This window comes from Miniopterus schreibersii, assembly GCF_964146895.1.
Source record: "Miniopterus schreibersii genome assembly, chromosome: 11".
In the NCBI taxonomy this organism is placed as follows: Eukaryota; Metazoa; Chordata; class Mammalia; order Chiroptera; family Miniopteridae; genus Miniopterus; species Miniopterus schreibersii.
In genome coordinates, this window is record NC_138111.1 from 5,658,096 (window position 1) to 5,779,991 (window position 121,896).

At 54.0% G+C, this 121,896-nt stretch overlaps 6 protein-coding genes across 15 annotated transcripts; 3 read left to right on the plus strand and 3 right to left on the minus strand.

Moving 5' to 3' along the window:
- Positions 1–906: 906 nt before the first annotated feature.
- On the plus strand, positions 907–28,656 carry SH2D3C (SH2 domain containing 3C; the record flags this gene model as incomplete). Of its 4 annotated transcripts, none has more annotated exons than XM_081152155.1 (12): positions 907–1,044; positions 3,010–3,484; positions 12,098–12,137; positions 18,915–19,043; positions 20,153–20,607; positions 21,915–22,039; positions 23,198–23,733; positions 24,942–25,057; positions 25,460–25,631; positions 26,440–26,551; positions 26,916–27,122; positions 28,049–28,656. In XM_081152155.1, the coding sequence occupies 12 exons, from the start codon at positions 1,008–1,010 to the stop codon at positions 28,222–28,224; spliced, it is 2,580 nt and encodes an 859-aa protein (XP_081008281.1). In that variant the 3' UTR covers positions 28,225–28,656. The 4 variants fall into 4 exon arrangements, with proteins under 4 accessions (XP_081008281.1, XP_081008282.1, XP_081008283.1 ...); XM_081152156.1 differs by having other exon boundaries at positions 23,225–23,733; XM_081152157.1 differs by lacking the exons at positions 907–1,044; positions 3,010–3,484 and adding an exon at positions 5,186–5,313.
- A 1,319-nt stretch (positions 28,657–29,975) lies between these two features.
- TOR2A (torsin family 2 member A) lies at positions 29,976–33,976 on the plus strand. Of its 3 annotated transcripts, XM_081150973.1 has the most exons (5): positions 29,976–30,215; positions 30,773–31,038; positions 31,992–32,167; positions 32,845–32,972; positions 33,217–33,976. In XM_081150973.1, the coding sequence occupies exons 1-5, from the start codon at positions 30,062–30,064 to the stop codon at positions 33,459–33,461; spliced, it is 969 nt and encodes a 322-aa protein (XP_081007099.1). In that variant the 5' UTR covers positions 29,976–30,061; the 3' UTR covers positions 33,462–33,976. The 3 variants fall into 3 exon arrangements, with proteins under 3 accessions (XP_081007099.1, XP_081007100.1, XP_081007101.1); XM_081150974.1 differs by lacking the exon at positions 30,773–31,038; XM_081150975.1 differs by lacking the exon at positions 32,845–32,972 and having other exon boundaries at positions 30,021–30,215; positions 33,217–33,489.
- On the minus strand, positions 33,925–47,656 carry TTC16 (tetratricopeptide repeat domain 16; the record flags this gene model as incomplete). Its single annotated transcript, XM_081151749.1, has 14 exons — positions 33,925–34,700; positions 35,720–35,804; positions 37,206–37,371; positions 37,527–37,669; positions 38,198–38,363; positions 39,913–40,054; positions 40,402–40,646; positions 41,214–41,428; positions 43,801–43,930; positions 44,288–44,388; positions 45,964–46,107; positions 46,273–46,363; positions 46,664–46,836; positions 47,558–47,656. 14 exons carry the CDS (start codon positions 47,654–47,656, stop codon positions 34,072–34,074), a joined length of 2,529 nt encoding a protein of 842 aa, XP_081007875.1. The 3' UTR covers positions 33,925–34,071.
- Positions 47,657–47,695: 39 nt separating this feature from the next.
- PTRH1 (peptidyl-tRNA hydrolase 1 homolog) lies at positions 47,696–49,815 on the plus strand. Of its 2 annotated transcripts, XM_081151455.1 has the most exons (5): positions 47,696–48,178; positions 48,480–48,699; positions 48,937–49,036; positions 49,183–49,228; positions 49,335–49,815. In XM_081151455.1, the coding sequence occupies exons 1-5, from the start codon at positions 48,083–48,085 to the stop codon at positions 49,515–49,517; spliced, it is 645 nt and encodes a 214-aa protein (XP_081007581.1). In that variant the 5' UTR covers positions 47,696–48,082; the 3' UTR covers positions 49,518–49,815. The 2 variants fall into 2 exon arrangements, with proteins under 2 accessions (XP_081007581.1, XP_081007580.1); XM_081151454.1 differs by lacking the exon at positions 49,183–49,228 and having other exon boundaries at positions 48,053–48,178; positions 49,335–49,813.
- Positions 49,594–56,109, minus strand: CFAP157 (cilia and flagella associated protein 157). The gene is made up of 9 exons (XM_081151449.1): positions 55,865–56,109; positions 53,309–53,580; positions 52,492–52,645; positions 51,803–52,070; positions 51,294–51,424; positions 50,923–51,073; positions 50,406–50,569; positions 50,078–50,264; positions 49,594–49,783 (listed from the first exon to the last, which is right to left on the minus strand). The coding sequence occupies exons 1-9, from the start codon at positions 56,023–56,025 to the stop codon at positions 49,712–49,714; spliced, it is 1,560 nt and encodes a 519-aa protein (XP_081007575.1). The 5' UTR covers positions 56,026–56,109; the 3' UTR covers positions 49,594–49,711.
- Positions 56,110–56,467: 358 nt separating this feature from the next.
- On the minus strand, positions 56,468–105,513 carry STXBP1 (syntaxin binding protein 1). 4 transcript variants are annotated; one of them, XM_081151448.1, is made up of 20 exons: positions 105,278–105,513; positions 86,376–86,425; positions 84,743–84,824; positions 82,726–82,802; positions 81,801–81,879; positions 80,573–80,676; positions 78,857–79,005; positions 78,156–78,240; positions 77,356–77,486; positions 76,220–76,327; positions 75,233–75,293; positions 73,863–73,928; positions 72,670–72,750; positions 70,707–70,845; positions 69,969–70,078; positions 68,634–68,735; positions 66,961–67,046; positions 65,597–65,751; positions 63,950–64,075; positions 56,791–58,690 (listed from the first exon to the last, which is right to left on the minus strand). In XM_081151448.1, the coding sequence occupies exons 1-19, from the start codon at positions 105,312–105,314 to the stop codon at positions 63,966–63,968; spliced, it is 1,812 nt and encodes a 603-aa protein (XP_081007574.1). In that variant the 5' UTR covers positions 105,315–105,513; the 3' UTR covers positions 56,791–58,690; positions 63,950–63,965. The 4 variants fall into 4 exon arrangements, with proteins under 4 accessions (XP_081007571.1, XP_081007574.1, XP_081007573.1 ...); XM_081151445.1 differs by lacking the exon at positions 63,950–64,075 and having other exon boundaries at positions 56,468–58,690; positions 105,278–105,510; XM_081151447.1 differs by lacking the exons at positions 56,791–58,690; positions 63,950–64,075; positions 65,597–65,751; positions 66,961–67,046 and adding an exon at positions 67,722–67,853 and having other exon boundaries at positions 105,278–105,488.
- Between the last annotated feature and the right edge of the window lie 16,383 nt (positions 105,514–121,896).

The following is a 121,896-nucleotide window of genomic DNA, read 5'->3' on the forward strand; positions in this document are numbered from 1 at the left end:
TGGGGCTTGAAGCCCATGGTCTTGTGCCCCCACCCCCAACTTCAGCAGCTGTGACAGCCTCTCAGGTGGCTGGGACAACCTGTATAGGGGAGGTTTCATTTCCTCATGTCTGTCCTGCCCCGTGAATGCGCATGTGCGCGCGCACACACGCACACTGGCGCACGTATGTCATAGGGTGGAAAAGCACCAGGCTGTGGGCTAAGGGACCTAGTCTGTGCCACCAACCCGCTGTGTCACCTGGGGCAATCCCTCTGCCCGTCCGTGCCTCACTTTCCCCATCTCTGTACAGTCGGTGTGGTGGACCAAAATATTGCCTTGTCCCTGGTAGCTTGAAAAGGAGTGACCATGCCTTGGTGGGCACCAGTTGAGTGCCAGGCTTCTCACCAAGCACTGGAGACTGTGAGATGGGCATTGTAAATATCGCTGTCACAGAGAGGAACCGGGCTCGGGGAGGTGAGTGCCTTAGCCCAGGATCACCCAGTGACAAGCGGCCTTGGGGCTGGGTAGTCCCAGAGCCCACAGGCCTGACCACAGCTGTCTTCTAGGCACTGCTGCCAGTCCATCCCAGGCAGGCTTAGGATAAACTGTCCTTGGCGCAGGCCTGGCTCCCTGCACCCTCCCGGTCCCATGGCCAGGCCCCCTGACAGCCATTGGCAGGCCCCCAGCGGCCCCCAGCCCAATGGGCTACGTTCCCAGAGCCTGTGGTTTGGTCCCCAGACCTTGCAGTCCCTCGGGCTTGTGGTCTGCTCCCCGCACTCCCCCTTGCTGCTGGGGACAAGAAAGAAACCCACAGGGGCTTGGACTGGGGGAGGCCCCAACCCCCCCCCCTGCAGAGAGGACAGGGAGGTGGGGCTGTGGGAGTTTCACTGGTTTAAAAATACACAGAGGAAGCGGCGAGAGGGTGTGAGAAAGGGGAAGGGGAGGTAAGGGAGGCACCTCAGCGTCCATGTCCAGAGCCTCCAGCAGCCACTTGCCTGCAGGCCAGCGGCTTTGCCCCACTCGCCAAGATGACAGACGGGCCCAAGAAAGTCAGCAAGAAGTTCAGTGAGTGCACTGTCCTTCATCCCTCTGTCTGTCTACCCCAGCCTCTCTCTACATCTGCTTCTTTCTGACTCTGTCTTGTTTCCGTTTCTCTTTCTGTCCATGTCTGTTTCTCTCCGAAGGTCTGTGCCTCTGGGCTTCCCTGTCACCATCTCTCCATCACTCTGGCCCAGCGTCTCCCTCTCTCCCCGCGGCTTTAGCTCTCCATCTCTGTGCTTCTGCCGTTTCTCTCTCCCCAGCCCAACTCAGTCTCTCCGTTCATCTGTGTGTCCCGACTCTGGCTCTGACCTCATGGAGCCAGGGAAGACCACACACTCCACCTCTGGGCCTGGTTCTCACGGGGTCTCAGCTTGGGAATTACTGGGATAGGGCAGGTGTGTGTGTGGCATGGGATGCTGTCCTGTGTCCCCACTAGCAGTGACGCTGGGACCTAGAGCAACTCAATGAAGGGCCACACCCACCTCAGGTCAGTTTCCCCAGGTCAGTTCCTCCTGGTCCCAGCAAACTCTTGCTTCCCCTGGGCCTGGTTTCTTTGAGCTGACAGCACAGTGTGTGTGTGTTTGTGTGTGTGTGTGTGTGTGCAGGGCAAGGATTATGACTGCATTCCACAATGAAAAGACTGAGGCCCAAAGAATTGCCTGAGATCATGTGGGCCATAGGCCAAGGCTCAGTCTCATGTCCCTGGACTCTGGGCCTCAGTTTCCCTCCCTGCCCCACTACTGTTTCCTCCAGGCCCCTGGTGCCCAGGAGACAAACCAAGTGGTGCTGAGAAAGGAAGCCTCCCTCTGGCTGTTGGCACAATCTCTGCCCCATTTCAGCTTTCTGAGAGCAGAGCTTTGGTGTTTCTTGACGTTGGTCCAGAGACAGAGGCTAAGACCAAGTGAGGGGCAGTCAGGGCTGGGAGGAAAGGCCCAGAGCATGGACCCAGCACTCCAGAGCCCCAGCCTTCGCCCAGGCTCAGCCTTGCTGTGTGACTCTGGGTGGGTCCCCTCTCTGGGTCTCAGTTTCCTCTCTCATCCAAGGGGGGCATCTTACCTATATTGCAACGTGGTCTTGAGGACCTGAGGAGGCAGAGGATGCTGAGGAAGTGGAAAATGCCAGAGGTTTTCCTTTTTGCACATCTGGAGGTGTAGGGAAGTCAGATGGTGGTGGCAGGGTGGCTGTGAGGAGGCGCAGTCCCATAGCTGGGGACAGGAAGGAAGGAATTCACATACACCCCTGCAGAAAGGAGGAGATGGTATCACCCGAGCACTGCCGCCTGAGTTTGAAGCGAGGGCTGAGCTGACAGGAAGGAGAGAACCGCAGGGACTGAGACTCTCAGGCTCTTGACGATTCCTTTCACCGCCCCCCCAGGTGTCTAAACCCCCCTCCCTGCCCCGACACACACATACACACTCACGCGCACACACATGCCGCTTCACCGGCAGGCTGTGTGACCTCGGGGGTTCATTTTACATCTCTGAGCCTCAACCTCCTCATCTGGAAAATGGATGGGGGATTAAACTGTGTCATGGAGTTGTGCTGAGAATTCAGGGAGGTAATGCGTGCAGCAAGTTTGACAATGCAGAGGCCTTATCAGATCATCATCATCATCATCACCACCTTCACTACTTCTTGAAGATATTCTGTGTGCCAGGCACCATGCTAAGCATGTTATTTACATGCTTTTCTTCAATCCTCCCACTAGCCATAATCTCTATTTTACTGATGTGGAGAATGGGGCTCCGAGGGGTCAAGTGACTTGACTAAAGTTGCACAGCCAGGATGCAGAAGAGCAGGGATTCAAGCCCAGGCTCTGTGGCTCCAAAGCTGCAAAGTTAAATCGGAATAATTAGAGGAAGTATTAGTGAGGCCTACCTGCCTTGAACCTTCAATGAGTCAAACAGCATGTATCTGTTGTTGTTGTTATTATTATTATTGCTGCTGACATGGTCATTAACTCCTTTCCCTTCTCTTCCCCGCTGCCAGAGTTCTTCAAGTTCAAGGGCTTTGGGAGTCTCTCCAACCTCCCTCGGTCCTTCACTCTGAGACGGTCCTCGGCTCCCATAACTATCCGGCCTCATCTAAAGCCTGAAATCTTTGAGGCAACGCAGGATGACATGGTGACAGTCCCCAAGAGTCCCCCGGCTTATGCCCGTTCCAGCGACATGTACAGCCACATGGGCACCATGCCTCGCCCCAGCATCAAGAAGTCTCGGGACCAAAAGGCTGCCCAGGAAGCCCAAGAGGTGGGCCCTGAGCCCCACTTGGTGTCCCAAGGTCTGCCTGACCCCCCAGGTGTGGAGGCAGCCAAGGAGGTGGTGGTGGGGACCGAGGCCCCCCTGGAAGACACAGAGGTGAAACCCAGCCCTTCAGCAGTGGAGATGGACCCCACGAGAAAGCCTGAGGACCCTAAGATAGACATAGAAGAGGAGAGAGTCCCCAGGAATGTGTCCCCAGAACGGTAGGTGCCCACCAGGGGAAGGTGAGGGTGGGACCTGCAGGGATGGAGTTTTCAATCTCCTGCCAACAGAGCCTCGAGAGGCCCCCCCAACACACACACCTGGGTAAACAAACACTCATACCTTAACCAAGCGCTTAATATAAACCAGGCACTATGCTTAGCACCTCACTTGCAATTACTTTCCAAGAAAAAAAAAAAAACTGGGGAGGAGATACTGTTATGTCCATGTGAGGAAACAGACTCAGAGAGAGAGTCATCTGCCCCACTCAGGTTGCACATCTAGCAGATGACAAAGTTAGGATTTGAACTAAGACCCACCTGACTCCAAAGCCCTGGGCAAACTTCAGCATGGGCTTGGCTGCTGGTTGGGCTCCAAGCCCAATCACTGGGTCTCTGCCTGGGGCCCCCACACCTGAATCACTACCCTTAGTTCTGCTAGACAACACTGCTTCACCTGGTTTAGAAAACTAGTTGTCACTTAACTTGGTTACAGGGTGAGTTGAGTTCATGCAAAAATACAAATAGTGATATGGTCAGAGCGCGCATTTAGTAAGCGCCCATTTTACTGGGTGTCAAAACAAATGTTAATCACTGAAAACTGTGAAAGAATCTATGATTAGTCCCCTTTTACAGAAGGGGACACTGAGACTCAGCCAAGGTTGCAGAGCTGGGATTCGAACAGGAAACTACTTGCTTCCAGTGGGTACACACTCATCCACCCATTGTACCCACCGCCTTCTAAACCCTGCAGCCGTGTGCTTCATGCCCTCGGGAGACTCCTCAACCCCAACCAAAGGAGCCTTTTCAACCCTAAGGACCTTTGTGTAAATCACCCTGATCAGACGTGCCTATTGAAATATAGGGGAGAAAAAACAGCTGAGCAAAAGTAACCCCAGGGCTGGTTCTGGGACCTTTCCTGAGTGGCTTTGCCCTGAGACACAGAAGTGCAGCTTCTGCGAGCTAAGATAACTGAGCCTAGACCCACCCCCTTCAGTGGGGAGCAGGACTTTGTAAGGTGCGGAGCGAATCCAGTTCAGACTCCGCCTCTAACTGCCTGCGCGCTGTTGGGCAAGGCTGTTCCCCTCTCTGAACCTCAGTTTCCTCATACGATAAATGGGCACAACGGTAGCACCGACCTTGTAGCATGGTGGTGAGAATTCAAGAACAACATACTTGCAAAATCTCAGCACAGTGCCTGGCACACCACAAACACTCAGTAAATGGGAATGCTTAGGTTCATGGTTAATAAAGCGAATGCTTTCCACCATCCCTGGCCGCCCGGCCATCCGGGACGCCAGCCAGTCCCTCCTGAATTCGGCCCCTTTCGGACGCGGAGGAGCCGGGATTGCACCTCGGGGAGGGGCGTTCCGAGGCAACCCAAAGTCGGTGACCTAGGCCGGGAGTGCGAGGGGGCGGGACGGGCGGGGGGGCGGGGCGGGGTCTTTCCCCGCGGCGCCGCGGGCTCTAGGGGAGGCTGGGGCCGGAGCGGGGCGGGGCGAGGCCGGGGGCGTGTGCCAGGGGGCGTGGCCTTCCCGGCCCGGGACCCTGACTGATGGGGGGACGGAGTGAGACGGGGGCGGGGCGGAGGGGCGTGGCCGGGGCGTGTCCTTCCCAGCCCGCGGCGCAGCGCCCGGCCGGGCGCGGGGGCGTGTCCAGGGCGTGGTCTACAGCTCAGGCTCCGCCCCCGGACTCCTGCTCTGTGCACCGCAGCACCGTGGCCTGAGAAAGGAGCGAGCCCTTGGGCTGAGGAGGTCCTGAGGCTGCGGGCGGTGACCGCGGGGAACCATGACCGCAGTGGGCCGAAGGTGCCCCGCACTGGGACCCAGAGGGTGAGTGAGGGAGCTGGGCCCGGGGAGGGCCGACGGGGACCGTAGCGTCTGAGGGGGGAAATCCGTGCCCCTGGGGCAACTGAGAAACCGGTGGTGGTTTAGCATCAGGGACTTTTGGTGTAACTCCGTCCCCTTCTGTCCCGACACAAGTTGGGCATTTATTCTTCACAACGGTCCCAGGAGAGAGCCACTACTATCATTCCCATTTTATAGATGAGGAAAGAGAGGTTTATTATGCCCAATTTGACACAGTAGCAGAGATCAGAACTAGGGTTTAACTCCACCTCCCTGTCCAGTGCCCTTAAAGGTTGGGCAACCCATTCCTCTCCAGCAGGGTCGGGGCCTCGAAGGAAGATGCCCAGTCTAGGACCCAGCCTTCCTCCCCTGAGGGCAGGAGCCCTGGTGGTCCTGGCAGTGCCTCTGGCATCAAGCATGGCCTAAAGCTGTCAGAAGAACAGAGACTCTCCCCCATCGTCTAAGCATCTGGAGTGTCCAGGAGTCCTGGGGGGGGGGGAGCAGGTCAGATTGAGCCCCCTCCTGGTGTCCTGAGACCCAGCGTCCCCTGCTGCCTTTCAGCCAAGTATGAGACCAGGAATTGTTGAACGCTCCCAGGAGCCCCTGCGCCCGGCCCTGTACTCTGGAGTCAGGAGAGCTGCTTTGCCTGTGTGATCTCAGGCTTGCCCTGCCCTACTCTGGGCCTCAATCTCCCCAGCAGCCCAGATGGGCCTGGGATAGCTTCTGAGGATCCATCCAGCTTGGGGAGGAAGGCATTAGAGAATCACCACTGAGCAAGATTGGGGGCCTCCTTCCCACAGGGGGTTCCCAGGGAGTGTTTGTAGTGGTTGCTCAGGGAGCAGCCTAAGCTTGTTGTCCCTCCCCTGCCCCCTGGGAGGCAGGGTGCACCTGGAGCAGAAGGAAGGAAGGGGAAGAGGTGAGGCTGCAGGAGTTTCCTGGTGCCCAGTTCCCTGTTGAGATCATGGGGATGCGGAGGAAGGAGGGAGGAGGGGCCAACAACACAGGGAATGAAAGGCCTTTGGCTCCCAGAAAGGAGAGTGTCAGCCTAGCCTGCCCCCACCCCCCAGCACCCTCTGCAGGGAAATAACCCATCCAGAGACCCCTGACACCCTTTGCCTCTCAGTCCATGTTAAGGAGGAGGAAGCAGAGGCCCAGAGAGGGAAGGGAGGCTCCCAACAACCCCCCACCCATACCCAGGCAGGAATCATCAGGCCAGGGCACCACCAGAGGTGATTGAGATCTGGCTCATTACCCGCCAGGCCCTGCCTGGAACTCCTGATGGGCACTGTCTAGCACATGGGCCCCGTGTGTGTGTGTGTGTGTGTGTGTGAGCCTCTACTTGCTGCATTTTGTCAGTGAGGATACTGAGGTTCAGAGAGGGGAGGGGACTTTCCTGGGGCTGCAGAGGATTAAGTGTCAGAGCCTAGATTTGACCCCAGATCTGACCCATTCCCAAGCCCAAGCTGTTGACCACAAGGCCACATTTCACCTCCTACCATTATTTCAAATGACTTTTCATAACCCCCTGGAGAGAGGTATTAGTAGCCAGTTTTACAGATGAGGATACTGAGGTTTTATAAAGTTAACAATGTACATGAGAACACACAGCTAAATGAGTTGGAATTTCAGTCATTTTAATATTTGCTGAGATGTAACTATGCCCTAGACACCATCCTAGGTCCTGAGGAGACAGCAGTGAGCACCACACACAAAACCCTCTCCTCCCTGTCCCCGGAGCCCCCATCCTAGGGTGGGGAAGACGGAGGATTAACAAGATAAGGAGTTATGCAGTCAGAAAAGGGACGCGCTACAAAGAAAGTTTTAAATCAAGTAAGGGAATTGGTCTTGGGGGGAGTGGCTAGTGGTGGCAACTTGGGAAGGCTGGGGGGAGTCTCTGAGGAAGTGAGGTTTGAACAAAGAAGATGAGGCAATGGTCCCTCTTGCTATCAGGGGAAGAGTGCACCAGGCCCAGGGAACAGCATGTCCAAAGGTCCCCAGGTGGGAACGTCCTCGGCATATTTGAGAACAAGGTGGGGAGGCTGGAGGGGAGGAGTGGTAGGAGGCAGGCCAGGGAGGAAATGGGTTCAGATCACGTAAGGCCGGCAGGCCCGGCAAGGACCTGGCTGTGACGCCGAGCGGCCATTGCTGGCCTTGGGTGGAGGAGGGCCCCACTTTGACTTGGGTTTTACGAGGCCGGATCCTTTGAGGAGAATTTGAATGCAGTTTTACTCATTTTAAAGTGTCTCACCCAAGTGTCCTTTTCTCCCACCCAGAGACCCAGACCCTTCCCTCCCCTCTCCTAGGGTGTTCAGAAGGAAACTGAGGCTTCGAGAAGGTGGTATCCCACAGGGGAGCTGAGGGCACCCCGTGTTGCCCGCGCCCCTGCCCTGATGCCAGACATTGAGAACAGGACACAACCTCCCCCCCCCTTTTCTTTCTGGAATGTTGATTCTGGTCCAAGAATTCCCAGTGCTCCCCAGAGTCCCACGACCCTCTCGGCCCGCAGAGTGACGTCAGCTGCTGGGCATCTGGTAGTGATTACCCACTGGGGGAGGGGCCGTGGTGGGCCCAGCCTGCTCAGCCTCCTCGGGCTCAGGGCGGCTGGTCCTTGTCTTCCGAAGGGGCCCAGCTGCTCCTGGCTCTCATTTCCTGTAGAGACTTTCTCACAGTCCTGGAGACCCCCGGATGCCTCAGGCTGTGGGAACTGCTGGTTCAGGGAAGATGGACTGCCCCTGCCCCCAGCTGGGGCCACATCCCCCCAAACCCTCAGGGGACCCTGCTTGCAGAATGCGGGACCTATGTGGGGTGAGCGCTGGGAGAGAACAGGGGTTGGATGTATCAGCAGCTCAGAGACCCACTGACTGAGCATCCTTGAACTCCCTTCCCCTCTCTGAGCCTCAGTTTCCCGTCTATAAGTTGGGGACAATAACAGCATCTGCTTCACAGTGTTGTTGTGAGGACTGGATGAGATGTGACAGACAGAAGGCCACAGGCAGAGGGCAGAGCTGCCCATGGGGGACAGAATGGGGTGGGGGACAGAATGGCAGTCTCCCCCCACTGCCCTTCTCCAGCATCCCGGGAGAGCCATCCCCTTGTCTCTGGGCCAGGATGGACGTCCTGAAGGTGAAACTCAGCTTTAAACCTGCTTTGGGGAAATAAAAGATAATGAGCTTTAATTACTGCTCATTAATCCAATTAACTAAGCTAATATAGGCAATAAATGGTATCAGTGATCAGAACAAATCAGTTAATACAGGCAATTAAAAGGGGGTTGTTATTTAAATAATTAATGCAGCTGATTAATGGGACTGATTTAGCTCACTTGTCACTATTATTTATTAATTGATTTCACCACTAATATTAGAGGGGAATGTGCCTTTTAAGTCCATAAAATAAGAAATAAGTTAATTAATTAATGGAGCTGAGCATTTAGAAATGAAGCTTAGATTCCTGGTTCACTCATTACAACAGGAGGGAGAATGTTCTAGAAATCTCCAAGCAAACTGAGATCTGAAGTCTAAGTAGCAGTTACTCTGGCCCTAAGGAAAAGAGGGAACAGCATATACAAAGGCCCTGAGGCTGGAGAGAGCAGCACTTGTTGGAGGGTGAGTGAGCAGCCAAAGTGCAAGGAAGAGGGGAGGGATAACTGGAGAGGCCAGTCACAGCGCTGAACCACTGTGAGGACTAGACTTTATCCTTAGAGTTTCAGGGGCCACTGTGACATTCATTCATTCGAAAAAATCTTTATGGGGTGCCTGGCACTGCTATAGGCAGATCTCAGTCCCTATCCTTGTGGAGCTGAGGGTAGTGAGAAGAGACACTCAGCGCTTGAGATGGGGTACGAGGTAAGTCACATGAAGTGCTACGGGGAAGAACTGAACAGGGCAGGGAGGTGGGGAGCCCTGAGAAGGTCACACTTGCAGGTGGGTCGCCAGGGAAGGCCTCACTGAGAAGGGAGCATTTTAGTAAAGACCTGAAGGTGGGAAGGGGGAGCTCTATGGATATCTAGAGGGAAAGTATCCCAGAAGAGGGAACAGAAAGTGCAAAGGCCCTGAGGTGGGGATGAAAGCCAGCAAGAAGCCCAGCTTGGCTGGAGCAGTGTGGTCAGACTCAGGGTGGGAGAGGTGGTGAGGCTGTGGATGCTGTCATGAGAACTTTGGCTCTTACTCTGAGTGAAACTGGAGACCACGCCTACGGGTTGGAGCAGAGAAAGGCCATGATCTGACTTTATTTCAATGAGACTGTTTGGGCTGCTGAGATAACAAGCCACAGCGGCACAGATGGAGGCCGGTGACAAGGTAGTGGCCATAGTCTGGACAAGTGATGGCGGTGGGTGTAAGCAGACAGGTCATCTTATGTCTTGGAAATCCTGGAGTGTTGTAGAGGGGTGGGGGCAGGCGATGGGGGTTGAGTGCAGCCCAGGCCCTCAGCTTCCCAGACCTCTGCCCTGAGCACCCCCAATGGCCCCTGCCACCCTGTCCCACCTGATCCCTTGTGCAGCCACCCTTCCCCAAGGCTCGGCCCCCGCCCAAGCCTGAGGGGAAGTGGACGGGAAGCTGGAGGAAATGCTGGGGTGATCCCAGTGTCCTGAGCAATCTGTTCCCAGCAGTGGAAGGATTTCCGGGCTTGAATGGCCGGAAACACTGGAATGGGATGCCTCACCCGGGAAGAGAGGGGAGGCGAGCAGGACGGGGGTCCCCCATCAATGGACAGAGAGAACCCCAGAGGCTGTGGAAGCCTGCTGTGGCTGGGCTGCAGCCTGAGGGACTAGAGTTAGAAGAAGGACTTTACAGGAGGAAAGGGTAGCAACAGAGACTCTAGAATGTCACCACAAGGGGGGTGCCGGACTGCTGCTCAGCGAGCAGCAATTCTGCCCTGGGAATACATACCTTAACCACAACTTTGTTTTTAAGCTCAGCTTTTTTGTTTTGTTTTGTTTTGTTTTAAATTTATTTTGTTAAATGCACTACATTTAAATTTGAATATTGTATGTGAAGAAGCAGCCCCCAGTGTTCAACCTTTGTCCCTATTTTTCAGCTGGGAATAGATGCTGAGGCCCGTGTTAGCCAGAGAACCAGGGCCCTCCTGACAGAATTCACAGTGGTAGTGATTAACATTAGTATTCATGCATTCCTTTAAGCAATAAATATTCCTTGAGCTCCTACTAGGTGCCAGGCACTGTGCTGGGGGCCAGGTCTCCACAATGAAAAAAAAAAGTTCAGGTCTCAGGTAACCGACAGTCAACGGATAAGTGGCAAGTGATTATTTCCTGTAGGGATTGATGCTGTTAGAAAAATAAAGCAGCGCAGAAGGAACAGCAAATGCAAAGGCCCTGTGGCAACAATAAGCTTTACAAGGAGGCCAACGTGGCTGGGGCAGGATGAGGGTCAGAATGAGTGAGAGATGCATGGAAGCGCTAGGCAAGGTGGGCGGGGGGGGCAGAACCAGGCCACACAGGGCCCTGAAGGTTGGGGAGCATATTACCCGGTTTATGCCTATTTTGGGGGCATAATAATGGCACTCTACTCTCACAAGGGAAAGTGTTCTGGTTTTGATGATAACTGAGGTGGCCAGCCATCTGCAGACCATGGAGAAGGGTTTAGATTTTGTTCTTTGGGAGATGGGAGGGTGGGGGGTGGTGTGCCCACCTGATCTGCTTAGGCTTTCACCTTAGTACTGTCTGGTGGTGGGGTGGACGCTGACCAAGGAGAGTGAGAGCAAGCCAGGGGGAAGGCTGCTGTGTGCTCTGGGAGGGCGCCGAGGGTGGCCCAGGTGGCACAGAGTTGACAATGGAGAGAAGTGGTCAGGGTCTATTTTGAAGGGAGACCTGCGGGATTCCCTGATGGACTGGGTGTGGAGTGTGAGTGAGAGAGGAGCACAGACGGCCGTAGGTTCTTGGCTAAACAAAGCAACAAGAATGAAACTGATATTAACTGAAATGGGAAGTGGGTGTGGGGAGCAGGGGCGTGGTGCAGGGGGGCCCAACAGTTCTGCTTTGGGTGTGACACGTTCCAGGTGACGTCAGACATCCAAGAGGAGATGCTAAGGAGGCAGTGGGTGTATGAGTCTGGTGCTGAAGGGGCAGGTCCGGGTCGTGTCAGAGGAGGGATGTCATAGAAGGTCAAGGACTGGGGGAAGGACTCACGGTGCCCTCATGGGGAAGGATGATATTTGTTTGGCACCCAAGAGAAAGCAACCCTGGCCTCTGGCCCCTTCAGGCCCCATCCTGGCCACCCTGAAGGCAGAGGGGATCAATCCCACAGCATCTGTCACCAGCAGGGACACCACAGTGTGCTAGGCAGCTGCTGAGTGGGTCTCTCTGCACTAGGGATGAGTGCAGAGCGGGAGGAGAAGAGGCTGAGCCCCAGCCTGGGGCCTCCAACTACTCGAGTCAGAGGGGTGGAGGGAGAGCACCGGGGAGCCCAGAGTCCTGCAGCGGGGTGAAGACAATGACCCAGGAAGCAGACCTTCGTGTTAATCAGCTTCTTGAGTCCTCACAACAACCTGTTGAGGCAGAGGCTGTCATTGTCCCCTATTAACAGATAGGAAACCCAGGCTCAGAGAAGTGCAGGGAGCTGCCCAGGGTCCCACAGCTGGAGATGGGCCAGCAGACGTCAGCGGTGCTCTCAACTACAGTGTCCCTCCTGCTTTCAGGAGGAGCCCTCTGGAGAGCTGATGGCCAGGTGCTGGCACCAGGCAGGCGAGCAGAGGCTGGCATCTGGGGAGCCAGGCAGAGCTGGGGACATTCACCTCTCTTCTTTCCTTCCAGGGCTGCTGGAGAGCCCGAGGCTGGTGGGGACTACGTGAAGGTAAGAGGGGCTGGGCAGGGGACACTGGTGGGCTCAGAGCATGTTCCGTGAAGGGCAAATCATTTTCTGAGCCTTGTTAGGAGCCAGATCTCACTGTCTGTTCCCAGGAGGAAAGGGCTAAGGGTCGGGGTAGCTCTGGGGGTCTGGTTTCACTCCCAGCATCTTCATCCCATGACTGCCATCATCCTCTCCTGGCCCCATGGGCAGGACACCCCGATGCTTGTTATCAGCAGACCCCACCCCCTGCCAGCTGGACAGCGCCCCAGGGGTGTCTCTATGCAAAGACCTCCATACTCTCTAATCCCACCCAGTCTCTGAGCCGGCTCGGGTGCTGGGAGGTGGGAGCAGGAAACCATGACTCAATTCTTTATCACAGACATTTATCACAAGCTTAATTTGTCCTGGGTACTGGGAATGACAAAAATGCCGTTTTGAAATGATGATACAACAGTAATTCGACATAAGATTTTGAGAGCCTGTCTGTGCAGAGCTCTGTGCTGGCTGCTGGCGCCGGAAGGGAGCCGGTTTTGAGCTCTTTGCGTGAATGAGGTCTTTGGCTTCTTCCCTCATCACTGGGCAGTGAAGGCCTTCCTGTGCCCACTTACAGATGGGAAACTTGAGGCCCAGAGAAGTGCAGTTACTTGCTCACAGCCACACAGCTACTATGGAGGGGGTGGGGGGGATTGCCATCTAAGTTTACCTGATGCCAAGACCAAGACCATGGACAAAGCGCTTAGCCTTACACCTCCAGGAGCACCCACCCTCTGCCCAGGCCTCTGCCAAGTGCAGAACCTACAGCAGAGGGCAAAGAGTGCCAGGCCTTGTGTTCAAAGGGCTCCTGTCCATGTGGGGACCAGAGCAGAACCACACAATGGTTCAGGATTGTATTTTTTAATCCAGCAGATCCTAATTTTAGTCCCAGATCTGCCACTTATTGCGACACGACTGGGTGTGTGTCTATGAGTTCTCTGAGTCTCAGTGTTTACTTGTGTGAAATGGGATAACACTTCCAACCCAGAGTTGCTATGGGCTCAGTGAGCCCAGAGGGAGCTGGACCTGGAACAGAGCAGGATGGCCTGGCTCCTGACCCCAGGAACATTTATTCCATCACCTGAGATGTTGCCTGTAAAGTTCTGTGTAAGTGACTAGTAACGAGGCATATGGGGAGTGCTCAGATTGCTGTTCCCCCACCATCACCGGAAGGCTCATGTAAGAAGCAATGGAGCTCCAGAAGTAGGGGATGACTTTCAGATCAGGAGCTGAGAGGGGGAGATCAAGGAAGGCCTTCTGGAGGAGGAGACATTGAATCCAAGCCATTGCAGTAGACCAGGAGCATTCACTAACATCCCCTCCCCAAATGAAAAGCTGGAAAAGAGAGAAAGATAAACAGATATGGGTGGCAAAGTGGTCCAGGCAAAGGCAAGAGTGTGGACAAGGTCAGAGAGCAAGCTGGGGAAGCCCAGGAAGCGCAGCTCGGGGCTGCAGCAAGTTGAGCAGGAGCTGTTCCTAACCTGCGCCCTGGCCGCTCATCCATAGGGCAACAGAAGCCACAGGGAGAACCAGCGCAGAGCCAGCTCGTAGAGGATGGGGGCATATTTCAGCACCCCACAAGTCCTGGCCTGGCAAACTAATGAGGTCCCACCCCTGTCACTGATGGTAGTGAGATCCCCGTGAGGATTATTAGCTCTGTTTTTCCTTTAGTTTATGGTGCTAAAAACGTAATTAAAAATGTTATAAAAGAAATGATACCTGCTCACTGAAATGTATTAAACCGTCTCCTGGGAGGATGAAGCCAAAGGAATGTCCGTTTCAGCTTCAAACCTCAGCCAAGGGTGGAATCAATAGTTTCCAGAAGCTCATTCCTGCCCTGAGGCTCCCCGCTCCCAGGCCTCCAGGATTCTCAGACCATGAAGTGAATACTTTCATTCTACAGCAAGAATTCTAAAGTCCCAAGACCATAAAATTCCAAGCTCCAAGCTTAGAGCATCAGACTTATTTACAGGAAACAATCAAATGCAACCGAGGTCCCGGAGAGGTGGGCCTGAGGTCACCTGCCTGAGGTCACACAGCCTGTCAAAGGGATGTGAGCCCCTGGCCTGCCTGACAGTCAGCAGTGACTCCCTTTGCATCGAAATGCCTACGATTCTAGCACAAAAAGGTCCAGATTGGGACACTAAGCTTGAAAATAATAGCATGTATTTACTGAGTACTTTAGGCCTGGCAACTTACATGCATCAGCTCAGGCGAATGCTCACGAGGTTCTGCGAGGTCAGCACAGGTATGCTTTGCAGATGAACACATCTGGGCTCCAAGAGAAGGGGCTGGTGGGATGGAAGTGGGGACACCGCTGGCTGAACCCAGGTTGGTGCCCTAACCATTGGGACTACTGGCTCTCTGCACCCCCAGGGGCTGTCAGTCGAACATCCTGCGATTCTCAGCAGAGTCCTTGATTCCAAATCAGAGATGAGAAATCCTGGGCTCAGGGAGATTTTCTGAGGCCACAAAGGATTTGGTTAAAGGCATACAGGAATTTTTCCAGCTTTAGATAGGATTTAATTCAAAGTCTCAGCCTGCTCTGGGTCAGTGAGGGGTGCAGCGAGTGGGGAGGCAGGATTCTCCTCGCCGGCCGAGGGGTCCCCACCCCACCCCACCGTCCCCGCGATGGCCCCTTGGCAGGTCCTCCGTTTCGCATCCCGTATTGCAGGCTGCCTGGGCGCGCGGGCTGGAGCGCGTGGGGGCGGGGGGCGAGGGGCGAGGGGCGGGCGGAGGGAGGAACAATGGCCCCCTCCCCTCCCCTGGGCCACCGGAGGGTGGGGTCTCCCCGCCCCGCCTCCCTGCTCCTCCCCCGACCAGGCGATGAGGTAATCGCGCCGCCGAGAGGCACGCTCCGCCGGTGCCCAGCCCGGTCGGTCCCGCGCCCCTGCCCCGCCGGCCGCCGCCCCCCGCGCGGCCCGGGCCCCGGGGTCGGCCCACCATGACCGAGCGCTGCAGCCTGTGGAGCGCCCTGTCGGCCGCTGCCTGCTGCTTCTACCGCGGCTCCTTCGTGCAGGTGCAGGTGAGGGGGCGGCTCGGCCCCTGCCGGGCGCTCGGGGCTGGGACCCGCGGCCGCTCCGTCCTGGCCCCGGAGCCGCAGCGCCGAGGCGCCGCGCAGGGTCTGGCCGGCCAGGGGTCGCGGGCTGCGGGAGGGGCGGGGTCGCCCCAGCCTCACCTCTGGGAGCCCGGGGCACCTCGAGGTGAGGGTCCAGCTGCCACTCCCGGGGCTCAGGACTAAGGGCTGCCATTCTGGTCCTGCCTCCTCCGCAGGAAGGAGCTGGGCTGGGCACTGGGCGTCAGGAGACGGGGTCCCCGGCGTCCTGCCGGTCCTCCAGAGAGCACTCTGGTCCCTGACGCTGACCTGGGCAGCTTGGCTCCCCATTGTACCGGGGCGCTGGGCTGGGGTCAGAAGGCGCTGTGAGGGCGGGAAGGTGGGAGGATGCTGCGGGTGCGCGGAGCCGGGGCGAGAGCGCCTGCCACCCGCCTGCCCTCTGGGTGGGCTGGGGCGTGCTTGGGGCATGGGTCTCGCAGCCCAGCTGGCCGGGCAGTGCGGGACGCCGCCGCGGCGGTGAAAGGGTTAAACGGAAGGGGGTGGAGGGGTGGAGGGGAGGACCCGGACCCCGCCTCTCTGCGGAGCATCATCTGGGGATGGCTTTGCTTGGGGTTAGGAAACTAGAAGAACGAGAGGGTCTTGTTGGGCGCCGGCCGGCGGGAAGGGGGTTAAGACCCTGACCCGGGGTCTCCGTGCTTTCGCCTCGCGCGTCCCTGGGGGCCGCCGGGCGCATCACCTCCGCGCTCCGCTGCGCTCACACTCGCTCCGAGCCTCCTGCGTGACGGCCGCGGCGAGCGCAGCGTCCCCGCCCCGGCCAATCAGGCGCGCGCAGGCCGGGCGGTGAGATCATCTCTAGCCAATAGCAGTGCGGGGAGCTCCGAGATGCTGCATTTGCGCCCCAGCGCTCCCCCTCCGGGGAGCTGGGGACCCCCGGGGCGAGGGTGAGGTGGAATAGGGGCCCTAAGGTGCCCTACCTTCCGGGGTGTCGAATACCAAGCTGGTCCCCCAGATCTCCCAGATTATGGCTGGAAAAGTGGAGCCCAGCCTTCCAGCCCCCATTTACTGATGAGGCTACCCGGGCCCAGAGAGGGAAAGTGATTGACTCAAGGTCACACAGTGGCAGGCAGAGTCCTGGGGCCAGGTTCTTTACCGCCCAGCCCCCTCCCCTTCTTTGCCCCATGTTCCTCTTGCTCCAGCTGTCTTACTGGGGCAAGTTCTCATTTGCACGCTCTTTGTCAAGGAGAAGGACCCCAAAAGGCCCGTGTTCTCTTCCCTCCTCAGGGCGTGGTGTGGCATAAGGAGAGAGGCCAGGGGCCCTGAAGAACAGACACCCCCTTGGAAAAGTGCAGGTTTCGAGAAAGCTCAACCTCCTGGGCAGCCCTGGGCCTCTCTGCCCTTCCCAGTTACCACTGTCTACCCTGGGCAGAGCATGTGCGAGTCTTCATTCCCCAGCCCCGGCCCCAGCCCCGAGCACCTGTACAAATCACCCACCTCACCATCTGTCCCCAGAGCCTTACAGACTCCTCAGAGCCCAAGCTTCCATGAGTCCATTGCCAACTGCTCTTGCCCCAGCCTTGCCCACCTCAGAGAGGACCTCATTGTCCTCCCGGGATCTCTGCCTGGAGTCTCCTCTGACCTCTCTGCCCTCTTCCTCCACACCTGATCAATGGCTCCCTAAATTCCCTTCCCCTAATTCCCATCCCCATGCCCCACCCCGCCCTGCCATTGCCTGGAAAACACTAGACGACTCTCCACACAGCAATTCGAACCTGCTCCAACACTTTAAAAACCTTCTGTGGTTCTGCTGTGGCCTCTGGGTAAACCCCAGCTCCCCAAGGCAGCCTCACGGCCCTACTACATCTCTGCCTGTGCCACCCTGACCCCTTTGATGTTTCTTACCATCTGCCACTCCCAGCCCCAGGGCCTTGGCTCTGCGTGAAGGGTCTTGACTTTGCCACTTTTTTCCTAGAAGCTCTTCCCTGCCCATCTGCCCGCCTGACTGTTCCCACCCTGATGTTTTGCCAGTCCCTCTTCAGGCCTCAAAAGAAATGTCACCTCTTCAGGGCCACCACTCTCTGACTAGATGAGGAGGGGCACTTTCACCTGCTCCCAGCATTCTCTCTGCATCTCTGAATGTTCAGGAAACCTGGAGTTGCTTGTCAGGGTCTACATGGCTCTCCCAGGGCAGGGGCCACCTGTCCTGATGACTTTGGGGCCTCAGCCCCTGGCATAAGGACATGCCCCAGAATGGGGGCTTAATCAGTGTTGGAACAATGGATTCAGAGATTCTAAACATCTCTGAAGCTGAGAATCTGGGTGTCTTGAGAACAGTGTAGATTAAGGTAAACTGAGGCAGTATGGGAGCAGAAGGATAAAAAGTGGAGCTGCAGACTTCAGTCCTGAGGTCTGTGGAAGGTATGAGGAGGCAGAGTGGACTGAAGGAGCCTTAAACCCTGGTGAGTGGGGGGTCCTGGGGAGATACTGTCACCTGGGCTGAAGCCAGGCCCTTTAGTGCCACTTTCATCTGACCTGCCATCTGGCCAGTTCTGGGCTGGTTCTGTCTGTCCTGGAGCAGTCATCACTGGGGCCTGGAGTTCGGAGAGGAAGCAATGTCACATGTCCTCACAGTGACAAGGACGTCTGTAGGCTAGCCACAGTACTCTGGAGTATTGTCTCTTTTCATCTTTGCAACTCGATGAGGCAGGTTCTATCATCACACCTATTTTACAGAGGAAAAAAAGGAGGCCCAGAGAACTCACGTGGCGCAGCCAGGATTGGGCTGGGCTCTGTGGTGGGGGTGCACCTGACAGCAGGGGTTCCCCTCCCATTTCCCGTAGGCCTCCAACCCCAGGCCACAGCAACCAGGAAACCAGGAATCTCCCCCACTTGGGGCAGGTGGAAGGGGGCAATCCTGGGCATTAGCTCCAGCCAGTGATCTTGGGCTTCCCTGCTGGGCTGCGGTTTCCCCATCTGGCAAGGATTGCTTAAGGTGGCAAGGAGGAAAGGGCCTTGGGAACCCTAGGACAACGCAGATGTTTGTGTCGGGCCTCTGCTTCCCCATTCGCAGCTGCCTCTTTTCCATTCTACTGTGATTCCCCGTCCCAGAGTGTTTCCCTGCGCATCCAGCCCTGCTTTTGTCAGTGCCTTTGCCAGGGTGCCTGCTGCCTTACCTCCCAGATGTACCCTCCCAAAGCTCCTCTCTCCCGCACTTCAAGATCAGTTGGTGTCCTTGGTGCACAATGAGTGTTTTACTCTCATCATCTTTTCCAGAAAGCCTCCCTGGACCGCTCCACCTCGCCTAGACTTCACCTTCTCCATTCCAAAAGCTTAGCGGCTCTTTGCCGCTGTCCAGCACTGTGGTGCTGACCACAGTCTACTCAAAGCCTCCTGTGGCTTTTCCTCTCCTTTTAGACTAGGAGCTTCCTTGAGGACAGAGCCTAGGTTATTTATTGCCTCGCCTACTTACCTATGGCACACAGCGCAGGGCATGCAACACAGCAGGCACAGTTTGGTGGAACTGAGATTTCTTTACTTCTCCCAGGTTAGGGACTCCTGGGTGAGGACCTTGTTGGCACTTGTGCCTAAGTGTTCCCAGAGTCCCAAGCTAGAAAGAGTTCACCCGGTGTAGGATTGAGAGGGAAGGAGAAATGGGGCTTTTGATTGGTTGCCAATTCTTACTGTCTCCCACCCAGTTTTCCAAGGAGAAGTACATCCTGGACTCATCGCCTGAGAAGCTGCACAAGGAGTTGGAGGAAGAACTGAAACTCAGCAGTACAGATCTCCGCAGCCACGCCTGGTACCATGGCCGCATCCCCCGTGAGGTGAGCGGGCCCTGAGCTGGGGCCTCAGCTCTAGACCCTTCCACCCACCACTCGGCCAGCCCCAGCCCAGAGAGGCTCTGACCTCTTGGTTGGAGGGTTCAATCACAGTGGACTACTGGGATGGGATGTAGCTATGCCATCTGCTGACTGTACAACCTTGAACAAGTCACTTGACCTCTCTGAGCCCAAGTTTCTTCATTTATAACATGGAGGGTAATAATTGTACCTACCTCAGAGGGCTGTTGTGAGAATTAAATGAAATCATGCAGGTAAAGTGCTTAACATGATGTCTGACATTCAGTGAGCACAATGAACATTGTCCTTTGCTGTTGTTATTATTACTTGTTTTTTAATGTTTTGTTATAGGGTCTGTACATCAGCCTCCTGTGTGTTTGGTTAGTGAGTATCAGTCCTTAGGCTACTCAGTTTTGGCAAAGTTGAGCTTCCAGGCCAAGGTTCAGACTTGGGCTGATAGTCACCTGTTTCCTCTTTCATTCATACTGTAAATCTTTGTCAAGTATCAACTCTGTCATCCGTGTCCTGGACTCCAAGGATGCAGAGAGGAAATAGGAGGGCAGGTGACCCAGGGTAGGGGCTGACAGGCAGGCAGACAGCCAAAGCCCAGGGGGAGACGTGCAAGAATGAAGTGCTAGGAATGTGGGTGAGCCTTGAGGAGGGGCACTGAGGAGAGGGGCCATTGTGAGATGGATAGGAGTTCACCAGGTGGGCAGGGTGGTAGGATGCTCCAGGCAGAGAAAGCAGATTGAGGGCACCCAGAGACGGGCCAGAGTGCTGGCTGTCTGGAGGAGCAAGGATTGAGAATTCATTCTGCCCAATGTGAGCCCTGAGAAGGAGTAGGACTGAGGCCTAAGTTTCAAACCATGGTGACCCCAGTTCCCCAGCCCCTGTGTTCCTGTGACTTCCATTCCAGGGTCTTATGGTCTGCCATTCCTGAGCCTCTGGGCCCCCCTCTGCATCTGGGCCATGGTGTCCCCCCTCCCAAGCTTCAGATATCTCTGTTCCCATGTCCCCACGACCCCAGGTCGGGCCCTCCCCTGCCCCTGCTCTACCAGGCCTGACCCTCCCCTGCCTGACCATCCACCCCGCAGGTGTCGGAGACCCTGGTGCAGCGCAACGGGGACTTCCTCATCCGGGACTCGCTCACCAGCCTGGGCGACTATGTGCTCACGTGCCGCTGGCGCAACCAGGCCTTGCACTTCAAGATCAACAAGGTGGTGGTGAAGGCGGGCGAGAGCTACACCCACATCCAGTACCTGTTCGAGCAGGAGAGCTTCGACCACGTGCCCGCCCTGGTGCGGTACCACGTGGGCAGCCGCAAGGCGGTGTCGGAGCAGAGCGGCGCCGTCATCTACTGCCCCGTGAACCGCACCTTCCCGCTGCGCTACCTGGAGGCCTGCTACGGCCTGGGCCCCGGCAGCGGCAAGGCCGCCAGCCCCGCCAGCCCCTCGGGCCCCAAGGGCAGCCACATGAAGCGCCGCAGCGTGACCATGACCGACGGGCTCACCGCCGACAAGGTCACACGCAGCGATGGCTGCCCCACCAGGTAAGCAAGGGCCCTAATTCTGCCTCAGTCTCCCCATTCGTCAAGTGCGAGTGTCAGTAATGACGGTGCTGGTGAGAAAGGGGAGGCCCAGGCACACTGAACTGGGGAGAAAGGACTGCCCTGGAGCCTTAGTGGGCAGGAAGCAGGAGGAGGGTCAGGCTGTACTGTGAGGCCGCACGAGGTTTGCGAGCAGTCGGACCCAGGTCACAGCCCCAGCTCTGCTATGGTTCGCTTGGCCCTGATACTGCTCCTCGCACCTCCCTGTTCCTGCCTATAAAGGGCCCTCGCTCAGATAGCCCCCTCTGGCCCAGGGAGAGCCTGGGCCCTGTCCTGTCCTAGGCAGGGGGCCTGGTCCCTGCTGCAGGTGTGCCCCTCCCCACCCCACCCAGCCAGGCTAAGGCAGGCATCAGAGTGGAGGCTTCACTGGGTGCAAACCACCACACAGGGAATGGAGGTTCTCAGCGACATCTTGATGACACACAGTTGCCTCTTGGCTGGGTGAGACCAGGCCCTGATCCTAGGAGAAACCACAGCAGCAAATCATTCCCAAGGCCCCCTCTGCACCTGGCCGGGTGCTGAGTGCTATCCATGCCCAATATCGTCACCTTAACTCCCAGGTCCCCTGGGTGGTGCTCCTGTCCATACCCCCACTTTACAGATGAGGAAATAAGTCTAGAAAGGGGAAGCCGCTCACTAGAGAGTGGTAAGACTGAGATTCATACACAGATCTGCAAATCCAAAGTCAATGCCCCTAATTTCTATGGCTTCCCTGGCTGTTTGCAAAGAGACTGGCTGTTCTGTGCCACTAACACTTGGATAGGTCTCATCTCCCTGGGCCTGGGCTGGGTGCTGTCAGCCAAGGAATTGATGGTTGAATACCCTGCGGACAGCAGCCACTTGGCTTGTGGTTTGGAACCAGTGATGGTAATGGTGCCAAGATCCACAGGCCATGTGTGCCCAGGCATCCGAAGCGTAGTGTGGGAGCAGTGAGAGGGGCCAGATTGGTAGGCCTGACTCCCTTGGGTTTCTCACCCTTCCCGCTGGTCCCCTCCCCAGACAGTTCTCCAAGTTGGGGGCAAGGTTCCCAGAAAGAAAGCATTTGTGAAGGTTGTGGACCGCATAAGCCCTTCTTTCTCTGGGCTTCAGTTTTTATACCTGTTCATTGGGAGGTTGGGCTTGATAATCTCCAAGCCTTTTCTGCCTCTGAAGTTCAGCAGTTCTAGGATGGAAGCAGAGGTGGGCGTCCTAAGGCTGGCTGAGGACCCGCACCTCTGGGCTCTCTACTCACGAAGGTGTCTGCTCCACAGCACATCACTGCCCCACCCCCGGGAATCCATCCGCAACTGTGCCCTCAGCATGGACCAGATTCCAGACCTGCACTCGCCTATGTCCCCCATCTCCGAGAACCCCAGCTCCCCTGCCTACAGTACCGGTACGACCAACAGAGGGGATAGGGACAAGTGGGGGGATCTGGTGGCAATGGTTATACGTGTGTGCACATGCTTTTGATGAATTCTGTTACTGTGTGTGACTGTGTGTGTTTCTATCTCTTTCCTGAGAGCAAAGCCCTGCAAGAATTTACGCTAAAAACCTGCTAGCAGAACTATTGGTGTTGACATACAAACATATCCACAGCTTGCTCATTGCAGTGACTTATTGAGTCCCTATTAGGTATGAGGCACTGTGCATAAAGTAACTTCCAGTGCTTTCCAGTAGTTTCCAAAAGGCCGTATTGCATGCTGTCCATGTGATGGGCAGAGTGTGCAAACAGCGGAGCTGCCCGGGAGGAACCTTCTCTGGGAATGTGGCTGTTTATATAGGTCATCACAAATCCATCACTGAACATGGGCCACCAGCTTTGTCATAACTACACCCCTTCAAAACAACACCCTTGAGTGGAAAAGTTAAAATCCCTTGCCAGAAATGATCAATTGGACAATTTCTAAGCAACATTGTGTACTCAAGTCCCAGGAGCCAGGTTTTAAATCCCAGCTTCCCCATTTGCTGGCTGGGTGACCTTGGACAGATCAGTTCGCTTCTCTGAGTCTCAGTTTTCTCATCTATAGAATGAGGGTCCTAAAAGTACTTCACAGGATATTGAGAAGGTTAAATGGACTAATGTGCTAAGAAGGATCTCACAGGCAGTAAGAACTCAGTTAACATCACCTCTAATTTTGGGTGATGGTTTTACTGTTGTTGACCAGTGTATCTCCAGCATATCGCCAGCTCCTGGCACATGTGAACTCGCTAAATCATTATTACTAATTCACTGAGAAATAATTCCATGTGGCACAATGAGCTCCAGCAAGTGCTTAGCTTCCCTAAGTGGCTGAAAGCTCCTCCACGTAGTTCCGTGGTTTCCCGAGGCTGCAGCAGCTTAGGTGGGAATGTTCAGGCTCCTGGGGGGCCAGTGATTTCAGAGTCTGGCTGAGGGCTGTTCAGTTTGCTGGAGTCTGCTGGGCCTGGCCTGGGTGTGGTGAAGCAAGAACATCACTTCTAAGGTGGATGGAGCCTATCCTTTGGGAAGGGGCGGGGAACCTCATTGGGTGGGAGCCATGGTAACCAGTCCTTTCCCTCTACCTCCCTGCAGTGACCCGTGTTCATGCCGTCCCTGCAGCACCCTCAGCCACAGTGCTGCCCGCCTCCCCTGTCACCCGTCGCTCCAGTGAACCCCAGCTGTGTCCTGGAAGTGCCCCAAAGCCCCCTAGCGAGCTAGACAAGGGCCCTAATGCCAGCCCCTCCCACACCCTCTGCAAAGCCTCCCCATCACCATCGCTCAGCAGCTACAGCGACCCGGACTCTGGCCATTACTGCCAGCTCCAGCCTCCTGTCCGTGGCGGCCGTGAGTGGGCAGCAGCTGAGGCCTCCAGCCGGCAGGCCAGGAGCTACGGAGAGAGGCTAAAGGAACCACAAGAAAATGGAGCCCCCGAGGGGGACTGGGGCAAGGCCTTCACAGTCCCCCTCATAGAAGCCACCTCTTCCTTCAACCTGGCCACGTTCCAATCCCTCCTGATCCCCAAGGACAACCGGCCCCTGGAGGTGGGCCTCCTGCGCAAGGTCAAGGAGCTGCTGGCAGAGGTGGACGCCCGGACGTTGGCTCAGCATGTCACCAAGGTTGACTGCCTGGTAGGTGCTGGGTGCACACTGGGACAGGGGCAGTACCCCTGTGCTCTGGCTTTAAGACAGGGATCAAGGTGGTGAGGAGCTGGCCCTTAAATTCCCCAAATATAGCCTGTGGGCCTGGATTCCGGCTACACAGTTGTCCTTTACTTGCTGTGTGACTCTGGGATGATCACTTGGCCTCTCTAGGCCTCCATTTTCTCCTTTTAAAAGGGCAAAAATTTGCCCTGGCCCATGTGGCTCAGTTGGTTGGGCGTCGTTTCGTGCACCGTGGGTTTGCTGGTTTGATTCCAGTTGGGGCACATGCCAGGGTTTCAGGCTCGCTCCCTGGTGGGGAGGGCGGGTGAAGGAGGCAGCTGATTGATGGTTTGGTCTCGCATTGATGTTTCTCTCTCTCCCTGGCTCTCCCTTCAAAAAAAATCAATAGAAGTGCTAAAATATAGATAAAGAAATAAATTTATAGAGGCTTAAAAAAAAAAAAGCAAAAAGCAAAATATTCTTGCTTCCTCCAGATGTCAGTTTGGCACTGGAACTGGGCAGTCCTGAAACCCAATGGTGTCTGACTTCCTGGGGCACTTTTTGAGTCTGGTGAAAGTCAGGGACTGGTCCAGGGAATATAAAAGACCCAAATGCCCGCCCCCACCCCCCCTGGTGGACAAAATAAGCAAAACGCATTACCTGGGCACATAAATTGTCAAAACCGAGGTGTTTGCTTTGAATGAATCTTTGCCCAACTAAGGATCCCAACTCTCTCTGCACCTCAGTTTCTCCCTCTGAAGTTTGGAGGGCACTGACTACTTGGCTGCATTGGTCTCCAAGCTCAGGAAGCAAGAACAGAATGTGCAGAGATGTTGTTCTGTGAAGAGCACTAAGATGTGAAGGGAGCAGCCCTGGGTTCTAGGTCCAGTGACATTGGACAAGCCCTTTCTCTCCTTGGGATTCAGGTTTTCCTTCTGGAATAAGGTAGTCCTGGTCCTTAACCATAACTGAATGTTTAACATGTCAGACACCTCTGGGCATTTTCCCACTTATCCCTCATTTTGCAGGGTGGGAAAGTGAGGCTCATTTGCTCCATGGCAGAGAGTTAGCAGTAGAGCTGGAATTCAAATGTGGCCTCCCAGCCGGGCTGCCCTCCTAGATAAAGCTTTCTGACTCCCAGATGGCTTGGGCCAGCCAAGACAGGAAATTAATCAGCCCTCTGGGCGTCCTTGCAGGTTGCTAGGATACTGGGCGTTACCAAGGAGATGCAGACCCTAATGGGAGTCCGCTGGGGCATGGAGCTGCTCACCCTCCCCCATGGCCGGCAGCTACGACTAGACCTGCTGGAAAGGTGAGGCACACCCCGCGCCCCGAGACTCTGTCTTTCTGCTTTGGCCAGTTGGCCAATCACAGTCTCTCAGCCCGGCTCCCCGCGTTCTGGCCACGCCCCCTATCCGTGGACCAATTCCAACTTGTCATTATCCAGCTCCAAGCAATTCTGGTTTCCCGAGGACTGAGGCCCTTAGGGACTCACCTATGCATGCTCTTGACCAATCACAGTCCACAAATCTTGACCACCAGCCCATCGGCACTGTGACCCTGCCCATGCCCCCCAATCGCATTGACTCTGCCGCCTCCAAGTTAGAGCTCGGTGCCCTCCAGCCCCTGGGTGCCCAACCCCAGGTAGTGGCTGGACCGCTGCCAGCCACCCTGGGTCCTTGGCCGCACCCCTGTGACCCGGCCTCCCGGGCAGGTTCCACACCATGTCCATCATGCTCGCCGTGGACATCCTGGGCTGCACTGGCTCTGCCGAGGAGCGGGCTGCGCTTCTGCACAAGACCATCCAGCTGGCCGCAGAGCTTCGGGGGACCATGGGCAACATGTTCAGCTTCGCTGCAGTCATGAGTGCCCTGGACATGGCCCAGGTACTGAGGGGCCCTCCGGGCGGGTCCGGTAGGCTGCCTCGGAGAGCCCTGGGATGCCTTCCTTTGCGATGGCTGTGTATTGATTCGGGAGGAGCTTTGTGACTTTCTCGGTTGCATTTTGAAAGGGCACCTGGAAGAGCTGAGTTCTCTGAGTGCTGACCTGTTCCGAGACCGTCTTTTTCCCTTTCTGGGCCTCAGTTTTCCCACCTGAAAAATGAACAAGGTGCATTATAGGAGTATAAAGAATAAATGTAAAATGGCTACCATTTAATGAGCACTTAACTGGATGCTAGGTGCTCATGCTACACTAAGTACTTTACAAGCACCGATTCCTCAAAACAATCTCATGAGGTAAATGCCTTTACTGTCCCCATTTTACTTATGGAGAAATTGAGGCAGAGCAGTACTTGCCTAAGGCCACACAGTCAGAGGCTGATAAAGTTGGCATTCGAACCAGGTCTGTCTAATTTCAGAGCCTGGACCTCATGCACACTACACTTCCTCTCCTATGCCTAGTAAATAGTAACAACTGGGTCCTAAAGGCAGTGGTTCATCTCCCAGCTCTGCCACTTATTTTTGGAATGACCCTGGGCAAGCCATTCCCCTCTCTGAGCCTTAGTTCCCTCATCTGCAAAATGGGTTGTTGCAAGGGCTTCATGAGGACTTGTGAAAAGACGTCAGTTAGCACCATCCCTGATACGAGAATGGTGACCATAATAATTATTACCCCACATCTGGGTGTCCACTGTGGCCTGTGGCCCTTGCAGGCCCCTTTCCTGGCTGCCCTCTCACAGTCTGGTCTCTCCAGATTGCCCGGCTGGAGCAGACGTGGATGACCCTGCGGCAGCGACACACGGAGGGTGCCATCCTCTACGAGAAGAAGCTCAAGCCGTTTCTCAAGAGCCTCAATGAGGGCAAAGGTACCTCCCCCGTGTTGCTGTGTGACCTTGCCCAGGTTTCCACCCTCTCTGGGCCAGTGGAGACTTTCCTGTTGTGATTGACAGTGAGAGCTTGGCTGAGCTCCGTGCGGGCTAGTCTCGCATTCACTGCACCCAGCAACTGTGAGCCACGGCCAGGCTCTGCTGCTGGAGCCAGGCCAAGGGTGCAGTAGATTTAGTTGAGGGAGCCTGAAAGGAAAGGTCTGTCCAGCAGTCAGGAGCCCTGGGGCCTTTCTGGGACCTCAGGCAGGCCCCACTCCTTCCTCTCCCACGTCTGAGTTTGGAGACCCCAGTGGGTAACGGGGCCCACCGGGTCTCTAAGTGCCTGCCGCCTCCCTCCCTGCAGAGGGCCCGCCGCTGAGCAACACCACGTTCCCGCACGTCCTGCCACTCATCACTCTGCTGGAGTGTGACGGGGCCCCGGCCGAGGGCCCCGAGCCCTGGGGCAGCACGGAGCACGGCGTGGAGGTGGTGCTGGCCCACCTGGAGGCTGCCCGAACGGTGGCGCACCACGGAGGCCTGTACCACACCAACGCCGAGGTCAAGCTGCAGGGTGAGTCGCTGCCCCCAGGCCTGGGCCTCCCTCTCCCCTTCTGGTCAAACACTCCTCCCACTTTCTCCCCGCCTCCTCCTGCCCGTGTCTGTCTGTCTGTCTGTCTCTCTCTCTCTCCTTCTCTCTCCTCTTCTTCCTCACTCATCAGCTCAACAAGCAATTGGGAGTGGCGGGCACCCGGTAGACACCGCTGATTCAAAGAGCATCATAGCTGTGTGTCTTAGCTTCTCTGGGCCTCAGTTTCCTCATCTGTGAAGTGGGCATCCCAACAGGCCTACTTTATAAGGTTGTTTGCAAAGCTTTCGGCTGGGGCCCTGGGGCGGAGACTGACCTGCCCAGCCTTCCAGGAGCTTGTAGTCTAGTCGAAAGGTAGAACCCTCTCTTGAAAGGAGCAGAGAGAAAAGTGGCTTCAGACAATCCATCTTTTACTGCTTACGGCATTATCTAAATAATAAAAGTTTGCTGTAGACAAATTGGAAATTAAAGCTGAGGAAGAACAAGGTAAAAAAAAAAGTCTCCCCCAGTGACTCTGAAGTGAATGCCTTGAGCATCTGGTGCCCGTCTTCCTGACCTTTTTCTTCAGAAAGAAAACATTGTTTTTGCATTGATGTACAAAATGTATACATGCTTCTTAGGAAAAAATGTTGGAACTTACAGAAAAATACAAAAAGAAAAGAAAACACTCAAGCCCCCCAATTAGCATTAATATTCTTCTAGTCATTTTTAAATGATATGTTGCAAATAGTAGGGCAAAGACTAGGCACGAAACTGTGTGGCCATGTCCAGTAATAAACCTTGTTGAATCTCTGGCAGAACTGGGGGAGTGTCCCTTGGAGTGGGGCCCTGAGGGATGTGGTGGCTCCAGCGGGAGCCCCAGCCTCCCTAGCTGGATGGTGGCCCCCTAACCCCTGTGCCCTGCCCTGCAGGGTTCCATGCCCGGCCTGAGCTCCTGGAGGTGTTCAGCACTGAGTTCCAGATGCGCCTCCTCTGGGGCAGCCAGGGCGCCAGCAGCAGCCAGGCCCGGCGCTACGAGAAGTTTGACAAGGTCCTCACCGCCCTGTCCCACAAACTGGAGCCTGCCGTCCGCTCCAGCGAGCTGTGACCCCCAGGGACCCTTCCCCTCTGCAGCTGCGGGCAGCATCCGGGACAGAGGGGCACAGACGTTTCCCCAGAGCACCCCAGGGACACTGTGATCAGCCCAAGAATGTTCTGGACTCAACGCCAAGATCTCCCTTGCGCCTCCAGGGTTCCGTGTGGGCTCTGGGCTCCGTCCCACCTGCTACACGTTCACCAAGTCCCCCTTCGGGAAGAACCAGAAGCTCTGTCCCTCCCTCCAGCTTCTGCCTCTCCCTTTCCTGCCGAGGTGCCCTGTGTCTGAGCCATGGGGGCTCCTCGCGCCTCCTCACCCTTCCCGGGCATCTGCTCCCCGCCAACACCAAGGCCTCCATCTGGTTGTAAATAGTCTTTCTGTTCTGTAAATAGATGTACAGAAGCAACGCTCTTTCTTTCATATAATAAACTTTTATGACTCTTTTTTCTGTCTCTCAGGAGGCCCTGGGGTGGAAGGAAGCATCTTTTCTCAGGTGAAAGGGGAAAAAATTCATTTAACAAGTATTTATTTAGCACCTGGGACATTCTAGATTGTTACTGCCAATACTAAACCCCAGGCCCTGTCCTGGCGGAGCTTAGAGCCAGTAGGGGAGATAAACGGCCAATTCCAACCAGTGGGAGAAGTACTGACCTGCCCCACTCCTACTCCATGCCCTGGCCCTGGGAAGCCACAGCAAAGGTTCCCACAAACACACAACCAAGGACCCCAGATGTTTGGGGGTGGAAGGGCTTTCTGAAATCTAGGATTCTACCTCTTCTCTGGGAAACCAAGAACTGTGACCTGGGTCACAGCAGCAGAATGAGGAAGGCTGGGACCAGGGTGTCCTGACTGGAGTCCTCTCTCCTCAAACAGTGGGAAGTACTCATTTCTTTTCAGGCTTTGAAACGGGGCCCCAGAAGTCACGTGTGTGTGTGAGTGTGTGTGAGTGTGTGTGTGTAGGGTGGGGCAGAGAATCTTTGAAAAGGGACATGAACACAGCTGTCTTGATTCCAGGCCAGGCTGGAAGCCTGGGGAGCCCATTCACTGAATTTGAAGCATCTGGGTCCTTTCCCTTCCGAATCCTTTGACTGAGAGAGGCTGGCTAACACAGTGCATTAGATTTTTGGTGGCAGCCAGACTTGGGTTCAGTTTTATTGTTTACTAGCTAAATAACCTCGGATATGAGGCTTAACCTCTTGGGTCCCAATTTCTACCTTAATAAAATGGGGACAATAACAGAATCAATCTCTTAGGATAGCTGTTGAAGCATTTAGCGCGTGGTAGCTGCTGGGTAAGGAACCACTGTTTTATACATAATGGATTGTCAATGGTGATTTATTGATTACTTTGAGCCTAAACACTTTATGTGCCTGTAACTCGTTGAAATATCACCATGTTTCTGTGTGACAGGTACTCTTACCATATAAGATATATCCAGCACCTAAGACTAATGGCACACAGTAGGTGCTCCTAGAAAGCTACTAGTGAGCGCTCTTAAAAAGCATGAAAAAGGCGCTTTGCAAGGTGTTACGTGCCGCGCAAAGTTGAGCTACAATTGTTACACCACCCTTGTGGTCATAATTCTTTATTAGTCTTTAGGAGCTGCTACGATGGTCCCGTAGTGACCGTGCTTTGGGAAACGGGGTCCAGGATTGCATAGCTCGCGGGCTCCCCCTGGAGGCCACCTTGCGGCCTCGCTGCTGGACGACCGGGCGGGTCTTTGATAGCGAGATGGAAGCCGGGAGTTGTAGGCCAAGGGAGGTGGCTGCCGCAGGGCGATGCATGCCGGGAGCTGTAGTTCTCGGCAGAGGCGGTTGGACGCCCCAGACCCAGCTCTGGCCTCAGCCGGATGGCGGCTGAGACGCGTGGCTGCCGGCCCTGGGGCTCGCTCCTCCTCGGGCTGCTCGGGCTGGTCTCGGTCGCGGCCGCCGCCTGGGACCTGACTTCGCTGCGCTGCAACTTCGGCAACTTCTGCGAATGTGATTTCCAGCCCGACTTCCCGGGTGAGGAGCGGAGGGGCGGGCGGGCCGAGAGCCCACGGAGTCGGGCGTTGCGCCGGGACCGGACCTGGAGGGTCGAACCGAGGGGCGGAACCCCCGACTCCTGGGCGGCCAGGCCCGGAAGTGGGCCGGGCGTGGAGGGACCCGGAGAGCTTGGGGCGCGGGAATTGGAGCGAGGGTTTGGGGATGCTGGCTTGGGGTCCGGGCAGAGCCCTGCCAGGGTGGAGAGAGGCCTTTGACAGCGGGCCCTGGGGCAGGGTCCGGCCTCCACAGCGGAGTGACCGTCAGGGAGGAGCCTGCCTTGGGAACGGCCGGAGGGTTCCGGGCGGACTGCTGACCGCTCGCACTTAGGGCTGAGCGCAATTCAGGGGCAGGCCTGGTGGGGGCGCTGCCGAGCTGCATGAGGCCTGAGGGTCGCTCCTGGAGCGTCGAGACCCCTCGTGAAAACATCCCAGGCCACAGGGATCCCTAGGCCAGGCTCCAGACATCACTTCCCCTTTGAACCTCTTCCGTGGTGGGAGCTGTCCTCGGCTCTGACGCGCTCCTTCTTGTGGCCCTAGGTCTGGAGTGTGACCTGGCCCAGCACCTGGCAGGCCAGCACTTGGCCAAGGCGCTGGTGGTGAAGGCGCTGAAGGCCTTCGTGCAGGACCCGGCCCCCACTAAACCGCTGGCCCTCTCCCTGCACGGCTGGACAGGCACGGGCAAGTCCTATGTCAGTTCCCTGCTGGCCCACTACCTCTTCCGGGGTGGCCTCCGCAGCCCCCATGTGCACCACTTTTCCCCGGTCATCCACTTCCCCCATCCCAGCCACATGGAGCGCTATAAGGTAGGCTGGCTGCATCCTGGCCCTTCATTCCCTGCATCATGGGGTGCCATACTCTAGGGAGGAAGGGAGTCCTAAGCCCAGAGAGGGGGATTCACTTGCTGTAGGCCACACAGTCAGTTGGAGTCAGCCCTCAGGACCCCTCCTGAACAGAGCTTGGTATGATGCCATTCTACCTGGCAGAGAATTCTCACTTTAATTCTTGGGGCTGGGGCATTAATGATACCTACCTGCTAGGGTCGCGAAGAACATAAGGTTATAGAATTACAGATATTAATTATTGAGTAATTACCTCCGCCAGACATTCTGCATTATCTCCTCTCTGTAAAGCACTTAACCCCAATTTGAGGCTCAGAGTAAGTACTTAGTAAATACAAGCTCTTACTACTACTATTATCATTGTTGTTATTGATTGCAAAGTACTTTCCAGGCTGGTCTGTTTCGACTGTCAAAACTACTGAGAGCCCTGGCTGGTGTGGCTAATTGGTTGAGCATCATCGGGTGCACCAAAAGGTCGCCGGTTTGATTCCTAGTCAGGGCACATGCCCTGGTTGCAGGCTCGATCCCCACTAGGGGGCTTGCAGGAGGCAACCGATCGATATTTCTCTCTCTCTTTCCCTCTCACTTCCTCTCTCTAAAATCAATTTTTAAAAAAACCATAAAACAAAACTGCTGAGAAAGTTCATGGGGCGGGAGGGAGCCTTCCCCTTTTATAGAAAGCCGTAGGTGTCAGGGAGAGAGCCCTGAAGGCAGGGCCGGGGCCTGGGTTTGAGTTTCTGTTCTGCTTACTTGCTGTTTGAGCTTGGACAAGTCTCTGCCCCTTTCAGGGCCACAGTTTTGCCATTAGTCCCACTAAAGAACTGGTACTCTCTGTGAGACCATATCTTCCAGGGTTAATTCTTGCTTTGGAGCTGGGAGGGTATCTCCAGAACCCCTCAAACTCTTTTCTCTTGCAGAAGGATCTTAAGAACTGGGTCCAGGGGAATCTCACTGTTTGTAGCCGCTCCCTCTTCCTCTTTGATGAAATGGACAAGCTGACCCCAGGCCTGATGGAGGTCCTGCAACCTTTCCTGGGCCCCTCCTGGGTTGTGTATGGGACCAACTATCGAAAAGCCATCTTCATCTTCATCAGGTGGGCGCAGCTGTGCAGCGGGCATAGTGTTGGGGACACTTAGAGGTCTCAGCTATCCAGTCTTAGTCTGTGATCCCACAGCGGAATACCATACCCCGGGCCCAATGAAGCTTTTCCAAAGCCCCTCACCATCTCCATGGTGACACTGTCATTCAAGGTGATTGACTTTCCCGTCGGCAATCTCAAAGCCCAGTCTGGGCTTTTTGGTCTTCATCATTTCTTCCTGGAAGCCCAGCTGCTATCTCAAGAGTTTTCCCTCCTTTGTGGCCAGGAGGACACAGGCCTGAGAGAAACAGAACTAGGGTTCTAGTGCCACCTCTAAGAGTCCTCAGTTTCCTCAGGCAAATTACTTCACCTCTCTGAGCTCCCATCTCTTCTCTGGACAGCAGGGCCAAATGAATGTCCCACTGTCCTAGAGGCTGGGTGAGGGGAAGTCAGTTAAGGAACTCAAAAGTGTTTTGTAAACTGTAAAGTGCATGGCACCTATAGGAGAATTTCCAGGGGTCATGGTTGTGGACACAGGCTCTGGGAAAGTGGTTCTTCTGGAGAGTTTTCGGTGGGTTTGGTTCCTGCTGGCACTGAGCTGGGCCCCCAGGTTGTGTTAGGTGGCACATGGGAAGCAGGCCAAATCCGGCCCCCTACTGTCTGAGTGTTGGCTTGGGTCCCCATGGTTGTAGCAACACTGGTGGTGAGCAGATCAACCAGGTGGTGCTGGAGGCATGGCGCAGCCGCCGGGACCGCGAGGAGATCCGCCTACAGGAGCTTGAGCCAGTCATCTCCCAGGCTGTGCTGGACAACCCACACCGTGAGTTTGGCTTAGGATCCCCACCCTGGGGTGGCTTCTGCAGCCTGGGGCTTCATACCCAGATCCATCGGGTCGGGATCTGATGCTCTGCCCAGCGACCCAGTACTTCCCAGCCCAGGCCCTGGTGCTCCTGGCTGTTACACAGTCTCCCTTCACCCTTCGCCCGGAAGGGGGCTGAAAGCAGTGTGCCTACACTGGCCTTTGGGGGTGAAGCCCAGCCTCTCCCCATTGGCCCTTCCTGCAGATGGCTTCTGGCGCTCAGGCATCATGGAAGAACATCTCCTGGACGCCCTGGTGCCCTTCCTACCTCTCCAGCGGCACCATGTGAGGCACTGCGTGCTCAACGAGCTGGCCCAGCTGGGCCTGGAGCCAAGGGACGAGGTTATCCAGGCCATGCTGGACAGCACCACCTTCTTCCCTGAGGACGAGCAGCTCTTTGCCTCCAATGGCTGCAAGACTGTGGCTTCCCGAATTGCCTTCTTCCTCTGACTCTCCAGGGGGCATCCCTGCCCCCTCTACCTGACCAGGCCATGCAGGAAGGCCCTGGGGCCTCTGCCAGAGGGGCCCTGGTGCTGAGCCTTCTGCAGAGTGGGACCCAGAGCACACATTGATGACAGGTGTTGGCTAGGCTGTGAGACAGGGCTGCGTGGGCGCTGGCCTCTAACCTGCTCTGAGGACATCTTGGCCTTTGCTTCCTTCCCCAGGGGAACTGCTGGTCACCCCAGAACTTCAATGAGCCTTGACCTCGCCCTCCAGCCTGAGCCTTCTTAAAATGTGAATTGTAACTCAGGGACTATGGCTCCGGGCTGCTCCCTCGCCCCTCAGTCTTTTAACCTCAGCCCCTTGCCCTACCACCAGATCCCACCCCCTGTGACCAGTATTATAAGCCAGGCTGAGACTTCTCAGGCTGCACAAGCAGAGGGACTCAAGCGGCCACTTGGGCTTGGTTTTTAAAGTTTTTAATTTTGTAAAAGAGAACAAATACAATAAACTTAGCCATGGGACCAGAGTAGTGTTGGCTGAGGTTTTTAATTGCTGAGTGCTGATGTGGTAGAATCTCTTCCATCTCCAACCAGAAGTGAGGGGCTCAGTGGCCCCTTCAGAGAGCGGTGTAACTGCCAGGGCTGGGGTTCTGGCCATCCTGGATTTGGCTGGGGTTCTGGTTCATGTCCTGGGTGACACTGGTGTTACTGGATTCTGGGCCTGTGCTCTGGTTCCAGCTCTGGGGAGCATTGATCTTGCTGGGCCTCTGGCCCTGGCCCTGGATGTCCTCAGTGTTGCTAGGGCTCCAAATTGGGTCATAGGCAGTCTTGGTCTTGCTGGAACTTCGAATCAGTCCCCAGCTCTGGCCTTGGGTGCTCTCAATCTTGCTGGGTCTCCGGCTCCAGCTATGAGCAACTTTGGTCTTTCTGCGCCTCTGCCGTGGGCCCTGGGTAGCCTTGGTCTTGCTGGGCTTTTGATGTAGGGCTTGGGTGGCCTCAGTCTTGCTTGTCAGAGCTTGGAGGCTCTGAATGGCCTCCATCTTGCTGGACTTTTGGCTCTGGTCCCAGGAAACCTTAGTTTTTCTGGGGCTGAGTATCAGGCTTAGGTCTTCCCTGTTGTTTTCCAAGTCTAAGGATTGAGTTTTCAGCAGTGAGGAATCAGAGAATGTTGCAGTGGTGTCTGAGGTGCTCCTGTATTCCTGAGAGGTATTGGACGTCTCCGTCTCTGAGGCAGACAGGGTCCTGACTGGAAAGGGTGTGCCAAGAGCATCCATCAGGGTACCTTCCCTGGGCAGCTCTAGGGAAAGGAGGCTTCTAGGCCTTCCCCTTGCCTGTATCCCAGAGGCCTTGCATGGCCAAGGCCAGGCCTGCCAGAACGCACCCGCCCAGCCCTCCTCAGCAACCTGAGCCCTGAAGGTGGGCCACGGCTATAAGATAAGGGGGAGATACTGAGGGTCCTACTTGCCTAGCCCTGGTGTCCACTGTGCTGGCTGCCCTTTACCCTCTGCATTCCAGCCACAACCAACAGCCTGTAGTTTGCCCTGCTCCACCCTCCCACACTTGACTAACCCCTACTCCTCCTTCAGGTCCTGGAAGCCCTCTCTGACCCCCTAGAAGGAGCTAAATGCACCCACAACTCTCTGGTGTACGTCTATACTGTTCTGGGTATCTGTTCACCTGCGCGCCTCTTGCCTTCACGACCAAGACCTCCCAGGGACAGGGCTGGGCCATTCATGCCTGTGACCAGTCTGTGGCAGAGCCCAGCCCTGGGACTCGATGGTTGGTTGAACTGCACTGAGTGGAAGTGAAGGCCTGGCCACCACTATTTCTGTCCTTACCCTGGGCTGTTCACATCTGCCCTCGGGATTCTGTTAGGAGCAGCATTCCTGGGTGTTTGACTTTTGTCCCTTCCAAGCTGGTACCCAGCAGAATTGGGGGTGAAGCCCCTTAGACATGCGCAGGGTTTGTGGGCACAGTTATTTGGGGGGGGGCAGAGAGAAAGGGCCTGAGGGGGAGTGAGCTGGAGCAGGCAGCAGCTGGGAAGTGCCGGGAGTGAGAGCCAGTCCCAGCCTGTGAGGGCATCACCTCCCTGTGGGCTCAGCACACCCCTCGCAAAGCTGGGATTTACTCCTACTTTCCAGTCACCCGGTTATATAAGCAGCAGAGCCCACATTCACACCCGTGCCAGGGAGTCTCTGACCCTTGACCTCTGCGCACTCTGCTGCTTTGGCTCACTGGGGCCTGGCAGGAACACTGGGAACTTACAGGCCAAAGTGGAGCCTGAAGAGGTCTGTTGGAGGTAGCTGTCAGACAGGGACCTCACCTTGCTAGGAGTGGGCTCTGGCTTCTCCTAGGACAAGAGACAGGCTGGGTAGGACTGCAGGAAGCCCCAGATCCTGTAGCTCTGGAAGGCCAGCAGGTTTTGGGACCTTCAGTGACTGTTCCCTTGAGCTTAGAGCTTCTCAGGGGTCCCAGGTTAGGGCTGGGTGGGGACATGGAGAGGCTAAGACTGGACAGGAGGGGAGTGGCCAGCGTAGACAGACAAGCTGCTGTGAGCAAAGCAGTGCTCAAGTGGCTGCATAGGCCTCAGTTTCCCCATCTGCAAAATGTAAATTAGTTCAAGTGTGGGACAGGCTTGTGTAAACTGTCAAGTGCTGTGCCCTGGGGAATGGCCAGTGAGGAACTGAGGAGCTTCTGCATGCTTTACATGTTGTATCCCGCTTCATGCTCCCCACACACCTGGGAGGAGACCACCGCTAATACCATTTCATGGGCCAGGAAACACAGGTTCCGAGCGCCTAAGCAGCCCGCCCAGGGCATCAGCTAAGGAGAGATGCTGCGGCCAGAAGGGGGCAGGGGGACGGGGCAGAGGGGAGCACCAACTGAACTGATTCACAGGCCCGGCTGACAGGGAGCCCGCGGTGACTCCAGGGGCATCGAGACCCAAGTTTTGTATTTTTGTATTCTAATGTGAGCTAGAAGAATGGCGACCTAGCCTTTCTGCAAGGGATTCTGGTAGCCCAACGTTTCCTGGGAACACTAATTTACATGTCCGACAGCAGGAGGTGGGTAATAAATTATGGGGAAGGGTGCAATTCACTTGGCAGCAAGAGTGAGTCAGCCTGGGTGCATCTCACAGGTGCCGTTCAGTGAAGGGAGCAGAGCGCAGAGGGCACACAAATCTGTCCCCTGAGCAACAGGCACGCTCGCTTATGGGTGTTAGCCACGTTAGGGATCCATAGGGCAGCCTGACGGGGTGGGCGGGGCTGAGGGGGGGCTGAGAAGGGGGTGCAGGGGCTTATGGGGAGCTGGGAGTGTTCTTTCTTGATCTGGGTAATAATGTCATGGGTGTACTCAGTTTGTGAAAATTCATCAAACAGTTCCTTTATGATTTGTGTACTTTTCTATGTTAGACTCAGTAAACATTTTTAGAAATAAATTTAAGAATTAAGAAAGCTGGCACGAGTGGCCAGTGCACACAGCAGCATTCATGAAGGGGAGTATGGGCAAGGTTTGAGGAGGCCTCTCTGTGAGGGATCCATATTCTCTCATGTGCACTGTCTCAGGGGTGCCCCTTACTGGTACCACCCCATCTCATAGCAAGAGGTCCCCAGCCTAAGTCACACAGCTGAGTGGTGGCAGAGCCCAGCATGGGAGCCAGCCTTAGCCTGCCTGCATCCCTCAGCCCTGGCTTGGGGTGCACTCCACCCGGACCTCAAGGGCCCCAGGCCCTGGTGTATGGCCCACTCACCTCCTCCTTGGCACCCACAGCCTCCTGTGGGTGTTTTGGCTCTGCCTGCAGGGTCTGGGGAGTAGAGTCCAGGTTCTCAGGGGTCACACACAAAGGCTGTTCCTGCTTCCACGAGAGCTGCAGGGCCTGGGCCTTCTGGCGCTCTAGTTCCCGCTTCCTGAGCTGCCTGCCAAGCCATGGCCCCAGAGCACTGTAACCCTCTGTGACCCACCCCACCATCCCCAGGACTGGACAGTGGCCTGAGGAGGCAGCCAGGGCCAGAGGAGCCTTGAGCTCAACCGTTCCTGGTCCTGGCCTGCGGCCCCTGCTCGAGGAGCTTACCCCACGATGCCTTGAGAGATGCTGTCCTCCAGCCTGCTCTCCATCACCCGGCTCAGCTGCAGGCCGGCCAGCTGGGCCACCTGGCTGCTAAGCACCTCCTCCACTGTCATGCCCGGGAAGAGGGTGGCCATCAGCGGGAGCAGCTGCCGGGAAAGGGGCCACCGGAGCCGGGTGTGGGCCAGGGCAGGGGCAGGTGGTGTGGTGCTGCCCTGCCCTTGCGGAGTCCCTTCGCAGGGCTCAAAGGAAGAGTTTTTAAAGGGCTGGAGCCTTGTGCCCCTGAACTATGAGGAGACCATGAGAAAGGAACTATTCAGAGAGAAAACACTAAGGGGGTGAGTCTAGCGATGGGTTCTGGAGCCAGACAGATTAGGGTAAAACCTCTAAGCTGTGTGGCCTGGGGCAAGGGAACTGGCCTCTCTGAGCCTTACCCTCTTGGTCTGTAAGTTGGGGGGTGGTAACATTACCTGTCTCGGCGGGTGCTAAAGAGGGTTAGACGGAGTGATGCGAGCTGAAGTGGCTAGAACAGTGCCTGGCACCAGTACATGCTCTGGCATTAGCAGCTCTTATTAGTTGCTAGGAAACCAAATTTCTTTCAGGGCCAGGGAGTATCTTTAGGTGGCCAGGGGTATTGACCCTGTTGTCAGTCCTCCTGGCCCCCAGCAGGAACCCACCTTCGGTTGCTTAGGGTCAAGGAGCAGGGCAGTTGCAACATCCTGGCGGGCCCCAAAAATGTTCTGTGTGAGCTGCCGGCTTTTGGCACGGTGCAGGTAGTACTGAGCTGTCTGGGGGTTGTGCTGGATGGCGATTGAGAAGTGGTTCTCTGCCTTCTGGAACTGCCTGCAAGATAGCGGGCCACAGGCTCAGTGAGCTAGACTACCTAGGGGGAAATAGCAGCTCCTGGGCCCCACTGAAGAATTTGGGGAAAACCACGCTGGTCTCTGCTCCCCGCCACCATGTCCCTCTGCTCTCCTTCTACCAGCTCTGCTCTTGATAGACCCAACACTCAAATACTAGTATAAAACCCCAACATAAGTGGACATTTTTAAATCTTGGATTAGGGAAGGTCTTTCTGAGAATGTCATACACCCAGGAACTAAAAAAAAAAAATTAATTTGGGATTAAATCCTAAGTGATTGAGTAGCAGAAACACCACAAAAGAGTTGCTTATAGCATTCTTTCGCTACCTCAAGGTTGCAGGTTCAATCCCTGGTCAGGGCACATACAAGAATCAACCAATGATGCATAAATAAGTGGAACAACAAAAATTTATGTCTCTCTCTCTTCCTCTCTCTTTCTAAAATCAATAAATTACACACACACCACAAAAGAAAGCAACACATAGGAAAGATATATTTTGCTACATAAGGCAGGTGATAAGCTAATTTTCCTAACTATGAAGAACTCTTTTTTAATGTTTTTTTTAAATTGAATTTATTGGTACAAAGAACTCTTATAACCAAAAAATGAGCAATTTAATAACAAAATGGGCAAAGATTTGGGCAGGCCATAATGGCCAATAAACACATAAAAGATGCTGCAATTTAAACATGCAAAGTCAAGTGTGGAAGAGCATTTTTAAATTTTTTTTTTGCCTACTAGATTAGCAGAGTTGAAAAATAGTCTTAATACCTCCCACTAGGGAGGTTTGGGGAAACCGAGACTCTTTTCTTGGGAGGAAAGTTTATATTGGTTTACTGTTTGTGGAGAACATTTGGATATTATTTAAAATGTTAAATTTTCACACTCTTTAATCGAACAATTTATAGGGTTACTGGTATGAGTGCCTGAAGGCATATATCTGGTGCTCATTATTGAATTATTTACAGTAAAAAACTGAAAGCAGCCCAAATATTCATCAGCAGTAGGTAAATAAATAAAAGACGATTCTCTATGGTCCCTCCATAGAAGGGAATGCCAGGCAAGCAGTAAAAAGAGAATGAGACACTCCCACACGTAATGTCATGCGAAGCAAAAAAGCACAACGTAGCATCTCACTTTTGCAAAATGATAATAATTGTAAATACATGCATTGGAAACAATCTAGAGGAATCTTTACCAACCTTACGGGGGTAGGGAGGCATTGGGAGGTAGATATTAGAAGGAACTTTCATGTTCTGAGTTACAAATTATTGAACACAAGTTTTCTATAAAAACACACAATCACCTTAATATTCAGAAAGAATAAGGATTTTTAGCAAAAACTTGGAAAATAAAATCTATATTTAGGAGACTTAACTGGAGAGAAGCATCTTGACCCAAGGATCCCAGCAGGCGGCTTCAAGCCAGGCCTGGCCCGCCCCCGGCCCCGCCCCCGCCGCCGCGGCCCCGCCCCCGCCGCCGCGGCCCCGCCCCCGCCGCCGCGGCCCCGCCCCCAGCGCCCGCGCACCTGCTCCGGTGCTCGCAGAATCCCATCTTCTCCTGCAGCAGGGCCATGCGCAGGTTGGCGCCCTCGTCCCGCGGGCTCAGCGCCAGCGCCTCCAGGTAGTCCGCCTCAGCAAAGCTCAGGTAGCCCAGCTGGAAGAAGCAGTCTGGGGCGGCCCGGCGGCGGGGGCTGAGTGAGCGCCCAGCCCCGGGGTCCCGGAGCCTCGCTCCGCCTTCTCCACCCCGAGGGCGGGGCCTGGAGCTGGAGCCGGCGCCCCGGGGGCGGTCGCGGAGCCCGCGGAGGCTTTTCAGGCCTCAGCGCGCCTTTTCCCGGCCGCCTCCTTTCCGAGCAGCCCTTCAGACAGACTGCAGTGTTTCTCGACGGCGACGTTACCCCACGTGTGTCCGTGGGACACGGAGCTCTTAGAGGTTTCCTCTTTCCCTCCCTCCTCCCTCCCCCCCCGGGCCTCGCGTGCCCCCCCCCCCCCCCCCCCCCCCCCCGGGCCGCGCTCACCGCCGCGGTTGATGAACAGGCCCTTCTCCTGCTGCTCGTCCTTGAGGACCTTGTTGAGCAGCAGCACGCTCTCCTGGTAGGCGCCCTGCGTGTAGCAGTGCACAGCGAAGTCGTTGTAGGCCAGCAGGAGCTGGCGCTGCGCCTGCCGCACCATGTCCTCCTGGTGCGTGGTCATCATGTCCAGCGCCTTCAAGAGGTCCTCCACGGCGGCGTCAAATTCCTGGAGCCGGCGGTACATGGTGCCCCTATTGGGAAGGGACGTGGGGGCCAAAGCACTGCCATTGACCGGGGTGGCTGGGCAAGTCCTGCCCGCCCTGGGCTTTCTGGGCCTTTTGACCCACGGAGGTGGTGGTGGGGGCTTCCCCAGCCCTCAATAAGTTTGGCCTATGGGGCCTGGATTGCCACTCAGATAACCTGCTAGCCGCTAGTAACTTTATTTTTCTCAAAAATAGCTCCCCTGCTCTTTCCGGGCGCCAGGAGCATGCCGGCCTCTACACCAAGGCCTTTCTGAACACCGACAGCTACCTCCCACTATTCCTCTGGGAAGGCCCAGGCTCAAGGAAGTTAAATGGCCCTGAATCATGTGGTGAGTCCTCGTCGGGGTCAGAATCACCCAGGCCTGGTCTGTGGAACCGGGCTGATCCTTCTGGCATGCACTGAGGCTGCTGCCTGCAGAGCCACCTCCCATGATGCCTTGATTCCGGTGGGAGTAGGGAAAGATTAGTAGAGGTTAGATGGGAAACTGAGGCCTACACAGAGCTCTCCTGAGACCACACAGCTGGACTCAAGACTGGCACCTCCCCAGCCAGTACCTGAAGAGGAAGAGGCTGGGGTCCAAAGGGTTGTTGTCGATGGCACAGTTGACACACTGCAGTGCACGCTGCAGCTTGCCCTGCACAGCTAGGATCCTGGCATCTCGATATGACTTCTGGGCCTGGTCTACCATCATCCTGAGCAGCGCCCTGGCCTGTGGGTGCTGGGGATCCAAGAGCAAGGCACTGTGCAGGTCTTGATAGCAGAGGTAGGGCTGTAGGGGCCAGGAGTGGCATCAGGCGCACAGGCCAAGCTGAGCCCTACCCTGTCCAGTGAGGGGAGGCAGACCTCCTGGTTCATAGGGGCCTTTCCCTGGGCAGGCTGGCACCATGCCACCCATCCTTGGTGCCCCCACTGTGCTGTTGCGCCTGTTCTGCTTCTTGAAGGAGGCAGGGAACATTATGGGAAAATCCCATCCAGGCCCCATCCCTGCTGGCCCCTTTCCAGATGTGACCTCAAGTGAGCCAGGTCAGCCTTGGTGGTTTCTGCCCGAGAAGGGCATTGGGAGCACTGCCTTCCTGGAGGACTTCTGTGAGGCTCACTACAGGTCGGGGAGGGTGTGGCCTCCTGACCATGACTTGTGTTCTTCCTATTCTTTCCTCCCTGACTCCGCCCTTGACCTTTAAGCCCACGATAACTCTGACCAAGAACAGATTCAGGCCTGGACATGAGCAGCAGACATCCCCAGGCAAACACCTTCTACTGGATGAGCAGGTCTGTCAGTCAGTCAACAAAGTTTTAACAAGCACCCCATGTCCTATAGGGTAGTGGTTGAAGGGTGAGCAGAGCAAACAGTGTGGACACCAGGAAGTTGAGAGGGGAAAGATGGGAAAGGCCAGGGCAGGACTTTGAAGTAGACAGACTTGGGTTCAAGGGCATCGCTATTGAGAACTGGCTGTGGGACCTTGAGCTAGTTACCCAGCCCCTCTGGACCTGTATCTTCATCTCTAAAAAGAAGACAAGGTGTTCTATCTATGAAACAGTTATTGCGAGTCTTTAAGATAAGCATGAGTAGGCCCTGGCCAGATAGCTCAGTTGGTTAGAGCATAATCCTGATATGCCAAGGTTGCAGGTTCGATTCCTAGTCAGGGCACAGACATGAAACAACCAACAAATGCATAAATAAGTGGAACAACAAATCAATGTTTCTGTCTATCTGCCTCCCTCCCTCCCTTCCTCTTTCCAAAGGAAAAAAAAATGCCATGGCCAGTTTGGCTCAGTGATTAGAGCGTTGGCCTATGGACAGAAGGGTCCCAGGTTTGATTTTGGCCAAATGCACATACCTCAGTAGCAGGCTTGATCCCCAGTGGGCCCCATGGGGAGTGCAACCAATTGATGTGCCTCTCTCACATCAATGTCTCTTTCTGTCTCCCTTCTACTCTCTCTGAAAAGCAATGGGAAAAATATCCTCAGGTAAGGATTAAAAAATAATACAAAATAAAATTTAAAAAAGATAAACATGAGTAAAGTGTTTAGCATGCAAATTGCAAGGGCTGAAGTGGTGGGAGTGGCTAAAATCCCAACAGTCAACAATAATTATCAATAATTACTAGTCTACCTTTAAGGAGACTCTCCCACTGACTCACTGTTGGACACAGAACCCAGCCCCCAGCATAGGGAGGCTCACGTTTCCAACCACTCCCAGGATACCTGACCTGGCGAGCTGAGGTGAACCCCTGCCTGATCCCACCCAGCCCCTGTTCCTTCCTCTCCTGAGTGTCCCAACTCCCAGGCACCAGGCCAAGCCGGAATACCGGCCATTGTTCTGGATCCTTCCTTCCCTCATGCACATCCCCAGTCAGTCCAAGGACGGTGGAGCCCCCTTCTTGCCCCTCCCCTGGGCTCCCTCTTCTGCTGGATGGCACCTAGCCTCCTCTCCAGGCTCCTGGACTCCAGACTTGCCCCCTGGAGCCCATACTCCCTTTGGCAGCCAGAAGGATCTTCTCTGCCCCAAGGAACACCCTTTTGAGGCTCCTACTGTCCCCATGAAGAAGTGAGGGTCCTCCTGAGTTCACAAGACCCTGCCCAATGCTCTCACATATCTAAAGTCCCCTTCTCCCTTGTGACCCCAAGCCCCCCTTACCCCTAAGCTATTCCTTGTACTGTGCGCCCCCATGCCCAGCCCGGGCAGTGTGCCAGCTGGGGGTGCTTAGTAAATGTTTACTGAGGCAAATAAGGAGAGAAAGGAAGGAGGGAGGAAGGACCACTTTACCGTGGCTCTTGGGTGGCGTTGCACATGCTCATGAAATCATCCCCTACCTAAGTGTCTGCTTAGGGGCGCCTCCCCGGGCGGTGACTTCTGTGATGGCAATGGTGGCATAGGCCTCTTACCTTGTGGTTTCCGGGGTCAGCGCAGGCCTGGCGCAGAGCCAGGGCTAAGTGACAATGGAGCAATAGCTGACTGGGCAGCTGGATGGTCAGTGCCAGTTGGGATCTCTGCCCCTTCGAGGACAGTGCCCCCACTGCGCTGTGGGGATGTGGCTTCTGGGCTGGCTGATGGCCTAGCAGCCTCCTATCCTCTGGAGGTGTGCTGGGGGAACCTAGGCTGGGCGAAGGGATACCCCTGCCCCGCCCTCCCCACTCTACCTTCTGCAGGAAGTTATGGAGCCTGGCCCTGAGGATGTAGACATCAGCATTGGTCGTGCCGTGCTTCACCTCCTTGGTGACAAGTGAGAGGCAGTCCTGATATTGATTGAGTGCCAGGAGACAGGCCATGCTGAGGACAAAGGGCAAAGGTGTTGTCTGCTAGAGCAGGGATTTTCAACCTTTTCCAGCTTATGGCACACAAACTAATTATTAAAATGCTGCAGCACACCGAAAAATATATGTTCTGCCAATCTGACAAAAAATAGGTATGATTTTGATTCATTGACACCGGACAGCTATTGTGTTGGCCGTTGCCATTGTTTTGTTTGACAGTCTAAGGGAAAAGAGGTCAGTGCCCTAACTAAATAGTCAGGTGTTGCATGTTTTAAGAATTCTTGCAACACACCAGCTGAAAATCGCTGTGCTAGAGGGACAGGAAGGGGCTGCTGGAGAACCAGTGGGGCAAGGACACAAATGGGAAACTCGCCATCGGTAACGGAAGCAGGCTTTCTCGGGCTGGAGCTCAAAGGCTTGCAAGAAGACATTCAGGGCTTCCAGAAAGGCACATTCCTCAAACAGGCACTGGCCCTGGGGACATAAGGGCCAGTCACTTCTGCTTGCATCCCTGGCCCAGCAGCACTCATGAGCGGGGTAGGCAACATTGGGGTGGAAGGGGAGAGAGACAGGAGACAGGGCCAGAGCTTTCTAGATCTCGAGAGACTTTAAAAGTCAGAGATGGAGAGAGATACAGAGCTAGGGAGAGACAGCACAACACAGTGAGAAATATACAGTAGGCGAGAAACAGACCTCAATGCAGACACACAGGAACAAAGAGAGAAAATCTGGGAGGCAGGCAAGAGCAGCAGAACCAACAGTAACAGCTCCAGCCTGGACCAGGGCTCTGGGCGCCGAGCCCTGTCTTAAGAACCTGAACTTATGCCCTGGCCAGTTTGGCTCGGTGGTTAGAGTGCTGGCCTGAGGACTGAAAGGTCCTGGGTTCGATTCTGGCCAAGGGCACATACCTCAGTTGCAAGCTCAATCCCTGGCCCCGATTGGGGGAGTGCAGGAGGCAACCAATTGATGTGTCACATCAGTATTTCTCTCTCCCTCACTCCCTTCCACACTCTCTGAAAAGCAATGGAAAAAATGTCCTCTGGTGAGGATTAAAAAAAACAAAAAAACCTGAACTTGCTACCTCACTGGTACTAACTAGCATCCCCCTTTTAGATGAAGGAACTGAGGCTCAGAGAGGTGAAGTAACTTCCCCAAGGTCACACAGGAAGTGTCAGTACTGGACTTAGGACCGCAACAGACAGATTAAACATGTGGTTTGGGTACCCCAAATGTTTCAAGAATTGAATAATTATTGACATTAAAAACAAAGATATCAAAGCTATCAAAATGGGAAAAAATCAGGACTTTGTTGGTATTTATGGTTTAATATTGTTGGGGTTTTTTTGAATTGCAAATGGGGCCGCTATTACCTTCTTAATACTTAGAGCCTGTCGATTCTAGGTCTGTACTGTCTAATATAATAGCCATCAGCTTCATGTGGCTATATAAATTTAATATAAATTAAATACAATTTAGCCCTGGCAGGTGTGGCTCAGTTGGTTGAACGTCATCCTGTGCAACAAAAAGTCACTGGTTCTATTCCTGGTCAGGGCACATGCCCAGGTTGTGGGTTCGATCCCTGGTCGGGGTGCATATGGGAGGCAACCGATTGATGTTTCTCTCTCACATCTGTGTTTCTCTCCCTCTCTCATCCTCTCTAAAATAAATAAAAAACATATTTTTAAAAAAAGAAATACAATTTAAAAATTAGTTCCTCAGTCACACTTGCCACATTTCAAGGACTGAACAGTTCCATGTGGCTAATGGCTACCAGATTGGACAGTGCCTAGTAGGTCACTGTCATTACTGCAGAAAGTTCTGTTGGACACTCTTACAAAACTTTACCCAACCCTGATGGTAAGCCTACTTGGGAGGTAGGAGAGGTCATGAGAGGGGCAGCAAGTGGGGACACAGACACAGGGACAAGGAAGTCCCCAGGGAGTCAGAACTAGTCCCAGGAGCAAGGAAAGCCCCCATAGCTGGAGGGAGATCCAGTGGGCCTGGGTGGGAGGTGGGCCCCTCACGTGGGCCCAGGGCAGCCCCGGGCACCTGCAGGTAAAGCACCAAGGTGAGCCGGTTCAGGAACCTAGTGTTCTCTGGCTGGAAGGAGTAGGCCCGTCGCAGGTTCTGGGCGGCGGAGGAGAAGTCGCAGAGCTGGATGTACGCTTCGGCTCTTAAGGCATAGAAGTCTACCTGAGGGAGAGGGGACACGCTGCTGTCCCCTCCCAAAAGTCCACCTTGAGGATTGATGCTGTTACCAGCAGGGACTTGGTGGCCCTGAGAGAAGGGACCTGACAGGCACGACAGTGAGGGGGAAGTGTGTGCCAGAGACTGCGTGTGCCCAAACCCTCCCCTCACCAGGTGGGGGTCCAGGTGGAGGGCACGGGAGAAGAACAGCACGGCCATCTCCCAGTCTTCTCGCTCCAGGCACCTGTAGCCTCGGTGGTGGCTGTGGGGAGAGGGGGCACAGGCAGAGGGGCTGGCCCTGACTTTGACCAGCCCAGGGAATATAGCTGGGGCTGTGTGAGTGGGTGGGAGGCACTTGGGTGGAGAGACAGGAAGGGTAGACCGAGGTTCTTGGAGCTCATCCAGGCCAGCAGCAGCCTTTTATCCACTGAGGCAGAAGAGCCCTATTACACAGTTGAGTTCACCGAAGCCCAGGCAGGGAAAGTAACTGGCTCAAAGCTGCACAGCAGGTCAGTGACTGCAGAATAGAAACCAGGGACCTTGGGACAAGGTAGTCACTCACTACTCCCTGACTTTGAGGGGAACGGTTAACCCAGCGATTGTTGGTCTCGTTTCCTCAAAGCTCTGGAATGCCTGGCTGGTCCCAAAGATGCGCCGTATGGTCTCCTTTGGGAGTGGAGTTCCCCGTGGCTTTGGGATGTGCTGTGAGGGAGCTTGGGGAAGCTGCCGGGTACCCTAGAACCAATGGACAGCAAACTGGAGCAGGCCCCAGATGACCCCACTCCACTTACACACCCTCCTCCGGTATTTCACAGGATGGAGGAGGGGTGGAAATGAGGCCTGGTAGGCGGCGAAATCTGGGGTCCGGTGGCACTCCCAGCCCCTTAGGGATGCTCTAACCTCCCTCTCAGTCCTCCTCTCTCCTCCCCTATGGCCAAGGTGAGGGGTCAAGATTCTCACGCTCACACTGCCCTCGCTCTCCTCCTCATTCACCTCAGCATTCACCTCAAGCTACTGACACCCAGCACTCTAATGTCCCCAGCTCAGGGCCTGCAGCTCCTAACATATATCCCGGGTGCTCCTCATGCCCAACAGGCCAAACTGAGCACCTCGCCGATTCCTGCTCTAGCTTTCCCGCTTTGGTAAGTCCACCTCTCCAGCCAGAGACCTGTGTCCCATCAGTCCTCAAGCGCTGTCTGTGCCGCGCCTAAAGCCCTCTTGGTTCCCCCCTTCTCTCACCCCCTCATCTGGGCCAGTGCCGCTCCGCCAGGGCGCCAGCATCAGCCGTCCCTCTGACCTCCCTGCCGGCCACGGTCCCCAGTCGGCCCTCTGCACAGCGACCTGGCCCTTTCCTGAGCTGCACAACTGATCCTGCCTCTCCTGTGCGTAAAACCTTCCCTGCGAACTCGCCTCTTCTCCCCCGACCCTCTGCCTTGGCCGTAGCCTTTCCCCGCACCTCTCTGGGGTCTGCCATGAGGCCTGTTCCAGAAAGACCTGCGGAACTGCCCGAGCCGGCTCCCCCGCCGCCCTCGCCGCCGACGTTGCTAGGCACCATCTCCAGGACGCCCACAAGCCCCGCCCCTGGCCCGCCCCCGGGTTCCAAGGGCTGTTTGAGCCGGGGAAGAGGGTAGCAGATTTTTATTAGCTGGGGAGGCTGAAGCTACAGCGTGGAAAGGACTTGCCGGGTTTTCCCAGCGAAGCAGGACCACAGCTGGGGCCAGAACAAGCCTCCCTCCTCCCCATCCGGAGACCGAGCAAGAGCTCGCGAGTCCCACAACGAAGCCCGTCGGGCCGCGGTGACGCTGCGTCCAGGAACGCGCGGGGGCGCCCAGACGCGCCCACCGCCCCGCCCCTTCCGCCCCTCAGAAGCATGGCGGCCCGCGGCCCGCTCCGGATTGGACGCTGACGGCAGGTGACGACCACGATTGGCCGAGGAGTGGCTGACGTCACGGGCGGGGTCGGGGTCCTGAGTGGGAGCAGCATGCCGCGGCCCAGCCTCAGTCGCGCGGGGCGGTGGCTGAGCCCGGCCATGAGCCTGTGCGTTTTGGAACCCCGACCCCCGGGGAAGCGGTGGCTGGTGAGTGGAGTGAGGGGAGCGACGTGGGGGCTCCCGGGGCCTAACTCCAGGTTTGCCACTGTCTCCCGGGCCAAGCCCCCCGAATTCCTTGTTTAATCTGGAAGTGGGTCCGATATGCGACGGGCTCCCAACTTCCCGGCGCCAGCTTCCACAAAGCCTTCCGGAGCCGCCAGGGTTTCTGGGCCGCCTCGTCGCGCCCCTTCTCTCCGTTACTCTCCTGCTTTGGGTTCGGGGCGGGGGCGCGTTGTGAGAGAGAGCGGCGAGAAGTGTCGGGCCTCAGTTTCCCTGGTGCCGCCCGCAGGTGGCCGGCCTGGGGAACCCCGGATTGCCCGGCACGCGGCACAGCGTGGGCTTGGCGGTGCTGGGGCAGCTGGCGCAGCGGCTGGGTGTGGCGGAGAGCTGGGCCCGCGACCGGCGCTGCGTCGCCGACCTCGCCCTGGCCTCGCTCGGGGATGCCCAGCTGATCCTGCTTCGGCCGCGGCGGCTCATGAATGCCAACGGGCGCAGCGTGGCCCGGGCCGGTGAGTTGTGGGCACCAGGGGTGGGCAGGCCGGAGGGCATATGGGCCAGAGGGGATTCTGGGCTGTGGCAGACGGGTTCATCTCCATTTGCCCTATGGCCTCGGCTATTGTGGGAGCCTCCATTTCTTTATATGTGAAGTGGGGCTCATTGCGGCTCCTCTTTATGGGAGCTGTGAGTCGGGAAAACGCCCTTGGGCAGGTCAGCGGTAACCTGAGCCACCGTTTCCCTGCGCCTAGCGGAGCTGTTGGGGCTGACTGCTGAGGAGGTCTACCTGGTGCATGACGAGCTGGACAAGCCCCTGGGAAAACTGGCTCTGAAGCTGGGGGGCAGCGCCAGGTGAGGCCCTGAGCCAGTCTACATGGGATAGGGATGTTGGCCTCCCAACTGGAGTGGGGTAGGGGCGCCGACCCCCGCCTGGGCTGGGAGGGGGGAAGGGTGCTGAACCAGGGAAGCACTGACTGCCCCTCCTGTATCCCTTGAAGGGGCCACAATGGAGTTCGTTCCTGCATTATCTGCCTCAACTCCAATGTGAGTCCGCCCCTCCGTTCTGCTCTGGGTCGGGTGGTTTGGCATGGCCCAGTGAGTTGTGGGCACTCCTCATCAAAGCTGCCTGGGCCTCTCTGCTCCTCAACAGGCAATGCCACGGCTGCGGGTGGGCATTGGGCGCCCGGCGCACCCTGATGCAGTGCAGGCGCACGTTCTGGGCTGCTTCTCCCCTTCGGAGCAGGAGCTGCTGCCTCCATTGCTGGAGCGCGCCACAGACCTGCTCCTGGATCACATCCGTGAACGAATCCAGCGGTCCTTGTCAGGCACCTGACACCAGTGGACACGGCTACCTGCCCGCCTGCCATGCCCACACACCCAGCCACATCCACAGACGTGCCACTCCAACCTGTGGTATCCACTTTTTATATAACTTTTCTGGGCTGCTCCAGGCTTCCAATGGATTAAAGGGGGACTGTGGCCGGAGAGGTCCATTTTTGGAATAGGGGTTGGTCTACTCTCTGTGTCTTACTTGGAAAGTAGGGAAACTTCAGGAAGACTAAACTTCTTGACCTTTTTTGGAAAACCAGGGCTGTCGATCTGTAAGATTAAAAATGCCTACTTGAAAGCTGAGGCCTCCTCAGGGTTCCTACCCTTCTCCTACCTGGGGAGTAGGGGCCCCAGCAAGCCCCCCTCCCAGGGGCTGTGTGGGCATTCCTTAGCCCACTGAGGACTTGCCACATCTTTCTTCAGCCCATTTCACAGATGGGGAAATGGAGGCTTAGAGAGGTCCAGCCACATCCCCAAGCCCACACAGCTGCAGTGTGGCTAAGCCATGATCAGCACCCCGGGCTGGCTGTCTTCTTACTGTCATTGGGTCCCAGGCACTCTCACCTCAGAGCTGCTGTGTGCATGGAATGTTCTCATACGGCTGGCATGTGAGAGCAGCCTGAGGTCCTCAGGGTTGGGTGGGATGTTGGCCGGTCGAGGCACCAGGCCCAGGCCTCCCAGCTGGTAGGGCATGATGCTGGACAGCTGTTGCAGCAGAGACCCAGTCTTGGACGGCTGGGTGCTGAACTGGCTGCGGGGAGGGGCCTGGTGTCATCACCTCCATTTCATAAGTGAGGAGGCTGTGGGGAGCCCAAATTCTGGCCTAGGGTCACTGAGGACAGCCTTTAGACAAGTCCCATAGCTGCTTCTGAGGTCACAAAAGGTCACTCACCTCTCCTTGGAGACACGGGGCTGGATCTCCCAGCGGGGAGGCGCAACCGTCTGGGGACGTAGGACCAAGGCCGAGCTGAGCATGGCCAGCAGCTGCTGCAGCATCTCCTTGCGCTGCAGCTGGAACACTACGTAAACGCTGTCGTCCTCTTCCTCCAGGGGCATCTGTCGGCGGGGTGGGGCGGCCCGCGGGGGTCAGGCCCATGGTGGTCCCACACCCCCCTTGGGGAACCAACCCAGTGCCTGTTTTTGAAAAGTATTCCCTGGCTGTGGTGGGAAGGGAAGACTGAGGCCCAAAGCCTTCCAGGGCTTCAGAGGACTCCATCCAGTTCCTTTAAGACCTTGAAGGGACCTTTGAATTTCAGAATCAGAAGAGGACAGGCTTGCCAGGAGTCTCTCGGGAGAGTGGGGGCGTCTGGCCGTGTCTTGGCCTCCTCCACGTGGCCCAGTTGTCTCCGAGCAGTTTCTGTCCTTGGCCCACTCCCCTCACCCCTCACTTTCATCCACTTTTTGTTCACCTGCAGAATGTCCTCTAGGAAGGTGGTGGCCTGGGCCAGGGTTGTCACCAGGCTTGCCCGAACCTTCTGCTCTTCGGTCAGCTCCTGCTGTAGCCGCTGCGACTCTGCCTGCTGATGCTCCAGCCTCAGGTTCAGCTGGTCTCTCTGGCTCCTGGCCCCGGGACCAGAGTCAGCCACCTCCCAGTTCCAGGGCCGTGGGCCCTGCCATTGCTTTTAGCCCACAGGGACCCTCATCCAGCCCCAGGCCTCAGCCTGTTTAACAGGAAGCCTCGAGGCCCCTCTAGAGAGGGGAAGTCCTTGGCCTGTGACATGTGGCCATAAGGAGATGGGCCCCTGCCTGCTCCCACTGCTCACCCCTCTGTGGGCCACACCTCAGCGCGTCCTTGTCTTTCTGCAGCTGCAGGATGTTCTGCTCCAGTTGGCTCAGCAGGAGGCGCAGCTGTTCAGCCTCTGCGCTGCTCTGCTGCTGCTGGTGGCACTTCTCAGTCAGCATGAGGATGAGCTGCGGGTGCGAGCAGGTGGCCATGCCCTGGACCCACCGTGGGCCCTCAGCCAGCCCCACTCCCCCAGTCTAGACTCTGCCAGGGCTCACCCCATTGTCCAGAGAGGTCACATCTCTGGCTGGCAGCTAGGCAGAGGCCCCAGCTCTCTGGGAGTGGGTTCTACTTCAAGTTATGGGGGCTTTAAACCAAGAAAAACGAGCTGGGGCCAGCACCCTGGAGCCCCCACAAGGAGGGCCCGTCCCCTCACAGCTGCCTCCCTCCTGACTTGGCTCCAGGCCAGGTCCACTCCTGCCAGGCTGTTTGCCCTCAGGGCAGGGCCCCTAGGGTTCCCTTCTGCGTCAGGTGCTGAACGCCCTGTGAGGGCCTGGCAGGCACACCTTCCGGTGGCCTCTGCTGTGCTTGGCCATGGCCTTCTTGTCGTTCTTGAGCAGCTCCAGCTGCTTGCCCAGGCTGTCCTGGGTGCCTCTGAGCTGGTCATTCTCGCGTAGCAGCTGTATGCCGTGCTGGGACACCTTGGACAGCTGTAGGGTCACAGTGTTGTTCTCCAGGATGGCCCGCTTCGTTGTGTCCCACATCTGGCTCGTGGCCACCTTGCGGAAGTCAGTGGCCACCGTGTTGACACGCTGAATGATCTCCTTCTTCACTCTAGCCAGGGTGGGTGGGCACAGGTCTCAGCAACCCCTTCCCATGGGGGGGTCCCCAGCGCACCTAGGGCCACCTCTGCTCGTCCCTCCAGGAGGGGCAGGCCATGGGCAGGAGGCTCACTGGAGACCCTTAGTACCTTTGGAACTATGAACTAAGTCAGTGTGTTACCTAGGACATAAGCATGGCGAGTTACAAAATGTGGCGAAAGGAAGTTCAGGGATTTTCCAATGGCAGTGTGAGGACTGGAGCTGTGGCGCTTGGTCATTTTCTCGCACCCTCCATAGACCAGCCGGGATTTGGGGTGCAGGGTGGGGAGTCTGAGCTAGTGCAGTGCCCCCAGTTAGAAGCCGAGGCAAACAGGTCTGAGGACTGGGCTGTGCCTTGCCCCGCTGATGAAGGCCCCAGCACCCGGCTTGCCTACCTGTCCTTGTCCAGCACCGACTTCTTCTCCAGGTTGTACACGTAGTCCTTGTATTCTTTCTCCTGCTTCCGCAGCTGGTCCTCCAGCGATGTGAACTTCTCCATGAGCTCCTCTTTCTGCAGCCGGAACTCCTCCAGGGCTGCCAGCTTCCCCCCTGCCCCGCCGCAGGGCACAGGCCCAGTGAGGGGCTGATGGGGAGGGCAGGTCCCTGGCGCAACAAGGGCCTGGAGCGATGCCCCTCCCTCCCCACTTCCTCTTGCCTGCCCTGTGGTTCCTGATCCAGCAGGGCCAGACCCCTGCGCCTGTACTCAGTCCTGCTCACCTTTAGTGCTTTAGTCTGGAAAGCTCTCTCTTCCCCTCCACTAATCAAGACTCGTTCAGGTTCTACCTCCTCTGAGAAGCCTTCCTTGACACTCCTCCACTCCCCTCTCATAAAAGCAATGGTGACAACAGCTACTCCATATGAACACCTTCTCTGGGCCAGGCACTCAAGCTGTCATTAAGCCTCAAAACAACCCTCACCATCTGGGTGACCTTGGCCAAGACACTTCACCTTAAGGTGCTCCCTTACCTACAAATGGGGGAGAATATTTCCTGCCTCATAGGGTTGCTGGGACAATTCTGGAAGATAATGTGTGGGAAGCAGCACGTAGCTATTGTTCGAGGTAGACGTACTATCTCCATTTCCCAGATGGGAAAAAGGGGTCAGAGAGAAGTGCTTGCCCAAGGCCAGAGAGTGGTAGAGCTAGGACTTGAGCCCAAAGAGCCAGAGTCTTGGATTCCCTGCCCTATGGCATGTGCTCCTAGCCCCCCTCACCAATGATGATGTTCTCCGTGGTGAGCTGGTCCTTGGTCTCCTGGAACTCATGGCGCACCTGGGCCAGCTGTGCCTCAAAGGCGTCCTTCTCCATCTCCTTGGCCAGCTGCAGGCTCTGGAGCTGCTCGTTGAGGTCGGTGATCTCATCCACCCGCTGGTTGAGCGTGCGCTTGAGAAAGGCCACGATCTCCTTTTTGTTGTTGGCCAGCTGCTCAAACTCCTGGTGGAACAGCTTCTCCTGTACGGCCAGCTCATCCCACTTGTGCTGGTACCTGAGGCAAGGGCGGGACAGAGTTCCAGGGGTCTGGACAAGCCAGGCCTCTGCAACTGCGCATGCTCCTCAAGACCCTCCCATGGAGGGGCATCTGAGGTTCCTCATGGTCATAATCCAGTCTCATCTCTCTTACCTGCACTCAGAACCGCAGCCAGTGTCTGCTCAGAGCTTTACATTCACATCGTTAGAATGTAAGTTCCATGAGGGCAGAACCTTTGTCTCTTGTGTTCACAGCTGTGTCCCCAACACCTAGGACAATGTCTGGTACGTAGTAGGTACTCAGTGTGTATTTGTTGAATTCTCACAACAGCCTATAAGGAAGTGGGTACTATGATGATAACACCCATTTTACAGATGAGGAAACGGAGGCTCAGAGGGATGAAACTCCTAGTAAGTGGCAAAACCAGAACTTGAACTCAAGTCAACCTGACCCCAAAGTTGAGGCTGAACCACAGATTGCCACAGTCAGTTCTGTGCCCGCCCTAGCACTTCTGCACCTTGCACTCCCCAGCCTTTGCACCTGCTATCTTCCTTACCTTCATCCATTGAGTGTTGCTTCCTCAGTGGAAACTTCTTGGCCCTGAACCATACTTGTGACCCTCTCTTTGGTGCCCTTCAGTTGTGGGCCCTTGTCCTACTGGGCAGTCAAGACCTGGTGTATCTGTCTTCTCCTCTTGGCAGACCCCTGACCTCCTTCACCACTATATTGTCAGGGCCTGGAAGAGGGGCTTAGCCAATAGTAAGCACCCAATAACTGTCTCCCAAATGCATTTTCCCCAAATACATTCAATCCAGTATCTCAGCTTGAAGCTTATGAATTTTTAAATGTATCATAAAATTTAACAAAAGGAAGACAATCCAATTAAAAAATGGGTAAAGGACCTAAATAGACACCTCCAAAGTGGACATACAGATTGCCAAGAGAAATGAAAAAATGCTCAAAGTCACTAATCATCAGAGAGATGCAAATTAAAACTACAACGAGGTATCACCTCACACCTGTCAGAGTGGCCGCCATCTATAACTCAACAAACGACGTGCTGGCCGGGATGTGGAGAAAAGGGAACCCTAGTACCCTGCTGGTGGGCATGCAGACTGGTGCAGCCACTGTGGAAAACTGTGGAGTTACTTCAGAAAATAAAAAATGGAACTGCTATTTGACCCAGTGATCCCACTTCTAGGATATAGCCTAAGAATCCTGAAACACCGATCAGAAAGAACTTATGCACCCCAATGTTCATAGCAACGCTTTTTACAGCAGAAAAGATCTGGAAACAGCCCAGGTGCCCATCAGTAGATGATGGATAAAAAGCCGTGGGACATTCACACTGTGGATACTATGCAGCTGTGAAGAGGAGGGTCTCTTACCCTTTGGGACAGCATGGAGGGGCCTGGAGAGTATGCTGAGTGAAATAAGCCAGGCAGAGAAAGACAAGTATCACATGGTCTCACTCATATGTGGAATCTCATGAACAAAATAAACTGACAGACAAAATAGATCGAGAGACAGAAGAATGGAACAGCTTGACGAATCTCAGAAGGCAGGGGTGGGTGGGAGAGAGTAACCAAAGAACTTATGTGCATATATCATAATCCAGGGACACAAACAGTAGTGTGGTGAAATCTACGGTGGGGTGGAGGGGTCAAAGGGGACATCTGTAATACTTTCAACAATAAAGAAAAAATATATATAATTGATTTATTGGTTTCCAATGGAATAATTGGTAGAAGTTATTTGGAAAGATGTTTTACATCAGAAGTTACCCAACCAACATCTTTTGAATGGCTACTGCATGCAGAGCCCTGCAGGGGGCAGAGCTGAATGACCTGCTTTGTGGAGCAAGAAAGCAGCCTGGCGTTGGGAAGTCGGGGCCAGAGCTCCCATTCTGGCACTTCTTCCTCCTGGAGGTGACTTCCCCTCCCTGAGACTCGGTCCCTCCACCTATACAATGGGGATGACGTCAGAGCCTCTCGTGGCACTGTTCCAAGGACACTGAGCACCAGCACAGGACCCGTCCGGCGCAACATTAGCTGTATCTGCAACATGTGGGACCGCTGCCTACTCATCACCAAAAGGGTTTGTCTTTTAAAGGTCACCCAGAGACTGAAGTAATGCATCATAATTGGGAGGAAACTTAGTTTAAAAATAAGAAAAATGGGCAAGTGAACCTGTCTTGGGAGAGTTAGAGACACCCCCTCCCCACCCATCCCCAGCTGAGCCCCAGTGGCCAGCTCTGGGCGGAGCTTCTGACCCAGCAGGACCGGCCTCGTGGGCCACCCACCGCGCCACCCTGTCCTCCAGGTCCCGGATCTGGACGTGGTAGAACTCCCGGATCTCCTCGGCTAAGGCCTTGTCCAAGGCCATGGTCGGGTCCTTCTTGCCACCTTTTTTCTTGCCGTCGGGCTCCTTGGCCCCCTTGTTTGCCTTCTTTTTGGGAGCCATGGCTGGTGGCCCCCACTACTCCAGGACTCCTTCAAAAGGCTGAGTGGTTGCTAAGGAAGTCGGTCTCATACATAGCAACCAACCGAGGGAGCGAGACAGGGCTTAAAGGGGACCTGCCCTCTTTCTGGCAAGGCCGGCACTGGTGAGTGGCCACCTCCAAGGTCCACGGAAGGTATCAGCTCTGGGACCCGTACTCCCTCCTGAGTTAGCACCACGGTGGCTCCGGGGCTCAGGGCCAGGTTTACAGATGCTGCTGCAGTCACACGGCAAGAGGAACCAGCTGGACTTCCCGGCCAGCCTTCCAGGGTGAGGGTGGGGAAGGGGATGCTGCAGGTTGAAGGATACCCCTTTCTGGAGTTTGTCTGGAGTCTCTCCAAAGCTTCCTATTCTGGGTCCACAGACATCATCTTCCCCAGTGACACCATCTCATTGCTGCTTTTTTAAAAAACATATCTTTATTGATTTCAGAGAGAGGAAGAGAGAGAGAAACATCAATGATGAGAGTCATCATTGATCAGCTGCCTCCTGCACGTCCCCGACTGGGGGTCGAGCCCGCAACCTGGGCATGTGCCCTGGCCGGGAACTGAAGACAAGCTTCGTGGATTGCCCTCAAATGTGTGACAGCTACAGACCTTAATGCAAGGAACAGAGACCTGGATCCAGAAGACTCCAAGCCATGGCGGGGGGTGGCTGGACTCTGCCACAGAACATTGCAGAAGCTTTCTCCCTGCACTTCCCACAGAAAGACCAGCCCAGAGTCACCTTGGACACGGCAAATGGGTGCTGATTTGTTTATTAGACTCGAGTGCTTCAGTACAGAACAGTACGGAGATGATACATGTTTGTGCTTCAATACTTTCAAACACTGAGATTCTGATCATTTTAAGGTAAACAAGTCTCAAGACAGACTAGATTTTTAAAATATCCTTTTGATAAATTATTTTTATATAAATAACAGAGAAAGGGAAACCAACATGTTCGACAAACAAGGTCCTGAAGCATGAGCATTGGCGGTCACGGGGAGGGGATAAAAAGCAGCAATGGTGAAAAACCAACCAATGCAAGTACCTACAGTTCTGTCCTAAGGAAATAAGATATCTTAGGGGAGAGGGGAGAGAGACCTGAAAACTAATCGGAGTGCCAAGGGGGGAGAGGTTCCCAAGCCTGGAGGAGAGAACAGCACGATGCAGCCACCGGCGGGCGAGGAGCGCGTTCAGCGAGCACACACCACGTTTGCAACGACATCACGAGACAGTAATATACACGCGGTCTGCGGGAGTAAAAGGGTGGTGGGGGCTGGACAGGGGACATTTTTGTGACTTCCACTGTCATTATGTTTCACAACAAAGCAGCAGAACGGTGTGCTCACTCCCGAGAACGGGAACTGCTGAGTCGGGAGGATGCCGAGGCATCCTGCCTGCACTTGCTTCTTTAATTTTTGCATTAGAGCTAAGTTTATACAGCTAGGTTTTTATACAGAGAATAAAATGATCATTTTCTCTCACAAGCACAACGTATGACCCCGCACTACAAAAAATAAACTATTAGGAAGTATCTTCTACTGAGGATAGTCTGAGTGGGAAAAGATCTGTATAAATCCAATGGGCTCTTCTTCCGGCCGATGGACGTCTTAGGGGACAGACCCTCTCTACAGGAAAGGGCCCCCTGACCAGCAGCCTGCAGAACCCACTGCTCTAGTCCATCCCTGACCCTGAGCTCCACCCAGGCTGACCCCGCTAAGAGAGGATCTCTGGTCAGAAGGATCAGGCCTGACCAAGTCTCCAAGAGACGGAGGTCCCCAGGGATGGCCTGCTCCTCACTTGTCTGGGCACCGTGACTTAGACCACAGAGCAGCTTCCCTCAGGGTCACGGTGCTGTGGACGTGCCAGGGAGGGTGCTGCGACAAGCTGAACGCCAGCTGGCACCAGCCTGACTTCATGTGGACATCCCAGCCACAGCACGGGGTACGTGCCACCGGCAAAGCAAAGAGGTCGGGCCCAGCTCCCAGCTCCCAGCTCCCACCTCCCGAGCCGCCCGGCCTTCGCTGCCAGCCTGTCTGGATGAGAGCGGGCGCCGCGGGCGGGAACTGGAGCCAAGGGGACACACAGCCTCAGCTCGAAATACTCCGGGAGCAGACACCTGAGTCCCAGCGAGAACAGAAACAACCCGAGACAGGTCTTGAAGAGCACCCAAGCATCTACCTTCCCACAGTCAAGCAGCCTGCACGCGCCGCGCCAGGTCATGTACAAGGTCACGGACTCCTAACTAACGGGGAGAGGGGTCCTTCATTCTGAACCGTCGCAGAGTTCTCCAGCAGCGGGCCACTTCCATGAACTTCCCCTCCGGGGTACACAGGGAAGGCAGTCTTTTTAAAAAACACAATGCATTATTTTCTTTTGTTTCAAACAAGAAGAGGGCATCGTTAGACACGAGACACTGCGGCCACAGCGCCAGCCGCGCGTGCAGAGCGGGGAGGGCGGGCGGGACGGAGGGTCCGCAAAGTAACCGAGAGGGTGAGCGGCGGGGCTGCAGAGCGCTGGGGGCCGGGGCCGGGGGCTCGCTCTTTGGAGGGGTGGCTTATTTTAAGTGCTTATTTCTTCATCTGTTTTATTCAGTTTCTTCAGCGTGTCCAGCAGTTTCTGTGGGGTGAGAATCTGCGTGGATCCTGGGGGAGGTAGAGAAGACAGTGAGCTTGCGGGCTCCGGCTCCGGCTCGGAACAGTTTCTCCTTCCCTGCTCCTGGAGACCCCCAGGCCTGAGCACCTCCCCCGCCCCCACCCTGGTCGTGGTCGGTGGAAGCAGGGACAGGGCTGGGGGCTGGGGGCTGGGGCCATGTCACCATACGCCTGGGAGACGTTTGGGGACCGTGGATAAACAAAACACATCCTCTGGCTCAGGCAGGGTCCCAGGGTGCACCGAGGAAGGAGCAGGCCTCTCCCTCAGGGCTCTGCGCCATCTGCCAGGGGACGGGGCAGCTGCATTTTGAACTCAAGGTGGAGCAGGGAGAGGGATTCCAAGCCACATGGCAGGGGAGAGGCTGGGCGGGGCAGGGGTGAGAAGGGCCAGTGTGTGGAAAGAATGGTGCCTGGTAGGGAGGCAGCTGATGGGCAGAACACCCTGGGGGAAGCCACTGACCTCTGGGAGCCAGGTGGTGGCACTGCCGTGGCGGGTGGGACCTCAGGTGTGAAAGGGAGAGGGCCGGGGTACCTGAGGCCTTACCTTGCAGAGACCGCGCATTGTAAGAGACTAGAAATGCTTGCAAAAATTTAAGCTAATGGAATTAAGTATACTTCTGCAAAAAAATAAAAATAAAAATAATAAAATAAATAAATGAAGTCCTTTTTCATAAGGAGAGAGAAATCTAGTTAAGTGCAGTAAAAAAAGATGCATGGACCGTGTGGTTTGGATATGGAGATACTCAAACAGAACGGCAGTGACGCGTGTGAGCATGAGGCCTGCACGCATGCAGCAGTGGCCTTCAAAGAAAGGTCCTGGTGGGAGAGAGCGGAACAAAAGAGACCCGTACTTGAAAATGTGCCTCCCTGGAGATGCAGGCAAGGGAATGGCCTTCATGGGACAGGGGAACAGAAACCTCAGGAGGCCAGGTTTCCACCTCGAGGGCAGGCAAAGAAGGCTCCGGCTGGCCTGCTGGGTGTGATTCCACATGCCAGGGCCCCTATGCCTTTGACCACTACTTGCTTAGCTGACCCGTGACTGCTGGGACTGCAGGCCTTGGGCCTTCCTGGTCAGTCCAAACCAGCAGAAAACTTGTAAAGCCTTCCCTAGTGTGAGGGGTCCTTCCAAGATCCCATTCCCTGCAGTTCCAGTCCCAGCGGCCTGTCACTGCTCTGAGTGCCAGTGCAGCAGGCCCCGAGCCCTAAAGCTGACCCATGATTCTGCACTCCCGAGGCTCCTTCTGCAAATGACACACGGGTTTCAGCAGTGCGTCCCTGGGCGTTATTCCCCCAAAGTACACTCATTCTTTGGCCTTACCAATCTTCCTACAAGTCCTAAAGGAAGTCGAAGGCTGTCTACAAATGGAGAAGCAGGACATAAATGCTACCAGATTCTTAACAGTGAACCATTGTGAGAGTGAGGGCCTCCCAATCTCAATCGACACGGTCTGTGTGTCTACACCCTGAAAGACAGCACTGGGTTCTGGGTGCAGGGTGTGCTCAGGGTCTTCCCAGGGTGAGACAGCAGTGCACATGCCAGAGACAACCGTCCCTAACGCCCCTCCCTGGCCATCCACTGGTCCCGGGAAACAAGGCCGACTCGAGCGAGAGGAGCAATCAAGAGTGGCCTCTGATCAGGTGCCCACCCCAAAGTGCTCCCCTACTCTTGCTGACTTGCAAGTTCAGGATTTGGGGGAGGCCAAAAAGAGGGTAAGGAGTCCATGCTCTAGAATTTTTTGATATTGTCTGATCACTGACCACCTGGTGTTCTCAGTCTTTGAAAGAAGAAAACCCAGGACCAAGAGCACTGGACAAACAGTGCAGCCTCCAGGACTCTGTGCCAGGCCTGTTCCTGGGTGCTGTCTCGCCTGGTCTCTAAAGGACCCAGAGCCGCTGGTGTTAATCTGAATCACCTGAGAGCCAATTCTTGACACCTAATCACCTATTGTTTTAATACCTTGGTCAGGCTTTCCACCACCATAAATACTGCTAATAGAGTGGGGTAAGTTTAAAGCACATTTTGCAAATGTTCTCTTTTTAAAAAAATTTTTAAAATTGATTTTAGAGCGACAGGGAGAGGGATAGAGAGATAGAAACATTGATTGGCTGCCTCCTGCACTCCCCCCACTGGGGATCGAGCCCGCAACCTGGGGCATGTACCCTGACTGGGAATTGAACTTGTGACCTCTTGGTTCATGGGTCAATGCTCGACCACTGAGCCCCACCAGCAGGGCACAAATGTTCTCATTTTTAACCCACAGGCAGCTGGCCACGTAGGCCCTCTAGAACAGTAAGCGGGTTCCACTGCTCTGAGGGTCCCTCTTACTCTACATTGACAAATGTGAACGGTGGTCTCCAAGAACAAAGTCATCCAAGTGACGATGCTGTGGGCCAGACACAGCGAGGTCTACTGGGACAAAGCCCTTCTTTCTTCAATGGCAGGTTTAGGAAACAGTGCTATGGCCCTCCCTGCATCTAGATGGGAGAGTGAAGCCCAGAAGCCATGCCACTGGTCTTAATTCTGGGCACCCTGTGACCTCCTGGCCCTGGGAGGGGAGGGACAAGTGAGTGCTTAAATGGCAGCTGGGCAATGGGTGGGCTCTGAATCCAGATTGAAACCTCAGTCCCACTAAAAAAGGAAACTTGTCTGACCTCAATCTGGATTAAAGCAAAACATTCAATATAAAAAACCAAAAACTTCCTCCCAAGTGTACGTGCCATCTAATGGGCCTCATCCAGCCTTCCAGTCCTCTCTCATTGGCTTCTGACAGCCTCTGGAAATCCCCAATGGTCAGGACTTTCAAAAACCACCCAGAGTGTAGAGGTGAAGATCTAATCAACAGATTTCATTTCTTAGATGATCTTAAGAGATGAGTGACCAGAGGGGATTAAGATGAGGCTTGGTGGTATCTGCCCTACAGTCACCATACCTGCTCCCTTGAACGCAGACTGGGGAGCTGGCCTCAGCTCCAGGAGAAAAAGCCTCGCACTGGGACCCACGCACGAGGCCTGTTGGGGACACTTGTTGACTGCTGAGCGGGAAAACTCACCAGCTCTTAAAAGCTACATTCCTGCAAATACCAAACTGGGGAGGAGACGGCCCCTGCTCTCTAGTGCTCTGCACAGTCCTAGTCTTTGGTCATCTGGAAATCATGACAGAAGAGGCAAATCAGCTTTTAATCTCCTTTCTGACCTCCCTGGTGTTAGGCTTGGGCCTCGCTTTTCCCTGACTCTCTAAAATCCAACAAAGCATTTCAGAGCCACAAACGTACAACCAGTCTGTGCTCCCTTTGCTCTGATGGCAGCTTAGACCCTCTCTGCTGGTCAAACCTAAGACAAGGGAAGCCAGTCAGGGAAGGAGAGGCTCCTTCTGAAACAGGGAACCCATAGTGAGTCCTCGCAGGAGCCCCGGGACCTGCGCGTATGATTCTTTCAGACCCTGCAAGGGGTCTGCCACTGCTGCAGTCTCAACGTCTGCTTTCTCGGAGTCTTAAAATACATATTGCAGCCTGACCGGTTAGAGCACCATCCTGATATGCCAAGGTTGCTCTGGTCGGGGCGTGCACAAGAATCAACCAACAAATGCATAAATAAGTGGAGCAACAAAAATTTGTTTCTCTCTCTCAAAATCAATAAATAATGCCACCTATCCACCTCCCACCTGCGCATAGTACTGGATATCTCTGACTACCAAGCTACCAGGCGCTTCTACATAATGACTGTTGATTCACTGCCCCCAGGCTTGGCTTTCATTGGGAAGCAGCCTGGGAGAATGGGAGGCACCCGGGGCCATAGCCAGCCCCAGAGTCACTGGGGCACATAGCCTGGCTCACAGCCACTTGCTATTTCTCACCTCACTAATGCCCTGGCAGGAAATAAAGGAGATAAAAGGTCTGACCTTTAGAGCAAGTCTTTTGGGGATGAGCACACTCCCCTCACATGAATAAGCACCTTCCAAGGTTTCCTGGCTAAGGTGCTGAGGGGCCATTCCTTGAGGGCTGCGTGGTTTGAGTCGCCAGTCTGAATTACTGAATTAATAACAGAGCTCGGAGGAGCCTTGGAACCTACGATCCAGCCTCCCTGTGTTCCGAGCACCGTGGCCCAGTCCGTGGAAATGACTCACATTCAGAGGTGACTCACGTTCTGAGACTCGCCGGACCCAGGGAAGGGCATTTTTAGGGTCCACTGTCAATGGACTATATGAAGTCCGGCGCACAAACTGGCCTCAGCACAGCGCCGCCCATGCCAGTCTGCCCGCAGGCGCCCCCGAGGGCGCGCCCGGCACACGCGGAGGACGGCAGGAGGGGAGGGAATGAGAACAGGAATAAAACCCGGGCCATCTGCCCGACAGACAGCGGTTCCTGGGCAACCGAGACGGTCCAGTGCGGCGGGAGGGAGGAGCGGGTTTCTGCCTAAAGGCTCCCAGGCCGGACCGAGAGGCCCCAGCGGGAGAGGAGGCCGAGATTACTCAGCTCCTGAAAGGCTCACGGGAGATTTAAGATAAAAAGCACTGAAAGAGCAAATGACCGACAGTGCCGGTTCCCCAGAGGAACATGACACACGAGCTCTCCCCGTGGGTGGCTGGAGCTCACCAAGCGCGCGGTGCCTTGTGAACCCATCACCGCTTAGAAACTGCTCCTCGGGACAAGCGCCTGTCCCAGGAAAGTGGGGTTTACATGCCCAACTACCACTGACTTGGAGCCTGTTCTGATGCTCTCCGCAGAGCCTCCCCCGCGACGGGGTGCCCGGGGCGGCCGCGCTGAGTCCTGCCTTCCCGACACGGCCGGCCTCGCTCTCAAGCTCCCGCACCGCGTCCCAGCCAGGACACCGTGTGCTCCCTTCCTGTGCCCACAGCTCGTCCCTGAGCCAGCAGGCTCGGGCGCCGCACCTCTGGCATCCCTCCACTTCCAGCCCCTCGGGAAGCAGCCTGGGCAGAATGGGAGGGCTGCTCGGAGCATCATTCTCACTGTTTAAAACCCTGGGGGCTGCAGCTGCCGGACTGAGCAGCAGGAAACCCTGAGGCCTGGGCGAGCCTGAGGCCTGGGCGAGCCTGAGGCCTGGGCCTGCCACGCGGCGGGGGCGTGAGGGCCGCATCGGACACATTTTCAATCGGTGTGAACTGCAAGCATTTTCTTGTTAAAGGAAATCAAACAAACAAACTCAAAAGGGAGAAAGAAAAAGAGTGACGGAATAATCAAAGAAAACCCTTCGGAGCGGAAGAGTTTCTTTTCTGTAATAAGCTGCTTTTACTTTGTTTCTTTGGCTCTCACTCCATTGTTGGAGCCTGATCCTCAAAAGATACCCTAGAGGACTCCCTGAAGTCGGGGTGTCTCAGGTCCATGAGAAATTTGGTGGGAGTAAGAATATGAGTAGAACCTGCGGGAGAACAGAGGCCAGCTGACTGCTTGAACAAAGGTACGTCACAGGAACATGCCAACTTAGGCCTACGTGTTAGCAGCCAGTGAGGTATGAGGAAGCGAGGGGCCCGCGCACACATGCACACGCACCGAGGGGGCCGCATGCACGGAGCAGGGGGGCCACGCACAGGCGGGCAGGCGGGCGGAGCCAGGCCCCTCGGGGAATCTGTGGGCCACCTTACCTGCCTCGGCCACCCCCTCCCAACGGGGCCCCTCCCAGCCGGTCAGGGCCGAAGCTGAAGATGGGGATTTACCCCCAGGCCCGGCTCTGACAGCCTCTGCCCGGGAAAGCTGTGTCTGAGCTAAGAATTATCCAACACACACATGCAGCAGTTACGCGAGCAGGGAACAGAGCTTCATCACGGGGGCCACATGACAAAAGGGAAGACAGGGAGACACAGGGAGAATGGCGACCAGACCGGGAAAACTTCAGGGAGCGGGGAAGGGAGGGAGGATGTCTAATCTGCCCCTGAACGGTGGCATCCAGAAGGCAGCTGGCAGGGCCAGGCCGCCTGGACACGCCAGGAGCGAGCCCATGGGCTGGTGTGTAGCACCTGCGCCGTCTGAGAGCCGGGGGCACTGTGACTTCTCACTCCGAGGAGGGGCAGAAAACTGACGTGTCTTATGGAGCTAAGGAGAGGACACGGCCCGGCCAGGGCTCTACGTGCTGACAGCCTCTTGCCAATTACTGTCAGGAGGCACCGGGCAAGCGCCGCTATAGCCCATCTTTCCCATAACAAAACGGAGGAGCAAACATCCGGAGAAAGCAGGGTTTTCCTCGGGCCCCTTTCTCTCCCAGCCCTAGGAGTCAGGGGCGCTCCTGCACGCATGGAAAGGAGCTCCCAGGAACCCCCGTACTCCACTGAGTCAGCCCTTGGGTGGCTCCCTTTCCTCTGGAAAACCATCCGGAAATCCCAGAAAGCATGGGGCTGACCAGAAAGTAGTGGGGCCGGGCCGGGGGGACCCCTAGCAGAGTCCAGCGGGTCGGGCTGATGTTTCGGCAGCATCCGCTCGCATACGTGTCTGTCCACCTCCAACCGAGAGGTAAGGGGGGTCAGGGTTTGCCTTCCCGAGCACCGCGGGCATGAGGCCCAGGGCAGCACACGGAGGAGCCCCACTGCGGGCATAGTTTGAGGCTCTAGGGGGCGCCCTGAACCCCATTTGGTTGGGTAAGGAGATGGCAGCCTGGAGAGGTGGGGCATGTGGCCCAGGTGACCCACGGGGCAGTGGCAGAGCGGAAAGCGGGCCTGGCCATGAGCCTGCCCCGGCCCTTCCCACCGCATGCAGCCGCCTCCCGTCGAGGCGGTGCAGGCGCGAGGAAGGCGCCCTCGCCCCTCAGCTCTGCCCTCCACGAACAGGCCTAGAGACGGCGCCCGGCAGGGGCGGTGGAGAGTCCAGGACAGAATGAAACACCGAAGCATGGAATGGAGCCGGAGTGCGGAGAAGCAGCCCCCTCCCTCCAGAGAGCGGGCGCACTCACCTATCAGCACCTCCCACTTGCCGTTGGCCTGCGTCACCTCATAGGCGCAGCGCATCTCGCTCAGGCTCACGCCGCCCAGGATGAAAATGATGAGGCGGGGGCCGCTGCGGTACTCGCCCGGGGCCTTGTTCTTATGCCAGTGCCCGTAGCGGGCGCTGGGGGGGAGAGAGAGATTAATGACGCTCACCTGCACTCCGCATCCCCGCGACTCGCTACACGTTCGTCTATACAGTGGCAGAGTAGATGCGCAGTGAGTGTGAATGAACCGCAGCGCCTGCCCCGAGCGCTGTGTCCCCTGCTGTGACCTGTCAGTCTCTCGGAACCGGGTAGGCAGCCAAGGCTCAGGCTGGCCTTACAGTTCGACGGGTTAAGCTCCGCAGCTCCGCCGGGCATGTGCACTCAGGAGTCTACCCCTGGCTGCACGTTTCTAGGCTTGTCTGGGACACTGCTGGCAGCGAGCAGGGATGACAGAGTCGAAGGCCTGGCTTCAGTGCACAAACCTGGGCCGGGGCTGCCCCACACCGAGAGGAAGAGCTTCCAGAAACAGACCTTGCAGGCGCCATGGGCGACCAAGAGCACAGAGTGGAGAACCGGGGACAGATCGCTGTCTACTCTCATCTCGAAACTGACAAATGTCTGAGCGTCACCAGGCACATGGCAGAAACCCAGTAAACACAAGGCATCCACTTTGCCGTCAAGAATGGATCTGAGGCCCGGCCAACGAGGCTCAGCAGTTGAGCATCGACCTGGGAGCCAGGAGATCGCAGTTCGATTCCCGGTCAGGGCACATGCCCGGGTTGCAGGCTCGATCCCCAGTCAGGGGCGTGCAGGAGGCAGCCCATCAATGATTCTCTCATCACTGATTGTTTCTACCTCTCTCTCCCCCTTCCTCTCTCTGAAATCAATAAAGGTATATTTTAAAAAATAAATAAATACTTCTGGGAGCACTGATGTACTGTAATTATAAACAGGGTGTCTGGGGAAGGTCGGAAAGGGAAATACTTGATTCAAGACCTAAAGGAGATAAGAGGGGAGCCATGCAGATGTTTCTAGAAACAGACCATTTCAGGCAGACAGGAAAGCAAGTGCAAAGGTCCTGAAGCAGAAGCAAGCCTGGCAGTTCAAGAAAGAGCAAGGAGGCTGGCTACCTGAAGTGGAGCGACAGAAGGGAGGGGTGAGGGATGAGTCGCAGAGGAACAGAAGCCAGAGGGCGAGGGCCTCACGGGCCAGCGCTGTGGACTGGCCCGCACCTGGCCGTGACGAGCACAGCGCCGGGCTCTCACGGGTCACAACAGGACCGTGTGTGGCTGACCTCCAGCCAGAGCCAGGCCCACTTACTGCCCCCGACCTGCTCAGGTTCTCACCTGACAGCGGTGGTGCTGAAGGAGGCAGAGGAGCGGGTGGAGATATACGGGTAGTGCTTGGTATCGAGTTTGTCCTCAATGGTGTCCTGGAAAGAAAAGAGACCGACGTTAGGGCTGCCACTTGAAAAGGAAAAGGGCTGAGGGGAGGCCAGGTTGGACAGTTCCAACAAGTCAGTCAGCGAACACCATGGCCGATTTGCAACAACCAGAACCCCGCCATGGCCCAGGGCAGCACTCGGTGTGGCCACGATGCGCCGGAACCACGAGATTAGTCTGTAGGTCTGCTCTTTAGAGAAGTTTAAAAAATTGCATTGATTTTTCGTGCTTCCCTTCCAATCAATTCCTTTTTTCTCCCTCTTTTACATTCCACGTGAGACTGTGCTGTATTCTGTCTAATAAACTCCTGACACTAACCATCAGCGTTGAAGAACCCAGGCAGGGGCGGTCTCTCAGGCAGGAAAAGCCTTCCTCCCCGTTTTCCAAGGGGCTAATTATCTGGTGGGTGGATCCCAGCTCCGCACCTCCCGCTGCCTAGAAGTCGACACTCCCCCTAACAGCTACCCTGCGAAGCCTACGCACGTCTCCTTGGGGGACTGGGAAGGAGGGGCAGGAAAAGCGAGCCGGGAACAAAGGAGGGAATGAGACAGGGGCTGGCTTGTCTACTGCAGCAAGCACAGAAACGTAACTGGTTTCTAGATGTCTCGTGTTCACCCATCCTTTTGGTTTGTGAGTTTTAAAAATAGGAAGCTGACTCACTGTATATGATTAAAATGTATTTATTTTAACGTACAACTCAGGAGGAACACCTGGTCTGCTATGAATTAAGTCTCTTCATATCTCCAATCCTGCCCCAGGGATCTAGGGGGTGGGATTCCATGCAGGGCTTCCCTGATCTACAAGAAGAGGTGAGAGGGACAGGACGCCTTACAAATATGCAACACCTACTATGCACAAAGCACGGGGCCAGGGGGCGTGTCAGTTGAGGGCACAGGACCGAGGTATAAAAAGATGACCCCAACACCAAGCGCATGCATATGCAAAGAGCCTCCCTGCCCTGGGCTACAGGAGCCCAGGGGAGGCCTCTGTCGGACGGGTGTCAGGCTGCGGGTGTCAGGCTGTGGGTGGTGTGTGGAACAGTGAGACCCGATGGGGACTCTGGAGGAGGCAGGATTCAGGAAGTGGGAAGGGGAGCGAGAACATTCCAGAGGAGGGATGGGTTTGAACGGAGGCAGAAATATGCTTGGCAGGGTCTCTGGTTGGCATGGGGAGCCGAGTGGGAGACGGGGGCAGGCTGGGGTCACATTCCGGAGGCCCTTTCGCACACGCAGAGGTGTCCGTGTGGCACACCCACGCCTCGGCGTGGAACTCGCTACTCATCGGAAGTCCCGATGCTGCTGACGTTTGGTTCCTCTGGGTGTAGTACCACCGAGGGGTCTCTAACGGGGGCCGGATCACAGGATCTCGGGGATCGGCCCCTGGCAGTCTCCTGGGACTGCTCTTCGTAAGCCCGCGGGACAAGACCAGCTGTGAGGCCTGAGAGCTCTGGAGACCTGGATGCGAGTCCTTCGGTGTCACCACCACCCGATAGCCGGTGAGGCTGGGGGCATCTGGGCCTTCAAGCGAAGAGCCCTGGGCCCTGTCGCTCTCCACCCCCGCCCACCCCGGTCACTGACCTCCATGATGTCTTTAATAACGGGGGTCCACCGGGAGAGCTGGTAGGTCTGCTCGCTGATGCGCTCCTTGCGCTCCGGCTTGCTCCTGCGGCGCAGCGTGGACTGAACGCAAACACACGGGTCGGACGGAGTCAGGGCCGCCCGGCCGGCCTCTGGGAGCTCTCCCCAGGGACTCCCTTCAGAGAGGCCGCCTGGGCACAGGCTAATGAGTGGGGGCGTTTTCCCCGGAAAAGCCAAAAAGTGCCCCTTTTAGGAACCTGGAGCAAACTTCGTTCTTTTTTTTTTTTTTTTTTTAAATCTTCTTTAAAAAAATATTTTTAATTGATCCTTAGAGAGAGGATGATAGAGGGAGAGAGGGAGAAACAGTGATGTGAGAGCGAGCGCCCAGGGAGCGAGCCTGCAACCCGGGCATATGCCCGACTGGAAATTTAACGGGCAGCCTTTTGGTGCTTGGGACGTAGCCCAAGCTACTGAGCCACACTGGCCAGGGCCAAACTTGGTTTTTTAAAGCCATGAAAAATGGCAAATGTGGGTCAAATAAAAAAAAACAACAACCCCAGAAGTTAAAACAATAGTTTGCTATCAATTGGTTACAGGGGAAAACACTGCTCTGGGTGTGACTTATTCCTGGATTTTGCTTCCACAGCACAGGACGTACTGAAGGAATCACCTCCATTCTCACTCGGTCCCTCTTATGAACAGGGGTCTGAACATGCCAGGTACAGGTCTCTGGCCTGGGGGCTCTGGAACGAAGTTTTTGGCTCTAAGACACCAAAAGGAGGGAGGGGATCTGCAGCTCTGGCGTGATCAGCGCTGCTGCGTGAGCCGACCGCCTACAGGAAGCAGCGCAGCGGGGTCCCTGCCCGCGGGGCTCCTGCGGGTGCTCTGAAGGGCGCTCAGGCCGCTTCCTCACCGGAGCCCCGTCCCGCCGCGTGGCCGGGCCGCCCAGGCAGGCTGCCCTGACTCGGTGCTGAACCAGCCCCGGCGCAGACGACTAAAGCGGCAAAACTGCGGAGGCCGCGTGGACTGTGCAGGAGCAGCCGCGCCTGGGCGCCCAGGGGCAGAGCCCGACCAGCCTGAGGAAGCTGGTGCGACTCCTGGGGGGCCGCTTCACGCACAGCTGGGCTCCGGTGGCTGCGCTTGCCCGGGGTGCACGGCCGGCTCCGGGCTCTAGGCCTCTACTTACTTCCCCCTCCGCGTCTAGTGCTCAGGGCCTGCCCGTCTGCCTTTCTCAGCGTGGAGCGCGTCTGACAGGCCTCCTCACGCACGGGGGCGAGGAGGAAGGGCCCCCCGCTTCCCTCTGCCTCCCTGTGCCACAGGCGGGCGGCCGCTTACGTCCGTGACGATGGGCACGCCCAGGTGCGCCATGTTGGTGATGATCTCGCTGTCCTCGGGGGGGATCTGCGCGTGCTGGATCAGCTTGTTCAGGTTTTCCTCAGTGATGCCTGAGAGGGAGGGAGACCGGGTCACCACGGCCACCGCTGCCCGGCGCACACGCAGGGCCCCTCCTCAGCATCGGGGGTTCCCCTGCTCCACCGTGAGATGACCGGGACTCCACCCCTCCCTCCCCGGCTGTGACATCAGCAACCGCCCCCATGGTCTGTCTCCCTCGGTCTCCTGCTCCCACGGGTACTCTGGGCCCCAGCAAAGGCAACGTGGACAAGAAGCCTCTGTGCCCAGCGTGTTGCACAAGGGACACTTACGGGCACTATGATGCGGGTAAGAATCAGTTATTTAAAGGCCCAGATTACCAGCGCCACGCAAGTTCAAAGTCTCTGGCAGCCGGGCCCTAACGGAGGGGCCATGAAGCTCTCCTTGCTCCCCCGCCCCGCCCTCGGCTCCACGCCCCATCCCACTGGTTGACCCTGAACCACTGGGGGACACAGGCCCCCGTGGAAACGGATTTGCCCCCATGACATTTCCCCGGACGTCAGAGCCCCTAGGATCTTGTTCAAGCCCTTTCCTGTCCGACATAGCTGTCCCGCCGCGCTTGCTCCCCCGGCAGCGCCTCCCCCCCACAAAGCTGCGCCCCCAACTTTCTCCCCCAGGGGCCCCCTCCCCACCCGCCCCTACCGTTCTTCAGAAAGATGTACAGCAGGATGATGCGGATTTTGTCGTAGGTGCTGACGTTCGCGTCGAGCAGAATGGGGACGATGGCTCTCATGGGGTCCTTGATCTTCTCGCCCTCGGCATCCGTGCCCATGGCCAGGTCCTGGGGAAAACAGACCGTTTTCTGGTGACAGCCTGGGCAGGCGGCAGCTATTAGAGAACTGCTGGTCTGTGCGTGGCCGGGTTCGTGCCTGGACCGGGGCGTCTTACACAGGAACTGCTACTCTCACAACGCCCGGGGCCCACACCGGTGCCACGAGCACCGATTTCCAGAGCATCCGTGAGAAAAGGCTCCCGGTTCCACTTTGTTCAGAGGTCGGCCGTTCCCTTTGGGCAGGTGCCCGCGGACCTGTGCCAGGTCCCCAGGGAAAGCTCCGACCCTGGCAGGTCATCTCGGGAGAGACACGAGCCCAGCTGAGGGGCCGGGGCTCGGAGGGACGCCTCCCACAGGGGACAGGCCTTGGCGCTGTGAGGGGCGGCTGCCCGGCCGGCTGCCCGGGCGCTGGAGGACACGCTTCCTGAGATTTATCTACTCCGGTTTTTAGTCTGTTTTTAATCTCCCAACCATTTCTAGCGTAAGGAGGAAAAGGGAACAGGCTCCCAAACCTGCAGATCCAACTGCGGGAGAAGGAGGGGAGAAGGGCTGGCAAAGGAACTGAAGGTGAAGGAGAGTGAAGGGGGCACAGTCTACCGACCCCCCTTTAGCTCAGGCGAGTCAGCCCCGTTCTCCAGAGGCCAGAGCAAGCGGCCTGGCAGCCCCCGCCCATGGAGAACCATTCGGCCTTGTTCTCAGAGACCAGAGGCTGCGGCTTCCTCTGTGGCTCTTCCAGAGGCTGCCTGCAGGTCCCCTTTTTTCTCTCGAGATCCCAGGAGTTCATAAGAATTACGACTCGAGTTAGTGGCCACTTCCCCGTCTGGGTGGGAGGAAGGCCCGGCACCTCTCCTAGGCCTTCACCTCTCGGTCGCACCGCCGGCCTCACCGACGCTTGTTCAGCACGACCTGATTCCAACACTCTCCAAACTCAAATTAAATGTAACCAATCCAATAGATACTATTGAGCACTTCTGAAACAATTTAACTTCCAAGGATTAATCCCGACTGCATTTTTACTGATCTGGGAGATAACCCATTGTCTGGACGGTGAAGTTCTTTTGGAGCCAAGTTCACCTGTGAAATTGATGGGTTTTAGCGGGGCCGCTTCCACTAGGAGAGGCAATGACTGGGGACAGGCCCGACAGACCTAAGCCGAGCCTATCACATCAAGTCAAACATTTAAATCTCAGCTTCTCACTGAGAACTAGAGCCGTTTTTCTGTGGAAAGGGACCTTCCGCCGAGGCTTCGGCATCATTCAGTGCCCTCTCCCCTGAGCAGCTGACCCTAGCTGAGTAAGGCTGCCACACTTGGGGAATGCGGTGCCAGCTCCACGCTCCACCCTGGAAGTCATGGCGGCATTGCGTTTCCCCGGCAGGTGAGGAAAATAGAGAAATGGGCACAGCAAACAAATCCGTGACAGAGACAGAACTCAGATCCCAAACTCTGAGCCTACGGTGCTAACTGTGATCAGCGAGGCCAGGGGCAGATTTCCGGCCTGCAAGTGCACCATCCTCTGGCACCCCTGAGATCCCCGGTGCTGGTGTGGCCACAGCAGGGGGAGATACGTTCAGGTATAGAGTTCAGCCAGCCCGTCCACGGAGGGCTCGGCGCCTCTGGAAAGCCACACATGCAGACTCCAAACGGCACAGCACGCCAGGCCACTCCGGCCCCTACCAGTGAGGGTGGTGCGGCCCTGGCTCCAGGGAGGCGAGACCACGCGAGCTAGCAGGCTTCCCCATCTCTGTTCCCCATGACTCTGCGGGACGTTCAAGGTCAGAGGTCACATTCAGCCGGTGAGTGGGCGCGGCGGGGGGAGGAGGGAAAGGCCCTACCTGCTCCACGCGGCACAGCTTATCCACGGTGCCTTGGTAATGCTTCATGCAGTCCTCGGCCAGGTGCAGGTGGGTCGAGTACTAGGAAAAAGCAGAGTCGGTGACCAAGGAGTTACTCGCACGCGTGCGGCATCTACCCGGCACTATGGTGTATGGGCACTGGGCTAGTCGCCAAGGAGTCTCCGGCCTCATGAGGGAGGGGAAACGTGCGCAGGCCAGCACACAGGCACAAGGCAGGGACCTGTGTCAGGGGAGATGGACAAGCCGCGTTCTAAAGGAGTCCAGAGGAAGGAGGGCTCCTTCGTGGGGTGGGGCGGTGTGATGGCTTCCCGCCGTGTCCACAAACCCTCTGATATTACCCTCCAGGCGGGGGAGCTTAGCTCTGATATTACCCCTCCAGGAGGGGGAGCTTAGCTCTGATATTACCCCTCCAGGAGGGGGAGCTTAGCTCTGATATTACCCCTCCAGGAGGGGGAGCTTAGCTCTGATATTACCCTCCAGGCGGGGGAGCTTAGCTCTGATATTACCCCTCCAGGAGGGGGAGCTTAGCTCTGATATTACCCTCCAGGCGGGGGAGCTTAGCTCTGATATTACCCCTCCAGGAGGGGGAGCTTAGCTCTGATATTACCCCTCCAGGAGGGGGAGCTTAGCTCTGATATTACCCCTCCAGGCGGGGGAGCTTAGCTCTGATATTACCCCTCCAGGAGGGGGAGCTTAGCTCTGATATTACCCCTCCAGGAGGGGGAGCTTAGCTCTGATATTACCCCTCCAGGAGGGGGAGCTTAGCTCCTCTCCCCCTGCGTGTGGGCTGGTCAGTGACCCGTTTCTAACAAACAGTGTGGAGGAAGTGAGGTGCGACATCCCAGATCGGGACGGGAAGGGCACTGTGACTTCCTTCGCGCTCTCCCTCCCGGGTCACTCGCTCTGGGGAAGCCAGCTGGCACGTCACGAGGACGCTCAGGCAGCCCTGCGGCGAGGCCCATGACAAGAGGAACAGGAAGAATACAGAGGAAAGAGGGAGCGGGGGACAGTCAGGAAATCAGTGTCTAGCCCAGCCGTCCCTCTGTCTAATGAAAACTGAAGATGCCTGGGAACCCGTGGGTGTGAACGAGTCGGTCAGCGAGCCGGGACTTGGAGGCGTCTTTCGGAAGCTGTTTACGCGCGATCCGAGTGGATCCCTTTGGATACCATACCTTGCTGAGCTCTTTCTGGTACTGGGGCATTTTCTTCAGCATCTGGGACAGGTCCCGCATGGTGGTCTGTAAGGGAAAGGAAAGCATAGGGTCTCACGCCCAGGGCCCCGATCTAAGAGGCTGTGCAAGTGTGGTGGGTGCAAGACAGGACGGCAGCCGGCACCCGAATCCCCACGTGCGTCTGTGGCTTTCTAAGTGAATCCGTTAAACGCAAGATCGTGTGTGTTCAGAGAGCCCGGCCTCTGCTCAAAAAATTATTGACCCAAATAGCATGACGGTCTTATAGGTGGAGAACTGAACTCTGAAGTCCAGCAATTATGTTTTATTTACTGGGCTAGAAAGTTGCCAAGAGCATAATTCTCGCCGGGGAAGAGCACCTTTGCTCCCATGCGCTGCCTCCCTGCATCAAGTTCACAGCAGAAAGCCTGCAGCTGTGCAGACAGGTGGGCGGTAGGCAGAAGGCGAAAGGGGCTGGAACCCGCATCCGGAGGAGAAAGGGGGCTGCTTACTCTCTGTGTGACACACCTAAGCCCACTCATTTATCCAACACAGATTTATTGAATTACTACTACATGCCAGACGCTTTTCGGTGCTGGAGATACAAGGACAAAAAAAAAAAAAATCAATGATTTCTGCCTTGAAGGAACTGTCTAGCAGAGGAGCCATCCGAACGAGTGGCTTGTGCTGAGGCCGTCGGTGTGGGCGCACAGAGCTGAGGCCCTTCGGTCGTCCGGGGAGGCGAGGGGAAGGTCCCAGCTCCCCCCAACAAATGACACCTGAGCGAAGGACCAGGACTTCACAAGGCAAGGCCCAGGTAAGCAGCTCAGTGTGGCTGGAGCAAGGCGGAGGGTCAGGAAGGAGGGAGATGGGGAGACCCGAGAGGCTCCGGGGCCTGATGGCCCGGGTGCTGGAAGACGGGTGGGCAGGTGGGCTGACGCTCCCGGGAACGGGAGGTCCATACACGGCTTCAGGAAAGGGGGTGCCGCAACCGGAGCTGCGTCTCCCTCGACTGAGCTGGGCGAGCCACCTCCGATATACGGCCCGGAGAAGGCGAGGCCGGGAAAGCTAGGTCGTGAAAACCCCCTAACTCCTCCACAAGCTGAAAGAGCTTTCTCGGTTCTTCCGGCTTAAAAGGAATCACGATCCCAACAGCAAATACAGATCCTCAGAGAAACACAGAGAAACTCTCTATAAATATCAAAAGATGGGCTCCGGATCTCAGTGTTGAGTACAAACATGAGACAACAGGCTCACGGATGAGGGGAGCACCGTGACCCCAACTCCCCAGCCTGACGCCCGGGCGGTGTCTCCCGGCTCCCGGACAGAAAGCAGGGGTCAGCCGGGGGCCCCGGGCACCAGCACGGGGTTACCTTCTCTCCGGTGTTCATTCTCTTGCTAGAAGAAAAGTCCTTCAGAGAACGGGTGACTTCCCTGGAAGACAGAAGGCGGCAGCTGAGCTTCAGGAACCGCGCAAGATTCTTCCTTCAGGAAAATGTTACTTTTCCTGCCGTAAGGTACCATCGCAGTGATTTTCCGAGCGATACATTGTTTTTCTAGCCAGTATTCTAAGCCAGGGTCTCCAGAGTGGGGTGCACGAGATGATTCGAGAGGAGAGAAGAAAATACTAGGACCTCTATTTATGTTTATTTTACTCCTGCCTTTTCAGATTTATGTTTCTGTATATGCTGCAAACATACACATTCGTACAACAAAGCATGTGTTTACTTCACAGATCGACTTAAATACTGGGATTGTGAATCAGTATTTTCTAAGGTTGAGTGACCCCGAAAGTGCGGAGACCCTTCTGAAGGGCAGCGCTATCTACCCAAGGCTATTTTCTCCCTTCCTCGTGAATTTCCTGGGTGTGTCCTTCTGCAAAAACAGAATTGTTTAGAGGTCTTATAACAATGTTTAGATATTGGAAACATTTGGAAACATGTCCAGAGCTAAGTAGGTTCTCTGTATAGAGGCATCAGTTCCTGCTCAGAATTTTCCGGTGTGACCACAGGAGAGGAAGATTACACGCCAGCTCCACTAAAGAGACCTGCAAGTAGGGGCGTCTGTACCTTTCAACGGAGCAAACTGATTTTGCGTGTTTAGCGTTTATAAAGCATTTTGCTGAGAGCTACAAATGCTTTCCAAAAACCCGAAAGCCCCCCTAACAGAAAGGATTTTCTAACTTCCTGAAGTCGGTGGAGCCCCAGCTCAGAGATCCGGACGGTTTATCGTCACAGGTTCACATGCTGGCGACTCTGCTGGGGCAGCGATTCCACCCACGGAGGAGCCGCCCCAGCCGCCCGGGAACCACCCTGGGAGAAACGTCGTCACCGGGGGAGGGCCAGGGAAGGGGCTCTTACTGGGACACCTCTGCGATGTGCTTGTGGCGCAGCGTGATCCAGAGGTCGTCGTCTTCATCCAGAAGCACCTCCTTCACCCGCGCCTCTCCGATGCCGCTCGTCTCGTACCTAGAGGGGAGGCCCCCACACAATTCATGCGAGTCCCCCCTGGTCTGTAACAGACAGGAGCTCACCGCCCTCAGCCGACAGACGCCTGCATGAACGATTTCACCAGCCCCGCGGCCACCTGATGTCCGCGGGATGGGCACTAACGGCTCAATTCCCTGGGCAGGAGGCCCGGAGCTCTGATCAAGGTCAACGGACTTGACGTTTGGTTTAGATTCTTCAGGGTCAGCTGATGCGAGCACCACCTGAGCCACACGGTCCAGGGTGTGAAGTCAGGTTACAGGGGGGTTCAGAGTTACTTATAAGGGACCAAGACGACACTTTGACCCTCTCTCAGAAAGGACTGGGTACCACCCTCAAATGTGGGGAGCCTAACATCTTTCAGCCTGCGCCTACCTGGGAAATCACGAGCCTCTCAGGCAGGCAAGAATCACAGGTGCCAACGGGAAAAGAGCGGAGACACGCGTATTTTTAGAACCTTCATTTTGAAACCACTACCTTTATGGTCGATGTTGTAAAGTAAACGACGTGAGAACAACATAGTCTGTTTCCACGAAATAAAAATCAGTTTTTAGAAACTGAGTTTCTAATGGTTGCTACCAAGAAAAATGTCTATAATGAAGAAAACAGCTCCCCTGCAAACGAAGTTCAGCAAGAAACTCCTGTGGCTACACGTGTCGTCACAGTTGATGACCTATACGTAAGAAGATCCAACTCTGAATAAGGCATGCACACAGGCCCAAGGTGACATGCTGACACGCCCGAGCAGGCTGCAGACGAGGTGCATGAGCTGTGGACTCCGGTCCCCCCCTCCCCTCGCCAGGCCCGGGCTCCTGGCTAGAAACGCCACGTGGATTCTGGGAACTGACAGGAGAGCTTGCAGGCTTACTGGCAAGACGATCGGTGCACCACTTTTCCTAGGGCTAACGACACCCCACTTTTCCTAGGGCTAACGACACCCTTTCCCTTAAGCTAGAGGCGTGTCTGGTTCGTGTGCAACGCTGCAGGCCCTCCGGGGCGTGGACACTTACTTGTACACGTCATTTTCAATGGGCAGCAGATCGTAACTCATGGCCTGGAAGGTCAGTTCATGAAGCACCGGGGAGCTGGGGTCGAAGCCGCGGTCCAGGATCAGGAGCTGGGAGCGCGCCTTGTCTGGGCCCTAGGGGGAGGAAGGGGGGTCTCCCAAGCCGCTCACGCACGGCCGTCCCGCCCGCAGCCAGCCTGGCCCTCTGTGCGGGAGGCAGAGCCTACAAAGCAGCACTGAGTGCAGGCCACTAACTGCTCGACAAGAACACCGGCAAACACCGCGAGAGAGGGGCCAGCGTTTCTCCTTCAGGGCGAGGCCCCTGGAAGCAGATCTGAAGCTGTGGCCGGGTCCAGGGTGAGCTCACCCAGTCTGCCTGGGACCGAGGGGGCTCCCAGGACCCGGGCCTCGTGGTTTTAAAACCGAGGTAATAAGGAACTCTGGCCTGACTGCAGTAGGGGCTTCACGAATCTATGCACGTGACACAATCAAACAGAACCGACACACACGGGTACACGTGCAAACTAGTGAAATCGGAACAAGGCCCATCTTCTGGGGTGGACACTGTACTGCTGAGGGGTTCCCGGGACGCAGGCCTTTCAGTGCCCGCTCTGGGAAGTCCCGGAGAACAGAAACGCGTCGGTGACCCCGGCCACACCGGACAGACTCTCAAGCGGCCTGCCCAGGGCCTGAGCACGCTGCCAGAGGCCCGCGAGCAGAGGCGCGGCACTCACAGCACGCATGCTCCGCGCCCCGAGCTGTCCCCGGGCCTGCCACTCCCGCAGCCCCCCCCCCCCGACTCACCTCGCCCATGGTGGGGTCATCCGCTTTGTAGGCGTCGAGCTTGTCCTGGATGAGCTGGGCCAGCAGAGCGTTGTCCTTGTACTCCCTGGCAGAGGGCAGAGGGGGACGGGCTCAGAGGGCAGCGGGCGGGGCAAAGGGCGCTGTTCTTTTACAAGAACATCTTTGCATATAAAGGACAAACAATAAAAGATTTAGCTCAGTGCCTGGGACATAAATAAGTGATTCTCTAGTTCCTTCCTTTTGAACTGCTGAAGTGCAAACCGAGGTAGTCTTTCCAAACTGCTGCGGATAAACCACCACGGTCAGCAGAGGGCCCTGACCATCCGTCGTCTTCCCACGACCGGGCCCGAGCCTGACCCACCTGACTCTCACTTCCCTCAATTCAAACCCCCTTGGGTCTTGTCTTGCTGGAAGTGAGAAGCCCTGAACCTTACCCCGCGGCCAAGCCTGACAGCATTTCCGGGGCCCCTCCCAACTGTGTACAGTGTGTGGCCGCCGCCTGCCGCCGGCCAGGCTCAGGGCTGAACAGCTCTGTTCCCAGCCCCAGCCCTGCCACGAACGAAGTCCAATCTGCCGCTACTCTGTCCGGAGACGGGGCCTCGGCCCCCCTTTCTTGGCTTCCCCCAGGCTTTTGCGAGGGAACACCAGTAACCGAGGGAGGCCCGCTGCTGGGGCGTTCCTCCCGCGGTGAGAGGCCTCACCCCCGATACCGCACGGCCGGGTACTCCTTCAGGGTGGCACAGAGCGTTGCGATCTGCTCTGCCAGGCGCTCTAGGATAGGATTCTTCATCTGAGCTTTGTGGGGACTGTAGAAGCTCTGGAAAGAGTCAGCCGAGTCCAGGGAATACACCTGAGGAGGCGGCAAAAATATACACATGTATGGTGTGTGCATCCAGAATGCTGAACTGTCAGAATCCTCTCCAACCCTGGGAGCGCGTCTACAGCACATGTTTTCATTTGTCTTCAAATATGTGCTGGGTGTCTGCTGGGCCAGGCACTGCGCTAAGCACGGCGACTATTAGTGACCAAAACATGACCATCCTCGTGGAGTGTGTCAGGGGAAGGCAGACGATAAACAAACAACAAACACAATGAAATTAAGTTCATGTGAGAAACTGGTAAGTGTGTGAGAAAATAATAGAGCAGGGAGAGAACACCCGGGAGGGCAGGACAGGGAGGACAAGGCCTCCTGGAGAGGGTGGCATCCGAACGGTTTGAATGGGGTTTGGAGTTTCTCACCAGCGGGAGGACTTCCACCTGGAGGGAATGGCTGGTGCCAAGGCCCTGAGGCAGGCGTGTCTGACGAACAAGGAGGGGACCAGGAGGAGAGCAGGAGAGGAGGCTGGTGTCAGACCTCAGAGGCCATTACAGGTTTAAGTAAATAAGAGATAAGCTAGAAATTGTGCTGTGACTGTGCAAACAGTGGAGCTTTTCGATTTAATAACTCCGTATCCTCAGGAGCACGTTCTATTTTTCTTTTTGCGTTTCTTTTTCTTTGGAGAGCTCCAGAAGTTTAAAGTTTTCCCTGAAACTACCGAGCCTACCAGCCAGCAGTGTTCTCTCAGAATCTCATTTACGTAAACAACCTCGATCATCTAGAAAAACTGAGGGTTGTTTTTGTTTTTTTAAAGTTATTACTTTTTAAAAAACCTATGAAATACGATATGTTTGAACAGGCTAAAGTTGGATTTTGTTCAATCCAGGTGGTGACAGGGCTCACGCAGAGGGAACAATGTCCTGACTTGGGGCTGGGAACAGGCTCGGGGCCAAGGGAGCCGGGAAAGAGACCGTCTTTGAATGTCCTTGCTCCATCCCTCTTTGGTGTCTAGAAGCTGATCCATAAAGATTCCTTAGGCCACAATCATTCTTTTATCTCTACAAAATGCATAGACACCCTGTTATTTTGTTTGCTAGGAGAAGACATTTGAACAAATCTTAAACTACTAAGATGAAATTTTGTAGGCTCACGACCGGCGTCACCTTTACTGGCTTAACAGCCTTTACTGTGTTTTTCCAAGGGGGCGGTTGGCCGCCGCGGCCCCTGGCACTGGAAGCGTTAACGGCTAATGACGAAGGCCACCATCTGTTCTCTCAGCACATGACAGGCTGCGGTTATCTCTACACAGAAACAGTCCCCTCGCAGCAGGTGGGTGTTGTCTGAGCCCTTCCCATCTCTCCCTCCACGCCCGTTCTGGACTGGCTACCTCGGGTTACTCAGGCTGTGAGCAGGGAGAGGCGCCCACAAAGAAGGGCACTGTGGCCTTAAAAAGGTCAGAACCGACCGGCGAGCCGAGGGCCGAGGGGGGCAGACCCCTAGGGAACACCGCGTTTCCGCTGCATAAACACCCACTTAGAGCTCACTCAGTGACGCCGAGCAGGACCTGTCCCCCGCCCCCCTTGCCCGCGCCCCGGCTCACCTGGGACTCGTACGGGAGGAACGCGATGTTGATTTCTGTCAGGGTCTTGATGACTTTGGCTGCTCGAGATTTTACCAGCTCGTTGAACAGGGCATCTGGACAAGCTGAAAGAATGACGAAGGACACTGGCTGTTCCCGGCGGTTTGCTGGCTCGCCTCGACGGTCATGTGTGTCCGGCGGATTCATTCATTTATTAGGATTTTAACAAGGCAAATAAAAAGTTCACCCCATCCTAAAACATCCACTACCTCTAGGCTATAAAAGCAATAAGGAAACACCCACGAGGCCAACGCAGAACAGAAACAACGGGCAATAAAGACTGAGATAATGGGAGCTAATAAAGACTATTTTCTGATAGCGAGGAGAGGAAGGAGGAAAACCAGGAGAGATTAAGGGGTATAAAGACCTGAAATAGAAATACACACCGCGCTCGGACGCGCTCGTGAGAAATAAAATACAGAAAAGCCAAACCACCGGGCAACGTGACGCGGGCGCTTCCCTGACCCTCAGGGGCGCTGGGCCGCCCAGGAGACCCGCCCGCGGGAGCCGTGACCTCACGATCACGCCACTCTCCTGGGCCAACCGTGGGCGCATCGCTGCTTCGTTATTGCTAATGCCGTCTCCTGCTCTGTCTCCTACGTCCTAATAGTACAGAATTATTCCCCGCCGGAACCTTCCCCCACTTTCTCGGCGGCTGGACTGGTGGGCTTTGCCAGAGGGAACGCTGGGGAAACGGTTACGACCGCGCCCGTCTCTCTGCCGTTAACAAAGACCGACCGCGGCGTCCGTGCCCTGGGCCCCGCGCACACGGCCTCCGCCGAACAACGGAAGGGAGGCCAAGACAGCGATGCGTCTCCCGCGGACACAAAGACCACGGGTGAAACCTCTCGGTGGCTGAAAACGCTTGGAAATGCGCTAGTTCCCGGCGACGGCTGGAAGCCCGTCCGGTGAGAGGCCGAGGCCGGCACAGGGACATGCTCTCAGCATTAGGCCCTCCAGCCTAAGAGGAGGCCCGTTTTTCATGAGGAAGGACGGCAGGACCTGGTCGGGTTGCATTTGTGTGGCTTATTTTAGTCTCTGATGCAGTATTTCCTCTGATAAGAAAATCAAAGGCCAGGACAATCCTGGCAACGACCCGTTTCTTCCCGTGCCCGGGCTGGGTCTGGGTTCAGCCTCACGGTGCAGGGACGCTAACCCGGGGGGGGAGGCATCCGACAGCCGTACTTACAGTCCGTGAAGAAAACATGGGCAGCCCGGTACTTGGCGGTCGGCGGGTCCTTGAAGTCATTGATGAGAGAGCGGACGGACTGTGGGGAGCGAAAAAAGGGGGGCACTGAATCCAACGCCAGAAGCGAACGGAACCTGTACCCGGACGAAGTTAAATCCAAGAGGACTTTCAAGCTACTTGCACAAAATAGCAGGGAGTTTTGAGTAATTCTAACTCATGTTTGGCCCTGAGTTCTGGGGACTTGCAATTAGGATTAATTATTTGGGAGTTTCGATGAACAAGCGCCTTCTTAGATTGTTCCAGAAGGACGGCGGCGGGTCTTCGGTGCCACCATAACGTGGGCCCCGAAGACGAGGCCCACGAACGGGGAAACTGGTCAGGAGCCTTCCAGGAGACTCACACTGACGAAGACCCGACAATTGAGCGGCATCCTCAGAAACTCACACGTAAGCCAGTTTTTACGAGCGGAAAGAAAGCGTGACACCTGGGGGGGATTTACGGGCTGGGGGCCGGAACTGAGACAGCTGTCAGCCAACAGCAGGGAGGCGGGCCTGGTCTGGAGGCTGGTTTGAACCAACCCCCCACAATGACGGGACAGGCAATTCTGAACGCTAACGGGATGCTGAAGACGTCAGCCTGAAAGCATGAGATACCCGAGTTCGGCAGCTGGGTCCCTAATTAGACGAAGCGGGTTTGCTTCCCGGAGAGGGAGAGCACGGGGCAGCCAGGGCGGCCCGGCCTGGCTTTCCGGGCAGCGGCCCTATTCCGGGAAGCCTACCGCTCTCTCCAGCGCCCGCACCCCAGCCTCCCCGCTGCTGGGCCGCACACTCAGCCAGAGCGGTGCGTTAAACGCGTGCCCAACCTGGAACCCGCCGAGCCGAGCCGGGGCCGGGCCCGGGCCGAAGGCCCTCCGCTGGGGACTCACCTTCTCCGACGGGGTGATGAGGTACACGGCCTCCAGGCTGGGCAGCGGCTCCCGGCACTTGTTGATATCTTCCACAACTAGGCGACAGACAGCCCGGTCAGCGAGAAGGCGCCACCGCTCATCACGAGACGAGGCGCCGGGTGCGGGCCACCTTCGGGCCCGCACAGGTGAAACTCTAGGGGTGGGCGCTCCCCTTCCTCACAGTTACCACTGTCCACGGTCCCACAGCGCTCAAGGTTTTATTTATTTATTTTTTAATTTTTTAAAAAAATATATTTTTATTGATTTCAGAGAGAGGACAGGAGAGGGAGAGAGACAGAAACATCAATGATGAGAGTCACTGATCGAGCCCGCCACCCGGGCATGTGCCCCGGCCGGGAATCGAACCCCGATCGCCTGGATCCCAGGTCGACGCTCAACCGCTGAGCAACGCCCGGCCAGGCAGCGCTCAAGGTTTGAGAAAATCTAAGCCTTATCACTTAAATACTTCCCACTTCCCGCTTCCGTTTAAGTAAGTTTCGCGATCTGCTCTGATTGACAATGGAAAACCTGCCTCTTCCTTCATTTTTTTTTTTTTTTTTTTAATTCCGTCCCCCGAAAATCCCAATTCCTTTCGAATTTCCATGTCGGGTCTACTTATCAGCCATTGGACAGTTTTACCATGTTCCTCTAAATGTCAAACAAGGACATTCCAAACATTGGCTCTCAATAGTTCCAAAACTAAACACTGTATTTCGTTAAAGCGAAGCAGGGCGTTTGGTTTTCTCGGCCCTCTCACGGTTACGTGGGCTCCGCCGCCCGCGGAGCGGGCCTTGGGGACGGCCGCGGGCAGAGCTTAGGGGTGCTCGCTCCGCTGCACCGCCCTCGGGCACCGGGAGCGCTGTGGTGATCGCGGGGAATAAAGCATCACTTCAGAAGCAGCCCCTGTAACACTGACAGAGGCTCCTCACCCCAAGTAATGGTCAAGTTAACGCCAAAATCCCTCAGCCATCGGCTTCACCGGTGGTTGTACATTCTTGAGTTTCGTAAGCCAATAATACTTCCCCCGACATGTTTTGGGATTCAACATAGGGTTGCTAACTTTTCAATTCTGCCAAATAAAGACTCTTAAAACAGTCACCTTTTGGACAGGGAAGCGTCTATGTGCAGCAGGGGAGAGCTGCACCCCCGTCAGCCACAGGGAGTCAATAGACAAAGTCTGACATCGGTGACTGAAGAGATAGTATTATAAGTATTTATTAGAAAAGTCAAAAGGGTAAGCAGAAGAGCGAGCCGGTGGCTGTTTCTGGGGTGACTGGCCCGGGGGGGGGGAAGGGAGCGAGGCAGGGCACTGCTGCTCCCTTGTTAGAAGCTTGTCAGCTCCATTTGGCTTCCCCCCCACCCCAACTTTGTACATTTTCTGCTTTGATAGAGAAAAATATAGTTTTTAAAAAATGAATGAAGAAAATAACTTTGTAAGCCCAAAACAGCTAACCACAGGACACGTCGAACTCTCTAGACGCTGCCAAGCGTTCTGCAAAGGAGCTGTGCCGACCGACACCCCGTCACACAGGAGTTCCCACTTTCCCCATCCTCGCCGTCACTTGGCATCATCAGAGTTTAAATATTCGTCTGGTGAGTGTAAAGCCACATCTCACTCTGCTTTTAATTGTAGCTCCCTGGCCACAGACCCGGGTGAGCAATTTTTCGTGTATTTATTGGCCACTTTGGATTTCTTTTAAGTGCCTGTTCCAGCCTTTTGCCCATTTTTACCTCTGTGGGACAGCCTGCCTTTTTTCTTGACTTAACCTTCCTTTGGGCGCCCATGAACAGAGACTGAATGAGCAACTGGCAGTGGGTTAGGGATTCAGTGATGGCCAAGCAGCCTTGGGTCTCTCTCAGGAACTTCCAGTCTTACCACCCAGGTTGTTAAAAGTATGTGAAGTCAAGTGAGACAATACTGAGTAGGGAGGAGGAAAGCCGGGTGCGAAGGGGAGGCCTGAGTGTCACTGCCGGGCAGAGGGAAGGGTGAGCTCACTTGTGATCCCCTCGGTCATGATGTCCGTCATCTTACAGCAGGAGGAGAGCATCCTCATGCTCAGCTGATCGACCACCAGCACCTGGAAGCAAGGAGACCAGCTTAGGGCCTTGCACGGCACCTTCCCGAGCCTCTCATCAGTTTACCTTGTCAACGTGAGCCCCGCAAAAGTGAAGGATACAGAGTGTCACTATTTCCTGTGGCCAGAAGCGTGCTGAAATGCGTGCTAGCTTTTCCTCCCACATGCAAACCTCACCTGAGAGTTAAAAGTTTGCTCTCACTGACCTGACTTAATTTTATAAGCTTGAAAGAATTGAACTTTTCATTTTTCATGATAAGCAGAATAATTACTCATAAGAAATGCAAAAAGAAGGGGAAGAAAGGGAACCAAAATAATCGCTAGCACCCACACTCGGAGGAAACTACACTGGGGAGTATTTCTTCAGGGTGTAACTTTTCCTTAAAGGGAGAGTGAGCACTTGTGGCACAGGGACTGTCTGGAAGGCGAGGACTGTTACAACGTAACAAGACATCTGGAAGGTGAGGACTGTTACAATGTAACAGGGCAGCTGCAAGGCCAGGACTGTTACAATGTAACCAGGCCGCACGTCACCTGGGAGTAAAGTGCTTCAGCCCAGACAGGAGGCAGACCCTGCCATGGGGCCTAGAAGCATCACGCCTGCGGTTCCTCGGCTGCCTTCCTAGCCCCTCAGCCCACAGTGGACAGACGCAGTTAAAACATGGCTAGTTCTCTCCTTAAACGGTGCAGACCGAGGTCACAGAGGCCAGGCAGAGTGGCCAGGAGGCCCCTGCTGCAGTATAGGGGCCGGGTTTCACTCTGCGGGGCAGCTGCCTCGAGATCCTACTAAAGCTCCTCTGTCCACAAACACAGGCCCAGAGTTCCCGCCAGATGGCCTCCCGCTCTGGTGCTCACGAGGCCGGGGTGGGGGGAGACTTCAAACCCCTCCTGTGCTAGTCACCTCTGCTGCTCCCGGCCTCTGGGACCGGCTGCAGGGGAACTTGGGGACGGGAACAAACTCTTCAGTGGCACACAGGAGGTTCCCGCGAGGCTGCGTGCGCCCCTGGCCAGTGCAAGGCCAAAACGCCGGCTTCCCGAGCGGAGGACAAGTCGGCAGGTGTCCCACTCCTTGCGTCACCCACTCCAGGAACCAGGGCCACAATCAGCTTGATTGGCTTAAGTACTTGCTTCAGGTACATTATACGTGAAACGCCCAGCGCTGCTCTCAGGGTTCCTCGAACAGACGCAGTGTCTGCCGGGTGGGGACAGACGGGGACACACTCTACGGCTGCCGGAGGGGCGGGAGGGGCCAGAAGGGTCTCATCTCTCTCCCCACAGTGGGCAGAATCCCAGCGCCTGCCTCTGTGTGGGGCCCGGGTGAGATTCTGCTCGAGTTCCACTGGGAACCTGGGGCCTTCAGATCAGCTTCATGACCAAGGGATTTCATAACCGGGATCGGATAACGTGAGAGGCATAAGCAGATTACCTTTTTTTTTTTTTTTAAATTCTTCTGACACAACAAGGTGTTCACCCCGGGCCTCCGCACCTTCCCGCAGCTCCCCCCACCGCACTTTCCGGCTCACCTGGGAGGCCCGACGGGGCTGTTCCACTCACCTTCCACTCGCCCTTCTTTTTCACCTTCTTTATGACGTCGTGCATGATCTCTGGAAGGAGGGCGGAGGGGGGGGAAGGGGAAGGAAGCTTAACGAGATTTCCAGGACTCCCGGCGGCCGCCTCCCGACCAGGTCGCCCCCCCCCAAGGCTCTGCGCGCCCTGTTCAACCAGCCTTGAGACGTTCTATAAATTAGTTCATTAAAACAACAAATCCATTTATGTTGACATAGCATTTTAAAGAAGTAACTGTTTTCTGCAAGAACAAGATTTTTAGCGAGAAGACTGGCATTTCTTTACACCTCTGCAGCTCTCTTTAATGTCCGGCTTCCCAGGGGCAGCTGGAGTGGCCGACCCGCTCCTGCGCTCTGCTGTGATCAGGGAGCATCTGGAAAGCTCCACTGCGCCCTTGTAAAACAGTAAGAGTGGAAGGGGCAGATAACACCCTCTCGGTCTTATTGAGAAGATGGTCTCGACCTCCCGGACTTCCAAACGGGTCCTGGGTTTGAGAACCGCTGCCTTAAACTGAGCGAGGAAAGGCGGTGACAGTGCCTCAGGCCGCAGGAGCCCCCCCAAGCTCCAAAAACAGTTGTGAAGCCTTTCGGACCCTGAGCGTATCTCTCACCCCAAACCAGCGCTTCGGTAGGCCCGTCTCTGTCACTCCCCTCTCTGCACGAGGCAGCCGGCCACACGGGTCCGCGGGAAATGCCACTCTTACCACCCTTTCTGACCCAGCTAGTGAACAGGCCTGCAAGGAGCTAGAGGCTAACAGTTGTCACTGGCAAGCGTGTTTCGAAGGCGCAGGTCACTCTCTGGAGCACAGGGTTCTGGCCCCCGCCTGACTGTCCGCAAGAGTCCGACGCGCCGGAGGCGGGGCCTAACCCGTGCAGGAGCCGTGTTCCTGGCCATAAAAACACACTCGCCGCAGAAAAGTAGGGAGAAAACACCATACACTGCTGTGTACTTAAAAAAATAAAAAACAAAAGTCACTTGTAATCCTGCCAACTTGAAATACTTAACATTTTAGTTATTTCCTACTAGCTTTTCTATACACTTTTATAGTTAAAACCATGCGGTATATATAATTTATATATATATATGTGTGTATATATATATATGTGTGTATGTATATATATATATATATATATATATATATATATACACACACACACATTTTTTTTTAGTTAACAAATTCATTTCCCTAGGTTAATAAAAATGCTTCCTAGGATTTAAAATGCAACCATAATAGTTCATAGTTTCCCAATAGCCATTTAGATTATTTCCCATGTTTCAGTGTACAGAGAAATCGGAAACAAATATATCCAGTAAGAGAGCAGTGGTCAGTAAATTAGGTTACATTTGCACAATGGAACAGTACGTATTCATTAGAAATAATAATACGGGACGCTACATATTCACTCATTCACTCTTTTGTTCAGTAGCATTTGTTGAGTAGCCACTGCTTGCCAGTCATTTAGCTCCTGGCACAAACGACAGGAGGGCACCACGTGGCATCCAGAGGGAAGCAGGGAGGAGACCCGGGTGGGCTTGGAGACCTGGTGGCAGAGGTGAGGGCTTCCTTGCTGGAGATGAGGTCACTGGGCCGAGTGGGGTTACATATGGTGGGTTTGAAGAAAGGGGGTATCGAATATCCTCCTGAAGACTGGGAAAGTGGATTTACTACAGAGGTGTTTTAGCATTTCTGGACAGTTAATATTAAGGGCTAATGTGAGGTTCATGACTATGAATTTAATGTGAAACCACGCAGATCAATTGGGTGATTTTCCCCCCCAAACAATGTTTGGCTGTCCAGGCACAAGCCAGGAAGGAAAGAAGAGTTGGTTTCAACGAGGGTCCGGGTTTCCCCAGGTAAGTCAACAGATGGAGAAGCTGCCCAAAATATATGGCCAAGGGGAGAAAAAGGCATGTTATAACTATTTTTTTAAAAGTATACATACATAGAAAAAATTAGAAAAACTCATACCACAATGTTTTTTTGTGCAGTAAAATTATGATTAATCTTTAATTGCTAATTTGTCTTCCTATGTTCTCAAGCTTTCGGCACTGAGTATGTATTATTTTTTGTAATAGAAAATATGGTCTAAAAATACTGTGTCAGTGAACATCTCTGTGCCCAGGACTTTTCTTCACACAAATTATTGTTAGGAGAGCTCCCAGAGTATGCAGTGAATATGTAGAGTATAAATATTCTGGGCTCATAATAAACTCTTCTGAATTTTTTTCCAAAAGCACAATTTACACCCTGACCAGTATTTTGCATGACTCTCCAAATTACCATACTAACTGGTAAAATAATACCGCGAGGTGTGCTTACTTCAGTCTTTGCTAATGTGTCAGTAGAAAATGGTGTATTTCACTGTCTTTATTTGAATGTATTTTATTACTGGGGATTAACATTTTTTTTCTTTGCTACTACATAGAATTAACTTAAATTCACTGACTTTGAACTCAAGTCTCTTTTTGACAGAGGGAGACCGAGGGAGAATCAGAACCACCAAAACGTGTACCGCGGGTAGCAAAGCCGGGCTAGGCGCGAGGCCTCACCCTCCCTGGCGCCCAGGCGGGCCGAGCTTGGCTGTGCCCGTCGGGGGCAGTCAGCAGCCACCTCTGACGCTCCCCACTCTCCTCACCCAGTCCCGAGGCCTAGGGCCCAGCTGGGTGTTAGGAGGCCGGCGCCTGGGCTACCTCCTCACAAATACGCCCCTGGCCACGGCGTCCTCAGGGAAGTTCTCTTCCTGCGCAAAGAAAGAATAAACCTCGAGGCTGGCCCGGCAGCTGGACTTGTTTCTGTGGCCAAGTCACGTGCGCCTCCGGCCAGAGCACCGCTGCGCCACCCACCCTGCCTACCGAGATGGGACTGGAGGGCCCAGGAGCCGCACCCTCTGGGGAACCAGGACTTTCCTTCTCAACCACACCCCCTGCGCCCCGGGTGACTCCCACACTCTGCAAGTCCCTCCCTCGGCCTGAGAAAAGCCGCAGGTGGCCTAAGGCTGATAGACCAGCTGGAGGCCCAAGGCGCAGGCTCCAGGGACAGCTGCAAACCCCACCCCACCCCCACCTCGTGAAGCCCTGTCCTGACAGCCTTGGCACCCACGCGGCCTCTGCAGTGACACGTACCAGGACACCTGAGCCCAGGGCACGCCAAAACACCAGAAATAGCAGGACTAATACCAGAGGAACCTGAAGCTTGAGGGAAATGTGAGCACCACCAAAGTCCTCAAAACCAAGGGGGATTCAAATACTCTCCGCTCCGGGGCCCCCGAGCGCCACGCTGCCCTGAGCAGGTCCCCGGCTGGGAGGAGAGCCCCCCGTCTGCTGGACTCGGGTCACGCTGCTCTCCTCTGACCCGCCCAGAGCAGAGACTTTCCAGGGTTATCCGGCTCGACAGGGACCGTTCTTCTACAAGGCACCCTCCCGAATGAAGCCCAGTGGTGTGAGAGCGAACGCTGGTTACTCAGGCACGGGCCATCCCCACCGCTCAGGATTAAGAAAACACGCCAAGGGAAGCACTAGCATTAGACAGACTCGGGGAAAATCCAGGCTCAGGCATTTGCTGGCTATGTGACCTTAGGAAAGTTTAACATGTTTCAAACTTCCATGTTCTCAGCAGCAAAATTTAAAATGAGAATACTCTAATGACCTGTTGTGAAGATTAATGAGATAAAGTGCCTAGTACAGTGCCTGGCACATACAAGGCGCTCAACAAAAGGCACTGATTACAATACCACTGTAAAAATGTGGTTCCTACAGAAAATTATAACACATCACTTCCACCAATCAAAAATTTCCGTATAATGTCAAAACCCTATTAAAAGGAAATCCATAGTAAAAATACAGCTTTAAAATAATCACAAAAATATTTAAAAGCAAACTCCGGGTATTTCATCAAAAACTTTAAAACTTCTCTGACCCACAATACACGTGTGAATACATTTTGGAATAATGGTACCGATGCACCAACGTACATAAACCTTAAATGTAAATATAAAGTTGAACATGAGAATCCTTATTCCCTGCTGAGGGCACAGGGTGACACCTCTGTTTATTTAGGAACAGATGTGTTAATGTTGAATCACAGGCAGGTGCCCAGAGAAAGTAAAACATTTCATGTCACAACCTGGCACACAGGACTATATTTTTAATTTGCTTCACTTTGTTCTGAAAATTCACTAAGACAAGAAAACAAAATGCGGTATAATAGTGGTAAGAAAGAAATCACGGGAATCAAGTGAAAAACTATTAGAAACATTGAAACATTTAGAGAGGTGGCAGATACAAAATAACTATAAAAAGACCAAGGGGACTTTGACCTGGCAACAGTAACCGGTTTCTAGGCAGACGCTCACTGCTGTCCCGGTACCCGGCTGGGATCCTGGGACCCGCCCTGTCGATTCTCGGGCCCCTGGTCATTCTGCTCTGGAGCCACAAGAAGCCTGTCCCCTTTTTCCTGACAGCACTTCAGGTATCTGAAGATGGCAACCAAGTCTCTGAAGGCCTTGCTCTGGGCTGGAGATTCGCCTTGCTAAACAGATGCATTTTTTCCGGATGGAGTAAGGTAACACTAACCAAGACCGGAGGAAATGGCTCAAATACTTGAAAACAAGCCTTCCAAGCACTCAAGATCCTTCCCTTAGAAATACCCATTTATACAAAAACTATTGGTACTCTAACTACAAACCACGTTCACATTGATGTTTCTCTCTCTGAAAATCAATAAAAATGTATCCTCAGGTGAGAATTTAAAAAAAAAAGGGGGGGCATCTGTAATATTTTCAACAATAAAGATAAATTTTAAAAAAAGAAACACATTCCAAAAAGTTTTAAAAAAATCTGCGTGGGTGTCCCCATCTGTAAAATGGGAATGACCACGAGCGCCTCACAGAGTAAGTGTGAGCATTAGACGGGTTAAGCCGCGGAGAGCACTCGGTTCCGAGCCAGAATGGCGCTCACTGCGCCGCTGGCCGCCACCACCTATTTCAGAGGGTGTCTGACCTTCCTAAAAGGGAAGAACCCGTGATTTACAGTTGGCTTCCTCTGCTCCTCTGCGGAGTCTATGCGATGTCTCCTGTTTTCCAGTTTGTTTCTCTGCACACGGTGGTTTACTGAACACTCGCTGTGGGCAGGCGCCCTTCCAGGCCACGCCGACCAGGCCCAACAGGCCACCTGCTCTCGGCTTAGCCCTGCTGTGGAGGGACAGCCAGCGACACAGGACACAAACAAGCTCGCTCTAGGGAGCAACCGCTCGCCGGAAATTTACAAGGCGAATGAACAGGGGTGTCGTGGGAGCTCGGGAGAGGCCATCTGAGGAGGCGGCGAAGAGGAACAACCCTGTGAAGATCTGGGGGAAGTTTTCCAGGTACAGGAGGAGCAGATGCCCAGTCCCCACATGGGGACCAACAACAGGACAGGCTGGGGCCCAGCGAGCTCAGGCTGAGGGAGGGCTCTGCAGCCACTCGCCCGCTCTGCTCCTTGCACGGGGCTCCGCTCATTCACCCTCAGACACACAGCGCCTCCCCCTCCCGCCCATCGCTGGCATCGGCGCCAAATAGTGACTTAGCAAATGCCTGCGGCGTGACCGGCCCCGGTGGGGACTGAGCGGTTCCGTTCCCGGTGGCCTCCGGCTGGTGCGCGATTCCTCCCGGCTGCTCCGGGAGGCCGGCCCACAGCCCCTTCCAGCTGCCCCTCTCCCGCCACCCCAGGATTCAGCGTCCCCAGTGCAAAGATCACTGCTTGGAAAAAGTCCCCGAGACTCTCCTGGAGACGCTGGGCAGAGATCTTTCTTCTCTTACAGGACCCACCCCGCGAGGGGATGAGCCAGAGGACCTAGAAATGGTTTCCCTCAGCTCTCAGCCCCATTCAGCGACAAGCGCGGTCCTCTGCGAACGTGGACGCCAGCGCTCAGGCCCTGCTTCTGCCACCTTAGCGCTTTTCCACACACTAATTTGGTAACCCGCGTCTAACTGAGATATCGCAACCTTGGCCAAAATTCTTTAAAAAGTTCCTATGAAAGAAAATGATTAGGTTACCAACAGTCAACAGTTCAGCTACAATAAGAATAAAAGTTGCCAACAACAGAAGTTGCATCTAACATTTATTGAAGGCTTGCTCCGGGGAACACACGGATACATTTTTACATGTATCGTCTCCCTTAGAGCTCAGGGCAGCCCTGCCAGAGAAGGTATGCTAACCACCCCCTTCGCAACAGGAAAGGAAGGCCCAGGAAGTAACAATGAAATGCACAGAAATACATGAACCATACGGAGAATAAAAAAAACAGTATAAAGCAATTTCTTGACCTCAAGGACCTTGCAGTCCGGCTGGAGAAACAAGAGATTATACCTGCGGCAGAGAGTAAAAGGTCATCAAGGCCCTCCGGCTGCAGTGGGAACGCAAAACGGGCCGCTGCTCTGGAAACAGCCCGGCAGTTCCCCAGACGGCTAAGCGGAGAGTTGCCGAGAGAGTCACCAGTTCCTCTCCTAGGTGTCTCCCTGAGAGGGGTGAAAACGCGTGTCCACCCAAAAACCTGTACACGTGTTCACAGCAGCGTGATTCACAACAGCCAGAGCGTGGAGCCCCAAAGGCCCACCGACTGACGGGTAGCTGAAGTATTTCCACACGATGAAATACTATTCAGTCGTACAAAGGAATGAAGCACTTATACGAGCTACAATATGACCTTAAAACATGCGAAGCCAAAGAAGCCAGTCGCAAAGGCCCACATGCTGTGTGGTTCCATTTACATGAAATGTCCGGACCAGGCAACTCCACAGAGGCAGAGAGCAGATTAGTAGTTGCCTAGGGCTGGGGGGTGGGGGGGCAGTTGGGGGTGATGTCAAAAGAGTACAGAGCTTCTTTGGGGGGTAATGAGAGCACTCTAAAATTATGATAGTGGATGCACAATTATGTGAATATACTAAAAACCATAAGGTTGCATGCTTTAAACGGGCGGATGGTATGGCGTGTGATTCGTATCGCGAGAAAGCTGTGTTTGTTTTTTTTATAAAGTCACCAGAGAATTTTAGACCAAAACTTCAAACTCAAAAAACAAATGCAGTTTTGCTTAATATGAAACTGTTTCATAGTGTCTTCATGAAGGCAAGGCACCCTTGCTTACCCCCGTAAAATATCAGTTGTCTAAAATTATAATTTCCTATAAACTTGAATCTAAATTGTACTTTATGGAAGTAAGAGAGACCAAAATAGAGACCCCACATTGTTGGCCACGGGGCAAGAACCGGGCACCACTCCCTGTAACTGCTGAATGACGACTGGTAAACCTGAGAACGTTCCTGTAGGTTTACTTTTCGGGTGGCGGGGGTGGGAGAGAAGGCAGGGGGCCCACTGCTTGGAGGGGACACGAGCCTTAGACTGCCCAGACATGGGCGAAGGAAGACTCGATGCCACTGCCCCTGAAGCGCACCCAGAGACGGCATACGACTCAAAAGTCCAATGTCACCCATCCAGCCTTGGGCTGCGGCCGGGCTCTGAGGGGAGTGCTCGGTGATAAATAACCACCTGACACCCGAGAAACCGAATCCCGACCTCGGGCCCGCGAAGGTGCGGGACAGAGTTACAGAAACGACTGTTCACTTTCTCTTTCACAGGAAAGCCTCGCTTTCCCCATCCTGCTTCATCAGGTTTAGAGCCAAAAGGCGAAGGCGCTTGAAAGCCTAAAGCAAAGCCTCGTGGACCGTGGAAGCCGATTAGAAAGGAAATTTCAGACTGGGGGCAAAGAGAGATCAGAAACAGGACTTCCCAGCTGCACCGTCGCAGCAGCTCGGCTCCTCCGAAGGTTGCCCACAACGTGTTCCTTGGAGAAAAGAACCTGTGAACTTACCAACTATACGCAAATGGAAACATCAGCCAAAAAGGAAAACCAAACGCTTCACTGTCTTCTTAAAATTACTAGTGCATAGTAGTAAATACTATTTAGTTATATTACTATTTTGAAACAAAGAGACCAGACAAAGACAAAAAATGCTGGATGGCAACTCATCTTCCAGGACAGAAAGCACTGTGACTGCAAATAAGACTTTTTTCCCAAAAGGACTCACTGACGAGGCCATTTTCATACCAGATAGTGATGCCATCACGCAGGCATTTAGATTCACTACAGGTCAGACCCACGGCCTCACGCGGCCCCCAGCACAGAGCTCAGCTGCTCGTGGCCCGCCCGGCCGGCAGCCCGCGCCCGTTTCGCGGCAGGACGCCTGTCCTCCTAGCGCACGGTGACTACCGTCACTCCACCTTGGACTGCAGGGACCAGGAGTCAGGACCCATCTGGGCCTTGGCAGGAACCCAGGCTGCGCCAGGACCTTAAATTAGTAGATGTGGCATCTAACGGCTCCAAATCACATTTCTGGAGTTAAATGTGAGTTTCCCTAAGGACTAAAGGGTGAGGGAAATGACACTTTGGAAAGAGGGGGAAAGAGTGGACTGTTTCACACAATCCCAGAGACCCAGAGCGGACAGGGGACATAAGGTCAGTGGTTCCCAATAGGGGGTGATCTTAGACACAGACAGACAGACAGACACACACACACACACGGCCACTCTCAGCAATGTCTGGAGACAGTTCTGACCGTCACAACTGGAGGGTGCTATGGGCATCTATTAGGGAGGGGCCAGGGACGCTGCGACACCCCCGACGATCACAGGCTCAAAATGTCAACAGCCCCGAAGCTGAGAAACCCCGGCCTCAGCAATTTATAAAGCAACTGAGCCCGAGATCAAGTGACTTGTCCATGCCAGTGGTGGGAGGAATCCTCTTATTTTGAAACCCAAGTTTCCGATCAGCCCAATCTGTTCTGCTCTAAGATTTAACCTGCTTCAGGGCTGAGATATTAAAAGACGTCTCGTCTCGCACAGCACGACAAGACCCCAGGCTCGCGCGCCCTCTGGATCCTTCCCCAGAGCCCGCGTGGAGGCGCCAGGCTGACCCGGCAAAGCGGGGGAGCGGCCACGAGGCTCCCATGAGGCGCCCCCGGCCCCACACACGCCCCAACACACGCGGAGGCCTAAGAAACGGGCCCTCGCAGGACCCTCACGGGCGCGCAGAGCCGGGGTTGTCTCCCGCTTGCCAGGAGCGCCTGCTCCGCAGCTCTTGCGGGTGGTCAGCTCCGCCACGCGATCGCCTCTTGTTCCCATTTCCGTGGCCTCGCTGCCCGTTGCCCGCTTCCTTCTGGTTTTTCACGTCACCTCACGTGTGGGCTCCCGGCTCCTGGCTTTTCTGTCTGGGAGTGACTTAAGGAGAAATTCTTCACCTGAGCCCCGGCGCCACGTTCCGGCCCTTTCCCTTGTCCGAGTGCCCGTGTAGACAGCTTCCGTCTCTGCTTAAATCGCCCAGACCAGCGGCAACTCTCTCCGGCCACCACCCGTGTGACCGCGTGCAGGTGGCCTCCTCTGCGGGGCACTATTTGAACGCTGCCCTCAGAATAGGTGTTGGGATCATGGTTTTGCTCAGCTTTCAGCTGGGGGATGGGTGGGTGGTGGAGAACTGACCGCTGAAGTCGGTCTCTCCGAATTGTATAATTTAGTAGAAAGTTCTCTGCTCCACGGGGGAGGTGTGCTGGGGCCCAGGAGGGGAACCCATCAGAAAATGACCTTGGGCCTCACTTGATTTCCGGCTTCACAGCGAGCTGGTGAGCCCATTCGGAATGAGATTCCTGGATTTGGGGTGCCCCAAATATTTTTTAACCCGTCTCCGTTTAGTCAGACTTTCGTTTGCTGCCCAATTAGCCTCCAGCTCCGGCAGGCTGTTTCCACTCTCCTATCAGCGGGAAGGGAAAAATGTGGCCAAAAGAGCCAGTCATTCCGCTACGTTAAGAAGCCAGGGTGTGGTGGTCCCCAGCCTCTGGCTGGCAGCCACTCCCCTCCTTCCTTCCTGGAACACAGTTCTTACCAACGATAGAGCCTTACAGTTCTGAGTGTGCGGTCTTTTCTGGAACAGATGTGTGGTAGCTGCCTTAGCAGGCCCAGGAAAGGGGATCCGGCTGACGTGGAGTCCTAAGCCGGGGCGGGGAACACGAAAACCGAAGTGTCCACAGAAGAATCCTCAACAGTTTCGGGAACTGGCACCACCAAGTGCCTCTGGGACTTAAAAGAATGGGAGGGGCACAGGCATGCTGGTAGGAAGGTGTCGAGGAGCAGCTACATGCTAGGTCCACGCTACACCTCCCTTCCCTGGGCGACGGTCCCTCCAACACGCGGAACACTCGCAATTTCCTCTCGAGCGAGCGCAGGCGGCAGAGCCAGGCCCTGAAGGCGGCCGGGCCAGGCCGTCCGGCCTCAGCTACAGCCTGAAAGGCCTTGTTACTCTAACTTGAACTTCAAAGTTCCTTAAAGGGTAAATAGGGGTGAGAAGAAGGGGGGGCCAGAGGAGGAAGGGGAAGGGGGGGACAGACTGTGCCATGCAACCCACGGAGCCAAGTTCAAGGTAACCCCACCCCAGGTTATCTGAGGGAAAGGGAAAGGGAAAGCTCTCAGCGGCCACATAACTGCCCCATCTTAAAATCCCAGAGAAGCACTTTTACTCAAAACACGGCGAGGCCTGCAGAGTGAGTGGCTTTTCGGTTGAGGGCTCTGCCTCCTGCCGAAAGCCCAGCGTGGGTGGAGGGAGGCTCCTGCTCAGCTCCCGGGCGGTACTTTCCTCAAATCCCTGGCAACTCGTTCCAGCGCTATCGATGCGTCCAGAGGCCGGGGAAGGCCTCTCGACCCCTCGCCCGGCTCCACCGATGCTCACGAAGATGGGTGAAGAGAAACCGAGAGAACAGGACCAACGGGCTGGCTTCGCCCCGTCTGGGGGGCCCCCCCCGAAAGCCGTCGGGGCCCAGAGTCCCGCCTCCTTGCCCCTCCCTGCCACACAGAGGCAGCTTAGTTCCTGCTGCCGTGGAAGGAAGTTCAGGAGGGTCATCACCTGGAAAGCCCTGGGTTCATCTAGGCCAAGCGTAAGCAGCTTTCCGCCCTCACACCTGTGCCAGCCCGGGTAGCCTATACTCGTCACTGGGAACCTACACCGGCAGGCACACGAAAACAACGCCGTCTGTCCCGGCAGCCACGGAGAAGGGAAGACCTGCCGAAGAGCGCGCAGGAGACGCTGCATAAATACTGGTCAAGTGAAGGAAGACTTGGTCCCAGAGCCCTCCGGACACCAGCCGCGACACATGGACCTGCCTTTCTCTGACACTCAGAAGTCCTCCAAACAAGGAGTGACTGCTGGAGACAGACTCACATCCCCATCTTCACAGCCAGGCTCCAGCGATCTTTTAAAAATGTGTTTGTTTTCCTCTACTTTTCTGCATCTCTAATTTCCCCCCCCAAGAATAAAATAGGCTTTCCTAGTGTGATAAATACTTAACATTGCATTCACTTCCTGCAAGGTCAGCTCTCAGGCCAAATAATTAGTAGGCCTTTAAGGTGAAATATCAGTGGTATACAAAAAAAGAAAGGAAGGAAGGAATATTGGAAATCTGCCTGTGAGAGCTTGCAATTTGAGCTATCAGTAGTTATTCTTGCTCTGGAGCCCCAGAGACATATATTAAGATCAGACCAGGGTACATGAACATAAATTACTTTGTTTTAACCAATGCAAACCTTCCCAAAGGGCATGAGGGTAGACAATGGCTGGCTCTTGTCTAGCGATCATTAGATTACGTGTCTATCAAAAGTATGAGTGATTCATTTCCTAGGTTCTTCTAATGATTTATTCAGTAACCTTTCGAAAGTAAACTAAGCTCTGTAATCATATCTGTAAAATGATGATAACCCCTTGTAGTGACTCCTTGTTTTCCAAGCAATGTTTTTGTATATTACTTAATGTGAGCCTTAAAAAAATTCTCCGATGCTGGGATTAGACTCCTAAATTTAAAAAGCAGCTAAATAGCATGTCCAGGTCACCCAGCCTCTAAGCATTAAAGCTGGGACTGTTAGCTGGATGTCTGGCTTTTGTCCAGAACTTTTTCCAACACCCAACACTGATTCTTGCTGATTAAAAAAAATTTTTTTAACTAAGCATGGGGGTGGAAATGTAAGTAAAACTCATACTTGTGAAATTGAAATGAAGTCCTAGATACCTCACCCTGTCTAGCTCCACCCTGCACAGCAGCAAGTGACAGAGGCAATCAAATAAGAGGAGCCAGTTGGGAGCGCTCCAAGCACTTCCCCTAAAGACAACCACAGGACTAGAGTTCAAAATTTATGGCTGTGGCCCGGCCGGGTGTGGCTCAGCAGCTGAGCATGGACCTAGGATCCAGGAGATCACTGTTCCGTTCCCGGTCGGGGCACATGCCCGGGCTGTGGCTCAGTCCCCAGTTGGAGGTGTGCAGGAGGCAGCCGATCAGTGACGACCCTCTCATCATCGATGTTTCTCTCTTCCTTTCCCTTCCTCTCTCTGAGATCAATAAAAATATATATTAAAAAAAAAAATGTATGGCTGTGGAGTTGCCAGTGGTAACTATAAAATCTGGCCTGACTACTCCACTAAAGAAAAGATACTGCATTAGCTGCCAAATACCTGTTTGTCTAAGAGGTGCTGTGTGCCAAAAAAAAGCCAGAGGGAAAATCTTAAAATGCACGTTCAATAAGCCCTCTTTGGACCCTGTGGCAGATATATGCTCTCTTACATCTGATGGTTGACACATGAATGATACCTGAGTTCCAAACCACCTCATTTTAAACTACGTATCACCCCATAAGAGTAACATCTAGTTCAGTACAAAGAAAGACTATTATTTAGAAATAAATGGTGAGAGTAATGCATATTTAAAACTACTGCGGGGGGGATATAACCTCTGATATTCAACCAAGGCTGTACTACTCAGCCTTAGATGTTGTTGTTGTTTTTAAAATATATCTTTATTGATTTCAGAGAGAGGAAGGGAGAGGGAGAGAGAGAGAAACATTAATGATGAGAGTCATTGATCGGCTGCAGCCCACAACCCGGGCATGTGCCCTGACTGGGAATCGAACCCCGATCTCCTGGATCCTTGGTCGATGCTCAACCGCTGAGCCAGGCCCGGCTGGGCTAGATGTTTTGATTAGATGAAAAAAATTAAGAAAGCATTCAAAATTAAATTAAGAACACACATCCACAACATAGATGGAAGAAACGGCTTTTTTAAAAAAAGACAATTAAAATAGACAAGTCTCTAGCAAGTATTTTTATAAAAATAAAAAACAGAGCCCCCTTATTTTGGATCTAAGAACCATGATTTTCATATTGCAATACAGCAAAGAAACTAAAACATTAAGAGCAAATGTGTTAAGTACCAACAATAAAGAAATAAAGATAAAAAAAGTAAATTTGTTAAAATGCCAATTCTCCTGAAACTGATCTACAGATTCAACACAATTCCAATAAAAATCCCAGGAAGATTTTAAAAACAGAAACTGGTAAGCTGATTCCATAATTTCCATGGAAAAGCAAATGAATCAAAAGAACCAAAACAATTTTGAAAACACACACACAAAAAAAACAAAGTTAGAAGACTCACGCCACCTGGTTTCCAGTCTTACCCTAAAGCTACAGTAACTGAGACAGGGTGGGTATTGGCGAAGGCATCCATACAGATCAATGCAAGAGAACAGGGAGTCCAGAAATAGACCCAGCTGGTTTGCAACAAAGAACAAAGACAATTCAATGGGGAAAATGATAGTCTTTTCAACAAATGGTGCTGGAACAACTGGGCATTCACTTACCAAAAAAAATTCCTACACACGCAAACATGAACCTTGATCATAACTCACATGATATGCCTCTCAAAACTCAGCCGTCCATATCTAGGGGTTTAAAAAAAGCATTTCCCATCTACAGTTGGGAATCCCCAGAGGCGGAGGGCCGACAGCAGGCACTGCTCCACGCCATTTCATTTGCAAGGGTCTTGAGCATCCACCGCATGGTGAAGGTGCTGGATCCAATCTCCAGTGGATACCTAGAGACAACTGAATTTTCTGGAGAGTCTGTTACGGCTCAGTTGGTCGGGTATCATCCCATGTACTGAAAGGTTGCCAGTTTGATTGCCGGTCAGGACACGTGGCGGGGGGGGGGGGGGGGGGTCGCTGCTTGATCCCTGGTTGGGGGGGGTGCAGGAGACAGCCAATTGATGTTTCGATATTTTGCTCTCAGGTTGATGTTTCTCCCTCTTTCTCTCCCTTCCTCTCTCTAAAAGTCAATTAAAAATCTTTAAAAATTCTATGCACATTTCAACTACTTGGGGTGGGCCCTGCATTATTCAGGGTCAACTGTAGTAACAACGATGCTGGTAGGGATATAAAATGGCATACCCACTTTGGGAAACAATTTGACAATTTCTTATAAAGTCAAACACTTGTCCTACGAGCCATTCATCTCACTCCTAGGTATTTACATAGCCAAGTGATATGTTCACACCAAAACCCGTGCAAGTGCTCACGGAAACATGAAAGAAGCATTTGCAATTGCTCCAAAGTGCAAATAATGCAAAAGTCCTTCAGCTGGGGAACGGAGAAGCAAACTGTGGTGCACTCACGAACAGCAGTCAGCAACGAGGGGACCAACGACAGATACGGGCAACACGGGTGACTCTCACATGCACTATGCCTGGTTGAAGAGGTCCTATGTAAAAAGCTACATGCTATGTGGTTCTCTTGGTATGACACTCTGGAAAAGGCAAAACTATAGGGACAGTAAACAGCTCAGTGTTTGCCAGGGGCTGGGGCTGGGGGTGGGAGGAGGGGTTCGCCAGAAAGGGGAACAAAGGGAATTCTGAGGGTGTGATGACACCGTTCTGTATTTTGATTACGGGGGTGGTTATGAGACTGACTGTAATGGCTGAAATGTGAAGAACTGTTCAGTGAAAGGGGTGAATTTTACTGTGTGTAAAGTATACCTTAATTTTAAAAATGGGAAAAATGCAACATGTTCTTAATATAGTTCAAAATATACTTGCTGTTTCTTAAAAAAAAAGAAGTATAAGAAATGAATGAAGACTGTTTCTACCGAGGTGTCCTCTCAACTTGTGCCACATCCTATGAGTCACGGCCCCGTCTGGAAGAGGTATGTATTTGATGTACAAACGGAAACTACATTCTTTTCCAAAAGAATGGGATTCTGACAGGCGAACACGAGGGGAAATTGCCGACAGCGAGGATACAAGGAGAGCAGACAGTGGTTTTGTAATCCGCGCCTCTCTGTAACACCCGGCAAACTTCAGGGAGCAGGAATAAACTGCATTATACAACATGGATTTACATAACCGAAACATTAACATAAAATAGATTTTAAAATGCCACAAAAGGTGAAATTGTCCTCTCTCTTACAGTCTCTTTGTAGAGAACAGAAAACAACATGTATTGGGGGGGGGGTGTAAATAAATTAGTAGGACTGGGAACAGAAATTGGGTGAGATTACAAACCGCCCATATGTTCTTCAGGTCCATTCCTCCATTTCCCAGCACATCTGCACCTCTTATCTGAGACCCTGCTTTCTCCCCTCAAATTCTGGCCCCACAGGAGAGAGCTAGTCTGCCTCTTCTCAAAATCCTCTAACACTTTTACTGACCCTCTTTGTGGATCTTTTCATAGTGATAATATTTACTGAATTTATTGTATGCCAAGAACTATGCTAAATGCTATACCTGCACCACATCATTTAATACTATAGAACCCCTCGATGTAGGTGCTATTATTACCCATTTTGTAGATGAAGAAATTGAGGCACAAAAAGGTTCCATTATTTGCAAAAGTCACACAGCTAATAGGTGGCGGATCAGAATTTTACCCCAGGTAGTCTTGTTTCCAGAGCCCATTCTCTCAACCGCTACACATAAGATTAAGTCATTCATTCAGAATTTGCTGAGTAGCGAGCACTAGCTCACAACACTACAGACAGACATAAGAATAAGACAAGGTCCTACTCTCCCCTGAGAACTCCCGGTCCAGTCGGGCAAGACCGACCCAAAGCAGCACAGTACACTGCGTATACCCTACGTGTGCTGGGAAGTGCAGGAAAACCTGGGGCAGGGAAGGCATCTCAGAATTCACCCAGTATGAGAGTGTCCCATGTTTTAGTGGCTCTTCATTCCCCTATAATTCCTAACAGGCTCTGAACAGACATTTGTTGAATGAACTGAAGTTGACCCGTCTCCTCTGCTTTGGTTGGGCCTGTACCTACTGCCGTTCTGACACTCAACTCACAAACATGTGACAAGAAACCAAAGCCACCCTGACTTTGCTCTCCACCGTTTCCTTCCTTCCTGCCAGTCAGTATTCATTGACTGCCACTATGGGCGGCCACCTGTCTTGGCACAGGATACAGCCGGGAACATGTCAGATGGAGGCCCTGCTCTGCTGGAAGCAACATGCCAGTGGATGAAACAATCAAACGTATACAAACAAAGAAAAAAACACTGAACGGGACCATTTCAGGTAATTTTAAGTGCTATGAAGAAAATCAATGGGGAAACGTGATAAACCGAGACAATGAGTTGTTAATTTAGATTGGGAGGACCAGGCTTGAAGGTGACATTTAAACTGGCGCATTTTGGTTTAATAAAACCTTTACTTCACTTTTATTTTTAGAGGAAAAAGGCGAAGCTAGAAACCCCGTCCAAATTTAGGAGCCAGAATTAACCTGCGTTGTTGACAAAGGGTTGCAATAATATTTCCTTCCGAAATGTATACGTAACTCGATTGTTAAAGGATGTCATTCGTATAGGGGAAAGTTATTCCTTTAACAACTGAGTTAGGTATACACATTCCGCAATTACATGTAAAACTGGTTTGGTTTTATTTTCATAAAAAGTGGATTTGCTTTATTTCAGAAAAGAAATTCTGGCCATGTTACACACTGATTTATTTTTACGTCTTTGCGGGCATCTAAAAAAATGAGGGGGGGGAAGGACTACGGAGCCATCTGCATGGACAAGGCCCAGGCAAGTGGCAAGGATGCAAAAGCCTGGTTTCTAGAACACTTATGGATTTTGTTTTGAAAACATTTGAAAGAATGTAATAACATTCCCATTCTTCCCGTTCCGTATCCTGAATTCCGTAACACTTTATAAAGGGCGTTGGAAGTAAACGGTACATGTAGAATAATGAAAGAAGTTACTTTTGTTACTATGTTGCAAGGAACTGGACACCAGGTTTTGAAAATTAATTACCACTGATTTTGGCAAGTCATTTAACTGCTCTGGGCCTCCATCCCTCCCGTCCCCCGGTTAAAATGAGGATGTTTACATGACGGGGTCCTATGGGTGCTTTCAGCCCTGAGCACCTTGATTCTCCTTAGAAAACAGAAGGCTCACTGTATGTGATTCAGAACCTTCACTGCATGGGGAAGGCGGGTGTTGTGGTGGGCACTTAAAAAAAAATACCTCATTCAGGGTTCAGTTTTAACAATGTTCTTCTGATGTAGCGGCGATATTTCCTATACATCACAAAAAGAATGGGAGAAAACGAACAAAACAAGAGTAAGGATGCTCAAAAGGAACGCTACACAGCCCAAAACCTTGGGTCGCCAAAGGAGAGGGGAGAATTGGTGCTGTAGGGAGAATCATTGGAGAGGAAGCTAATTTCCACCATTTTTATTCTATTTCCTTTCTTGTCCTCTCCTCCAGAGAAAAGCCGTTTTCAGTTTCTCTTAATTCCAAAAGAGGTAGCAAAAGCCACGGCAATCCTTACACATTTTTTGTTCAGAGAAACAGCCAAAATATTGAAGAGGCTGCTCGTCTGCACGTCCCCGATCTTGGCCCCGAGGGCTCCGTTTTGCAAACGTCGGCAGCGCCCGCGGTCCCCCGCGGCAGCCGGCCTCCCCACCATCCATTTTTTAAAATCCACTGACGTGGGGCCCGTCGTCCAGGCCCATCAACAACCATTTCCTCCCGGAACGTGCCGCCGGGCCCGGGCCAGTCGCGCAAACAGGGAGGCTGCGGACTGCGGCGCGGGCAGGGCAGGGCCACTCCTCCCGTCGCGCGCTCCGCTCCTCCCGTCACCGGGTGGCTCCGAGGGGTTCGGGACCCTGCAGTGATCCCGCCCTGGAAACCGGGACCCCGCGGGGGAGAGGGGCGGCCTCAGCCCGGCAGAGCCAAGCCTCCGGGAAACTGGCTTCTGCCCAGCGGCCGGGAGCGGCCCGGGCTGGGCGCGCGGAGCTCCCAGGTGGGTCTGCAGCCGGGGCGCGCGCTCCGGCTCCCCGGGCGGGAGGGGGGAGGGGGGAGGGGGAGGGGAGGGGAGAGGGAGGAGGGGGAGGGGACGATGGCCGGGATTTCGCTCGTCACGATTCACGAAGGAGGGTGGGAAGGAGGGAGGGACTGGAGAGAGAAAAACGAGTGGGACCAGGGGGCTTCGGGAATAAAGAGAGCAAGGAAGGGGAGTAGGGAAATGGGGGGAAGGTGATGGAGGGAGGAATGGGACGCAGGGGAGGGTGATGAGGTGCAGGAGGGGAGGGTAATGAACAGCAGAGGGTAAAGGCGAGGTGAGCCGGGAGGGATGGGGTGCAGGGGTGAAGGGGAGGGAAAAGGAATGGAGTGCAGGCGGAATGGCGTGAAGAGGACAGAAATGGGGGTGAAGCGGGAGAGATGGGGCGAAGGGGTGAAGGGGGTGGAGGCCAGAGAGGGATGCGGCTGAAGGGGAGGGACGGGAGAAGGGAGAGGGGAGGGGTGGGGTGGGGGGGAAGGGTGTGGAATTCGGGATGGGGACCGGGGAGCGGGGGAAGGAGGGGAGCGGACGCGGGCTGCGGGAGGCCGCGGGACTTCCCTCGGAGGGCGGCGCCGGAATAACGGAGCCTTCCCGGCCCCGAGCCCCGGCCGGGCGGGGCGCGCTGCCACCGGGGCCCGGGCGCAGTGGGCAGGTACGGCGCGCGCTCCTCCCGGCAGCCGCGGCCCCGCCTGCGGAGGAGACCCCGCGGCACTTACTCTCTCCGACCACGGCTTTGAGGCCGATGGGGGCCATCGTGCTGCGCGAGTCTTCGGGCTCCGAGCCTCCTCGCGCGACGCCCGCGCACACCGCCGCCTCCCCCGATCGGCGCGCACCGCCGGCTGCAGCCCGCCGCTCCTCAGCCGCTCCGGGGACCGACTGACGCGCGGACTCCGCGCGGGGGCGCCGCACCGGCCAGAACGAGGCTGCCGACCCGCAGGCGTGAGCGCGCGGGGGCGGGGGCGGGGCCGGGCGGGGGCGGGGCCTCTCGCCAGCCGTGACGTCACCGCGCGCCTCCGCCAATCGCACTGCGGCCCGAGGGCTCGGCCCCGCCCGCCGAGATGCAGCGGGGCCCGGCGGCCTCCGGCCGGAGGGAGAGCCGCGCCCGCCCCCGCACATCACGCGCCGCGCGCCCCCGGCAGCCGCGCGCTCCCGGCGCGCCAGGTCCTAAGGTCCCCTCGGCTGCCTGGGGCGCCTGGGTCTCCGCGCAGGCTACTGACACTCTCCATCGTCCTGAAATCCACCTATGGTCCTGTCTTTCCTCTCGCGGTGGCATTTCAGTCTTCCCCTGCCCATAAAAGGAACTCGGAGGCTAGATCTCTTAGTAGTACCCGCTCCCAGCCTCAAACACAACCTGCGGCTGGTTTACTGACACCATCTCTGTCTCTCCGGGTATCTATTCATAAATCCACCATTCACTAAGCCCCTGACAAGCGTCATCTCATGAAATTCTCACGATAACTGGGCATTGTGTGTGTGTGTTGCCTTGTTGCTTATTTATTGTCCGTGGCTGTTAGTTGTTTTATTTTTAATTTATCTTTATTGTTGAAAGCATTACAAATGTCCCCCCTCCCCCTCATTGATGCCCTCCCCCCTGTACCCCTCCCCCCAGGCCTTCACCACACTATTGTCTGTATCCACAGATTATGCATATATGCATATAAATCCTTATGTTAATCTTCCCCCCACCCTCTCATCCCTCCCTTCCCTCTGAAATTCGTCAGATCTGTTGCCTCTGAATCTATTTTGTTCATCAGTTTATTTTGCTCATTAGATTCCACGTATGAGTAAGATCATGTGATATTTGTCTTTCTCTAACTGGCTTATCTCACATAGCATGATACTCTGCAGGTCCCACCATGCTGTTTCATAGGGTAAGGGATCCTTCTTTTTTTACAGCTGTATAGTGTTCCATGGTGTTAATGTCCGAGAAAATGCTTGATATAATTTCAATCTTCTTGAGCTGTAGAGACTTGTTTTGTGTCCTAACATGTGGTCTATTTTTGAGAATGTCCCATGTGCACTTGAGGGGAATGCCTGTTCTGCAGTTTTGGAGTGGAATGTTCTATAAATGTCAATTACATCCATCTGATCTAGCGTGTCATTTAGAGTCACTGTTTCCTTGTTGATTTTTTGTGTGGAAGATCTATCCAGTAAAGTCAGTGGGTTGTTAAAGTCCCCTACTATGACTGTATTGCTGTCAATCTCTCCTTTAAAGTCCTCTAGAAGTTTTGTTGCTGTTGTTTTTTTCCAGCCTGTGTGAGTCTTTTGTTCTGAAGTGAGTCTCTTATAGACGGCGCATATTTGGGTCTTGATTTTTTTATCCATTCAACTACCCTATGTCTTTGATTGGAACATTTAACCCATTTATATTTAAGGTTATTATCGATAGGTATTTATCTATTGCCATTTTATTTCTTTATGCCTATGTTTCTCATTCTCTCTACTTCACCTTCTTATTACAGCAGTCCCTTTAACATTTCTTGCAATGCTGGTTTCATGGTGATAAATTCCTTTAGCCTTTTTTTGTGGGGGGGGGGGTCTGGAAAGCTCTTTATATCACCATCTATTTTGAATGGTAACTGTGCAGATAGAGTATTCTTGGATTCAGATTCTTGCTTTGCATTACCTTGAATACTTTACGCCATTCCCTTCTGCCTATAGAGTTTCTGATGAGAGCCTTATGGGAGCTCCTTTGTAGATAACAGATTGCTTTTCACTTGCTGCCTTTAAGATGCTCTCTTGGTCTTGACTTTTTAGCATTGTAATTATGATGTGTCTGGGCCTCTTTGGGTTCTTCTTGCTTGGGACTTTGTGCCTCCTGAACTTGTGCGACTTTTTCCTTGACCAGATTAGGGAAGTTTTCTGCCATTATTTCTTTAAACAGGTTTTCTAACCCTCGCTTACCTATCCTACCTCTTCTGGTACTCCTATGATGCAAATATTGTTATGTTTCATGTTGTCCCACAGCTCCCTTAAACTGTCCTCCTGTTTTTTCATTGTTTTTTCTTTTTGGTTCTCTGATTGAATTGTTTTTTCTACCCTGTCTTCTAATTCACTGATCCAATCCTCAGCTTCCACTAATATGCTGTTTATTCCTTCGAATGTTTTTTTAAATTTCTACTATGTCATTTTTTATTTCCTTCATAGTTTCCATTTCTTTTCTTATGCTGTTGAGCATCCTTATGATCAGTATTCTGAACTCTATATCTGATAGATTGCTTATTTCCATTTCATTTAGCTCTTCTTTTGTAGAATTCTTTTGTTCTTTCATTTGGGGCTTGGTTTTTGTCTCCCCATTTTAGCTGCCTGTTTGGATTTGTTTCTATGTATTAGGTAGATCTGCTAGGGCTCCCAGTCTTTTGGATGGTCTCTGGTGTGGGCCAATGTCAGACACTGTTTTTGACTGGCCTTGAATACCCTGTTGAACTTTTCTGCACTCCACAGCTTCTGGTTCCCTCTACTGAGGCTGGGTGTGTTTGGACGGGACCAAGATGTGTACCAAGGTCTGCTTTTCCAAGCTCTGGGTCCAGAAACAAATCAGGTAAAAACTCAATTATCCACCACACCCTGTGGAGTTTCTATAGCCTGTTGAGCCTCAGGCTATAGAAACTCCACCACGGGGTATGGTGGCTAATTGTTATTAGTCTCTTAATGAGCCTCAGCCTATAGAAACGCCACAGGGTAGGGTGAGAGGTTTCCCAGCAGGATGGAGCAATTGCTTCGCCCCCAAGGCAAAAGCTGCTTGGAAGGTAAATGTCTGCCTGAGGAAGATGTCCTCTGCTCAATGGGGGAACGACTCAGCACCAGGGTCCAGATGGGTGCCCTTTGAGCTCTATTCCCCCAGCCAGCCCTCCTGGATTCTCCTCACACAGCTCCAGTCCACTCTGTCTTCCCTCCACTGGAGCCCAAGGTGAGTACCTACACATGAAACATTGCGCATTGGCCCTTTAGGAGGATGCCTATATTTCCAGTCGTCTCTCCTTGGCAGACAGAAACCCCACTGCTTTTCACAGCCAGATGTTATGTGGGCACCTTTCTCAGTTCTGGTGCTCTGGGCTGGGGAGCCCAGCCTGGGGTTTGGCCCCAGATTTCTCAGTGGGAACCCCCCACAGCTGAGATATCCCTCTGGACCTTCAGCTGCTGCCTGTGGGAGCCTGGCCAGTCCTCTTGCCTCTGTACTTCCTACCAGTCTCTATGCCGTCTCCACTTTATGTCCTTGGTTATGAGGGTCCCCTCCAGCTCGTCTTCAGTTACATTTGATTATTCAGGATGGTTTTTCTCTATTTTAGTTGTAATTCCAGTTTGGTCCTGGGAGAGTGTCAATGTAGCTTCCACTCTTGGAAATCTCTGGTTATTAGTTTTTCAGGCATTGTTTTGTGTTTTTTTTTTAAAGTTTTTCTTCTATTTTTTTAAATTGATTTCAGAGGGAAAGGAAAGGAGAGGGAGCAAGATAGAAACAACATCAATGATGAGAGAGTCATTGATCAGCTGCCTCCTGCATGACCCCCACTGGGGATCGAGCCTGCAACCCAGGCATGTGCACTGACCAGGAATCTAACCGTGACCTCCTGGTTCATAGGTTGACACTCAACCACTGAGCCACACTGGCAGGGCTGGGCATTGTTTTTCATCTCCATTTTCAGATGGAAAAACCTGAGGCTCAGAGAACTGAGCGCTAGACTTGCTCTCAGGCTGTGTATCATTCATTAACAAATATTTATTGTTATCTTACTACTGTATGTAAGCCACTAACCTGGGCATTGAAGCTATAGCTGTGAACAAGGCCAACTCAGATCCTAGTCTTTGGGCATTCGAAGTCTAAAAATTTTTAAGTCCTGTATCTGATAAGAATATGCTGTGGGGCTACTCTTGGTTTTAGTATTTCCTTCCTGAAGTCCGCATTTATCTAAGTGGTCCCAGGTCAATTTTTGCTGGAATTCCTTTGTTAATGGGGGTGACTACTTTTGAAACATGGGACAGGTCTCGCCTCTGGCCTCAAGAAAAAAAAAATAGGGCCCATTAAAAATAAAAAAGCATGGGAGAGCTAGTAGTTGTAAAATTAATAAGTACTCATTAAGTTTATGAAACAGCTCTGTGAGCTAGGTCTTTTTCTTAATAATATTAAGAGCTATAATAATATTTTACAGATGAGAAAATTAAAGTCCAGAGAAGATAAGTACTTTGCTAGTAAGTGACAAGTGAAAGATCCAATTCTAGCATCTGAATTCTGAATGCTTATTTTATATCGAGACAGCTGGCACAAGTCAGCAGAGACGGCCCTCAAAGAGCCAGGATTCTAGCTGGGCAGACAGACAGGAATCAAGAAGTCACATGCAGCACTGAGTTGCTGTTCTAATTAGTGTTGAAGCAGAAGGACAAGGGGCTGTGAGAGTGAAGGACAGAGCCCTTGACCTGGGGTGGGGGAGGAGTTACAATCAGGCCAGGCTTCCTGAGATAAGTAAAAGGTAGCAAGAGGGAACTGGGAGAGTATCCTAGGCAGATATATGGAGGGCATGAACACCAAGAGCCAGAAATGGAGTTTGGCTTTTCCAGGAACAGAAAAGGGGCCAGTGTGACTAGAGGGGAGAGGGTCTAAGGGGCAGGGTGGAAAGGAGAGCTCCCAGGGGTAGACCTCATTGCAGGGCTCCAGGACTATTGGGTGGCCTGGAATCTGTGTGAGGCCTCCTCCAAGGTCACAGCAAATAAAATATAGCAGCTGCTTATTTTCCACAGAAGGAAAGACAAAAAAGAAATCTGTTGGGTAGGCTAGGTACAGAAACTAGGGTACAGAGACTCACCAGAGCAGGAAGCCCAGATGCCTAGCAAAGGGTGAAACTGGGAAAACAAGAACTTTTTCCCCAGGGTAATATGTCTTCCCCTAGCAAATCACTGGTCATGTGGTTTAGACCCCCTGAGCATTCCTCCCTAAAGATAACATCTAGGCCTCAGTTGTATTTCAGCTCCAGGCCCAAATAAGCAGTGAATCCAGACTAGTGACTGACTCAGGACCACCTACATTGACTCATGACCCCCTTCCCTGGCACTAACCAATCAGTGGAAACCAGGCGCCTGAAAGAGCCACACCTGGAAAGCTGATGAATATTCTATTAAGACACTCCCCTGAGACCTCCCCTCAGATTCCAGCCTTAAAGAAAGTGATAAATACGCTCAGGACAAAGGACCTGGCCCCAGCTCCCCACTAGGGAGCAGCCAGTGCTATCTCCATCCCTCTGAGGGGACCCCAGGAGACTTGCAACCAGGGGAGCAATGGGCCTCAGCAGCTAGTCCTGGGCTTACCCCCTGAACCTGCCTCCAAGGCCCCCCGAACCTGTCCTTTCCTCTCTCTCCGGCTCCTCAGTGAGCCACAGCAGCCCAGCCCAGGCTCTCCTGTTGCGGCTTCTATGCTCTTTCTTGTCTCACTGTCCCAGGTATATTTTTGCTGCCACAAGGACCCAATACCCTTTGGCTTAGAGCTGTGTAGCCCTTCCCTTTGGATATCCCATCTCCTTTTAATAAATTTAATTTTCCTTTATTCATGCATCTGAGATGGCTATTTAGCCTGCCTGCATACCACCTTTCAAAATCCTTTCCTGCAGATGTGTACCTGAGATGTGCACTAGGAATGGCAATAATTAGGACGGATTTATTTTGAGTAGGATTTTTGAAAGAGCCAAGGGGGTGATAGACTGTGAGCTCACCCTAGAACCCTGACTCTGCGGCGGAGGATTGGAATCTCCCTGGATGTGGAATCCAAGACCTGACTGGAGATCTCTGGCACCTCTGAACCTTGGTCTCTCCATGTCTGAAACAGACAATGCAGCTTCAGGGCCTCTCTCACAGGGTGGCTCTGAGGAGCAAGCGGGATCACCTGCACGGTGGGGTAAAAGCCTGCCTCAGTCATCACACGGGCCCCTTTGCTCTGGATCCTTTATTTGCATATATGTTTGATACACGCCAGACACCTCGCAAAGGGCGCTGGTGAATTTTCATTGAATGCTCACTGTGGCCTCCCCCAGGTTCGTGCTATTATTACTCCATTTTCCTGGCGCGCAGAGAGGTCGAGTCACTTGCCCAAGGTCACAGGGCTGCAGGGGCAGGCCCGGGGCTCAGCTCTGACCGCCTGATGCTCAGGGCAGAAGGGCCAGCGCCCTGCCTAAGGAGCGGTGTGGCTGCGTGAACAGCTTGCTGGGGGCGCATCAGCACCGAGGGCCGGGTCCCTCGGGGTCCGGGCCGCAGCCGGTGCGCCCCTGGCGCCCGCGCAGCCTGAGGAGGGGACGGAGCCGCGTCCGGGGGATGCTCGGGGCCGGTCCATCGCCCCGCCCCGCGCGCCGGCTGCTGCGCATGCGCGGCCCGCGGCCTCTGCAGAGCCGGGTGCGGGCCAGCTGCCGGGCTGGGGAGAGTCCCGTGATTCACGCACAGGTCAGGTGAGGGGTTGGCCACTGCGCCGGAAGCCACGCAAATGGGAAAACGGATGCAGAGAGGAGCAGGGAGAAGCTGGGATCAAATCACAGAGGCGGGGAGCAGCCTGGAGGGACTGAGAGTGAGAGAGGAACATGCAGAATCGGCAGCGGGTAGGCCGGGGTGAGACAAGTAGCTGGGTGCAGTTGACTCCACCGGCTGGGGTCCCCCATAAACCCAGGGCCTGTTGGAGGGCCCTGGGTCCAGAGTCTGGGCTTTTTTTTTCTTTTCTGTTTTTAAATTTTTTTTTTTTTTTTTTTTTTTTCAGAGGGTAAGGGAGAGGGAAAGAGAGAAACATCAATGGCGAGAGTCATTGATGGGCTGCCTCCTGCTCGCCCCCTACTGGGAACCGAGCCCGCAACACTGGCGCGCGCCCTGACCGGGAATCGAACCTTAACCTCCTGGCTCATGGGTCACCGCTCAGCCGCTGAGCAGCACCAGCAGGGTTGAGCCTCTTCTCTGACAGTCTGGGGCTTGCACCTCCCTCCCTTCTACTCCTAGGCAGCAGCACAAGTTGCATTTTTCCATGTTCACCTTCGCCCTCTCCTCTTGGCTGCTAGGCCTTGAGATTCTGCTGCATTATTTTAGGAGCAGTTTCTAAAGAATTCAACAAGGTGGTATTTGTAAGTGTCTTTAATACTGGGAATCTAGTGAGGGCCCAATGAATGTTAGCTATTAATATGGTCCAAAAAGACATGACAGGAGGCTGTCGATACAGCTATGAGGATTGCAGTAGGTGTCCTGCCTCTTGTGCTGCTGTGGACTCACTGGAAGAGAAAGGGAAAGTAATAGTCGCCATCGCAGCCACCCCCGCTGCGCCTCCCCCTGTACAAAGAGCAGCTGGGCCGAGTGCTTATTTGGTAACCGTTATCCCCAAGAGTGAGCTAACAGGTTTTTTTTGTGTTTGAGGTTGGAATACATTATCAAAAAGGCTTTGTTTTCAAAATCCTAGGCCAGGTTCTCAAACTCAAAAGGACTGTAGGGGATCAGGATCAAGGGAAGTTTTTGAAGCAGGGGAATCTCACCCTCTTTTTAAACATTTAAAAAAGCACAGATGCCTGGCCGGGTGTGGCTCAGCTGTTGAGTGTCAACCTGGGATCCAGGCAATCGAGGTTCGATTCCCGGTCAGGGCACATGCCGGGTTGCGGGCTCGATCAATGACTCTCTCATCATTGATGTTTCTATCTCTCTCTCTCCCTCTCCTTTCCTCTCTCTGAAATCAATAAAGATATATTTTAAAAATTAAAAAATAATAATAATAAAACAAAAAATAAAAAAGCACAGAGAAGTAATGAAGGTACTTCCAAAGGTAGGGCTGAAAACAGAGGATTGTTAAAGAAAAGGAGCAGTCAGGCCACTGGAGCCCCTCCCCACCCTGCATAGCCAGGTGACCACCCCTCCTCTGCAGAGTGATGATGATGGGGATGATGATGATGAAGATTAAGAACGAGAATGGCGCCCGGCCAGCATAGCTTAGCGGTGGAGCATCGACCTAGGATCCAGGAGATCGAGGTTCGAATCCCGGTCAGGGCACAGGCCCTGCTTGCAGGCTCCATCCCCAGCAGGGGGCGTGCAGGAGGCAGCTGATCAATGACTCTGATCACTGATGTTTCTATCTCTCTCCCTCTCCTTTCCACACTCTGAAATCAATAAAATATTAAAAAAAAAAAAAAAAGGAATGAGAAAGGCAATGTAAACACAGATGTGAATGTTATTTAAATAACTATTAAAAACTATTATGGCAATAAATTGGAATAAGAAAGGGAAATAGATGATATTCTAGTAACATATAAACTATCAAAATTGACCCTAGAAGTAGAAAATTTTAGCGGGCTGAGAACCATGGAAGACATTAGAAAGAGAATTAGAGACTGCATTACAAAGACTCCAAAGCCTGGAATGGAGCAGTCTAACACAAAGTGCCCCAAACCAATAATAAAGCAAGTTAGTAGCTCAGTGACAACCATGTGCCAGCTACAGGACAGCCTGGGGCCTTCCAGATCTTGAGCAAATTTATTTTGTGGCCAACGTAACTTGGAACCACACAGGGAAGTGGACTCCAGGAAACTTGGTACCAGATAAGTTGACACAGTACAAAGTAGAGTGTGTGTGTGTGAGAGAGAGAGCATGAACAAATGTGACAAAATGTTAACAATTGGTGAATCTAGCTGAAGAGTGTTCAATTTCTCTGTAGATTTGAAATTTTTAATAAAAAGTTGGAGGTGAAAAAAGGCACCAGGCCTAGATAGTTTTACAGCTGAGTTTTATCTAGTCTTTAAAGGTCAGATTATTCCTGTTATATAAACTCTTCTAGATTATAGGAAAATATAGAAAGTTCATGATCTATTTTACTAACATTACATATATTTTTTTAAATTATTTTTTAAAAGAAAAACCATAGAACTTTTTCACTTTTGGGTCCCCTCCCTCACTTCCAAGAATAAAAAATTTCATCTCTAAGAACACAGTCAACTTAATTCATTACATAAACAAATTAAAGAAGAAAAAGCATGAATGCTTTTTTGACCAGAAAATATATTCAAGCATTGAGTGAGCGACTGTGCCATGCTATGCACATCAGGAAGGCTACAGGTTTGTACAGTGGAGCTCCTGCCCTTCAGAAACTCACAGGCTTCTTGTAATTGAGTTTAATCAACCAGATGATGGTGTAAGAGAACAAGCTATTGGGGCTTAAACTGAAAACCATTACATTCCAAATGGTGTGGCATGGAGAGTGAGTGAATGAGAATTCAGGGGCTGTGATGTTTGAGCTAGAAAAGAAATGTGAGCTCCTAGCCATTTACAGATGGGAAAACTGAGGCCCAGAGAGGAGAAAGGACTTATCCAAGATCACAGAATGCCCATCCAGCCAGGTCAGCATCTACTTGTAATTCCACAGATTTGGAAAGCAAAGGCCAAGCGGAGACAATTTCCCAAAGCTAGGCTGATCCCGCCCCCTGCCTGTAGGCAGGAGGAACAGCAGGACCCTCAGGGCCAGGACTAGGGCAGTGGTACCCCGATTTTCCCCTTCCGCCCCAGGCTTCGCCCCGAATGGCACAGTACTGTGATGAATCCTGGTTTTGCTTAAAATTTTGATATTTTGTTCATCATGAAATTTTTGGCACTAATTTTAATTTTTAAAAAATAGTCTATCAAATAATTATTTATCTTGATTACTAAGGTTTTTTGCACCCCACCCCCAACCTCATTGCCTTCAATTCCCATCACCTTATACTCCTAAAACCAGATCTTCACCCCCATCCTCACATCCTCCCCCAACCCAGCACTGGCATCTCATCAGGGGACCTTGCTTCTTCTGTAAGACCGAAGGCAAGACCCTCCCCCCCTCCCTCCCTCCCTCCCTCCCCCTCCCTCCCTCCCTCTCTTCCTTCCTTCTTTTCTTTCTTCATCTCCTCTATGCCAGAAGCTCATTAAGGAGATAAGGGGTGTCTCTGCCCTCAGGCAGTTGTCAAGTAAGGGGGCATCCAGAAAATGCCATCCAGTGTTACAAGAGCTTTGAATGGCCGAGAGAAGAAGGATTGCACGTGGGATTATGGGAAAAAGAGTTCGGGTGGGCTCTGTTCCAGTTCCCGCCCGCACTTGCTGCCTCGTCTATGTCTGAGCCCAATAATAATTAGCAAACTCTTAACGTGTGCCCAGCAATATTCTACAAGCATTAAACACCCTTGCGATAGAAGAACCATGTTTATTTTTATGTCCAAATGAAGACACTGAGGCTCAGAGATGTGAAGTCATTTACTCCAAGTTCCACAGCTGGTAAGTGGCAGAGCAGTGATTCCATCTGAGGTCTGCCTGACTCAACGCCCATTTTTTGTTTGTTTTCTTTTTTGGTTGTCAAGTGATCTGTAATTGAAATAGTCTCCTTTGTGGTTCTTAACTAGCAGGGCATTCCCCTGCACCACTGCTGATGTCACCTATGATGTCATGGGGGGGCGGCCATCAACACTGCAGCCGCAGACTGGGCATGGTTCCAGAGAGTTCTCTAGATAAAGATCGGAGGCACATCTATTGGACAATGTTGACAATCTCACCAAAGGTGATATTTCCACTGTGCTTAATGTTATTTTGCTTCTTTCTGTCTCGCGGCGGTTCTTTGAGGGCTTTGATGATCAGGTCAGAGGTTGAAGATGCTACCTCAGTCTGGTGAGGAAGACAAGCAATAAACATGTAATTAAACAAACAAGATAAATTCAGATAACAAAAAGTGTTATAAAAACACTAAAGCAAGGTAACAGGGTAGAAAATCTGGGCTGCCAGGGAGCCTCTCTGACAAGGGGGCATTTGAAATGTGACTTGAATGCTAAGGGATCTACCAAGTGGGTATCTGGATAAAAAGTGTTCAAGACAGAGGGAACAGGGAGTGCAAAGGCCCTGGGGTCGGAGGAAGATGGGCACATTTATGGAGCAGACAGATTGTTGCGGCTGAAAAATAGTGAAGGAGGAAGAGGGAGAGAGGGAGGTGATGCGGTCTAGGGCCAGGTCTTGTGGGGCTGAGTAGGCCATGATAAGGAGCTCGGGTTTTATCCTGAGAACAATGGAAAGCCATTGGAGGGATTTGAGCAGGAAGGTGGTGGGATGTGAGTCACGATTTTAGAAGATCACTCTAGTCTGTGGTTTCTCAGCCTTGGCACTATTGACATTGGGGCCAAATGATTCCGTTGTGGGGCCTGGTCTGTGCCGTGTAGGGGGCTTAGCCGCATCCCTGGCCTCTGCCCACCAGATGGCAGTAGTATGCTCCCCGTGACAGCCCACAGGGAGTCTAGAAATTGTCAGGTGTCCCCTGGAAGGACAAGTATTGCTCCCAGGTGAGAATGACTGCCAAAATCAGAAAAGCAAAGAAGGGCTGTGGAAATGTTGCCCCCCCCCCCCAGGAGCCTGCAGAGACATGACAGCTGAGCGCAATACCCGGCCTTGGATGAAGGCCCTGTGCTGGAGGAGGAGCGCTGGCCCGCGTTATGGGGCCAGTTAGCAGAGTAGGATGTGAGTGGTGGAGTGAACAGGAGTACAGAGTCGATATGAACTCCACCTAAGTTGCAACTGTACTGTGGTGTGTAGGAGAGTCTCCCCATGCTTGGGGAATGCACACTGGAGTGTTTAGGGGTAAAGAAGCAGGATCTACAAAGTCTGCACTCATGTGATTCAGAGGAAATGATACACATAGACATATAAGGTGTGATGTTATATGTGTGTATATAAAATCCCACGCTATGTGTATGTGTGTACAAGTGTGTGTATCTAGATAGATCGATACAAATATAGATAGATTCCCATAATATAAAATAATAGTTTAAGGGTATACAAATATGCTCTTTGTACTATTTTTATTCTTGCATCTTTTCTGTAAGTTGGAAGTTATTTCCAAATAAAAAGTTTAAAAGAGCCCGACAGGCGTGGCTCAGTGGTTGAGCGTTGACCCATGGACCTGGAGGTCAAGGTTCGATTCCCAGTCAGGGCGCAGGCCCAGGTTTCAGGCTCAGTCCCCAGTGGGGGGCGGGCAGGAGGCAGCCGATCAGTGACTCTCTCATCACTGATGTTCCTACCTCTATCTCTCCCTCTCCTTCCTCTCTCTGAAATCAATAAAAACATATATATTTTAAAAAGTTTAGAAGATCAGTCTCCCCTGTACCTGACTGTGGACTGTGAGGTGGTGCAAGCACTTTGGAAAGCTGTGCGGAGGAACCTCCTGGAGCCAGCGCTCTGCTCCCCGGGACCCAGCGGTTCCACTCTGGGCCTGTGCCCAATGGGAATGAGTTGTGTCGACTGGAAGGCTTGTACCAGAAGGTACGCGGCAGTGGATTCTTAATAGCCCCAGACTGGAAGCAAGCCAGAGGTCCCCCAGCAGTAGGAGTGGGAAACGGACGGCAGCTCACTCGCACGCGGAACCTGCCCCGCAGTAAGGGGCAGCGTGGCAGGACGCGCTACGCCACGGGGAAATCTCAAAAGCGTGACGTAGCCAGCCGGGCACTGAGGACTGCCCACTGCGTGGCACCGTCATTCCTGGGCAGCTTGACAGTGGGCCGACCTCTGTGCTAGAAATGAGAACGCTGGTTGGCTTCGGGGGCAGCGGAACCAGGTGGGTTCCTGGGGCTGGAATGCTCCGTATCTTGATCGGGTGGGTGCTCCAGGGTGATTACATACACAAAAATGTGTCAAGCCGTGCACTTAAGATTTGTGCAATTTACTGTATATAACTTAAATAGATAATGGTAATAAGATTGCCCTAGCTTCTGTGTAGAGACTAGAGCAGTGGTCCAGGCGACAGCCGAGAAACCAGCTGGGAGCCTGTGACAAAGGCTGGGGGAGAGAGGGCGGGAGGGTGAGCCCGGAGCAGCCACAGGGTGGGAAGTGGCAGAGGTGGAGTAAAACGAGAGAACCGGGGGCTCGAGGCTGTACAACTGGGTGGGTGGCAGCGCTGGTGACTGAGATGGGAGGCCTGGGGGAGGAGTGGGACGGGGGACCCTAGCCCTGTGCTCATGTCCTCAAGCGCAGCAGGAGTCCGATTCCCTTTGGTCACCACCAGGGGGCAACAGGTTCCGTCCTGGTGGACCAGGCAGCCTGAATCCTGCAGGGAGAGACCTGTCCCTGAGGGCAGCTGGGCAGCCTCCAGCCTGAGTGGCCTCTGAGCCACCCGCGGGCACTGTGCTCTTTGCAGAGGAATCTTGTAGGATGGGGAGGGAAGGAAGTTAAATCCTTAAACCTTGGAATCTGAAAATCGTGACTCCAGCCCTTCCACGGTTCCTCTTTATGCTCAGGATGGAGCCAGGCTCCTTAAGATGGACACAAGTCTCGCTGCCAGCACCGGCCACCTCACCGGCCTCCCTTGGGCCCCAGTCCAGCCTCAGGGAAGAGACGGCTCCCGGAGTGCGCCCTCTCACCCTCTGCAGCCTGACCGCCTTTCCTCTGGGCATCTTCACACCCCCCAGGGACTGATCCTTCAGGACCCTTTCCTCACCCAGCCTGTGCGTCAGGTTTGCCCCCTACTTCTCCCAGCATAGCCCTTTCTCCCTAAATGGTATTAGTCAACCCCCAGTCTGACTCCTCAGCTCATCTGTGGCTCTGAAAGGCAGGGCAGGGCCTGGCATGGGCTCCGAGAATATTTGTTGAACCAATGGAAAAACGAATGAATGAGTGAGTGAATCTGAGGTTGCAAGAGGATAGCATCTCAGTTAATTCACCTGGGGTTTCGGAGTCAGAGACCTGGATTTAAGTGCTGCCACTTAAGAGCAGTGTGACCATGGCAACTGTCTTCACCTCTCTGGGTCTCAGTCTCCTCAGCTACTTATCACAGGTGTAGAGATTCAGTACTTTATGTACTTCTGCAGTTGAAGGTCTTACCTTATACGTGTTTTACTTTTGTAACGACACAAAGTTTAAAGGAAAAATAAAGTGCAATTAACATGAAAGAATGCTGAACGCGATGACCATTAGTCATGAGAGGAATGCAAAACCAAACCACATAAAATACCACTGCTCGTCCCAGAAAGACTGAAACGAAAGGCTCCGTGAAAACAAGCGTGGCAAGAATGCGGACCTACTGGAACTCTCGGGCATTGCTGGTGGGAGTGTAAAATGACACAAGCATTTTGAAAAAATGTTCGACAGTTTGAAGTCAGAAGCCACACTTCCCCTATGAACGGGAAATTCCACTCCTAGCTCTGCCCTGGGCACTGGGAAGAATGAAAATGTTGCAGAAAGACTTGGGACGAATGTTCGCAGTGCAGCCTTTTCCCTAATGGCCTGAACCTGGGAGCAACAGGAGAAATACTCCGTGGCATATCCTACAGTGGGACACTACACAGCAATGAAAGGGACAGTCTGCCGATACAGGCAGCGACATAGGCTACTCTTGGAGACGCGGTGAGCGAAAGATGCCACACAAAAGAAGATCTATTGTTGTTTAATTTCATTTATATCAAGTTCTAGTACAAACAAAATTGATTTACGCTATGACAGTCAAAATAGTGGCGGCCTTTGGGGGAGCATGGCCCGGCATAAGAGCATAGTCTGGGATACTGGAAATATTTCATGTCTTGATCTGGGTGACGGTTACACATACAGATCAGAATTCATCAAGCTATGTACAAATGCTCACAGCATCTTTATTTGTAGCAGCCTAACACCGGAGACAACTCAAATGGCCGTCAACAGGCGGATGGATAGAGAAATCGTGGGACACCCATACGGTGTAGCACAAGCCGGCAATAAAGAGGAGTGGGCTATTAATACTCACGGCAGCTCGGACCCGTGCCAAAATAAGGACGCTGAGTTTTTTTTAAAAACCAAACAAAAAGAGTGATACTGTATGATTCATTTGTATAAAATTCTAGAAAATGCAAACTAATCTACAGTGACGAAAATCTGATCAAATGCTGCCTGGAATGCGTGTCTGGTGGAAGAGGGAGAGAGAAATTATCAAGGACCAGGTGACACTTTTGCGGGGGGGGTGGGGTGTGTGTGTGGGGGGGGGGGTGCTGGTTTCTTATCTTTATTGTGTTGATGGTTTACAGGTGTATTCATTTGCCAAAAATCATAACATTTTACACTTTAAATATGTGCAGCCTGCTCTGTGCTAATTCTATTTCAATAAAGCTGCAAAAACGTGTTTTAATAGCTCATTGAGAATTGTGCCTTTGACGTATGTAAACTAGGCTTCAACAAATCAAAGACAAGGGAAGGAAGAAACTGTGCGCCTGGCTCTGTTTCCCAGATCTACACTTCCAGCCTCATCTGGGTCCCAAGGGATCCTTCTTTCTCACCGGGAGCACTCCCACCCCCTGGAATTTCTATGGCTCAGGGATGTGTGGCTTCTTTACAGCAAATCTGCCCCATTCCTGTGGCCCAGCTCAAACAGCACCTCCTCCCCCAGGAAGCCCTCCTGCCTCCTGCCACACCCGCCCAGCTCAGGGCTCCTGGGGCCCTTGGCTCAGACCTTTATCATGGCTCCGGCCACCAGCCACTGTCCTCCCTGATCATCAGAGTTAGAATCCTTTGTAGACCCGCATGTCTTCGTCACTAAATGCTGACAGTCATCATTAGGTCAGCTACCATTTGATGAGCCCACCAGGCCCTGGGCCAAGTGCTGTACGAGGCTGAGCTCATGGCCTCCCTGCAGCTAGGATGAAGGGCTCACTAGCTCCACTTTTTGGAAACTGAGGCCAGGATGGTGAGAGCCTGTCAGAGCCAGTCCTTGGCCACGGGAAGGTTAAACCACATCCAGACTCCACTCCTGCTCGCCTCAAGGGCAGCCAGGGGCTTTTCCCGCAGGAGGAGAGGAAGGATTTAGCACTGAGCCCTGGCCGGTGGAGCTCAGTGGTTAGAGCATTGGCCCCTCACACTGAAGGGTTGCGGGTTCGATTCCTGGTCAAAGGCACGTACCGGGGTTGCAGGTTTGATCCCCGGCTTCGGTTGGGGTGTGTGCGGGAGGCAACCAACTCCTGACACGTGTCTCTCGCATCGATGTTTCTCTCCCTCTCCCTCTCTCCCACTCTATCTAAAATCAATGGAAAAATGTCCTCAGGTGAAAATTAACAACAACAAAATAGTTGCAGGATGATACCTTACAGGGGGAAAAAGGAAGATTACTTCAGGTAAAAGGAATTAACCTTTTGCAGAGCAGGAAATACCTGGGGAAAGGAGTCAGCACGTGTAGAGAAAAGGCACCAGAAAGGCCTTTCCTCGGGGTTTTTATTCCTATGAAGCAGGCCCACATTCCTTCGCAGCCAACGGTCCTCACGTAGTGGGGGAGGCGGAAGGCTCCTTATTGAGAGACTCAGCCAGCTCGGTTCTGCCCGGCTCTGCTGGTGGCTACTTGGGAGCAAGTAGCCTGTGTCAGTTTTCCGTCTGTCCTTTGGTGGGA

What these genes read in the sequence shown, in the direction of transcription:
- TOR2A (XM_081150973.1), top strand. Translation starts at nt 30,062, where the DNA reads ATGGCGGCTGAGACGCGTGGCTGCCGGCCCTGGGGCTCGCTCCTCCTC. An exon ending in GCCATCTTCATCTTCATCAG is followed by an intron (nt 32,168 to 32,844) that starts GTGGGCGCAGCT and finishes CCATGGTTGTAG; the next exon opens with CAACACTGGTGGTGAGCAGA. An exon ending in TGTGCTGGACAACCCACACC is followed by an intron (nt 32,973 to 33,216) that starts GTGAGTTTGGCT and finishes CCCTTCCTGCAG; the next exon opens with ATGGCTTCTGGCGCTCAGGC.
- PTRH1 (XM_081151454.1), top strand. Translation starts at nt 48,083, where the DNA reads ATGCCGCGGCCCAGCCTCAGTCGCGCGGGGCGGTGGCTGAGCCCGGCC. An exon ending in GCGCAGCGTGGCCCGGGCCG is followed by an intron (nt 48,700 to 48,936) that starts GTGAGTTGTGGG and finishes CCCTGCGCCTAG; the next exon opens with CGGAGCTGTTGGGGCTGACT. An exon ending in AAGCTGGGGGGCAGCGCCAG is followed by an intron (nt 49,037 to 49,334) that starts GTGAGGCCCTGA and finishes GCTCCTCAACAG; the next exon opens with GCAATGCCACGGCTGCGGGT.
- CFAP157 (XM_081151449.1), bottom strand. Translation starts at nt 56,025, where the DNA reads ATGGCTCCCAAAAAGAAGGCAAACAAGGGGGCCAAGGAGCCCGACGGC. An exon ending in CTGGAGGACAGGGTGGCGCG is followed by an intron (nt 53,581 to 55,864) that starts GTGGGTGGCCCA and finishes CCCTTGCCTCAG; the next exon opens with GTACCAGCACAAGTGGGATG. An exon ending in CACGGAGAACATCATCATTG is followed by an intron (nt 52,646 to 53,308) that starts GTGAGGGGGGCT and finishes GCGGCGGGGCAG; the next exon opens with GGGGGAAGCTGGCAGCCCTG.
- STXBP1 (XM_081151448.1), bottom strand. Translation starts at nt 105,314, where the DNA reads ATGGCCCCCATCGGCCTCAAAGCCGTGGTCGGAGAGA. An exon ending in TCATCACCCCGTCGGAGAAG is followed by an intron (nt 81,880 to 82,725) that starts GTGAGTCCCCAG and finishes CGCTCCCCACAG; the next exon opens with TCCGTCCGCTCTCTCATCAA. An exon ending in TCCTCCCGTACGAGTCCCAG is followed by an intron (nt 79,006 to 80,572) that starts GTGAGCCGGGGC and finishes CCGCCTCCTCAG; the next exon opens with GTGTATTCCCTGGACTCGGC.